Genomic DNA, 126,452 nt, shown 5'->3' with positions numbered 1-126,452 from the left:
TACAATCTAGAACTCTGCATTTGAAATCAGTTTAAATCACGATGTAAATAACAAAATTGATGAAGCTACTAACCTAATATTCCAAGATTTTTTATACCTTCAGTTCTTGTCTACGAAAATAAGGGTCTGATTTCTCAAATAAAATGAGAAAACATGACGACCTTTGTTTAATTACAATTAATGACGGATTTAATTCATTTCATTTGCTTTTAGAAAACATACATAAAACGTATCTGCATGTTCTATAAGGCCTAAAGAAATTCTTTGTTTCCGGTAACATGCTAAAAAAAATAGGGTAGGTAGGTCGGATTTTCTTTTTTTTGAATTTTTTATTAAGTGAGACTTTTCAGAAATTATTTTATGTCTAAACATGAAGGAAATAAAGGGGTTATGCCTTTAGAGCATCAGTAAGTTGATTTTTAACATCACTGACCATGTTTAAAGCATAAAACGTGAGGTTTTCTAACTTTCTGATAAAAAGTTAGTACAAATATTCTCCAAGGCCATAAAAACATTAAGCCTAAAATCTAGTGTAGGTCGGATACCGGAAACAATCAATTTTTTACGCCTTAGTAAACTGAAATTTAATCAAGGTTTGATATGCTGCAGGGATATCAAGTACATTGTGAATAGTTTGTATCTAAACAGAAAGATAGTAAAGGAATTATGAGAATATGTCTGTAGAATGCTCCAGTGTCATCAAGGATGCATTCGACAGCTTGTATTAATGTCAGTATATGTATTCACATTGTACTCGACTCAAGGAATTGAGAGTTGACAATCTTAAAAAATAAATTACATGTAACTTAATCAAACTTGACTTATTTGTTTTATTTTGTTACTTGAGTGGAAACATTAATTTGGGGATACTACAAGAAAAAGCCAAGTTCTTAGTCATAAAATAAAAGGGACAGGCGATAAATACAAATATAATTTACTAAAGGGTTTAAAAAACGATTCGTAAACGGTTCATGCATTTTGTTGAAATAATCTTCTTTCACAAATATTGAGAATTATAAAACAAGCACACAGTGTGATAGCGCAGACTATTTAAATAATACTATTTCTAGGGATATGAAACATGACTTGGTGCATTACTTCATTTGATATCTTTATAAGGAGATAAAGTTGACAAAAACGGATATCAAACCGTTGTGCTAATTGTCAGTTATGTATTCGTTTACTCAGATTGATTGGGTTGTCACTAGCGTAGCACAATACGCAAACAAGTAGCGTTGACATCATGGAATGGAATAAACACATATGGAATCTTTGAATATGTTCGCTCTGCTACAATTCTTATCAATCTTACAGAGATGACTTAAGGAATAGTCCGCCCGCTTAGCTCAGTAGGGAGAGTGCAGATCTACGGACCTCGGGGGTCGGGAGTTCAATCCCCGGGCGGGCCGTATGTTCTCCGTGACGATTTGAAAAATTATTATTATTAAAATTATTCGTCCGCCACCTCTGACTTGTGTGGGGAAGTTGTCAGTAACTTGCGGAGAACAGGTCTGTAGTGGTACATAATCCAGGAACACTGGTTAACTGCCCGTCGTTACATAACTGAAATACTGTTGAAAAATGGCGTTAAACCCAAAACAAACATACATTTATAGAATATTTTAGAAACGCGAAGATGTTCACAAACTAGAGACATGTCTGCTACTAATTTCAATAAATGTAGACATAAAAAGTTTTTCAAAAATAGTATTGATTCATTGATATCGATATTGTATTGCAAAATAGATCTGTAAATGTACCAGGATTACTACATGAATGATACAGTTTAGTTCAATTTTTCCCGTTTTGGTGGAAAAGGTAGACCTCAGATATCCTTCCAAGCATTATATCATCTATGGGCGGGCATTTCAGTAGCAACACTGGTCTTTCGTAAGCTAGCTTTGATTCATGAAAGGTGAACCAATGTAGGGGTTCTTGTCCACGCTTTATTACCGAAACTCCCATTTAGATTTCAATGAAACTTCACAAAGTGATTGGTACAGACTTTAGTTGCGCATGTACTTGGTACGTCAAGCTCAGATTATAGCAAAGTTATGCCCCTTTTAAGATCATTTTTAATAAAGCGGACATGTTATTCTATAGTGGGATTTGAATGAAACTTCAAAAATATTATCACTAACAGACCCACATATATATAAAGATCGGATGGTTTTTCACGGTTATGTCCTTTTTTCAGTTTTATAAACAAGAGGCCCCAAGTGGCCCTACACCGCTCACATGAGAACCATGGTCAACATAGATAACTGTGCATAAAAATGTTAATAACTGATTCTCAGATAAAGTGGAGAGTAACGACCCAGTTTCAAACTCGACTAAGAAATCATCAAGGCAAACATAATGACCAAGTCTCATGACGACTGAAGTTAAAATGTGACCTCTAGAGTATTCACAAGGTTTTAATTCGATTTGTCCGGGTGACCTAGTTTTTGACCTCAAATATCCATTTTCGAACTTGATTGAGATATCATCAAGACAAACATTCTAACAAGTTCTCATGATAATTGGACAAAAATGTGGTTTCTATAGTGTAGAAAAGATTTTTTGTTTGATTTGATTGGGTGACCTAGTATTTGACCCTATATGACCCAGTTTTGAACTCGACAGAGAAATCAATGGAATCATTATGACTTGTTTTCGCACAGTTGGACTTAAAATGTGACAGCTAGCGCGTTCACAAGGTTTTTCTTTGATTTGAGAGTGTTTTTGACCTAGTTTTTGACCCAAGATAATCCAGTTTGGAACTTGAGGGAGTTTATCAAGACAAAACATTCTTACAAGCAAGTTCCTATGACAGTTGGACTTAAAATTTTGCATTTAGTGTGTTCACAAGGTTTTCCTGTGATTTGACCGAGTGACCTAGTTTCTTAAACCAGATGACCCAGTTTCAAACTTATTCAAAAATTATCAAGGCAAACATTATGACCAAGTTTCATGACAATCGGACTTAAAATGTGACCTATAGTGTTCACAAAGTTTTTCTTTGATTTGACCTGGAGACCTAGTTTTTGACCCCAGATGACAGTTTGAAACTTGAGCGACATATCATCAAGACAAATATTATTACAAGTTCCCATGCCAATTTGACTTTAAATGTGGCTTCCAGCGTGTTCAATATGTTTTCCTTTGATTTGACCTGGTGACCTAGTTTTTGATCCCAGATGACCCAGATTCAAACTTGCCCTAAAGATTACCAAGGCAAATACTCTGACTAGGTTTCATGAAGATACAAAAGATAACGTGGCCTCAAGAGAGTTCACAGGGTAAAATGTTGACGACAGACGCCAGACGCTGGACAAATGTTAATGACAATAGCTCACCTTTGAGCAATTTGTGCTCAGGTGTGCTAATAAAAAAGAAAAAATAGATTTCTTGAAGCATTGAGTACAGCAAACATGGCCAAGGCCACACGTCACATTGTAGGTCAACCACAAATTTATAGTGGAAAAATATAGCAGGTGGGTTGCTTCAAATACACATTAACAAGTACATTTAAATTATATTCAATTATAAAAGGGGGTCATGATGACCCTATATCGCTCACTTGTTAAACTTGGCCTTTGAATCATAAAGATAAACATTCTGACAAAGTTTCATAATGACAGGGCCATAAATGTGGCCTCTACAGTGCTAACAAGCTTTTCCTTTGTTTTGAGTGGATGACCTAGTTTTTGACCTCCCATAACCCAGTTTCGAACTTGGCCTAGAAATTATCAAGATAAACATTTTTACCAGGTTTCATGAAGATAGGGTAATTAGTATGACCTAGTTTTTGACCCCACATAACCCAAGATCGAACTTGGCCCAGGAATCATCCAGATAAGCATTCTGACCAAGTTTCACGAAGACAAGGGTAATAACTGTGGCCTCAAAAGTGTTAACAAGCTTTTCTTTTGATTTGACCGGATGATCTAGTTTGTGATCCCACATGACCCAGCTTTAAACTTGGCATTGGAATCATCAAGACAAACATTCTGACCAAGTTGCATGAAGATATGATCATAAATGTGGTATCTAGGGTGTTAGCAAGCTTTTCCTTTAATTTTACCTGGTGACCTAGTTTTTGAGTCCACATAAACCAGTTTCTGTCTTGGCATAGAGAACATCAAGATAAACATTCTATGCAAGTTTGTGTCAAGTCAAAGCATTAATGAAACTTCTATATCACTAAAAGGGCAGTAACTCTAGAACCCATGACTGAATCTAGCCAGTTTTCAAAAGGAACCGACATCTTATTGCGACTTAAGTTGTTTGTAAGTGTGGTTAAAATCAAATAAAAAAAGTCATTTCTATCGTGTTCAAAATGTAAAAATTAACAAATGTTGGCTCTTTCAGTGGTCAATTAGGGGCCGTAACTCCGGAACCTATGATTGGATCTGACGGATTCATCATGGAATCCAAGATGTATTGTTGCTAAAGATATTTTGACAAGTTTGTATCAAATCAAACAATAAATGAAATCTCTATAGGGCTAGAAACCGAGATATTATACCAAGACAAGATGTGTGCAAGTTTTATTAAAATTGATCGCAAAATGTGGTCCCTATCCTGTTCACAAGAAATTGTGGACGGACGACAAACGGAGAACGATCACAAAAGCTCACCTTGTAACTACGTGACAGGTGAGCTAAAAATGAAAACGGGGTGAAAAAAGGGTAAGGGTAAAATGGGGAAATGAGTGTGTGGGGGGGGGGGCATAAATGGGCGTGAGGAGAAGTGACAGGATGGACGTACCGGAGACAGCAACTGTCGGAACAACTTAACACTCATTACAATATTTACAAGTTTATTTACAGAAAATTATTATTTACAATGAAGGAAGAAACAAAAAAACGAACAGAAAAAAAATCTGAGCTCAGTATCTGTTTTCTAGAAGATGTACAGTCCTATAAATTACAGTTCATTTCTAACGCGACGTATCACAGGTGTTTCCTTTTACTTCAAACTTAAAGTGGCACTAAAAACATATCTTAATTAAAGTCCCGTTAACCGTTAAAACGTTGACTCCTTTTTGGCTCCCCATGCTCGGTGTTGGTAGGTGTTTGTATCCCTAAGCTGTCTCAGATGACTGCAAAAATCAACGTCTTGGCGGTTAAGGTACAATCATGGGACGAAAGCTGGGAAAATCACATCCAGGCGAGTAAAATACAGCCAACCTCGGGTACTTCCGGGTCGTGACATCATCACCAGGTAAGAAGTCGTCTGGTGGAAGAAGCTAAAACATATAACATATGGTAAGCACCATAGCAAAAACAAATAAGGGCATAAAACTGCTCCTTTGGGTACACCATACCTCCGTAGGCTCCATAAAAATACGTGCTACTTATACAAAAAATGAGTGCTACTAAGTTCATACGTCACGTGATTACAATACGTCACTTATTACTTCCATTATTTCTCAAATTAATTACTTACAAGTCTAAAGTTAAAGTATGGAAAAGATATGAAAAGATTTTGATAAAAAAGATATAGATAAGGAAATGATAAACTGCAGCTATTATTTACAACCACAAATTAACACAATGCAATGCAAATTAAACGTTATACAATAGCTGGTATGAATGTAATATCAACTACCATACATGTATAGATATGCTATAGACTGGCACACAATAATTTCAAATTACAATTACATATTAAATAAACGGTACTATACTTGCCAACATATACATTTATACATTACAATGCAATGCAGTACCGGCATTCCATAATTTACAACGAAACGATTTACGATTTATGACAAAGATAATTTTCTAATAATCATGTTACAAAATTTTCATTGTAAATTTTACAATTTAAACAAACGAAACATTTTAGATTCCTCTTTGGAAATAAATTACAAAAGTCTGAAAAATTTACTAAATTAGCCTGACATTCCGAAACTAGCTAATATCTTGCCGAAAAGTAAACATTTACAAAATTCTGTAGAATGAACAAAAATTTACAAAATAAAAATCGTAATTCAAAACTTATATACAAAAATCTAACAAATAAATTTCTTACCTTGATCGAGCAAAATTTCTACCAAGAAAAATCAAAGTGACATAATTTCGTCTGACTGTCAAAAATATTGTGCACTAAAGATATCTAGTCCAGTCTATTTGTATGGTTATGTCCCGCCAAATATTGGATTTCACGGGACTAACGGCGTATACGTGAACTCTGACATTTTTAGTTTTTTACGGGAATCACGATATAGCCGGGAAATCCGACTACTATGGCGCGGATATGAATTTGACAATTTAAGGCCCGTTATAGTGGTTTTGGGGATAAAAACATAAATTACTGAAGTTTGAAAAATATCAACTTTCTTATTACTGAACCGAATTTAATAAAATGTACATGGAAATTAAGTTATGAAATACAGAAAAACATGAGAGGTATTGTATGCGTTAAATCTGATATTTACCTCAATAACTCAAAAATTTACGAAAAGATGATGCAATACCTGCAGTTAAACTACAGATGCATTGAGGCCCGTATGTCAGTTTGTTACACACCTCCAAGATGAAAAAATAATACAAAAATACATTTCTATCTAACGAAACAGACGAAGCACCGCTTAGGAACGGTCTGTAACCTATATTAAGGAAACCAGCTGTTTAAACGCGTTTGAGACATGCCTAAGTCACAGTTCCCTTATTTCAACTGATTAGACAAGGCAGTAAAATAAACTAATTCCTCGCTGATATAGGTTAGTGACAAAACACCAGACTGTATAAAGTAAAAAATATAAATGAGGTCAATCCGAGGTATCGTAACACCAATGAACTCGATAACATGTCTGAAGTCAGGGCACCATGAGCTAAACTTCTAGGGGGACGAGCCGATCACTAAACATGTACTGTGATGTAGGATTTTTGCATTATATATGTTTTAATAAATTTGCAAACAGATTTTACAAATATCTGACTGAATTAAGCATTCATAGCATCTTTCATAATTTTAAGTAAATGTTACTGTATAACTAGTTAACATGTATTCCCACGTTATATTTTCTAAACAAACTGCTTATCAACTTTAAATGAATTGTGGAACTTGTTTTTTCTCAGAAAAACACCCATCTAAAGTTTTAAACTATAATATCCTGATTCAAGTCCGGTTTTTGTTGGGTTTAACATCACACCGACAACATTATAGGTCATATGACGACGTTCCAGCTTTTGATGGTGGAGGAAACCCTGGATGCCCCTCTGGGAATTGTTTCAGGCACGAGCGGCTGGGGTGGAATACCACCGACCTGTCGTAAGCCTGAGTTTTTATTTTTAATTTTATTGTTACTTTAATTTGAAAATAAGTTCAAATATATAAAGTTTTATTGAAAGTTCGAGGCTACGAAATACTGTTTAACACACAAATATGATTTTATAATGTTTTGAATATGGTTAAGATTTTGACTGTTTATTCCGGTTATTCTTCTGTACAACTCCGTTTTCTTCTTCCAGATCTGACTCGCATCTTATCTTCCTGTGGCTTTCGATACTGAGTGCTCTCAGGTGCTTTCGATTAAATCCCTTTTGGATCAGACACCATTCTGCGGAATAAATTCCTTCTTTCGCATGCACATTTCAGTGTTGAACGCTGCTGGTCGGAAATCAGCTCCGGGTCAAACAATTCACTATTCTTGGTAAAACACTTTATCCTCGTTTTCTGTTTCGGATAACTCACATTATTCGAACTTCTCGACACATTCATCTTTTCGAGCTCGTATTTTGATGGCATCAGATCTTCGGTGGCATTTGCTATCTCGTGCCATTTGATTTCGTCATCGGTTGTAGACTCGGCACATACAGCAAATCTATGACGTAATTCTCATTTACAAGTGTTTTAACACGGTTTTGAACACCACTGATGCTCCGCTTCAATAGAATGGTAGCCCTTTCGGTGACCGATTTGCGCAATTAATTCGACAAATGATACATTCAGTAGTTTATTTTTCTTTAAATTATCATTCTGTTTTGTTTTTTGTTGTTGTTTTTTTTAAGTCACAAATCGGGCTTTGTAGTCCGCACTGTATTTAAACAAAGACTTATCCTGAAAACTATGCCCTTGATTACGGAAAGAACAAGTGAGATACGATGAAAATTATGCAGATATACTGATCAAACTATCGTTTAGGAGTATGTTGATGTTGTGTATAAATGCTTTATTCTTGCTTTCCTTTCCATTCCGGAGGAAAAAATAGCAAATAAATCACATTTTTATACAGAAACTTCCTTAAAATCGTCTTTTCCTTGCGTAAAGGGAACATACATGACTGGAATAAGTCAAAATATACCCGATGCTTAAATTGCGGCACCGGAGATAGAATAGCGCTGATACGTTTTGTGAACTAATCTTTGTAGCGTTCACGGCATTTGACTTTCTATGTCAGATCACGACAGCGGCATGCTTTTCGTTCAAACTAAACTGAAAGATGCATTACGACAAAACACGTCTCAAGTTGTGTTATATTACTGGAGCTTATATTACTGGAGCTTGCCCATATAAATTTTGGTAAACTCAAAAGTATGTTGTACACTGCAGGGAATAATTACATAATAAAGTGATTTTTTTTACTGAATCAGTGTGTACTGGAGGTGACATATACTCTTCTTACAACTCTTTCGTGTATTTCTTGATCTGTGTCTTGATAGATTAATTGTATACCATTATAATATTGTTTCATGCAGACAGCAGAAACATAATATTTAATGTCGGTAAATGTAAATACGTCTGACCTCTGCTGCTAATTATATATACTATATTATATTTGATTGTTTATTGAATATCAGAACAAGACGTCTTACATTTACCTGGCAAGGGCTTGTTATCTAGACTTAGGATTTGGAAAGCAATAATGATTTAATTTTGATTTCTTGGTAAAAACCATCTTACCCCACTGTTTTCCGATTCCGTATAAAATATATATATTTCCTATTTTTAGCTCACCTGAGCAATTGTGATCGCTCGATGTCCGGCGTCCGGCGTCCGTCGTCTGTCTGTCTGTCGTCTGTCAACATTTAGCTTGTGTATGCGATAGAGGCTGTATTTTTCAATTGATCTACAATAAATTTGGTCAGAATGATTGCTTTGATGAATTCTAGGTCGAATTTGAATAAGGGTTATCTGGAATCAAATACTAGGCCACTAGGTCAAATCAAAGAAAAAACCTTTTGTATGCAATAGAGGCTGTATTTTTCAATTAATCTTCATGAAATTTAGTCAGAATAATTGCTTTGATGAAATCTAGGTCAAGTTTGAATATGGATAACCTAAGATCAAAAACTAGGTCACTAGGTCAAATCAAAGAAAAACCTTGTGTATGCGATGGAGGCTGTATTTTTCAATTGATCTTCATGAAATTTGGTCAGAATGATTGCCTTGATGAAATCTAGTTTAAGTTTGAATATGAATCATCTGGGTTTCAAAACTAGGTCACTAGGTCATATCAAAGAAAATACTTGTTTAAACTCAAGATACTACATTTTTGGTCCAATCCTAATGAAAATTGGCCAGAATATTTGTTTCCATGAACTCACTAGGTCAAACATGTTTACACTGTTATGGTGTGTTTCTCAGGTAGGCGGCCTAGGGCCATCTTGACCCTCTTGTTTTTTTGTTTCATGCAAAGTACGGAAACCACTTCAAAAGGATAGATTTAACCGGATTACCGAACCAACCAGAGGAAACATTACATCGTAGGCTATGTATAATATGCTTCAAATATAGACTTTTTATGTCGGAAAACGGCCATCTTAATATGTTCAATATGTTTTATAATAATATTCCCTTTACAATGACCATAAATTCAAATGAATATCTGTAAGTATGAAAAACACTCCATCCAACAGGCTAATTTTATTTGTTACATTTCTGGACGAAAATCTCCTATTCCAAACACAATGAAATAAGCAAACTCAAAAACAAATAAGCTATATTTATGAACTCCAATTAAGTTATAAACGGCAAGGTATCCATCACAATTTTAGTTATTTTGCTTGTATACTTAAAAAAAATATAAAAAAAATAGTAAAACATGGTACCTGTATGATACAGTAATACACTTCTAATATTTGGCAAATTATAGCAAAGTGAAAGCAGTAAGAATTCGCGATTTCTGTAAATGACTGACAGATGCACAGGCACTAACTGCTGAGTCAACGCTAATGTCCATATCCTAGTATATAATACTGCTATAGAAGTCTCGTCATACTGACCATTGACTTTCGTAGATGCTAAAAGAGTATATATATTTTTGGACGGGTAAAGCAAAATGCGTCTAGGTATGCATCTAGATTTTGACAGTTCCGTACTGATAAAATTAGGCTAACTTTTTATCGTCATTCCGCACACAGGATCTCCCTGGGAGATTTACCAATTTCACGAGCATGCCGCTCAATAATATGCAAAAGGTTTTTATCAGCGGGATTTCAATTCTTGTAGGTATCCATTATGAATTATAATGACATCACTGTTTTATACTTGTCTCAACTGAACAGGCATGGTCAACAGCTGTTCGTTAAGGTTTTACACAGGACATAACTTCAGACTTTCTCTTCCTTGAACCCTGTGATTTTTTCGTCTGTTCTGACGAGTTATAGATGGAAGGTGCTACCTATAACAAGTTAATGTAGTTGCTACATTCATACCTAAAATTAAAAAATAACAGGCAAAGTCGAATAATGTATAGCAAAACACCCAAAATGGTATGCGCAATTTTATCTCCGGTGCCGCAATTTGAGCGCCGTGTACATTTTTGCAATATTTTTGCTCTTCAAGTAATGTAAACATTACGTAAAGTACGAAAACAGAATATAAGATGCATTGTTTGCTATATCTTCCTTTGGAATGGAAAGGTTAGCAAGAAAAGAACATTTATGTATATCATTGTGATTCAGTTTACTAACGTTTGGATAACAATGCCTGCATAATATTTATCATACCTCATTCGTTCTTCCATTAAGACATTTTCTATAATAAATATTTGATATCCTGTTCCTAAAACTTATTAACACAAAGAAAAAGAAACCACTTACTGCAAATATGTCTATTTTTCATGGGCAAATCGTTCACCGGAATTGCCGCAATTCCATTAAAGCGGAGCGCCGATGGTGCTCGAATTGCGCGATTAGCAGCCGTGCATCGTCCGACTTTCATTGATAATTTTCAGCAGTCTCTGTGTTAAAGCGTTTCGGCCCTGTATGGCAGAAAAGACAATGACCTTCAAAGTGAGTTATACTTAAATATTAATTGTAGCTACTGGGATCGAAATTTATGGATGAGACATTCTGAAAAACATAATATATTTTTTGTATATGTCATTATTACGTGTCATGTTACCTGTGCTTACACAATGGTTACTGGATTTAAAATAAATGCATGGACTGGAGAGCAATTGACTAAAGCTCTTAATACTTGGTATTTACACGCTGTCGTTTTAGGCTAATCATAATTTTCATATAGCTTGCATCGCATATTTCTAACTTGGCCCGAATATATGTTATATAAATATTGTTACTATGAATTGTAATCGCTTATTGCATCGAAAATCCCTTAAATTTTATAGAATAAATTATTGAAATATGAATTAAACATATGGTTCAGTTAGAACGCGGTCTTATTGCATCTTGCAGTATTTCGGAACAGTTTTCTTTTCACAAAACTCGTTAACATTAGACAAGAAACGAAACAGACCCCTTATTGTTTGTATCCAAAAACAATATTTATAAAAGGAGCATTTGGAAGCATAGACGGTAAACATAGAAAATAATTGACTTGATCTGTCTAAGTCTGTCCATGAGAGGTAGTGAAATTTGAAACACTCCTCAAGCCTCCTACAACTTGCTTCCGTGAAATTCTATTATACGTATATGTAATAGTAAAATTGAATGTACGCTCGTACTCCATTGTCCCAAAACTTAATAAGCTGACAGACATTTTGAGATGTGTTAAAGTATGGTACCTTTCTTCTAAATGTGCATTGCGTATAACCTTAATATATTGAAAATGTATACGTATATCAACAGGATCTTAGTTTCAGGTATATTTTATTTGAAAAACATTTAAAGTAGCATTCCGTTTTATTAAAACTGATCTTATTTGTTTGTTTGTTTGTTTTGGGTTTAACGCCGTTTTTCAACAGTATTTCAGTCAAGTAACGAAGAAAACAACACTTTTTACACACGTTTTTGTTTTCAGATCTGTTGACTTCTGGGCGGTTATAAAATTTCTTGAAAGAAATAATTTACTAATTAAACCTAGATTTATAACAGTGTCAAAATAGCTCTATTAGAAATACATGTACTACATTTTCTTTTTTGTGATCATGATATAAGTAACAACTGCTAGTAACTGCTCTGGTACTCTTAAATGACAAACATAACTATATATCGATTTGTGTCCCTTTGTGTCCATTCCTGTTATAGAATTATAGGAGACATTCACATCCGCAAAATATAACAAAAGATATATAGCTAAATGGATACAAATAGACGATGTTATATTACGTGTAAATCGGTGAGTATGCGTGTGAGAGAGATAATTTGCTTGTGAATGTAACCGTATTATGAAGTATGTATGAGAACATGTGTCAATATATGTGTATATATGAGTCCGTGTACACGTAGAGACCTGTGAATGTGTGAAGTGTGGGATTGTGGGTTCACGCCTGAAATATAAATGACTATTGTGTTATGTGTTATATATGTAGCTAAATACTATGAACCTGCATTATCATCGTGTTTTCAATCTTATGATTCAGAAATCCTTACCAGAAAATGATATATGATAAGCTACCTTTATCATCTTTGTAGTGTTTAAATCTATGAAGCGTTAAATAAGTAATATAAGTTTCTTTGGTCAATGTGAAACCTTATCGTGTCTTATAAAACTCCTGTGTTACTGGTATCGTATTTTTTTTAGTTTGTTTGTTTTTTTTGGGTTTAACGCCGTTTTTCAACAGTATTTCAGTCATGTAACGGCGGGCAGTTAACCTAACCAGTGTTCCTGGATTCTGTACCAGTAAAAACCTGTTCTCCGCAAGTAACTGCCAACTTTCCCACAAGAATCAGAGGTGGAGGACTAATGATTTAAGACACAATGTCGATTATCAAATAGTCACGCATAACATATGCCCCGCCCGAGGATCGAACTCACGACCCCGCGATTCGTAGACCAACGCTCTTACCTACTGAGCTAAGCGGGCGGGCTCGTATTTTTTTTAAATCTCGCGGACTCTTTTATTAGAAACTCGTGAATGATGAGTAACTTGTATCACTATGTACTATTTTGATATTTTTACCAGAAACATGAGGTGTAAAACAGAACATTAACTTGTATCAGTTGTAAAGGGAACTGAACACAACGCGACTGATCGGTCAGTTAGGAAGGTTTAGTTCCCAACTTTCAAATGACCGGTTTTGTAAGAAAATAGAACATTTTGTATTACCATACTTGTTTATATTCATATGTATGTAACTGCTTCCATATCAAATGACCAAATATTGATTGTGATGTATAAACCTTGTCTTGCAATAAATATTTCATATTCAAAATGTTTTGCTTCATTTGTTGTTTTCCCTGTTTCAAAGTCTTTAAGTCTTGTCTCGAGAAGAGGAATAAAATATTAAAATGAAATCGATACTTTTAAAGTGAACATTTAGCCATTTTCACATATCTATTGTCATTTCTCTTGAAGACTTTGTAACATTCGCGTCTTGTCAACATTAGGTACAAAGTATTCGGAGTGTCATTATGGTCATTATGTAAGTACCCACTATTTATTTTGTTTCACCTTTGTATAAAGTATAAATCCCGCACGATAACTCAAACGATAACATGTTTGATTATATTTGTTCTTCATTAAAACATTGCAATACAGACAAAAAAATTATAACATTACAGTGTGCACTTAACTTCTATCATTAACAACCTTTTTTAGTTTAACGATGCATGGTTACAATCAAACGATAATATAAACATGCTGCGTGCGGGAGCAATATTGGTACTATCTTACAAAGATAAACTTCACACTGTGTTTTACACAGTTTTTATTTAAATCTTGTGTTTAACATTAAAGACCTGATGCTTACAAGCTTACACTTTCAGCGTTGACCAAAATGTTTACTTCTTTTAAACTTCTTTACAATTATGTTAATCCCTATACAATTTAAACCGAAATATGTTTTTAAAAATATCTATGTCAAAATGTCTAGGCCCCTGCTCTAAACTTTGAGATATTTGCCTGTGATTCTAACTTGATAAATTACGTTCAGTTATGATTTCCGGTGTAACACAGGAGCAGAACTACTTAGACACCTTTTTTAAAATATAAGAACATCAGAAAATAAAAGTACATTATAGACAAGAGAACAACAGTACCTGTACTATTTTTATACCAAACTTTCTTTTAAGGAACTCCATCAGAATGTGCTCGTTTGGCTCTGTTTTCATATGGCTATTTCTGGCCTCGGAAGCGTATGTTATTGACGACGAGAAACCCTATGGGAGTCTTCGTTTTGCCAATGACCCGACTAGAGAGGATGATGAGATAAATGACCCGACTAGAGAGGATGATGAGATAAATGAACCGACTAGAGAGGATGATGAGATAAATGACCCGACTAGAGAGGATGAAGAGATATCCATTTCGAAGGAAGAACCGACTGAATACTTTTTGGTTATACAAACGACGAGAGACGGAAAGACGGAGACTATCAACTTTTCCTATACGTATACAGGTAGGCAAGGAAACAGAAAGGAGATTGAAGATCAGTTAGAGTACCCCGGCTTCTGACTGGTTGTTTTTATCATTATTTTGAAATTGACCAAAGACTGGTCTCCGACTTCATTTTTTTATCTTGGACCAAGATAAGCGAAGTTTGGAACCAGTACAAAATTCTAGCATCAATAGGTTGTTTCTGTGTATGGTATTAAAATCGACTATTGACACGGTTGTATTCAGAATTGGAATACCAAATTCATGTTTATATTCGTAGATATTTCGTTGACTGGACGTTTTTAAGAATAGAATGAGAAAACATGCAAACCGCATACCGTTCAAACAAACCGCAAACCAACATAACTCACTGTAAAAGTGTTAAAGGGAGCGGTGACCTTGTTGTGAAGTTGTCGAGAGTCGAGAGTGTTCCATATAAGCCTAAAACTTTCATCACAATCGGGCAAAAATGAATTTAAAAAGCACTAAAACTATATTTTCTTTTTGTTAGGTTATCGAACTCCCTATTGAATAAGCATTAAAGTGATACTTAAAGACTTCCTACGCTCAAAATAGAAAAATTGCGGCAACATTGTAGCATTTTCTCTTTTCATTCATATTGTTTGAATCTTTCCTGTATTGCTATTCAATTTCACCCAACAGTTTAAAGCTTCTTATACTGACCTAGATAATACATCTCCTCAATTTTGATTAAAATCCGTTTAATGCACTAAACATTTTTTTCTTGTAACTTTTAGACGAGAAACAACAGGACTCCCTAGAAGATTTAATGGAAGAATTGATACATGAAATACAGCTGGGGAAAGTAGATCTTGGTCGCAATGAAAAAGGTCTTCATGTGGAGGAACTAGAATATGATGCTGAAAAATTGCTTCACACACTTAACATTGGGGGAAAAGCACATGATTCGGAGAAAATGCTTCGCAGTGTAGTAAACGGATATGATTCAGGGAAAACATTGTACGATGGGGGAAACGGACACGAGTCGAGGGAAATGCGACGCAGTGAGGGAAACGGACACGATTCCGGGGAAATGCTTCGCAGTGGGGGAAACGGACACGAATCGAGGGAAATGCTTCGCAGTGAGGGAAACGGACACGATTCCGGGGAAATGCTTCGCAGTAGGGGTAACGGACACGATTCGAGCGAAATGCTTCGCAGTGAAGGAAACGGACACGATTCGTGGGAAATGCTTCGCAGTGAGGGAAACGGACACGATTCGGAGGACATGCTTCGTAGTGGGGGAAACGGTTACGATTCCGGGGAAATGCTTCGCAGTGGCGGAAAAGGACACGATTCCGAAGAAATGCTTCGCAGTGAGGGAAACGGACACGATTCGGGGGAAATGCTCCACAGTGAGGGAAACGGACACGATTCGGGGGAAATGCCTCGCAGTGGGGGGAACGGACATGATTCCGGGGACATGCTTCGCAGTGGGGGAAACGGACACGATTCCGGGGAAATGCTTCGAAGTTGGGGAAACGGAATTGATACGGAAACAGTGCTTCACAGGGAGAAAAGAGAGTCTGATGGAAAACGTCTCTACCATGGACGTTCCAGAAAATGTAATATGGAATGGAAACGTGCACGGAAAGCTCTAGAATCTTGTGGGGTCGAACTGAAAACGAAATCAACCAGAAATGAAGCAAAGGAACGTGCTGAAAAGGAAGGAGACGACCATGATGCTGGAATATGGGCTGGCAAGGATGAAAAAACCAAGACAGATGAACATGGAACAGGTCCGAAAGAAGAACAAGAAAACGAAGATGAGAAACCTACACAACTTACTAAAGAGAGGAATGAAATGTAGGGTGGTCGAAGGTTCGCGAGGATAGGGTTCTGCAACAGCAGTAAAACGGTAAAACAAACTTGATAAGGAAAAATCTATTCTTAATTAGAAAAAAAATCTGTGGACAATTTGATGTGAAAAAATATAAGAACTTCTTTTCATAAAATGTATTTTCTTTCTTCCATTTATTTGTCATTTCTTTTTGTCTCTATATTTTATGTCTATATTGCAAACTTCAAGAAAATACCATGGTTATTCATTTTGAATCTCTATAAAAAAAATCAAAATAAGGTTATAAAACACACATTTGCAGCACATTTTGTATCTTCAAAAATGAAATGATATTTCGTATTCAAATTTCGTATTTCCAAAACACTTAGAAATGTCATTTGGTGGAAGTTTCAATTTAGCTGCAGTTTAGTTTCAGTTAAATGTACCTTAAAACAACGTTTTTCATATTTCTAAATTTCATTTTATTGTAGAAGGTTACAAAATTCATAATGGTTCTGGAAAAGTGTAATTTTATTTGTCTAGATTTTGAAATATAACTTAAGCAGTTTTCACAGCATTAAAATAAATAATAGGAAGCAACGTGTTTGTATTTTATCTTTATATTTCACCGACTATTTTACTTCAGTTATACAACATTTTGATTATTAGACATTTACATGATTCCATTCACCACTTCATCCATCTCATTTCTTAAAGCGGCATGCCTCCAGATTTGGCTAAAAAATAACCTTTCTATCAAATTGAAGTTTGGTCATATTATGAACCATAGAATATGAATTTTTGTTTCTAAAATATTTCAAAAGTTCCAAATCAAGAACAAAAAGATGACTGCGTCGGGAATCGAACTCAGGACCTCCGCGGCTATAAAGACATTTTCCCGTCGTCGTAACCAATAGCTCTATAGCTGAAGTAGTGAATAATGGTTTTTAAATACAGATATTTATAATCGAGACAGTTTACCTGGAGTAAAAGCGTGACAAACGCGTTTCGATTTTCATCGTAAAAAGCAGTAAAAACAGCAAATTCTCATGTGTTTTCGTAACATAAAGTTTGTCAGTAATTAAGTTTTAATGCCTTCTTAAGAAATATAGCATTTATTTCAAGATATCTATTTTTTGTTGTTGTTGTTGTTGTCGAACGATCTGGAGGCATGCCGCTTTAAGGCATTTTGCTTTAATGCTTTAAAAGATAATATGTACTAATTGTTTGAACTGACGTACATATACTCATAAAATGGTAGATTATTATACTTGACTCAGTCGGGTCTTATTTACTGCGTGCATCCTTCGGCGAACTCATACTCTTTAGAAAATTGCAAAACGCCTTAACGAAAAACCTAAACTGTTTTAAAAATAAGTTCATTGCTGAGTCTAGCGTATGGTTCCCTGCTACAAAATGAAAAAAAAAATGAGACAGCAACAAAAATGAATGAATGTTGTAAAGCTATCGGTCTGCCTTAATTATGTTCTTTCAATGTAATTAGGTAGAGTTCGCCTGTTCTAGTGGACAGGATAAATGTCGAAAAGATAGACAAAGGGAGGCAACACAAAATAAGGTAAAATATTGTACCATTGAAATATATTTATATTAACTAGCAGCAAAGTTATGTTTTGAAGCTGATTATCTTATAAGTAGGACAGGAATAAAAGAAGTGACAGACCTACATTCACTCATAGAGCCTTGATGACGAGAACCATTTCTTATATATATAGTCGGTACGAGTGAACTTTGAAAATGAACAACGAAATGTGATTTAAATGGGATAAGCCTGTGACTGTATTATTATAATATGTTTAAGAATTATTATTGAAATATATTAATTATAGCATATTGTATGAAATATAACTACAGTGATACATGAAATAAAGCTTGAAATAAAATGCTAAAATGCATAGAATCAAGATAAAAAGGCAATGACGTTCAAGCGGAGTCATGATAAATACGTATGTACTAGACAATGCAAGGAGAATGCAGTGTTGGGCTCCGACAACAACGAATCCGAGGCTAATTCCACAACGAATTTTCCAGCGTGATGATGATGACTGATAGAATCTATTTATTTGGGAAAACAGTTTGAATCCGATGCAAGTGCAGGAGAATACATCTTTATAAGAATGAAAATGTGTTTGTCATAAGTGATATTTATATTTTTGTATTGTATATTATCTGTATGGCATATATACTGACCTACAAGTACATTTCTTTTTCAACTTTCGACGGTCTTTTGTTACGTTTTTTACCAGTAGTACAGCCATGGTGGAAAGAGCGGAGTCACGACATTCTATTAAAATAAACTCTTTAAAATAATATTGTTATGCCATCTGAATCTTAATATGCGGCTTTGCAGCAACGTAAGTAATTGCACTACTACATGCGTACATGCTGCAGTACACATAAAACAAGTTTGTAAAATGTCTTATTGAACGTTTCTGATATATGCGCTAAATATCAAGTTTTTGTTTGTTTAAGCACCAAAGAATCCATACAAAATCCATAAAGAATCTGCAACTGTTACAGTGCATTTACACATTTGGTTGTTAGCTTAATACTTCCTGACATAATAGTTTGTCTTATACACAAATGTCGCTGTATATTGACTTGACAGCTGTAGGCGTGACCTGCATGGCTCTTAAAAATGTATTACACAAACAGTATCAGGCTGAAGAGAGTTCGTATGTTTGTTCTGTCTGCTGAGCTATTAATGAACAAATGAACCAATTTTTAATATACAATGACCACCCCGTAAACTGCTTGTGCGCGAAATTAATAAATCAAGGCAAAACAGAACAAAATATATCCGTGTGTGCCTCCTGAATGTATTGCACAAGAAAATAAAAATTAAAAATTTTAATTTTCACAAACAACTTGCAGGTGTATGGCTACGGGTACTGTTTTGTTAGGAACAAGATCGATTCAAAACTGAACAAAATATATTTAAAAAACAGAGCTTCAGGTTATGACCAACGACTTCTCATCAAAAATAGTTTTGAGCCGTCTTGCGCGGAATGTTCAGTTTACCTACAGGTAGGGACCAACGACTTCTCACCAAACTAAGTTATAAATATTCTTGCGCGGAATATTCAGTTTACCTAGAGGTAAGGACCATTCACTTCTCGCCAAATTATGAGCATTTTTGCGCGGAATGGTCAGTTCATCTAGAGATAAGAGACCAACGACTTCTCACCAAAGTCATTTATGAGCATTCTTTCTATGACCATTTTCAAGTTGATTTTAACTTGTTCCGCTTGACTTCGTGTAAGGGTCGCTAGAGATAAATCAAGAAAAAAACTATTCAAAAGTCTTCTTCTTATAAGTAATGAAATGTTTAAGAAAGTCATTAAGAAGCATTAAAACGCAACCTTGGAAGGTTCGGTTTGACAGTGTCTGTCCATGAGAGGTAATAAAATATGCATCACTGCTCATGTCCCCTTGCATCGGCCTAAGAGAAAAACTGTTATAGTGGAAATTGAATATACTTCATGAGCCCAAGGACAAGAAACATAACAACATTGAGTCCAAGTTTTACAGCCTCAACACGGCAAATAAAGATTGTTGATTTAATAGTAGATAAAATATATAAGAAGATCCATTGTAAGCACAGGACGCAACCAAGCCAAATAATAGCAGGCTCGGCTTGATAAAGACTTTTCACGAGATATTATGAAATGAGCAACACCCCTCAGGCCTTTGATTGTATTTTCAACAAACTCTGTTAGCATCCTTGTAAAGCCTGTTATCTTTGTTTAAATGGTTTTACTTGAAGCATTTATGGACAGCTAGAATTTTTTTTCTTTAAAAAAAAAAACAAAAAAAAACGAACGATATCTCTGAATGAAGCTCTGACTTGGTGGATGTTCAACAAACTTGGTCAGAAGCAAAGTCTATAGTCAAATGCGGAGCGATATTGTTTCATGTGTATGATTTGCCAGTGAGTTAGAACACTATAAACCCGTCTCGATAAATGTATGTATTTCATCATTCAATATAATAAATTAAAGCAGTTGACTTTATATTTGTTGTTTTTTTTTTTTTTTTTTGTTTGTTTGTTTGTTTTCTTTTTGTTAAATACGAGAGCAGATTTTCATAAAGTTACCATCTGCAGAAATTTCATGCATCTTCGTTTCCGACGAGATACTACTTAACGAACGCAAGACATTTAACATTAATTTACAAATAATAAATTTAAAAAATATGCACGCATGACTTTGCAAACAAATAGCAAGTAAAAGACATTTACTTGAAAGTTGCCAACATTGATTGGAGCTCTATATATTAAACATGCAAATGCATTTTCAAACTGTGAAATGTAAACAAATGTACCCGGTTGCTACTTTTCAATTTGATTTATCTTTGTATAGAGCAGCCAAAGTAAAAAAAAAAGAGATGACTTTATGTCTAATTGTCCTGCAATGACAGTTAATGAGTACTGAAACATGTAGCTAGCCACCTTTGTTAATGTCTCATTACTACATACACAAACAATTTACATATACACGTATACATGTACAATGTTAAGTCAGCATGATAGAAATTTATGAATATAGCAAAACAAATGGAATCCAAAAACGCATTTATTGAATATACAATAAATTAACTGTAAATACAGCAGAGAATAAATTATTCAACTAATCAAACAGCATGTCTCATGTTCACAGAAAATTTTTTAGTCTCAGCTAAGTTTGAGGTTGGCATTTTACTAGAACTTCGACTTAACTTCAAATTGAGACTGAATATCAGTACTGAATAGTCACTTGAAAATTGGCATTTACTTAACATTTAACTTCAAACATGCTTATGTAGAATATAAATGACAAAGTTTCATCATCAAACTCACCTGAAACTGAAAATGTTGTGTGAATACTAACAGGGAAATCAAGAACGGCCCGTTGCCACGATTTATATTTTGAAATTATTTTAATAACTGAAAGACGTTCAGCGAATTTTTGCTGATGTCACTATTGAAATAATGCACATGAGATAAATAAACACTACAAATGCTTAAAAACAATGTCCAACCAAGAAGTATATGGCATTTTTTTTTTTTTTTTTTTTTTTTTTTTTTCACTTCACATCTGCTGCTGAGAAACAAACTTTACAAAATCCTTAGTTTAAGAGATTTTAAGCATTCAAAAACCAACACCCTCTGTCCCACAGACGACAAGGTTGCATTAAACCTTGCTCTTTTATTTATAACCCAATTTTCGGCATGGAGTTGTTAAATGGTGTTGCGATTCAAGAGTATATAGACGAATTACGGACATTGTTGTAAAGATGTTGTAATGTATTGCTTAACTGTAACTCTACGGAAAGTACACATTGGACCTGACAGCAACGCAGAGGCATTCAAGTGTTTCAAGAAGGACATATCACAGGTGCAATCTATGAATATATTACTCATGTCTATTGTAGACAATTTTGGAGGGCTAAGAATGGCTTGTGGAATTGTTTTCATAGCGGTATCACCAAGGTATAATTCTTCAAGTTGTTTGTTGTTGCGAAATGCTTTATTAGATACATATCGGATGGGATTCACATTAAGATTAAGCGTTTGCAAAAGCGGTAGCCCAATGAAGTCATTACTTTCTAAAGCAATTATATCATTGTGTTGCATGTACAGGGTGGTGAGCTTACTAAAATCATTAAGTGCAGCTGGAATTCTTTTAAATTTATTATTGCTCAGATTAATAATACCCACAGAGTTGTTTGCAGGAACTTTTTCTGATTCTATAAGTTCCAGTGAATTGTTATACAAACGAATATTTGTTAAAGATGGAGCAATTCGCAAAACGTCTGGAAAACTGTGCAAGTTGTTAGAGGTAAGTGATAGACGTTCAAAGTCTGATAACTGGTCGTGACACTGGGAAAAGAGGGAAGATCCGTTGTCATTGATGAATGGAGAGTTGTCGATTGTAAGTAAATACAACGTTGGCAATTTGCAAATAGCCCCTGGAAAATATTCTAAATGAGAACCGAAAAATTCTAATAAAACAAGTGTTTGACCAAAACCATTGAAAGCATCTTTATTAAGATGAGTAAACGGTGTGTTTTTCAAATATAGATAATTCATTTTTCCCAGCAGACGAAGCTCTCTCGGCCATTCTGAGAACAGTGAAAGGTCCAGTTCTAGTACTTCAAGGGAATGGCCAATTGATGAAAGAACAGAGCTGTCCAACGAATGTATAGGATTACCTGTTAAATCAAGTAAACGAATGTGTTTGATTTGTTTCACTGCAAGCGGCACAGACGTTAAATTGTTGTTTCCTAGTTCGAGATCCACAAATGTTGTGTTTTCTATACCAAGAAATGCATCAACATTTAAATTGGAAATTTTATTATCGCTCAAAAACAGAAGTATGTGATTTGTAGACAATTTGGTAAGGGCTTGGAATGCGTACTCTGGAATGTAAGATATGCTGTTATGTTCAAAGTGCACTCGCAGCTGATAAAAATGATATTGTTGTTGTAAAGGTGAGAAGGTTGGCATCTTTGATAATGTCTTATAGTCACAGTGAATGTAGAAGAGCGGGCCCTGTGGTGTAGAAATGGAAGAACACGTGCATGGCGGTGGAGCTGGACAGTGATCATCTACCAGAAAGCACGAGCTTTGTGAAAGCAAACACGCGGCTACTGTATAGATCTGAAATAACAGAAAATTCTAGGCAAGCTTAATTGAAATCATATTATTGTGTACGTTTTCATTCAAAAACATTTCCGTCATAAAAAAAATTGAGCCGCGCCATGAGAAAACCAACATGGTGCGTTTGCGACTACTACTAACATGGATCCAGACCAGCCTGTGCATCGCAGTCTGGCCAGGATCTATGCTGTTCGCTAACGGTTTCTCTAATCGCAAGAGGCTTTGAAAGCGACCAGCATAGATCCTGACCAGACTGCGCGGATGCGCTGGCTGGTCTGGATCCATGCTGGTCGCAAACGCACTATGTTGGTTTTCTCATGGCGCGACTCATTTCTAGTTGATATTTGAAAATGCGTACAATTAAATTCCTTTTGTTTGTATGACTTCACTGAAAACAAGTACTAAATCCAAGATAGGAATTTGCACGGCCAATTTGTAATTCTTATTAAAATACACTTATTTCCAAATCGACATGAAATTTGAAATATTTGTAAGTACTATGTTTTGCGGTCAGACCTTTTTGATTTTGTTTGTTGAGGTTCTTTTAAAGCAACCGTTCACAAAATTTTATCTAAAGAACTACAAATTACAACTAGAAATTAAGAAATATGGTTATAATAAAACATTTGCATCAACTGTCTTCAGAGTTTGGGATGCGTGTCCGAAAGAAAACGTGTTTTATTGTTACTAAAAGAAACGTAGACTTGGAACAAATAAATGTAATTCAGTTTTCACCAACAATATCAGTGCGTATGCATGCGCAGTTTGCAAAATGTAATGTTGCTAACTTTAAAGTGTACGGAACAGCTTTCGTGCCAGATGCATGTTATTTATAAACTCCAAACTCTAAGATATTAACTGGAAAATTCTACTTACGTTTCTCGAAATTTCGACTTACATAAAATTGAAATTTTGTATTAGTAGGCCGAAATTTTGAGTTTCTTTTCGAGTAACTGGGGTAGCTCCAGAGTTTGAGGGGTAGCCATAGAACATAACCGGATTGTGTTCGAACCTGGAATATTTCTCGCAGACTGTTTTACACATATCTGGATTTTAGACAAGGTTGGAGACCCTACAACCGCGAAATACATCCATACTATACGTAGACATATAGGTATACATCCTGGCAATAGTTTGAAATCTTGTGAAGCTCTAAAGGCTGAGGCAGCGTGTGCGTGGATATATTGAAATATATATTCAAGTCCCTACATGCTGGGTACCATTTACGGTTGTGAAGGTAGATGTATATATATCAATAAAATGACTTTCAAGCACAGATGTTTAGAAAAAGTAGCCCACTAACATTATTGGCCTTTGACCAACAGACAAACGCTCGGAATAAGAGGTATATTTCGAGTTTAAAAGCCACAATTTTGAGTTAAAAAGTCGCAATTTCGAGTTAATAAGTCAAACTTTCAAGTAAGTAAATCAAAATTTCGAGTAATTTAAGAACTAGGAATTTCCACTTGATAAATAACACGCATCTAGCATTAATGCTCTTCCATAGAAATGCGTTAAATATTCGCTCAAATCTTGCACATCATGGTAGTTGGTTTTGTTCAGTTAAAATAGCTCTCCTTAAACTACTGCAAAACTACAAAACTTTGGCCGGCTTAGGACAAAGTTAGCACTTATATATATAAGGTATTTCACGAACATCCTTAGGTAGATTTGTTTTAACTGTTCGGCATTCTTGGCGAATGAGTCAAGCATAAATAGCACAGGTTTGTCTTAATATTGAATAAACGACACAATTTTTTTAAAAGATACGAGTTAAAGCCTGTGAAATAAATGTGTTTTATAAGTACATATTTAGGAGACCACACAGTATGAAACATATTAACGTTTGTGAAATGGGCACTTCCTTAAGTTAGAATACAATTAAGTCTTTATCTATAAGTATGCATGATTGAAAGTACTAATTTAATTCGAAAGAAATGAACATTAATATGATACTTATAGCGGTGACGAACATTACATACCTCATCGTCTATCAGTCTTGATACTTATAGCGGTGATACTTACAGCGGTGACGAACATTACATACCTCATCGTCTATCAGTCTTGATACTTACAGCGGTGACGAACATTACATACCTCATCGTCTATCAGTCTTGATACTTACAGCGGTGACGAACATTACATACCTCATCGTCTATCAGTCTTGATACTTATAGCGGTGACGAACATTACATACCTCATCGTCTATCAGTCTTGATACTTACAGCGGTGACGAACATTACATACCTCATCGTCTATCAGTCTTGATACTTACAGCGGTGACGAACATTACATACCTCATCGTATGTCAGTCTTGATACTTACAGCGGTGACGAACATTACATACCTCATCGTATATTTATTTATTTATTTATTTATTTATTATACCAGATTTATATAGCGCCCTTTTCATGATAAACACGTTCAAAGGCGCTTTACAGCAACTGCAGCCACACAGGGCGCGAAATCATCCTCTACTAGTACATACACAGAGCGATCTGACCAGAGGGACAGAGTGAGACAAAGCCCCCACAGAGAGATCAGAAATCAGATACAGGCTTGTCCGGCTAACTTAGCCTAGCTCGTTGCGAATAGACAGCCTGGTTCTTTAACGTGCCCAGTGTATAGCACTGATACATGCAAGGATTGCCTGGGTTCCTGACCAGTACACCCCTAGCTGGGTGGGAAACACTGAAAAGCGCTTCTGAAAATTCCCGAGTAGCTGCCGGGGATGGAACCCCGACCTCAGGATTGGAAGGCCAGTGTGCAAACCACTGAGCTATCCGTCCACCTATCAGTCTTGATACTTACAGCGGTGACGAACATTACATACCTCATCGTATATCAGTCTTGATACTTACAGCGGGGCGAACATTACATACTGCATTGTATACCAGTCTTAATACTTACAGCGGTGACGAACATTACATACTGCATTGTATATTAGTCTTGTTAGCCAAACAGGAAACTTGACAGAAGAACTGAAATAAGTTGGGATGGTGTTGACAGTTTTCATTTATAATTTGCACACACAGCCGATCGTATGTCACAGTTGCGACTTTATACCTTACGTTTTGAACAATTATGTTATCTGATACTCCGTTGTACAGCTTAACTACTTTATGGCACAAACACTTGGGCTCAGGACCCCCCCCCCCCCCCCCCCCACCCCCACACACACACACGCCCTCCTCCAAATCTGTTGTCACTGTCAGCCAATACTTTCAAAAACAAATTCAGTATATATCTGTATACTATACCGACATTTTAATACTTACACAAAAGTATGTGTGCCTACGTTCTAAAGAACTTTTTAAAGTACATGTATTAATTAGATTTCTTTCGGAACTTAGAATATCTTTGGAAAGGATCAAAAGAAAGAAAAAGACAAATATCTTAACTATAACATTATGCATATACCTTTTTGAAATAATTCTTAGAAAGCTTGTAGCACTTTATACGTTGTTTGATTATGACTGTTATGATGTATAAATAAGTTGTGTATAAGTTAAAAGGTCAATAAACGGGCTGTCATGTCATTAGGCAGTTCCAAAAAGAAAGAAAAAAGAACTGAACTTACCAACACGTACTTTTCCAGGGTTCCAAAGATAAAATATAAGTTTGTCATTAGGTGTAAATGTGGTTTCGATCCGCTGAAATTTAACATAATGATACAAATTTAAAGAGATAGTACGTCTTGACGTTAAAATATATTAAAATCAATCAAATAGTTGCATCTATCACGTCATTTATTCTATTATCTATTTTTTCTTGCGTGCTGTAACTTATGAATGTATGCGTAAATTCATATGCTACTATGATAAAATACTGCTTAAAAGAAAGACATTCGTTTTACTTTATTTATTCTATTTACAGAAGAATGTGGCATGCAAGAGGAAGAATATGTCGCTAGTTGGAGGTGCGGATGGGAATACCTGGCTCTAGGTTCACTGTTTTACAGTAACTCGGTAGATCCTCGTTACCGCCTAAACAGTTACCCTCGAGTCAGATATTTCCAGTCGCACCTTCAACCATTAAAAGATCCTTATATAAGTTACATCTAAATACACACGTCCATCTCTCTCTACAGCAAGCCAAGGCCAAATTCCTCAGGCACAAACGGGAAGCACAGAGGAAGAGCTGGAGAAACAAAACAGCCTCGCTCAACCTAGAGCGAGGTGGCCAAAAGCTGTGGAGATTGACGAGACAGCTGAACGATGAAGAAACAGGAAGAGGCTCAGTAACTTTGGAAGAGAATGGTGAACTGTTGACGGGTAAACAAGCGGCAAACACTTTTGCCTCTAACTACAAAGATGTTTCCAACATCCCCATCAACAGGGAACGGCAAAGGGAAGCCCGAAGAGAAAAAAGGGAAAGGCAGACAAGCCAAGTGACACCAGAATGCATGAAGCAGGGTCTTAAACTGCATGAGCTACAGACAGCTCTTAGGCAGTTGAAGACAAAGAAGTCTCCTGGACCAGATGGAGTCACAAATGAAATGCTGACCCATCTAGGCACTGAAGCAATTTGCAAACTCCTGGAATTTTACAACTACAGCTGGACACAAGGACTACTTCCACAGATATGGAAAGAGGCAGTCATGATCCCCATCCAAAGAAGGCTGCAAGCTACCGCCCAATCAGCCTAACCAGCTGTGTTGGAAAGACCATGGAGAGGATTGTGAATGCACGCCTGAAGTGGTACATGGAGACTAACAACCTATTTGCACTCGGCAGAAGAAAGCTCCTCAGTCGTCTTTCTCACAGATGTACTGTCTGTCATGGAAGCTCTGATCAACAATAAAGCTCCGCAGCTGGCTAGGAGAATGCAGAGCCTGAGTATAACCTGCAAAGTAGCACTTCAGTGGATTCCATCCCATTGTGGACTTGCAGGCAATGAAGAGGCAGACAAACTGGCTAAGCTAGGAGCTCAGTCAGAACAACCAACAGAACATGTGAGTTACAAGGAGAAAGTCACCATTATCAAGGCACTAACGAGACCAAGGATGGAGGAAGATGCTTTTCATCTCCTTGATCGGTCTGAACAAGTGATGATGGCCAGGCTCCGCTCAGGGCACAACAAGCTCAATGCTCACATGTACAAGAAATACAGACTGACATCATCGCCAACTTGTCCATGTGGTGAAGAAGATCAGACTGCGGAGCATATACTTCAGAGATGTAAAAGGCATGACCAGGAGCGAGCTGCGACTTGGCCGATAGATACCTTAATTCACCAGAAACTGTATGGAGGCATTGAGGATCTTCGGCAAACCACAAGTTTCATCGGGGCTACTGGTCTGACAGTGTAGACGCGAACGACAAGAAGAAGAAGACACACGTCCACCGACTACTTTAAAATTGTCACTGAGAGGCCATTTAACTTAAAACAACAAAACCGGAACAAAGCCAAACCGGAGCTATTTATTTACTTTTGTTGTTTCGGGTTCGTCTATTACTTTCACATGTAGTACGCCGAATTTTGATCCGAAATGTGTAGTATCTAGAAGTGACATGCTCACGGTCAATAAGGCTTTTCAATGATTTGACCTAGTGGACTAGTAATCCAGTGTCATGCTTGACCTAGATTTTATAAAAAATAAAGCTTTTTTTCTAGATTTCATGTACATCGTGTAAAATATGAAGCCTATAGGCCTAGAGCTGGAAGGTGAAACCCTCCCCCCTCTAGGGGTTTTTGTAGACCCCATTAGTTTTGAAGCCCCTTGTATGTAGATCATATTTCTGAATTCTGCCGTCTGGCAAGCGGGTTCTGTATGAGTTACAGCCCGTTAATTACGTTACCTTAACAGTTATTTAATAAATGATAAAACTGGAATGTGGTGATTTATATGGTAGAAACAACCAGAATCATTAGCAAGTGGGTTCAGTGATATGCAGAATATGCTGTTGTCAATGTTCCCGCCTAGTTTTGTTCTTTAAATCGATCAATTCATTTTGTAATTTACGTTACCATTATAATTCATAAAATAATACTGGTATCAATTAATTCAATAGGTTTAATTGTCAGAAAATATCAGATATGTCTAAAGTATAGTATTTTCAGATAGACAATACATTAGTATTTAAAAAATTATTGTTCAACAGTTTTAAGAACAAGTACGTTATCATTATTATATACGTTACTAAAATTTACGATATATAGATTTTCATTTCTCAGTCAATAGATTGTTTATGTAATCCTTATAATTATTTCAAACTTAGCTAATGCAAGTATCATATCAAGTTCGATATAAAAATGCATATAGCACAGCACTGACATTGTAACCTACGTTATGATACGTTACTTAATGTGTATTTTAGTAACTGAAAAATATACGCTTACAACCGCTTATCTGTTTAACCAGATAAATTCACATAAACCAAAATTGAGAAACAACTAAGTTGCGGGATTCAGTTATCTAAGTCGTCATAATCACGGTCTGTTTCGTATATGGTGTCAATTATATTGGTCATCTCTGCTTCTTCATAGTCATCATCAGAGTCATCAGTCACATGTGCCGATGTGTCACAATTTCAGCTAGACTCATGTCCATACCATTATATGTACTCTGGACATTGCCAGCACGTACTTGATACTTAGCAAGAAACATGTCATATATAAGTTTATTGATGTTATTGTATTCTTCAATCCATCTGATCAGTGATGTGTATGAACTACTTCTGTTAATGTTGCAACATACACCTGTTTTTTTTCTACTAATTTGAGGGGTGTTACTTTCCCGGTGCGAACAAAATCACTGGTTGTTTCAACCAGTCAGACAGAGTATTGCAGGCAAAATTGAGAAGATTCTTTCTCCTTTGCTTATCAAGATGTTGTGAGCATTTATATGGCGTCTCTTATTGCCTGTTCCAGTGTAAAATAAAACAGTATTTCGTGTTTTTGAAGATAATGTTTTCACTATTTGACATGAATGCATTTCAGTCACATGGCAATTTGGTCTTTACTCTTGACAAGTAAGAATTTTGGAGCAGATCCACGTCCTTCACGCTGATATGATTTGATCGACTGAGGACTCTAAGTGTCAGTTACAAAATTGACATGAGCTGTCTCAGATAGTTGAATGAACACAGCTTCGGCTACGACTTGGAATGTTGCAGGGATGGTTAATAAGCTTTGCAGCAGGGCGTTACTGTCAATCAACAAAACAATGTCATCTTTTTTTGATGGCTGCAGCCTCTACATAGTGAAGTATTTTTTGACTTGTCTGTTTTTATTGGCATTCCAGTCGCAGAAGCTATAACGACCGGGTGACAGGTCCTAAAGGAAAAGAAAGTGTCAATTCTGGATCTATGTTGTGCTGAACAGCTAAAAGTACCAACTGTTCATACATGTTACGTTCTGCTCTTATCTGTACTATTTTGTTTTGAGAATTAGTTTCTTTCATTTTAACTTCAGCTATGCAAATATATTAAGTTTTCTTCTCTTAATGGGGTCTTGGAAAGGAACTGATTTTTCAATCAATCTTCTTTTGATAATCCATCCATTGTCTTTTCACCTATTTCAGTTGCTTAAGGTCATGAGCGACTTCTGCTTTCGCATAAATACCAGACCACACGCAGTAAATTTTATCTTTGTTGTTTTATTTTTTCGGCCTGGAATGGGTTCGTGAAGGATTCTATGCCATCATAATCCTGTTAACTTCTTCACTCAAGCCTATCTGAGCAGGTTATACTTCTTTTAGGTCGGATATGCCTTCTCTATGTATGTCTGCATTCTAAAGAGTTGCTTCAACATACCTGGCTCTGTAATGACGGGTCATGCACCAATGGAAATCTGCAGCATAGTTTCTACTGAAACCAAGTATGCCAACCACAGACTTTGCATGTCTGTTAATTGTCTGCTCTGTAGTAATATCTACTACATTTCTCAATGCCGGTACAGAAGACACAGATACACTAAAATCATTACTTCGTATTAGCTCTTCTGCACCTGGATCGATATTCATCAATGTTAACAGGTAAACGAGAAGGTAGCGGGCATAATTATTGCTGTCAAATGCGAAGAACAAAGAGCACAGTTTGTATAGAGATGATATATGTAAAACAAAAGCATAATAGATCTGTATTGCTTTGATGAGCAACAATATCATGTGAATAATGTCTAATTACATTAACCAAAATTGAGCAGTTTTGCCACTTTCACCCTTTCTGATTTGAACTGTTCACGTCTGTTGAAATTCTCTTTTTATTTTAAACACTTTTTCTTTGCATGAACTTTCAGTTCGTTTCTGTAATACTAGTGCCTTCTTAAATGCTTTCCTTGCGGGGTTCTGTCTCTTCAAATTTGCATAGAAGCAAACGCTCAAGAACTTCCATTACAGTTCTATGTACATTTAGGGTATGATTGTAGCATTTACCTGGTAATACTTCATCAAGTGAACCACTAGAACAAATTACTTATTCTATTGCAAGTTCTACAAGACCATTGTCCTTCGTTAATTTTCCTACAGGCCCAAATATGGAGCAGATTGTGTGAAACACACCCATTCTAACAATTATGTTACCAAGTCCACCTCTAGACTGCAGAACCAAAGAATATGCCTTCTTAGCAACTGCCGAGTCACATGTCACTATAGTATATTTCTGGCTAACTTCATTACTTGCATCTTCTGACGTTTTTAACATATGCTGGACTGTAGCATTATCACTGATTGAATAATTCCAAGGTGCCATATATATGAAACAAGTCTGAGCACTCACTCTCTGCAAATCATTTCACACATTTGTAATTTATTTATTTATTTCATTCTATTTATTTATTTATTTATTTCATTCTATTTCAATTCATTTCATTTTCCAATCAATGAAATCAGTTTCATTTCACGATCATGAAAAATGATTTTCTGTTAATTTTGTTTAAAGAAAACTATATATAATTTATGTAATTAGTAATTTCCGTTACACAGATTTACAATTTGTGATATATTTATACGTTTTAAAATATATAATACATATTTATGGAATTTGTACATGTTACATATCTGTTTAAACAAAATATTTTACCATATCCCAAATATTTTTTCGACTTTTGTAAAAAAATAATTACTATAAATTTGAAACTCATATTGTCAACATTATATCATTTTACCTTCTTTACTATACTTTATTGCTTATTTTTTCGTAATAATTAGAAATATTTCACAATCGATAAAATTATGTCAAGCTCTTATCTGTTATAATCACATTTTTTAACACATTTGACATAGACACTTCAAATGAAATATAAAATCACATAGTTATATTTTCGTCACAATTTTTGGTAACGTACATTTGATAACGTAAAGCATTGCCTATAAGTGTCAATTTTACCTTCAAGATATAAATCTGTATATTCTGTCTTTATATATTGACATATTGTGTAGTTAGTAAACCATTTATGGGTAACTGTAGTGCCAGTCAGTATTTTCTAGAAATTATTAATGGTAACGTATAAAGTAGGCTGTAACGTAAAAAGAACCCGACTGTCTGATGGCAGAATTTCTGGAATGATAGCTCATATTATATGCTTTAAGAAAATCATAGCGTAGAAATATCCATAGAGGGGGGGGGGGGGGGGGGGGGGGGGGGGGGGGGGGGGGGGTGTCGGGGGTTATTGTCAGCTCAAGGCCTACTATGGAATATTTAACAGTTATTGTTTGGTGATGAGGTAAATATCAAAGTTCATGGACCTGACCAAGATGATATTCACCGATATTATCATACAGTATTCTATTTTCACACTTAAAAAGAGCATTGTTTCTTCTCATGACTGACACTTCACACTTGACTGAGCAGGTAATGGATACAAGGGTACTGTCAAAGGCATCCGATCAACTGTAGGGTGCCGCCATCTTGGATTCATGCATATTCATTACGAATAAACTCTTGACTAATGTGTGCTCATGCTTAATTAAATCAGTCTTTTTTTTGAAAAATCAGGCCGACAGGGTACATTAGCTCGTATGGAGTATTAATCCGCGCATTGAATATTTGATAACGCAGAATAGAGATTTATGTAATGGATATGCATGATTTAAAAATATACTCCCACCAAATAATCACGTAATGAAATAGTCTCTGGTCACGTGATATTTCTAGCAATGCTGAAGTAGGCTACAGGTTTGCAATTACCTCCTTTCATTTATTGTTGCGTAAATGCATATGTGAATTTTTTGTGTGTACAGATATGCTTACGCTCGCGTGTGTTAATCACGTGACGACACCATCTGTGGAGGACTAATTATGCATAGAACTGCATTAAATAAAACGTGTAAAACACCTGACAACATATTAGAATACATATAAAGTAACCTACCGGTAACAGAGTTTTCATCACTGTCATATTAAGCATCTGTAAGATAATGCTAAAAACACATTTTCTTAAAAGACAGAATATTGCATATGCGCTAGAAGGAACCTCTTGCTAAGCTAAATCTTGTAAGATAAAATGTTTACAGACAGTCAACCCACCTTTAGTAACTACTCATTTACAATTCATTTTTCATCTACAGATCTGTAGTTAGTATAGTGCGTAAGTTTGTTTTGAAGAATAGTTGCTCATTTAAGTCAGTTGTTAACAAGAATAGTGAATGTCACTTACTGTTGACCTGGCGGCCAATGAGATAAGCTGACTTTGCTAACAGCTTTTTCCGTAATTTGGCTTAATAGCCTATTTTTTGAATTCTGATAACCAGCTGTAAGCTTGTCCAACATGTTATAAAGAAAAACATAAATTAGGACCATTTGGACCGATCGGGCAGAATATGTGACCTCTACAGGTTTAACAATGTGAAATACGTAGCAGTTTTGAGCATTTCAAGGTCCACACGGTATAGCTGATAAATCAGCCTGTGCTTGTTATTGTGACCGTATACGTTCTATGTACGACTCATGGTGACTACTCGAGAAATGTTGCTGTTGGTATAGCCGAGCTAAAATATGTTTTTATACATCAAACATTAATACAGATATCTTTTAGATATGCAAAAAGGCAAAAGTTCTTCACCAATCACTGGTTACTTTGAAAGCAATACCTAAAGTGTAGTAATTATATTCTTTAATGAACTTTGCTGATCTTGTGGCAGAATAAAGAATGATAATTTCGCTGTCAAAATGTGTAACTATATCACTTCATTATCTCCCTTACATCAAATTCAAATTCATGCGTATAACGCAGGGAAGGAGCCGGGGGGGGGGGGGGGGGTGTGGACTGGCAGTTTTGGGTCAGGCTTGATTATACATTTACTTAGAAACTTTTGCTAGTATAAGTTGTTCTTTGAAACTGGGGCCAGAGAATCCCGAAGGGACTCCACCGCCAGAAGTTGTTGTGTAGGTGTGAGGTTAACTGGAGCAAATAAAACAACATATTTCTTCACCGTCTTCAATTATAAATCATTCATAAACATGTACGACTAAAATCATATCTGGTAAAATTCATTTTTTTTTTTTGTTTTGTTTTTGTTTTTTGTATGGCATCATTGTAAATAAATTGCCATAGCTACATCACAATACTACCACTTCGAAAAAATAAGACGGATTATTACATGACTTCGTATAAAATCGACGGTCAATATTTTTTGTGCTATTGACTGGTCAATATTTCACAAAATCACTTTATCTGGGCTAAAGCCAAAACTTTAAGGAGAAAAACGATAACATTTATTTCTTATGTCATGTAATAATACATATATTGAATGGCTTGTCGGTCAGTAGACAAAACTATTGACCGCTAAGCCATTCAGTAAGTGAATAATTTGATAATTTCAGCGCGTTAACTAACGAATACTAAGCAGATGACAAAGTTATGTACAGTGATCAGTTTAAAACTTTTTCCAAACATTTTGTTAACTACGCTTGGTGCCTGCTTCCTTGACCAGTCCTCGCGCTTTAATAAGCGATTGTAGAGGACTCGGGCAAATTCCAATATCGTTTGGATTAGAACCCCCTCTTTGCATGTGTATCAGGAATCTAACGTTCTGCTTCATTCCTGCTCTAAACCACCGTAGTCAACAACTTAGACTAGCTCCTAGAATATGATATATCATTTTTATAATTTTTATTTTTAAAATTGTGAATTTAGCCGTCCTATATCCAATATCATATGATAATATTACAATCAGTTCTCTCAGAAAATCTCTAAAAAAAGACTGGCATTTGTCACTAGTATATAGAATAAAAGAAAAATTACAAAAGTTGAAAATTTGTGACAAATTCTTTATTATCAGTCTAGTAGCTAGTCTATCAACTACACTGTGCATATCTACGGTTTCTTTCTTATTTCTGTTTTGTTTGTTTTCTTTTTTTATTTCCTTGCCAAAAATGACTGGAAAATATAATAATTTTGAAAAGGTTGTACTTACCTTTAAACACTATAAAATCATCTGAACACTATAAAAACTCAACTTCGCGTAAGGCTACTTTAACAATCCCTCTAAAGCTGTCTTTGAAAGGAAGACTCAATGTAGGCTAGATTTGAGCTTGCAACAAAATATTTAAGGAAATACTAGTAAGTTGCAGTCATCTTTATTTTCATAATTGCGTATTTCTTACATCACAAACAGATAGAAAACAAATAAAAGGAAACAAATTTAAATCCTCTTTAAAATGATAGAACATTATAAATATACAGTATGATATAAATGAAAAAAAACTTCTCAAAGTCTGTCTTTCTTTCAAATAATGCAGTTTCTCCCTAAAACTCATTAAACATCAACATTTTGGCAAACTCATTTTCCCCCTGCAACTTTGATTGATATAGACCACTTCTCAGCCGAATGGGAGAGGGAGCGGGAATGGGAAGGAGGGTACGGGTCACCATTGCCTAGCCCTGGATCGGGCCTGGATCCCGTCTCCCAACTCCCCACCCCCACCCCTACGTAAACACTCCCATACTCCCAATCCTTAAATGAATATTTGTGTTTACTCAGTAGGCGGCTTAATGCTCCAGGTCCGAGTTCAGTTGACATAGTATAAGAAATGCGTTTGGCGGGATCAATAACGTTTGTTAACATTTGAAATTAACTGAATTATAACAGCTAAAAGTATACTCTCATTTCTCGAAATGTCCAAGATCATATTGGAAAGTCATCCACTTGTAAATAAGTAGCCTTACTCATCTTGTTTATAGTGATGATATTTTATAGTTGTCATCCCTCTAAGCCTCACCCGTATCTGTATTTTACTGTAAGGAAAACGAAGACATCAAAAATCCAAACAGGCATAAAATACTGGTCAGACTTACTTGTTCCAATAAATTAAACATTAATATTCATGTAAAAAATTAAAATAAGTTGAATATAACTCATTATTTTAAATAAGAAACTTAAATCTTCGGAAATGTGATGTGAACAGGTGCAAAGAGATACCAACCCCAACACCGGTTTCAGCCGATGGCACTAAATTGCAGAAACAAAACACAAAATAAACATTTAAAAATTGTCAGCGAGGCAATCTTATGGTTATTCATTATCAGAGATGTAATCATTGCGAATACATTGTACATGCACCAGAAAACGTTCCCGACTGATTTCATTGGGGATTTCTAACAGAAATATGCAAAATAATTTAGGACGTGACAGGACAGCGACAGTACACATGACGGCATTTTAGTGGTTCTGTACCACCGATATCGCGTTCTTCAGGTGTTTTGAACACATATAATTTCCTTGTCGAATAATCAATTAATGCTACACAACCATTTCAATTTATCCTTACACTAAGTTATGGGAGCGTAGTTTATGACAGAAATGCCGAAATCAAAATCTATTCGGTGTTATGAATCGGTTGATGATGTCATGATTCTTCTTAGGGGGGATTTGATTCTTCGTAGCATATAACTGCCGTAGGAAGTCTTAACTCTTCGTTCAGGAAAACACGGATATATACAAGTTACAACCTTATACCATGTCTAAATGTAACGAACTGAAAATATTTTAGCTCAGACGGGGAATCGAACCTTGGGCCTTTCAAACGTAAAGCGGACACTATCACGTCGCTAGAAAAGCTAGCTCCATAGCAAGGGAATATACTCTTAGACTACCTTAATACATTCACCCTCTCCATTTTAGAATTCGTCTTCGAATTCCAGGAGTGGAACCTCTGTGTTGGACGTTCCTTTGTGTCCATTGTTTAGTTCCTCGCCAATGTGTTCTTAGGTCCATCTTTGACTGCGTGTTTATGCTTTAAAGTGAAAAAATAGCGACAGATATAACACAAGGATCGTCTACTCTGGCTCATTTGTCTTAAATGTGATGAATGAATGCCTGAAATAGAAATAGCAGTGCCTTGTGAGGACAAAGTCGTCATAATCGTAAAGGGATTTTTTGAAAAATATATAAATGATATATTACAGACAGAGACCTGCAAGCAGCGAAGTGAACAGATTTCATGATAAACTGTTTTCCAATTAGATTCGTGAATCAAATGTCATTTAAAATCAAATTGATGCTACTGTCACTGTGTACGGAATCAGATACCTCTATACTTTTATGTCATTATACAGTTTTGTGCGTGCGCACGTGTGTTTGTACCTACGGATGCATGGACCAGTATGGCACGCGAATTGCACAATTAATCCAATAACCTATGTTCTCAAGTATGAACCTAGGTTCTCACTTCAGATCACAATTTTTTCAGGGAACCTAGGTTCTCAGAATATTTGTGCAAATGGCCAAAACTTGTGTTTTTAGTCAGGATCATAGGTTTTTAATTTCAGCCTCAGATCATAAGTTTTTGAGTAACCGACGTTCTGGTGCTGTTGTAATTAAACCGAGCGCATAAGTTTTTATTGGCTGATAGGGCGTGACGCATATTCGGTGCCCTGGTTTCATTTGGCTAATTTTATGAGAGACGGAGTTTTGATTAGCTGATTAAGTATCGATTTACTGAATGGTGGAAGTTTTATTATTTGTCCGAAAGTGTAATAAAGACACATCACGAAGGGAAATAAACACCAACATACACACATAAGCACATATTCAAATATATAGTTTATATAAATACTAGATTATTGTCAACTAGTTGCATAAAAATACTGAAATGTCACACAGTTTTAAAACGGTTGTCAATCTTTGAAGAAAAGTGAAAAATCTACATGTCATGATGAACTGCTGTCGATGAAATAAAAAAAATAATATGTTGAAGTTTTATTATTTACAAAAAAATGTTATATTTAACTTTATTTTATTTAAGATATATCGCGTTTGTCGGACTTGCGGTAATGTTGTCTACAAGTTCAAAGATAACTATAGAATAGTAAAAACAACAGTTCTTTGGTTATAATTAACGCGTAATTGTGTTTATAAATACACTTCACCTTAAATATGATGTAATGTTTTTGAAGCTCCCCTGTGATATTTTAAAGCACAATATTGGTTTAGTTGTACAAATTTTATGACAATCCTACACATCACTTTGAAGACCCCTAAAGTGGCCAAGTGCCTCATTTAAACAAAGAGGACTTTATTAAGATACTACAATCCAAATTTGATGAAAATCCGGCATCAAGCGATTAATGAAAAGAAGTCATTTAAAGATATTTATATTTTTATCTCTTGCTGCCCGTAAAAGGGACCGAATGCCACTATTTTTAAATTAATAAAATTAGGAGATAACCTTTTAATAATGTTACATGCCAAGTTTGCTGAAGATCCATGAAGCGTATCATGAGAAGAAGTCGTTTAAAGCTGTTTCAATGTTAGGTCTAGCAGCCCTTAAAAGGGAAGATCCATCAGGATAAATTTATTTCTAGTTGAAGCTATAACGGCCCCGAAAATTGGCCAAGCACCCACTTTTGAAACAAGGATCTTATTAAAATGCAACATACAAAGTTTGATGAAAATCCATCAAGAACTAAAAAAGCGTAATGAAAAAGAAATACTTTTTACTGCTCGTTCTCTCCTCCATAGATTTTTTTAATCTGAAAACGTTCGTTTGAATAATATAAGATATAAAATTCCTTGACTACCGGGTTTATTTTCAAGCTACGGTGCTATGAAAATTGGGAAGTCTAAGCAGTATTTGGTTTATTAAGCCCATTTCAACTGTTTCATCAAAATTTAAATACAATTTTCCCCGGAATCCGGAGATGTCAGTTCGAGCCCGACTAGCTACAGCGCTCCACGAAATTGGAAAGTTGTCAATTTCTTGCGGAGAGTGCCTACTGGTTAGAAACTATATAGAAAGGTTGTGTAAGCAGACCGCCGTGACATAATTGGAAGGTTGTTGAAATAAAATGCATAAGAGTAATAATTTGTTTATTTATTGTCCGCACACTTTTAACGTCTGACATTCACTTCATGTCGTTCTGACTGTGCATATTTCGACCAATGTAAAAGTCAGAATTAACCGGGAATAATTATTGTTTGGATTGGGATTTTACACCCGTTTTCGTCAACATTTATTTTTTTAACAAGCACGCAATCACTGTAAATCCTTTTCACAATAACTCACAATTGTTCCATTGAAATATATGGGTCAGGGATAAAGTACCGGACACCAAACCTATGATCGCTCGATTGGCGGGCGAACGCTCCAACCAGTGTGCCATTCCGTCCAACAGGGTGGGGTAATTTTTGACTGGATGAATTAGACAAAATGCTATTTTCTGCGGGACAGTTGTATTTATAGTTGGAATTATTTTAAAATCTGAATTGCACATATTTGTTAACCATGGTTTAAAATGTTCATTTAAAAAGATGAAAGTTAAGTTAGCATTGTGGGAATAGCTGTATATGCCTATGTTGAAATAACTTGTAGCCTGACCCAGTTGTTTTTCCTGTGCTAAAAGGATATGTATGTATTAGTTCATGTATGAACAAAGAGCAATCAAATATGATTAAAATAAAAAAAAATGAAGTAAGCATGTTATTTGTTAAAACGCAAATTCATTGTTATCACTACCCTCCCGTTTATTATCATTATTATTATTACTACTACTACTTTTTTTGATAGTGCTGTCTAAAAAACAGACTCTGGGCGGTCAGGTTTCGGGGGACCCGGGTTCTACACTTTTGCGCTATTTGGAATTTGGAAACGGCGCCGATCTTTCATATTTCATACTCCAGTTAATTCATATCACCGGGTTATGTTTCAAGCTAAAGTCGAAAATGACGTTATTCAAATCTAAAAAGAATACACATACTGATAAAAACGGTGGAAGTTTTATCCAAGTGTTAAATATGAATACGGGCAAATGCTGAAAATAAATCTTAGCCATATTTTACTATAAACATAAATAGATTTTGTTTGGCTTCAAGGTTTGATGGAAAAGAATATATCAGTAAAATATATCTAAAGTAGGCAGTAGTTATAGCAACTCCTTTTATGAACTACAAGTAGATGTTACAAATGTACATAATTGGCACCTAGAGATGAGCAAACTCGTCAGATATCTACAGTCCACGCTGATAAAATTCTCCTTGGATTTAGATCGATCTTGAAGCTTTGAGTCAACATAAAAATTCTTATCCCTGTGGAACATTTTGTCATGAATTTGGTGCCGATTTTTCAAAATTTTAACCGCGTTTTCGACTAAATATCGTCGATCGTTGGGACATAATATTCGCTAATGTTCCGAAAAAACCATAGTTACCAATGTATTTCCGGATTCCAAACTTCCAGTCGTGCATTTGGTATTCTCGACCAAACTTCCCCCACCCAACTCCCATACACGAAAATGCAACGGATTTATATCGATCTTAATGCTTAACGTTAATTGGACTCTTCAAATCCGGATTTCAAGTGTCATCCGGAATTCTTTCATCACTAAAAAAACTATAATTTTCTTAAACAATCGTTTTGATATTACAATTCAAAAGTATTCTTGAAATTAACATACTTGAGTTAGGTGTTGCATTTATTGTCGTTTGCCATTCTTTCACATACTGATCTTTTATTCTTTGTACGGACGGAAAATAGCTAGATCTAATACTCATACATGTTTGTATTAAAATTGTCAAACAAATTACTAAAGCCTAACTGATTTTTATCATTGATACATCTTAAATTGCCCAGCAGATTCCAGTTCTATAAATTTGAGTACAGTATCCTAAATATACATGTGAATTATCTAAGTTTCTTTTCGTTTTATTTTTATCCAATAGTAATATGTGGTCAAGTTCAATATTTTATTCTTCCTATTCTTTTATTCTGTCATCCCGGCTTTTATCAGCGAATACTTCTAAAATTTTGTTTCCTCCCAACTTTAAAAGTTAAAACTTAAATATCCCTTGCACAAGTCTAGAGTCGTTCGGTACAATTCAAGAATTGCCAACCGTTACTTGAATTCTTAGAATGCTGTTTCAGCTTTTCTTGCCAAATCCGACAACATGTTTCGAACCGAAACCAGAAACTGCCCTGCTTCAGACACAGCTGGCTCTAAAAACATATTTAATCTATATTCTGATAACAGGTATACAATGCTTTGTGTGACTGAAAATGCCGACTGTATTGTAGTGTAATAACAAAATAATGATTAGCCAACGAAAACCCGTGAGCCGGGAATTTATTATCCAATAAAAACCTAGAATCCTAAGCTGGATTGATTTGCTTTCTGGAAAGAAAAAAACTTGTGTTCTGAAACGAAAACGTAAGTTCTCGGCCCAGAACATGTGTTCACATTTTTCAAGTTAGAACCTAGGTTCTCTGAAAAACTTGTGATCTGGAGTGAGAACCTAGGTTTTTGGTGAGAACCTAGGTTCTCACCTGAGAACATAGGTTGTTGGATTTATTGTGCAATTCGCGTGCCATATCTGTAGAAGTATATGTGTGTAAAGACATGATATACGCTGGAAATCTGCAAATCCGTGGCGTTATTTCATTTCTTTGAATTCCTATTCCTACGACAATTATAGTATTATGCTACAAAAGAATAATAACCCTCTCCGAAGAATCATAAAATCACCAATCGAATCATAACAACGAATAAACTGCAGTCCTTCTGTCGTATACTACACTCTAATAATTATAATTTTTTTGTGGAGATAAACTGAAATGTTTGTGCGTTGTTTATCGATTTACTCCGTTTATTTGCCAAGAAAACACCAGAAGAACGCGATGACGGTGCACACAACCACTAAAATGTCATCACGTGTACAACTTCTAAAGTTAACAGGAAGCAAATAGTAATGTCTTTTATATCTGTAAACGTTGTTCCATCCTGCATCGACTAGCAATTTGCAGTTATTTTAGAAAAATACGTAAGATGTGCTTACCTGTGTCAACGATTTTATACTAGATTCATGATAACCGGTAATCACAACAAAAACATCTTTAGACATAATCGACTGGTTATGATTCTGGAGATTACCGGGCGTGATCAAAGCTCCTTACAATCATGCATTAAAATAACCACTTTTATATTATCTTCATCAATAAATAACACCATTGCGGTTCCCAAGAAGGCACGATGCAAATAAACACCAGTCAGTTTTATGAATATAGTATATCAGATTACAACATGTCCAGAAGCAACAGGAAATCTTAGAAAAAAGAAGCAAGCACGTTAAGACCAAACTAAATACCAAACAAAGGCATTGACATGTAAGATTGCAAAATGTTTTTTTTCCGAATGGTAAAAGCATAATTTCAACTTGTCAGATAGAGACATGGGAACGCAACAAAGCAAGGTGCATTTTTTACCCTAATACTGTTCCATACATTTATCCTTCTGTCCAAAACGAAACAGCTTAAAAATGTGTACACATTTTATGTAACCATTTCATCTTTTAGCTAAACATCAGATAATATGCATTTTGAATTTGATTTCATGCAGCAGTTCAGTCACAAACTTTGAAGCATGCACAACTGCTTAAAGCATACTCATACGCAAATGGCATGATATATGTATATATTTCCTTCTTATTTATAAAACTATGATAATTATATCCTAAAATCTCACTGGATTTCAGCATTTTGCTGTTGAAATATTTAGAACCATTTGGACTAATACTTCCTAAAAGGATCTAGCACCCTAATAAAGATATCTCCCTAAAATACACTTTTTCCAAGTTTTCAGGATTTAGCATGCATAAATTGCACAATTTTACGGGCGAGGACCCCCGTACCCACCTCAACAAAAATAATTCAACACTTTCTAAAAAAACTACAATGTATAACCATTATATCGGCGTCATTGTCACACACTGGTTAGAGTTTTGCATGCAAGTACATATAGCCCTCATTCAAAGGAATATAGCTTTGAAACATTTTTTCTCGTACATATAGTTACATGTATTTTGGCCAATTTTGGCCCCCTTTTGGACTTAGAAAATCCTGCTTTAAGTTTTTCGTACAAATACCCATCTCCGAAACTAATATAGATATTGAATCGAAACCTCACGTGAGACTTCAGGGTCATAAAACTAGATGATAGCATCAAGTCTCATAACTCAGACATGCATTTTGACCAAATTATGCCCCATTTTGGACTTAGAAAATCATGGCGTGCAAGTTCCTATCTCCAAAACTAATGTAGGTATTGATTTGAAACCTGACACGTGATTTGAGGGTTATAAAACTGGGTGATACAATTAAATTCCATAACTCTGATATGCATTTTTATCAAACTATGCCCCCTTTTGACTTAGAAAATCCTGGTTTTGCATGCAAGTTACTATCTCTAAAACTAGTGTAGAAACTGGCTTGAAACTCTTTAGATATTTCAACATTAAGGGTAATATTCCTGTTTCTGGGACAATGATTCGAACAGTTGAGCATTAGCTATTATACGGACAGTTCTTGCTAAGAAAAGCTCTAAAACACATACACCATAAATGTGAAAAACAAATTTTTAATTTTAACTTTTTATAATGCACACAGTTTATCACTGTGACAGAATAAAACCTTTGTGCAAAATGTCATTAACGTTGGAAGTGTACATCAAACTGCAGCATCTGTCATTTGTTGTTGTTCGAAATAAAATTGAATATAACCAATTATATCAATAATCAAATATATACCCCAACCCTGCTGCACCTTAGTATACATACACACATAATACCGTGTATACACCATCTGGGTCAGAAGTGCGCCCAACGCATCATCGTTCCTTAAATCTGCAAGCATACATGATTTATGTTTAGAATTCAGATCCCAGAGCAAATTCTGCTACTATATCAAGCTGAAGTCTAGGAGAGAGAAGGAAACAGACCCACTGTTTTCTAGTTATACACGATATTTTGCTTCTTCTCCCTTGTTTTACTTTCTCTCTACCCATCAGACGGCTTGTACCTTGTATTAGGTCTAGACAGATATCACCGTTGTTTTACATTAAAGCAATTATTATTCAAAATATTTGTGAACTTTATTAGACATGTTTGCTTGCGTTTTCATCAGATAGCAAGGGTATACTCATAATATTGGCAGATATACATATTATTTAAAAACTCCAAGAATGAGGAGAGCATATTTCAAAATATACATCGAAATGCACCAATTTTGACTGGCTTATATAATTGATAGCCATTTTTACCACATTTGCTAAGAGAGTTTATTACTGTCCTCAAAATCAAAGATACTTGCATTTAGCTATTTCATAATGTACTTCTATCTACAGAATGTAGTCTTTATCTCGCTTGCTGGTTTTGAATAACATAAAATAAGAATTACAAAAATATTTTGAATAAAAATTTTATCACATGTGTTTGAAGTCGCGGGAGTGATATAAAGCTATTACATAAATTTGATAATACACTTGTGTAATGAACCTTTGACGTTGTCGTGGTCTATTTAAAGGGGACGTTGGACGAAGTTACTTTGTCTATGATAAGTAAAGAAAGAAGACATTTTGATGTTTCAACAATAAAAGCCTACATGTGATAAAAATAATATTATTTTTGTGTCTTTCCACATTGAATTTATTAAACTCGTTGAGCCTCGCATTTCATTATTTTTTTAATTCATTTAATAAATTCAGTAAGAAAGACTCATTTAATATCTTCTATATCTTTGGTTTACGCTGAAAAAATATTCTGACTTCGATAAAAGTCAAATAAATACAGTAGCTTCGCTCTAAGAAAACACCCAGTACCCCACTCCACACCCACCAACCAAAGCCACACACACCTCAGAAGTTCAAATGGTCGGTCTCATAACTGCGTATGAATACTTATATTGGGTATTGTCAGACTCGAGTCAAATCAAGTCAAGTAAATTTTGTTACAAAGTCGGTGCAAATTTAACAAATAACATAAGCTTTAGTGAGCTTTTAAAACAGACTTAACATAGCAAATGATAAATAGCTGGCATTATAAAGTATTATGCAGGACATACATTATATACATACATACATACATACATCAATACGAAGAAACTAAAACATAAGAGATCATTGAGTATTAAAAGTCCATATCAGTTGAATAAGTAAATTACTGGTTCTTAAAATTAAGATTAAGAAAGACCTAATTATCATGGTATTATCTATTCTTTATTCAATATCATAGAGAGTACCATCAAATTACAGAGTATCAGTTGCATATAACATAATTATCACAGAACATTATTTTAGTATCATTGATAATTGAGACTCAAATATTACAGTAGTGACTGAAGAGCGATATTATTTTAGGTTGATATCCTTTTTTAAAACTACAAAAATATCACATCGTAACGAGCTTTATTTTCCTTCTTGATCAACTGACTTAGGTATTTAATGAAATATTGGAAATGCAATATAACTTCATATCTACAACCATGTGAATATATCAACACAATATTTTATATGAAAATATATATAGTGGAATGTCAAATTCTTATGAAGATGTATTTTAACTTATTGTATAAGTTCTGGAAGATATCTTTGCTGATGGCATTGTCTTCATGTAAATATAGAAAGTTAACATAACCGGTATCTTTACACTTTTGAACAAATAAATATTGGTCATTCATTTTATTTCCAGATTAAACTGAATTTAAAGTTAACTCTATCAATTATCTAGGGCATCGTGAAATACCAGTACAGTTCGGGACAGGAACAGTTGGTGGGTTTGCTTGGCATGACCAAAGAGCATATTCAAAATACGGAGCGATCACCGGTTACACAGTTGGAGAACTTTTCGACTGTAGTATAGCCGTGAAAGAACCGTTTAAATGGACTCATGCAGATTCATTCAAATATATATTGCATAATCAGCTAAGCCTTAGTAAACCAAACAAAGGTGGACATGACATCTCGCCGTCAGACAGACCAGACGAAAGTTTAGATTACTTTGCGTTTGCAGGAGATTCTGGAGCACTAGTGCATCATGAAACAACGGATGGTAAATTAGTATGTGTCGGATTAGTCGTAGGTGGTAGGAAAAGTCAGAAGACATGTATTATTACACCTATTTTACCAGTTCTAAAAGCTATGGGTATATCGGACTTTAAGAATTTCGACGGTGAGCGTATGGAGAGTAATGTGAAAAAGATGGTTGTAGAGATGAAAACCATAAATACAAATATTGAAAACATGGATAGAGAAATGAAAGATGGGTTTACAAACATTTCAGAACAATTAACTACAATGCAAAATACCGGAATGCGCTGTGAAATCATTTAGTGTTGTTTGCATTCCATATCATTGTTTCGGTCGAAGAACATGAAGGATTTCTGACAGCTTTGTTAGAAATCTGTCTAAATTTTGAAAGTTTGTAAAATCACTCATGTATTTGTTAAAATGCTAGTAATTCTTTTGAAATGCATTGCCAGTGCCTATATACCCCGCAAAAAATGGAAACATATATTTGCTGATTGTTGATGAAGGTGTAATGACCGGTGTAATGCTTAGTTTTGATGTAGTTATTATGGCAAATTGTTAATGTAGGTAGTATGACCGGTGAAACTGCTGATATTGATGTAGGTAATATGATCAGAGTAATTGCTGATTTCTGATAAGGGTAGTATGACCAGTGTAATTACTGATCATTAATAAATGTATATGTAAATATAGCTGTAAAAAAACATAAGTAGTATCACGTAATTTTGATTATAAACAGCATTATTATTTTTCATTTAATGAATTTTTATCTTTATCGAATGATAATTATTTTGTGGTGTGGCTACTTTTCTGTGGTACGGTCTACTGGGTTTGGTTACGGGGACCTATACAATTGTTCGTAAACCGAGTGGTAATTTAAAATATTGTCATGATGGACACCACTAGCTGTAGTTGGATCGATTTATTGTAATTAACTCAGAATAGCCCAGCCAGAAAGCTTAATTTAACAAGGTCAACTCAGTTTGGTTTGAGTAACTAATTCAGAATCAAAGAAATAACTCCAGGTTAGTTTGATGAATTGTATTAAGTCAACAGTTTAGTCTATAGATAAACTTAAACACAAAATGGTATTGTGAAGATATGAAGCAGTGCAAAGTTATCCTGAGCAAGTGCAAGCCAAGTTTGTAAAATGTGATTTTGAATTGCAATAACAGGCACTGACACTTTAATAGTACAAAGTATGAACAGATTGCAAACAATATTTAAAGCAGCTAACAAGAAACTTCTTAACATGATTGCTGACTGACACCTATTTTAAACCTTGAATGAACTTAAATTTAAGTATTGCGCGAAAATAAAAGATATGTTCCTAGTAACTAAACTTGAGCGATTCTGATCGTTTTCCGTAATTACGACTGTTATTAAATTTAGACTGTTATTTACCAGCCAGGTCTCACTAGGAGACAAGCAACAAAGAATCCTCATATAAAGTTGAAAGAGGGCTATAAGAGTAAACTCATAAACTCCTACTCCGGTTTAAACTCGAAAGAATTAGTTAATAAATAATTCTTTAATTTCAAAAATGATCTTTTTTCCCTAAGATCTAAACAATAAGTTAAATGTATTTTATTTTCAAAAAAAATGTTACTAGAATAAATAATTTATTCTAAAATACCTTTGTTTTCCAACAGTTTTCCTTTGTTACACAAAGTACATAATAAAATGCCCTTTAATAAACAAATATAACTAAATAAAAAGTAAAACACTTGTTTTTAAGAGTTTCCAACTTTGTGTTATCTCTCTTGATTTCACTAGCTCAAATAATTGTTTTATGCAGTATAAGTCATATAGAAGTTCAGCCTGTAAAAGACTGATATATATTTCTGCTGGTACTATTTAATGAAAATACTATAATAATCAAGCATTGTATAATATATTTCATAATATGATATAATATGGTCTTCATTATTCAGTTTTACTACAATTTAAAGCGTCTACATGTTTTTTTTTTAGATTGTGAGGATTGAATAAATATTATTATATTATGGAATATTTTCTAGAATTAAATTCTTAAATGCTGATCAATTTTATGAAATATTGAAATGTTTGACTTTAGATAAAGCCATGATATATGTACTTTTACGTTCAAAATTTTGACGTTACAGGATTTCTCTTATGTAACGTTACTGCAGAACATTCAAAATGGCTTTGTTCGTTTATTTACCGAATTGTTCGTTTATTTACCGAATACTTTTCTAAATATAAGCACCATCTTATCTTAGTTATAAAATAAGACCTAGGAGAACATTTCCTGAAACGTTTTTCTGCCCATCTATGTTTTGTGAGTTTTGAAAATATAACATGTCCATACCTATTGAACTAAGACTTTCAGCAAGTAAGGATTTCAAGAAATCAACACATTTTCAGAAATGGTGAATAAACGGATTCAAAAGTTGAATAAAAAGGCCAAATAAGACACATAAGGTAAAACACAATTATGTATCATGTGGAAATTTGAGCTAGAGTGTCTGATTTGAATTATTGTATTCGAGGACTTGAATTGAGTTGTTGAACTGGAAACAATCCATCGAAGTATCTGATCAGTTATCAACCAGACTGAGTACTCTTGAAGTGTTTCTTTGTGTGCCGCATAATAAGGAACAAAAAGCCATTGTTTTAATGATGCTAAGTATTTTGTAATTATTTAAGACATAAACATTTGTGTAAGGCCACGCCAAATTGATTACTTGGTCACTTTTCCCGTTCATTTTTTTTCGGAATAAAATAAACAAGTTTTTGAAAATCAGCGTCCGCCCTCTTCAGATTTATGCAGACTGATTTCAGAGCGGGCCTTTTTCACATTGTATGGACCTTTTTTCACTTATTAGCGACAAGGAATCATAAAATTCAATATTTTTAATCATAACTGTCCATTAAACCACTAGGAGAACATGGTTCAGCCTCTGTATTTGTCACAAAAATTGCATCAGTATGCGAAATTGACAGCCGATAAGACAGTTAGACTGTGTAAATAGAACTTGGAAATGTCTTTAGGAAGAGTATTTGCAAGTCATTTTCGTCTCATGATGAACATCAACATCTCCTTATTTAAAACAGCGTCATCAACGAATATTTCATCAGAAATGTGTTATGATTACACATTACCAACTTCGTGTAAAAAGGCAGTAGGTATTGTTTACAGACTGCCGATTTCACTAAATCTCTTAGTCGTAAAAGAGACTCGTATCAAATACAGATCCTGAATGTCCTCACATGATTTATCCATTTTAAAATGTTAATCAGATTGCCCATCAAAATTAGTTTCGAGTGAATTTCAATATCGGCGATTTAAATACTTTTTTGTACACATGGGAAGAAATAAGTTCTCTTACCTACCAAGTCCATGAATCCATGATGTGCATACCTTACACTGAGACAAAAAAAAATGGGTAAAAACATGCGATGAAAATTTGAACAAGTCTATTTCTAGTCTGTTTGTGCATTTTTATGACAAATATATTAAGAACAATGGAACTACATACATGTTTTTGTGTAATACAATCTGATATTTGTAAAATACATGCTTTTGAGGCTTTTTTTCGGTTAATGCCTTAAGCACGCGCTAAATCACTTATTCCAAAAGTTATATAGAACCAGAGGCATAAAACATTTTAAGTTTGTCCTTCTGTTTACCCTCATAACTTGTAAGAAAAAAAGTATTGTTGACAAAACTTTGATTTTAAGAAATTGTAAACTGCTTCTATCTTCTATGTTTTCCAGCGAAGAAGGGGTTCGCACGTGGAACTTAATTAGGGCAAAAGAATCCCAAAGAGCTAACAAACTCGCATTTCAATAAAGGTATTAAAGGCATACTATTTATTATTTTCAAGCCATTTATTGTTATTACATACAGCATCAAAAGTGTGTCTTTCCTTTTCTGGTAAAGTTAAACAAAGAGCAACAGAAACTGCACAATTAGTCTAAAATTTACAAGTGAAGAGAATGGTGTATTTTCTTGCATCTGGCGAAATTTCATTGAAAGTTGACAGACACTATAATATATAGATCATGGGTAGCTAATGTACTGATGATGCGATTGCGGCGTTCGTCCATATATATAATGATTTCTGTTATATACTACATGAGAATAACAAATTTCTTCTTCTTAGGTAGTTGGATTAAATCCAAGGAGCAACCCTTTCTTTATGTAGCTAGGACATTGCTTTGCCTAGGATACAAACTTAGCCAAAATATGTGTTCTATACACTGTACATATGATCAAATTGCAAGATTTTCTTGTATCTGTTTTTTCAGCTTTTTTTTATATCTTTCAACTATTTTCACTAATCTTTCAATATGTAATGATCTTTGGTTTTTTATGTATTTTAAGCCTTTTTGATATGTTTTGGCAGTAAAGTAGAAACTCCAAAAACAGGACCCTGTCCTGACCAAGTCAAAAGTCCGGTTTTCAGAGGATTCCCTATTTCAGAGGACTTTGCACAAGTTTCTGAGATGATTTATTTATGTATATATTTATTTTCATTTGACTGTATACAGTTATTTTTTCCAAAATCTGCATTGTATGTCTCTGTTGCGTAGTAAAACTGAATTATTTCTAATATAAAAACATCATTAATCAAAGCCTTGAGATGTCTGGTTGTTGCGGGTTTTGCAAGATTTATTTTCTGTTTAAATGCCAATCTATAAATATGCATATATAAAAAAACAAATACAAATGTGCCTCATATCTAAGATTAACTCTGCCTGACATTTACATGAACTTATCTAAATTGCCAGCTGGAAGTCAGTGATATAACCATGGACTGGAATACCTTATCATTGATAGATCTTATATAATCTTAATGGTCAGTGTGAATGGATAGAGGTTGAATAAGAACTGCTTGATCATTGATAATTCATCCGCATTATCATGAATGGGACTACTTTGTGTAGCACATGAACATCCTTTGGTTGTGATTTGGAATCAAATAAAGATGCTATATGATTGTCAGAAATACACTTGTAACCTTGGTAGCGAGATAAACCCGCAACCAATGACACTTTATAATGAAACAAATGTTTCGCTTATCGTGGCGACATAAATATTCTAGCTCCTATAAATCATTAAACATGCATCATGTGAATTCGATGTCTAATAATTAATACCAGTACCATTTTACAAGAATAAGAATATTTTTCATATTAAAACATTTATTTTCTAATGAAAAATCAGCTGTACTTTGACAGACAAATTAACTTCTTATAAGATTAAAGTTAGGGATGGGAACGAATACTGAAATCAATATTCGAATATTCGGTTTGCCATATTCGAATATTCGGTTTGTTTTTACGGAAGCTTTGAATTCTTATTAAGTGACTAGCACATAAACAATTTATTCCGTTGTGTTAAACGTGAATCATCGAACTTAATAAGGCCTAAAAATCCTTGATAATTTTTTTTCACATACACTTAGGTAATATTTGTGAGTGTTAGTTGGTAAATAAATACTTGTCACCTGCTTGAGATTATGTGGATTTTTTTTTGATCGATTCACAGTAATAATACAGATACGTTTTGACACTTACTGTCAGGTTTTTAGAGGATATTTTATGTATAATATTCCTTTGTGACCACGAACAAAAAACGTCCGGTTTTGAGAATTCAGAATTTCTGGTACCTTTTTAATTGACCTTATAAGAGAAAACTTGGGACTTCGAAAATAGTCCGAGTTTCAGAGTATTCCGGTTTTTGGAGGATCCGGTTTTCGGAGTTTTTACTGTACTTGTTTTTTCTTGTGACAAGGATTTTTTCTCTTCAAATCGCTCTTGCCCGCTCCACAAAAGTTGATATCGAAAACTAAATAATCTTATTCTTATTTTGCTCGCTCGCTCGCTCCTAAAATATTTGGAAAAATCAGATGACCAAGAAATTGATTTGGTGTGGCCTTATGTGTAAATAAATCACATTTGCTATGAATGTTGTTTGAACTGTTTATTTACTACTATATGTGTGTATTTACCCAGTTGTAGTGTTTCTCTGTGTCAGTTTAAAACATCAGCGCAACAGATTTAAAGACAATAATAGAATTATATTTATCACATGATTGACGTCCCGGAAGCGTAATAGTGCCATAAAATGAAAAAGATAATACACTAGTGTAATAAAGCTTTGATGTCGACGTCGTTTGTAGTGTAGGAGTCGTTGGTCAAATTGATATGTTAAAAATAGTTAAAATAAGTGCAAATGCTTATGTTTCGACAGGAAAAGCTAACATGTGATACAATCTGACTAAAGTACATCTCCTATTACGCTACGCATAGGATCTGAAAACGACCTATTCATGGCCTCGTTCTGACGACCCTTTCGCTAGCCAATCAGAGCTTAGCTTACAACATGTTGCAAATCTACCTGTAGCCTTGACTTTTGATATTTACAATTCATATGTCATATTGTGTCATATAGCCGGTTAGCTCAGTCGGTAGGCCACTTGCTTTGTAAGCGAGGGGTCCCGGGTTCGAGCCCTGGAATAACTGCATATTTTTCTTACTCTTTGGCATTCGAACAAGTCGTCTGATTGGTTAAAATAAAAATAGCAATACTGGAAATCCAAAATATACAGAAGACGTATGTGAATGGGTCGTTCTCAGATCTTCGTTTAGAAGATCAAGTACTTAAGTCAGATTGACATGTGACAAAAAGGATATTACATTTTTGACTTTCCACACTGATTTAATTTATTAAACATGTTGAATAAAATTGACAACAAGCACGACAGAGCCTCGCATTTTATTACTCTATTCAACTCGTTTAATAAATTAAATATGAAAAGATACTCATGTAATATCCTCTATTTATTTGCACATATGTTTCGTTTGATTAAAAAAGAGTTCCTTGTATATGATAAAAATAAACAAGGTTTTTGGTGCTCTGTGCTTCCGGGAAATCTACCCTTACGTACTATCTTTTGTATAAAGGGCTAGTTCTATGTTTAGTAAATATTATATTCCGTTATTTAATTTTGTATACAAAACTGACTTGTATGATTTTCTGATATATGAGTTTGTTAAATGTATGTTTGGTTGATGTTGATAGATATTTATAATTCACGAGTTTTATCATTTGTACTATTTTGCCAGTCCAGTATTGTTTTAGATTAATTATTCATTTTTGGACACCATGTACCTATAATGCCTGTACATTATATGCTATGAGTGACGTTGAATATACGACTGGTGTTATGAGTCAGTGTTCCATTTAGTGTTTAATGATGCAGAAATGTGTGTCGTGATTTAGTTACTTCTCATTCTTAAATAACATATCAAATCGTCGAGCAACAAACACGATTGGATTTTGTTAGGTTTAACATAGGTTTAATAGTGTACATTCAATGCGTTCATACACTAAATGCGCGGGAATGCCAACCTTACAGTTAGTGTAAATATAGCTAAAAATCACATATGAAAAGCAAGAAAGTACACAATTGCTTTCCTGCTTCTGTTGTATTAGTAATAAATTATGCTGTTAATGTTTTTGGGATATATTTGGAAAGACATGCATTCAATATGCTTAATAAAAATTGTTCGAAGTGAATATTATAATATACTTTCACACATTTCAAATTAACATAAATTACATCAGTTTATTTTGTCTTGTCATTTTGGTGTGCGTAAAACATAAGCAAAACAGTATGTAGACGACACTCGTTTGTTTTAATGTAAGATCACCAAGTGAAATAATGAGCAGAAGACAATTAGAACAAACACATTTTCACTTTCTTTGGTCAATGTAAGGCGTACATGTTTTGTTGTTGTTGTTTTTGTTTTTTTTTTTTGGTAACTTAAAGGCATAATTTATGTCTAATCCTTTTGCATAAGATTTTCCAACTATAATTTCTATAATTCATTTTTTAGGATTCAAGTGAAATTCCATGCAAATGTCATCAAATTTGATTGGTATTAGCAATGATACATTTATCTGCACGTGTCTTTAAAGTAGAATTTTGTATTTTCTTAGTTGAATTATAACTTTATAACTCTATAGTCATCAACTGCAAAATGATACAAATATACCATATGATTATGAACTAAGTTTGGTCATTATTGTCAGTGTTTCGCCAGAGAGACTGAAATGCCTTCGGAAAAGGTGATTGAAGTGCAATCATAATCTGTAAAAAATTTTAAAATTAAAAACAGAAAGTGATGTGTGGTTTTATTCTTGTTGATATTTTTCTTGGTTGAATTATTTAGTTGTGTCAAACATTAAATATATATGATATATTCATGGCTATAACTTGAAAACCTTTTTCAAAGAAACATGAATATTGTATAGACACCATTCCAGGATTTACGTTAAGACGATAGTTATGAAGAAAAGCAGTAAATCATGAAAAAAGTCCAGAGCCCAAAATTTTTCTCCAGCAATAGAAAAACTAACATGACGACTCTTTGTGTTAATTCAAAACCTTTTTGTATAACGATACCACTAAGTACCTTTTTCATTTTATTCCCATGAAAAATAACAACATTATAAAGTAAGTATTCGATACCCCTAGGGTTAGTTAAAAAAGAAAAGAAGCTCAGAGGGTCCGATCTTCTCAACCAATTAAGAAACAACATGACGACTCTTGTGTAAATTCTAACCTTCTGTCCCAAAAACCACTAAGTATATTTTTTGTTTTTTTTGTTGTTTTTTTTCGTGAGACAATTGATGAAACATTTTGGTGGTACCTAAACCCCTATCGGTGTACACTATTTTTCTAGAATGGCTGCTTTCTTTATAAAAGATTTTTTTTATATGCACTAATAATCTTATTTTTGCACTGCATATCTTTTAATCATACTTTTTGTTTTAATAGGGTTATGATTGAATTTCACTTTGGGGAATATATCATAATCAAATAAATGAACTATACAGCTTGTGCAGCTGCTGTACTACAGTTAAAAGAATAGAAGGAAAATGTTTGTGTACACTTTTATTGTTAAAAATAGTAATAATAACCATTATTAATGGGGAATATTACGTGATATGGCTTCTCTGTATGATTTTCGGAAACTTGCAGATAGTTAATTAGTTTGAAATTTGAAGCTTTTTAAAGTAATTTTACTCTGCTTCATGTAGAAAAATTAAGTCTGGGTATATTTTTAATTCCCTACATTCTAAAGCATCAATCTACGACTCTGCATTGGAAATCGGTTTACACACGATGTAAAAACAACTTTCAAGAGGCTACAACCTAATTTTCCCAAGATTTTATACCTTCAGTTTTTGTCTCGAAAACAAGGGTCTGATTTCTCAATATAATGAAAAACATGACGGCCTTTGTTTTAATTACAATTTAAATGACAGATTGTATTCATTATTTCATTTACGTTTTTAGAATGCATGCATAAAAATATCTGCATGCCCTGTTGGTATGAGTGAAATTTTAAAATCAAGGATTGATATTCTACAGAGATATCAATACATTTTGAATAGTTAGATATAAATGGAAAGATAGTAAATGAATTATAGAACATGTCTGTAGAATGCTCCAGTATCATAAAAGAGCATTCGACAGCTGTATTAATGTCAGAAAAAGAAATTCACATTGACCGGCTCAAGGAATTGAGAGTTGGCAACTTAAAAAATAAATTACAAGTAACTTTATCAACTTGACTTATTTGTTTTAATTTTGTTACTTGAGGGGAAACATTTGGGGATACTAAAAAGAAAAAGCCAAGTTTTTAAGTCATAAAGCAAAGGGGACAGACAAAAAAATACAAATATAATTTACTAAAGGGTTTGACAAACGATTCGTAAAACGGTTCTGCATTTTGTCGAAATAATCTTCTTTCACAAATATTGAGAATTATAAGACAAGCACACAGGGGTGATAAAGCACTATTTAAATAAGACTATTCTAAAGATATGAAACATGACTTGGTGCGTTACTTCATGTGATATCTTTATATGATGATAAAGTTGACAAAAACGAATATAAAAACCCGGGTCGTGCTAATTGTAAATCATGTATTCGTTTAGTATTACTCAGATTGATTGGGTTTTTCAGTACCGTAGCAAAAATACGCAAAAAAGGGGGTTATACATCATGCGGGGAAATTTAACACCTAATATGGAATCTTAGAATATTTTTCTCTCTGCTACAATGTTTAAAAATCTTACAGAGCTGTCTTAGGGATAGCGCAGTAGGGAAAGTGCAGATCTACGGATCTCGGGTCGGGAGTTCAATCCCGGGCGGGCCGTATGTTCTCTGTTACGATTTGCAAAAAAGACATTGGTCAAAAATAATTCGTCCGCCACCTCTGATTGGTGTGGGGAAGTTGGCAGTCACTTGCGGAAACAGGTTTGTACTGGTACAGAATCCAAGAAAACGATTAACTGCCCGCTCGTTACATAACTGAAATACTATTGAAAAAAAACTTTTCCCGTTTTGGTGGAAGAGGCAGACCTCAGGTATCCTTCCAAGCATTGTATCAGCCATGTGCGAGCAGCGAGCATCTCAGTAGTAACACTGGTCTTTCGTGAGCTAACTTTAATTCATGAATGGTGAAACAATGTAGGGGTTCTTGTCCACGCTTTACATGAGTTATTGGTATAGACTCCAATTGTGCATGCACTTGGTACGTCAATCTTGATTATAGCATTTGTTCCCCATCATTTTTAATAAAGTGGACGTGTTATCCTATAGTGTGATGTGTGTTTGAATGAAACTTTAAAATCGTTATTACTGACAGACTGACAGACCCATATATATAGTTTGAATGATTTTTTCACTGCTATGCCCCTTTTCAGTTTTATAAACAAATGTTGATTACAATAGCTCAAGTTTGAGCTAATGTGTGCTAACAAAAAGGGGTAAAAGTAGATATCCTGAAGCATTGAGTACAGCAAACATAGCCAAGGCAACACGTCACAAAGTAGGTCAACCACAAATAGAATTTATAGTAAAAAACATAGCAGGTGGGTTGCTTCAAATACACATCAGCAAGTACATTTGAATTATATTCAGTTATAAAAGAGGGTTATGATGACCCTATATCGCTCACCAGTTAAACTTGGCCTTTGAATCATAAACAATAACATTCTGACAAAGTTTCATTAAGACAGGGTCATAAATATGGCCTCTACAATGTAAGAAAATGCCTTTCCTTTTATTTGAGTGGATTACCTAGTTTTTGACCTTTCACAACCCAGTTTCGAAATTTTCCCTAGAAATTAATAAGATGAACCTTTTTACCAAGTGTAATGAAGATAGGATAATTCATATGGACTATAGAGTGTTAAAAAGCTTTCCTAGATTTGAGCAGATGACCTAGTTTTTGACCTCACAAAACCCCAAATTCGAACATGGCCTAGGAATCAACCAGATAAGCATTCCTGACCAAGTTTCATGAAGACAGGATAATCATTGGGGGCCTCAAAAGTGTTAAACAATTTTCTTTTGATTGACCGGATGACTTTTTTTTGACCCACATGACCCAGCCTCTAACTTGGCATTGCAATCATCAAGATAACATTCTGACCAAGTTCATGAAGACATGGTCATAAATCTCTATGGTGTTATCAAGTTTTTCTTTGATTTGCCCGGGTGACCTAGTTCTTGATCCCACATAAACCATTTCTGTTTTGGGCCCTTTACAGAACATTTAATAAACATCTATGCACGTTTGTGTCAATCAAAACATAAATTAAACTTCTATTTCACTAACAGGGCAGTAACTCTAGAACTCATGACGGAATCTAGTCGGTTTTCAAAAGGGACCGAAATTTAATTGCGACTTAAGTTGTTTGCAAGTGTGGTTAAAAGCAAATGAAACAGTCACTTCTATCGTGTTCAAAAGGTTTTTTAGTGTTTAATAAGGGAACGTACTCCGGGAAACCTATGATTGGATCTGACTTCATCAAGGAATCCAACATCTGTTTTTAAGATATTTTGACATGGGTTTTATCAAATCAAAAAATAAATGAAGCCTCTTTAAGGCAAAAATGTCTTTAAAAGTAATCAGGGGGCCCTAAATCAAAAATACATGATGGGGTCAGGCCAGGGTTTTTTAAAGGAACCGAGATATTTGCTAGACATGGTGTGTGCAAGTTTCATTAAAAATTTATCATAAAATGTGGTCTATCGTGTTCACAAGAAAAAAAACGGACGGACGAGCGACTGACGACGGACGAAGAAAGATCATAAAAGCTCACCTTGTCACACGTGACAGGTGACCTAAAAATGATAATGGTTTGTAAAAGGGGATAGGGAAGATTAAGAAATGAAAAAAAAATGGGCGGGTGGGCTTTAATGCTAAAAAAAATAATGGGGGGGAAAAAAGGAAAAAAGGTCAGGGAAGATGAAGAAATGAAAATATGGGGGCATAAATGGGCGGAGGAGAAGTGACACCCCAACATGAACGAAAATTCAAAAATACACTGCATATCAAAAAAAACGAACGAAGCACCGCTTACAAGCCGTAGAACCGGGGCAACCCCCTTCAAAAAATCGGACATCGATTATGGTAATTATCTAAGCAATTTTTGGACTGCGAGTTAATTTTAGCTGTGACCTGTCACCAGACATGCAGTTTTATAATTGTTTTAGATGGCTAAGCATGCCACCGTCCAAAGCATGCAGCTCAAAATGCTCAGAATAAACCATTTCTTATCTAATACACAATTTGTTATCTAAGTCTAAGAAACTTCCCTGGGGGTCCTTTTAGCGGTTTAAATTTTCGAAATATCATTTTTATCTAAGTCTCCACATTTTCGCGGGAGGGGGAAACTCCCTCGACGCCCTCGGCACTTCGTGCCTCGTTAGTTGTGCGTTTCATTTTTGATGCCTGGCTACGCATTTGTTCTAAAATGTAACCGCTTTATTAATTCAGTAGAGTGTATACATGTACAAGGAAAAAACGTTAGTTTTGGGATAGCTTTAAGGGGAGCTGAGCAGATTTACGCGCACTGTCTTGCTGTAAAAGTGTTTGAATTGTGCCCTATAGTTGACAACCAATGTGATAAACAGAATCTTTCTATATTGAATTTATTAAACTAAAATTGGGTCTGTTATAGGTCGGCTGATTTTCAAAATGTGTGCCCCTCCGCCCCCAATTGAATATGCAATCCTACGGGCCTGGCTTAGGAACGATCTGTAATCTATAAAAGGAAACTAGCCGTTTTGGGACATCACAGTTCCCTTAATTTCAACTGATTTGACAAGGCAGTAAACAAAACTAATTCCCCGCTGATATTGTTGTGCCAAAGTACCACACTGTAAAAATAAAAAATATAAATGTCTGAAGTCAGGGGGACCATGAGCTTAAACTTCAAAGGGGGAAAGAGCCGATCACTAAACATGCAATGTGAGGTAGGATTTTTGCATTAATCTGTTTAAAATAATTTTGCAAACAGACTTTACAAAATTTGACTGAATTTAGCATTCATATCACCTTTCATAAATTTAAAGTAAATGTTACTGTATAATTAGTTAACATGTCCTTCCACGTTATATTCTCTAAACAAACTGCTTAAACAACCTTAAATGCATGTGAGACAGTTGTTTTCTCAGAAAAAAAACGCCCATCTAAAGTTTTAAACTAAAACACCCTGATTCAAATCCCGTTTTCGTTGGGTATAACATCACACCGACAACATTATAGGGCATATGACAAGTTTCCAGCTTTTGTTGGTGGAGGAAATCCTGGATCACCCACCGGCAATTGTTTCAGGCATGAGGGGAAACCGGGGTTTTGATACCACCGACCTACCATAACCTGAGGGTTTTCTTTGTTATTGTATACTTATTTGAAAATAAGTTCAATTCTATAAAGGTTATTGAAAGCTCAAGGTTACAAAATTATGTTTATCTCACAAAGGAGCCGCACCAAAGAGAAAAAACAACATAGTGTGTTTGCGACCAGCATGGGTCCCCGACCAGCCTGCGCATCCGGTCAGGATCCATGCTGTTCGCGTTCAAAGCCTAAATTTCAATTAGAGAAACCGTTAGCGAGCAGCATGGATCCCGAGGCTGGTCTGGGTCCATTGCTGGTCGCAAACGCATTATGTTTGGTTCTCATGGTGCGGCTCAAAAAATAATTTATACAGTTTTGAATAGGTTTAAGATTATGACTATTTCTTCTGATTAGTCTCTGCACCACGCCGTTTTCTTCTTCCAGATCTGACTCGCTTTTTAATCTTCCTGTGGCCGTCGATACTGAGTGCTCTCAGGTTTTGGATTGAAAACCCTTTTTGGGCAGAGCCATTCTGCGGGAAAAAAATTCCTTCTTTCGCATGCACGTTTTTGTGCAGAACGTGCTGGTCGGAAATCAGCTCCGGGTCTAAAAACTTTATTTCCTGCATTCGAATAACTCACATGATCCGAAAAATTCCGGCACATTAAACTTTTCGATCTCGTATTTGATGAATCAGATTTCGGCGGCATTTGTTTTTTCGTGCCATTTGATGTCCTCAGCGGTTTCAGACCGGCACAAACAGCAAATCTAAAGATGTAAATTCTCATTTACAAGTGCTTGAAACACGGCTGCTTATCATGCAATTTGAGCACCACTGAAAAAACAAATGAGATACTTTTAAAATCGCAGACTAACTTATCAAATATTGTTTCAGAGTATCTGTATGTTGTATTATGAAGCTTTATTCTGCTTTCCTTTCCATTCCGGAAGAAATATAGCAACTAAGTTTACATTTTTTATACAAACTTAATTAAAATCATCTTTTCTTGCATAAAGGGACCTTAAAAAGACTCGATAAGTCAAAACATACCCGGTGCTTAAATAGCGGGATTGGAGATAGAATAGCGCTAATAGTTATTGAAAATCTAGTTCACAGCATTTCTCCTTCTTCTTCTTCTCGTACGCGACAAAAATGTCAGACCATAGCCCTCGATGAAACCCTGTGGGTTTTCCACAGATCCTCAATTCCTCCATACAGTTTCTGGTGATTGAGGTATCTATCAGCCAAGTCGCAGCTCGTTTCCTGGTCATGGGGTTTTTTTCATCTCTGAAGTATATGCTCCGGGAGTCTATCTTCCTCACCACATGGACCAGTTGGCGATGATGCCAGTCTGTATTTCTTGTACAGTGAGCAATTTAGCTTTTTTGTGCCCTGAGCGGGGTCGACCATCATCACTTGTTCAGACCGGTCAAGGGGATGAAAAGCATCTTTCCCATCCTTGGTCTCATTTGTGCCTTTATGATGGTGACTTTCTTCTTGTAACTCACAGTTCTGTTGGTTGTTTTTTTACTTGAGCTCCTAGCTTAGCCAGTTTGTCTGCCTCTTCATTGCCTGCAAGTACACTATGGAATGGAATCCACTGAAGTGCTACTTAATAGGGAATACTCGGCTCTGCATTCTCCCGGCAACTGCGGAGGGTTTATTGTTTATCAGAGCTTCCAAGATAGACGTGCATCGTGAGGAACTTTCTTCTGCCGAGTCTCAACCAAATGAGACGGGCCCTTTATGGGGGCTTCAGTCTCTGCCTTGTAGTTGCTGCAGTGTTTTTCCCGTGGCTGCATGTAGTGTTTCTCTCTTGCAAGATGGTATTGAATGAAAAATCCTGCTTCTCCATCTTTGACGGCGCATGTGACTGATCCGTCTGTATAGACATGATTCCGGAGGATAGTCTTCATTAATCATAGCAAGTGTGAGGCTCTTCCGAATGCGTTCATCCTCTTGCTTCCCGCGGTCAAGACGAGAAACAGCAAGTCTCACAGTCACTGAGGACAGATCATTCGCTAGTGGGTTTATAATGTCTTCACGGCATTTGACTTTCTTTGTCAGATCACGACAGCGGCATACTTTTCGTAAGATGCATTACGACAAAACACGTCTCAAGTTGTGTTATATTACTGGAGCTTGCCCATATAAATTTTGGCAAACTCACAACTATGTTGTACACTGCAGAAAATAATTATAATAAAGTGAGTATTTTTAAGACTGAATCAGCGTGAACTGGAGGTGACATATATTCTTCTTACAACTCTTACGTGTACCTAATATTGTGTCTGGATAGATTAATTTTGTACCATTATAATATTGTTTCATGCAGACAGCAGAAACAAAATATTTAATGTCGATAAATGTAATACGTCTTAAATCTGCTGCGAATTATATAAACTATATTATATAGGATTGTTTATTGAATATCAGAACAAGAAGTCTAACATATACCTTGCAAGGGCTTGTTATCTAGACTAGGGATTTGGAAAGCAATAATGATTTCCTGGTAAAAACCATCCTACCCCACTATTTTACCAGTCCGTATAAAGTATATATTCTTCCTATGTTTTATGCAAGTACGAAAACGACTTCAAAAGGATAGATTTAACCGGATTACCGAACCAACTAGAGAAAAGTTACATCGTAGGCTATGTGTAATATGCTTCAAATATAGACTTTTTTATGTCGGAAAGCGGCCATCTTAATCTGTTCAATATGTTTTATAATAATATTCCCTTTACAATGACCATAGATTCAAATGAATATCTGTAAGTGGGAAAAAATAAAACACTCCATTTCAACAGGCTAATTTCATCTGTTACATTTCTGGACACAAAAAAAGCTAGAGCCTACATTAAACAAACACCTAGCATAATATGCGAATTTAAATTTCACTAAAATAACTTATCTATTTTGTCTACATTTTTTCGCTGAAATACTGCACATTGAATTATAATCTGAAAAAAGTAATATGTATTTTAGTTCGTTCGTATTCATTTTTCAGGCATGGTTTCGCTTAAATTTAGAAAATGTTCTGTGTATCTGAAAGGAAAATCGCATGTGTTCGCACCAAGAAAATCTCCCATTTCAAACACAATAAGATATTAAGCAAACTCAAAACAAATAAACTATATTCAAGAACTCCAATTAAGTTATAATGGGCAAGGTAGGCATCACAATTTTAGTAATTGTGCTTTTTTAATTAAAAAAGAAGTAATTAGAAATTTAAAACATGGTATCTGTATGATACAGTCATATAATTCTGATATTTGTGTAAACTGAATGCAGAAAGAACTCGAGACTATTGTATTTCACTGGCAGACGCACAGACACTGACGACTGCCCATTTCCTAGTGTATATTACTGCTAGAGAAGTATCGTCCCACTGGTCATTGACTTTCGTAGATGCTAAAAGAGTCATACATATCGCAGGATTTTTCGGAAGAGCAAAGCAAAACGCGTCTGACACATAGGTATGCGTCTAGATTTTGTTAGTCTCGCACTGGCATAACTTTTTATCGTCATTCCGCACACAGGAACTCTGGGAAATTTACTCATATCACGAGCATGCCTGTCAATAATCTTCAAAAGGTCATAGTCAGTGGGAATTCAAATTTTTGTAGCTATCCATTATGAATTATAATGACATCACTGTTTTATACCTGTCTCATTGAACATGTTCAACAGTTGTTCGGTAAAGCTTTTACACAGGACATAACTCCATACTTTCTCTTCCTTGAACCCTCTGATTCTTTCGTCTGTTCTGACTAGGTACTAATGGAAGGTACTGCCTAAAAGTAGTAAATGTAGTTGTCACATTTATACCTAAATTTAAGTAATAATAGGCAAAGTCGAATACTGTTTAGCAATACACGCAAAACTGTAATATAAGATGCTTTGTTTGCTATATCTTCCTTGGAAACGTTAAGAAGAAAACAACATTTATATACAGTACAGCACTGTGGTTCAGTTTACTGACGTTTTGCTAACAATGCCTGCAGAATATTCATCATACCTAATTCGTTCTTCTACTCAGACATTTTCTATGATAAATCTTTGTTTATATACAGGTCGGACTACGAAGTCCGATTGTTCATATCCTGTTCCAAAAACCTATTTACACCACTTACCGAAAAAAGTTATGTCTATTTTTTGTGCGCAAATCGTTCACCGGAAGTGCCGCAATTCCATTAAAGCGGAGTGCCGATGGTGCTCGAATTGCGCGATAAGCAGCCGTGCATCCTCCGACTTTCATTAATAATTTTAACTAGTCTCTGTGTTAAAGCGTTTCGGCCCTGTATGGCAGAAAAGACAATCACCTTAAAAGTGAATTATACTTAAATATTAACTGACGTTACTGGGATCAAAATTTATGGATGAGACATTCTGAAAAACATAATATATATTTTGTATATGTCTTGATTTATGTTACTTGTGCTTACACAATGGTTGCTGGATTTAAAATAAATGCAAGGACTGGAGAGAAATTAAGGTATTGGACCCCTAATAGTAATGTTTAAAAATGGCATTTGCTTGGTATATTGTTAAAGTTGACCATGTTCCGCACTGTTTTACCATGCTGTTTTTTATAAATTTTGTATAATTTATGGTATTTCCTCAAGCTAAAGTAGTGACAAATTTCAATGTGATGGCCACTATCTAAAACGTTTGCAGAGAATTCATTACAACATAAATTTTGATAAAAGAAACATCAAACTATTGTTAAACAATTACAAAACACAAAATAAAACTGTAAATATAATGTTTTCTAGGGTGCCTGAAGTAAACAGATTTAATGAGACAGAATTCTAACTCCAACATTGAAAAATTAAGTTCGAATCCTGTGGGTCTCTTTTGAATTTTGCTCACTTCATTAAAAAATAACCTTAAAGCAGAAGTAAAACCTACCTGCATTTCTTCCACAATATGTAATCTAAAGAATGAAGTCAAAATAGAGAACTTTTACCGCATGTAACTCAGTATTTTTAAAGATGTCTAACTCTACCCCTCCCGATTCAGAGGTAAATTCACTTTGAACAGCAAGAAATCGTTTATAAAATGAAAATTTTCCACTTTTGTACAATACATCTATAATAAGATTAGTCTTGAAAGAAGTAAAAACTTACTAGAAAAAAGGAAAATATGGAGAAAAAAGAATTTGGTCCCAGTGGGGCTTGAACCTACGCGCCCCCCCCCCCCCCCCCCCCCCCCCGTTGAAAATTGCATTCAAAGTAGGTTTATGGTAGGAATTGAATACTCTTCAAAAAGGAGGTACTCTATTACGGGTCCAATACCTTAAGCTTAATATATTGAAAATGTATACGTATATCAACAGGATCTTAGTTTCAGGTATATTTTATTTGAAAAACATTGTAAGTAGCATTCCGTTTTATTAAAACTGATCTTAGTAAGGTAAGACTGGACAATGAACGAACAATGAAGTAAAAGCGTTTATGAGAGAGTGGTTTAAAGTAAAGAAAATTTGAATATTTCTTTGTTTTAGTCATTTGTCCGATTTTTATACCCCGAAGTGGGGCATATCAAAATCGCACTGTCCGTCCGTCCATCTGTGTGAGCGTCCGAGCGAACGATTGATACCTTATGTGTTAGGAGGTGTAGCTTGAACAATAGAAATCTTCTGAATTCATTCCGTAACCACTTAAGTCTTTTGTCCCATAAGTGGTCATTCTATTGTTTTCAAACAATGGAATGACCACCTAATACCAAATCGTATGAGCTTCCGTCCGAGCGTGCGCCCGGGTAAATTCTTGTCCAGGCTGTAACTCTGCCATCCATAAAAGGATTTTAAAATACCTTAGCATAAATGTTCACCATAATGAGACGACGTGTCATGCGCAAGGCACAGACCCCTAGCTCCAAGGTCAAGGTCACTCTTAGAGGTCGATTGTAAAAACAGGGTTTGTTTCGTATCCGGTCCATAACACTGCCACCAATAAAGGGATTTTAAAATAACTTAGCATAAATGTTTACCATAATGAGACAATGTGTCACGCACCCCAGACCCCTAGCTTTAAGGTCAATGTCACACTTAGAGGTCAAACGTTAACATGGTCTGTTTCGTGTTCGGTCCATAACTTCGCCATCCATTAAGGAATTTTGAAAAAACTTGGCATAAATGTTTACCCTAATGAGCCGATATGTCATGCGCAAGACCGAAGCTTAAAGGTCAAGGTCAGGCTTAAAAGTCAAAGGTTAACAGGGTCTGTTTCGTGTCCGGTTCATAACTCTGCCATTTATCAAGAGATTTCGAAATTACTTGGCATAAATATTCCCCATAATGAGTCGACGTATCATGCGCGAGATCCAGGCCCCTAGCTCTAAGGTCAAGGTCAGACTTAGATGTTAAATGTTAACATGATCTGTTTCTTGTCCGGTCCATAACTCTGCCATCGATGAAGGTATTTTACCTTCGGAGGCATTTGTCACTTATAGTGACAATTCTTATTCATATTTATAAAGCTTGGAATCACGTGTATATTTCAAAATGCCCACTGTGGGGAATCACATGATCAAAATAATCTCTGAACCAAAGTAACATTTTGAAGAACATGAATAAATTTCCTATCATGATAAGATATGAAAATTAAACATAGCCTATCATATGACATATGAAAATTGTTAAATTATCGTGTAGTTGACAATAATAATAGATATCCTGTTATTACAAACACTAAGGAAAATAAGAAGTATCAGTTTCTTGAAGTGTTCCAGATAATCAGAAGGTGATTGTGATTGAAATATATGTAGTTTTATGATACGTATGTGTTGCCATACGATAGACTGTATTTTAGATTTACAGCAAAAGCTGTTTCAATATTATCCCATATTATTTATATATTTTCTTTTGGTTTAGAGATTATTTTGATCATGTGATTCCCCGCAGTGCCGTGAATTCCTACTTATGTCTAAAATAAATTTTGTTGACTGGTTCCGTTCTCTCATTGAAGTTGAATCAGTGGTTTGAATATTCACTTCAACACCCTTTAGTAGGTACTGGTGCTTGGGACATATCAGCGAATTCCCAGCGTAAGCGGTATCAACGTGGAGCCATGCATGTTCCTTCGCACAAACCTCTCCTTGTATGATGTCATAGGAACAGCAACCTGTTGTACCCAGTGTGGCACTCACCTATATGGTGAACAGAAGTTTTTAGTTATGTTAACAATACAACTATTATGTCTTGTAACATATTGTGTCACAATTCGAAACAACAAACGTACCAGGAAAAAATAGACGACTGAAGAATGAATTTTAACTGATCTTGATTATGTCAAATGGCAGTGGGAGAACTGTGCAGTCAGAGAACGACCGAGACTTTTTAGTAGCATATTGATGTTTGAATAGTGTGTTAACATTTAGCCTGCTGGCGGCAAGTGATTATGCCTTTGCTTGCTACCCGCGCAGACCAAATCAGCGCAGGTTGATCCTGGTCTACACTGTAGCTATTCAGTCTATAAATTTTCAGTGAACACCCCTTCAAATAATACATGGTACTGCCCAAAGTAAATGAAAGACTAGTCCATTTTTGCATTTTAGCAGTATAAGATTTTCAGGGATTATTCTCACATTTACTCTCTATTGCTGTCTGACATATTAATTATTTCTTAACTTTTTAAGGTAACAACACTTTTTACACACGTTTTTGTTTTCAGATCTGTTGACTTCTGGGCGGTTATAAAAATTTTTGAAAGAAATAATTTGTTAATTAAACCTAGATTTATAACAGTGTCAAAATAGCTCTATTAGAAATACATGTATTACATTTTCTTTTTGTGACCATGGTATAGGTAACAACTACTAGTAACTGATCCGATACTCTTAAATGACAAACATGACTATATATCGATTTGTGTCCCTTTGTGACCATTCCTGTTATAGAATTATAGGATATGGTCCGAGAGCTCATGGACTTTTATTGCAACAACTGAGGCCAAAAGAAGTTTATAAATTTTTGGAAACAATATTTCATATCCTCCATGAAAACCCATTTCTTAAGTGTCAAAGCCGTGCCTATCTATATTTTGTTCACTTATGTTTGTGATAGGGGAGGTAAAACTCACTTGTTAAAATTTAGGGGGTAGGGTAAAATTTACGACTACCAGATTTTTCACTGTTTAATTACAGTAACTATCTTATTGTCAGTAAATGTATATATGTCAACCAATGTCAGCAAAAAGAAATTCATCAAAAAGGAATGAAGGGCAAACTTGATATTTAAGGTCAAAGGTCAAATTTATGTACAAATCACAAAAATTGGCATATTTGAAATTTACTTTTATTCTTAAAAATTAGTTTGTTATCATAAGTCACTCAGTTTTACTTATGTAATGTGTATATATCAGCCAAAGTCAGAAATGCAAATCTTATTGCAAAACGTCGAAGTCAACCTTGATAACTGAAGGTCAAAGTTCATTTTCATGCAAAAATGTGAAAAATGTTACCTTTACTTTTTTAATCTGTTTAATATGTATTCACATTATTAGTCACTGAAGTTAATTTGTTTTAATGTCTGTATGTCAGGCAAAGTCAGCAGTGCAGATGTAACCCCAAAACTGCCAAGGGTAAAGCTGATATCAAAGGTCAAAGTTCAAATTTGTGTGAAAAATTGCACGAATAGCTTCCTGTTTGACATATAAATGCTATTTCTAATCATTATTTGTAATTGCTCGTGATTTATTTTAATGTATGTATGTCCCACAATGTCAGTAATAAAGATATCGTCTGAAATCAGACAAGTTCAAATATGATATTAAGGGTCAAAGGTCATTTTCATGTAAAAGAATGAAAAAAATAGCTCTTTAACTTTTCTTCTTGTTGAAAATATTTCGTCGATATTAGTCAATGATACCAGTTCATTTTAATGTATAAATGTTAGGCGATGTCTAGTATGCACATATAATTTCAAAACATTAAATGTCAACCATAATATCAATGGTCAAAGGTCAAAAAAGTGAGTAAAATGTTGCAATAATATCACCTGTTTGTAATAATTTTTATTGTTTAAAAGTATTTGTTTTGTCATTTTAGTAACTGATCGTTGTTCATTTTACCGTATATATGTCAGACGATGTCATGGAAGAGAAAATAAGTCAAGGTCAAACCTGGTATTGGAGGTCAGGGGTCATTTTTGCATACAAAAATCACAAAATTTACCATACTTACTCATTACTTTGATCAAAAATAGCTTGTTGTTATAATTCACTGTTAGCAATTTACTTTAATGTATACATGTCAAGCAAGGTCAGCAATGTAGGTCTTATTCTTATAAGTCAAAGGCAAACCTATTATCAAAGGTCAAAGGTCAAATTTGTGTAAGAATTCGCAAAATAACAAGAACTTTGCAATGATTTTTCTTTATTGTGTAGGTTATATTTGTCACTACTAGTAAAACTGATCAGTATTCATTTTAAAGTATATACAACTGACAATATTACTGTTGAAATAATAATGAAAAATAAGTCAAGGTCAAACCTGACATTAAAGGTCAAAGGTCATTTTCATGTAAAAATTCAAAATACAGCATTTTTAATTTCTTTTTCGTTACAAATTATCTTGTCATTTTGTTTATTGAAAATAATTTTGTCTTATGTTTAGTTGTAAATCAATGTCAGCAATGCAGCTCTAATTTCAAAAACAGTGATTGGTAAAGGATATCAAAAGTAAAAGGTGAAATTTGCGTGAAATATCGCAAAAAACATTTTTGCAATACTTTTCATTGTTTAAAGGTGTTTTGTCATTATTAATATCTTAGGGTTATTCCTTAAAGTTTCATACATGTATATATATATGTGGGCCAATGTCAACAATGAAGATACCACAAGTCATGAGTCTAGATCAGCCCTGATTTTAAAGTTTAAAATTCAGTTTTGGGTAATAAATCCAAAAGATAGCACTGTTATATTATTTCTTTATTCAAACATATTTTGTTATAACTTGATGTTAATTCATTTTATGTTAGCCTTTACTTACTTACTGCCTTCCATCTTCTTGTGGCCGTTTTATATCTTATGATTAGATGCGGCAATGAACTGCTATGTATTCTGCAGGTCGCTGGCATCTCTCCACGGCTTGGTCTCAAATGGGATGTCTGTTGGCCAAACTTTCTGGCGTGCTTCTTCCAGATAGGAACAGCTCTATAGAATGTGAAACGGTGTTTATTCCTCTGATCCGCACTGACATTTAGCTTTCTCTGCAACTCCCAGCTTCTTCATATGTTTTCTCAGGCCACAGTCTTCAGTGCGCATACGGAAGACAGTTGATTGGCTGTTTAGTTTGTGCAGACAGTCCTGATTGGCAGGTAACCTCGATTTATGTTCTTCCAGTCTGACGCAAAGCTGTTCTTCCATAGAGTCTGAGCTTCTCTGTATGAAGTTGGAGGTTGGGGCTGTATTTGCCTGGTGGTTGCTGTCTTTGCAAGTTTGTGCGCAGCTTCATTTCTAGCTATGCCCACATGTGCAGGAATCCACCGAAATGCTACATTGTTGCACTCAGGCAGGAGATTGATGTTTTTCAACAGCTGTCTGATTAAGTTGTCTGATGGACCTGCTGAGAGAGCCTGAAGAGCTGACTTGGGGTCTGTTAGGAATACATTACCCTTTTCTCCTCGCTCATACAGTTCGTGTGTCGCCGATGTGAGGGCTTGCATCTGGATCTGATGTTGGAGCATCTCTTGCCGACTGGATGAGAGAGTATAAAGGAGGAGCTGTCTGAAAATTTGATGTAGGCACCACTCCCAGCTTTCTGAACTGCCTTTTCAACTGATCCATCGGTATATGCTTGGATTCAAGGTTAGCGGTAATTGATCATTTCTAGCGTAAGAGATTGTTGGTAAGCCTGATGTTGCTTTCCCTTTTCTTCTGCTCCTGGCACCTCCAAACTGATCTTGGGAGCACAGTGTCTGGGAACTCATTCATTGGGCTCGAGCGGCTCTGCCTCTGTGTCCAGTGCTGCTGCTTTCCCTTTTTGCAGTTCTTTGAAGATATGGTCAAGACTCTGTCTTTTCAGTCTGCTCTTGGTTCTGCTCTTGAGTTTTGAGTGGAGTGGTAGTCCCTTTGCCTTCTCTGCATGCACAAAAGCTTTGTACTCTCGTTTTGTCTCTTATGGCTCAGGGTTGGCTGTCTTCTCCATTTATTTCATTGGAGTTGTCTCATTGCCCTGGGATTATCCTCAGACCTGAAATTTAACCTTGTCTAGTTTATCTTTACTGGTTTTGGAAGCAGTTACCCATGAGGTTGATGCGTACTCTGCTATGGGCCGAACGTTGCCTGTGTAGACTTTCAGAGGATCTTTGCATTTACTCCCCAACTTGTTCCAGCCAGTTTTTTTCATAATGGCGAGTTTTTTGAAGGCTCTCTCCTTTGACCTTTAATGTCAGATTTGACCTTGACTAATTTTTTATTATTATTTCAAGAATGATATCATCTGTTATATATACTTTACAACGAATAATGAATAGTTAATAGTTTTGAAGTACTCCCAAAAAATAAAGAAAAATCAATGCAAAAATACTGTTGTTTTTTTTGCTAATTTTCAAGCAAATTTGACCTTTGACCTTTGATAACAGGTTTGGCTTTGCCTTATTTGGATAAGACCTACATTCCTGACCTTGCTTGACATGTATACATTAAAATAAATTGCTAACAGAAAATTCTAACAGGCGCTATTATTTTTGAACATTTAATGAATAAGTATGCTACAATTTGATCTTTTACACAAAAATGACCCCTGACCTTTAATACCAGGTTCAACCTTGACTTATTTTCTCTTCCATGACATCGTCTGACATATATACAGTTAAATGACCAAAAATCAGTTACTAAAGTGACAAAGCAAATACTTTTAAACAATAAAAATTATTACAAACAGGTGATATTATTGCAAAATTTTACTCACTTTTTTTACCTTTGACCTTAGAAATTATGATTGACTTTGAATGTTTTGAAATAATATGTGCATACCAGACATCGTCTACTTTTTATACATTAAAATGAACTGATATTGATGATTAATATCGACAAAATATCATTAACAAGAAGAAAAGTTAAAGAGCTATTTTTTCATTCTTTTACTTGAAAATGACCTTTGACCCTTAATATCATATTTGAACTTGTCTGATTTTAGACGATATCTTTATTACTGACATTGTGGGACATATATACATTAAAATAAATCACGAGCAATTACAAATAATGATCAGAAATAGCTGTTTTATTTCAAACAGGAAGCTATTCATGCAATTGTTCACACAAATTTGAACTTTGACCTTTGATATCAGCTTTACCCTTGGCAGATTTGGGGTTACCTTTGCACTGCTGACTTTGCCTGACATACAGACATTAAAACGAATTGACTTCAGTGACTAACAATGTGAATACATATTAAAAACGTTAGAAAAAGTAAATGTAACATTTTTTATATTTTTGCATAAAAATGAACTTTGACCTTCAATAAACAGGTTTGACCTTGACGTTTTGCAATAAGATTTGCATTTCTGACTTTGGCTGATATATACACATTACATAAGTAAAACTGAGTGACTTATGATAACAAACTAATTTTTAAGAATAAAGATAAATTTCAAATATGCCAATCTTTGTGATTTGTACATAAATTTGACCTTTGACCTTAAATATCAAGTTTGCCCTTCATTCCTTTTTGATGAATTTCTTTTTGCTGACATTGGTTGACATATATACATTTATTGACAATCATATAGTTACTGTAATTAAACAGTGAAAAAACTAGTAGACGTAAACTTTACCCTACCCCCTAAATTTTAACAAGTGAGTTTTACCTCCCCTGTCACAAACATAAGTGAACAAAATATAGATAGGCACGGCTTTGACACTTAAGAAATGGGTTTTCATGGAGGATATGAAATATCGTTTCCAAAAATGTATAAACTTATTTTGGCCTCAATTGTTGCAATAAAAGTCCATGAGCTCTCGGACCATATCAACATCACGGTTTGCATGCTATTAGGTACACATGGCATAAATAAATGTCTCTTTGTGTAAAAGTGGAGCTACATTTAATCTACTCTGCAAAAAGCGCAAGAATGGCGTAAGGACGTAGTATTTTAGAAGGTCATTTCATTTATTTTGAACCACGCAGTTGATATCGAAGTCGTTAAATCTTACATATTGTGTACTATTTATCCATGCATGTCGGTAGAAATCGGAGCAACGACCTCTGTGGTCTGTTTACAAAAGAAAAACATCGCTTGTCGTAATGTAATTTACACTTCGGGAGTATGACAGTATGAATATTATAAGATTCATTATGCATTACTTAAACATAGTTTATCTTTCATACGATCATATAACATCAGGCGCGTGAAAGAAAATGGCTAATATTTACGCTGAAAGTCATATTGGGATTTCAAATTATCATAAAGAAATACGTGTTAAGAACATAAAAGAATGTGTTGAGGAGAATTCAAGGATAAATCCAGATAAAGAAGCTTTCGTTTTTGTTTCAACAAATGGTGGAAGACAGAGTCTTACATGGTCAGTACTTTACGAAAGATCATGTGCCGCAGCAAGATCATTTATTCAGCTCGGAATGAAAAGGAAGGAAATTGTTGCCATTAATCTTCGAACATGCCCTGAATGGCTTTATGCGGCGTTCGGGGCGATGATAGCAGGCGCGATCCCGGTAAGTGTTTCGTTCACCTATACAGATGGCAGTGACTTGGTAGCGTTGATGCAGAAACTACAACGTTGTTCTCTTCTCATTATGGATCCTGGACTGGACAACGTTAACCGGAACATTGTACAGAAGCTACTTGATGAGAATAGTGAAAATGGAGCGGTTCATTCTTCAAAATTGCCATATCTTAAGTACCTGGTAGGTGTCGGCTTTGAGGACTGCTCAGCTCTTGTGAAAAGTTTTCATGATTTACTAAACGGAACTAACACCGACGTTTCTTTTCCGGATATAGAAACTGGAGATGTTGCTGTCATGTTACAGACCTCTGGCAGCACGGGAGTGCCAAAACTTGTAGCACATACACACGCATCACTCGTCTCTCTGATTGGCTCTGACATGATACCTCTTGACGAGAGCTATAGATTATTCAACGATCGTCCATTTAATTGGATTGGAGGGTTTCCATTTTCAGTTTTGACAGGGCAAACGAGGGTGACAATATTAGGATTCTGCGATCCGCCAAAGAACAGAGTCTCCTTTATGAAAGAGGTCATAGAAAAGGGAGATGTTCACTGATAGTAGCGTTGCCTCCGCTGATGGCGGAACTTGCACGAGTACAGGTAAATCGCTGTAGTAGATTTAACCTAAACGTTTTTGTAATACATCTTTCCTTTTTTGGTAACATGTAAGAAAATTCCATTGATAAATTTCGTAAATAAATGTGAAATAAACCGTCATCAACACAAAGTAAGTTATAGAATTATTTCTGATACTGTAATTTTTATAAAAGAAGAAAGGTTTAGGTAGTTAAATGCTATTAATCTTAAGCTGTGAGTCATTTGTTATGAATTTATACTCCTGTTAACAGTTTATAACACGTAGATATTTTGCTAAATTGTAAGCAATATAGAAATGTAAAACATATTAAATTTATTACCATGCATCGTTTTGACTACAAGCGGTTGTTGTATATTTCGATCATGTTTACAGTTTTATATATTACATGTACCTCTATTTTGTTCTGCAAAGATCTATAATAAATACTTCTTGAACTTTATAGGATGAGCTGCCTTCTGATTGGCCAGTCGTGGGAATAGTCACGGGAGGCCAGCCAATGACAAAAGCCTTAACGGAAAGCATTGGAAAAACAGGGAAGTTTCTTTGCTGTGTTTATGGGACATCAGAAACGATATTTTTAACCCAGATTTTGATAACAGAGGGCGACAGTTTTACTGAATATGCATGCGGTACACCGTTAAAGATGAAAGGGATTGAAATGAAAATTGTTGATGAGAGTGGCAAAACAATACCTGTGAATACAAGAGGTGAAATATATGTTAGATCACCTGGAATGTTCAAAGGGTATTTCAATGATCCTGAGAAAACTAAAGCTGTAATGACTGCCGACGGATGGTATAAAACAGACGATATCGGGCGTATGACTGAGAAAGGGGAGTTTTTTGTTGAAGGCCGAAAATCTAATATGATAATTTCGGGAGGAATGAATGTTGCCCCCGAAATTTTAGAGCAAGTGATGAAAACATTTCCTGGAGTAGAGTCAGCAGTCCTTGTTCCGATACCAGACGACGTTTACTATCAGGTTGTGTGCGCATGCGTTATTAAAACAACTGGTAGTGACATCACCGAGAAGCTGCTTCAAAAATATTGCGAAGATTTTCATACAGATAAGCCAGGGCTTTTTACCGTACTACCAAAGTATTACCTGATCATGGAAAAACTGCCAGAAACAAACACAGGAAAAACAGACAGAAAAGAAATTGAAAGACTTGCTTGCAGCAAATTTAGATAAATTCTTTCATAGTTAAGATTGTAATAACTGTTCACTAGTTATATATCTTGGAAGAAAATGTAAAGAATAGTGTGCATCCATACTTCTAATTTCGTCGTATAGCGCATAATATGTCAGATGTTCTTGACTTTTACCAATTTAAGATTGTTCTGCACGATCGGATCATTTTTAGCCCGACTATACGAAGTATAAGGAGAGCTATCCTACTCGCCCCAGCGTCGGCGTCGGCGTCTTTCCGCGTCCCCACCTTGGTTAAAGTTTTGGTGCACTTTCTCTTTTTTCAACTTATCTCTGTAATAACTTGATGGATTTGATTCAAACTTGAAATACTTATTCCTCATCATCATCCACATCATCTGACATAAGGGCCATAACTCTGGCACCAATATTTCATGAATTATCCCCCCTTTTCACTTAGATTTTCAGGTTAAAGTTTTAATGCACTTTCACTCTAACTCTGTTATTACTGAATGGATTTGATTCAAACTTAAAATAGTTGTTCAACATCATCACCCACACCATATTACGCAATATGCATAACTCTGGCACCAATTTTTCATTAATTATTCCCCCTTTTTACTTAGAATTTCAGGTTAAAGTTTCGATGCACTTTCACTCTGTCTCTGTTATTACTGAATGGATTTGCTTCAAACCTAAAATAGTTGTTCAACAGCATCACCCACACTATATGACACAAGCTGCATAACTCTGGCACCAATATTTAATGAATTATGCCCCTTTTTGCTTAGGATATACTTATATAGTGTTTTGATACATTTTATCTATTACCTCTCTTATTACTTTATGTTGATATTTTTGACATAGACTCAGGCTGTTGTGCAATATCTTCATCCACAATTGGAGTCATTAAACACTCCAGTGACAGCTCTAGTTTCCTCAGATGTGCCCAGTTTCACTATCCAGCATCGAAATAGTCGAGCGCGCTTCTCCTGTTACAGCTCTTGTATTACTTCCGAATATACTAAAAAAATCGACAAATGAAAAACATAGGATCGCGTGCTTGATTTTTGGCTAGGATATTTGAAAAATGTGGAACTCGCACAAGTTTTCATAATGGGTATCTGTGGGAAGATCACATTTTTGACAGCATTTTCGTGATAAGAATTTTTTCTTCAGTTTAAATTTTAACAGTCAAAAATAAACATTATGGTCTATCCTGTATGAAATTTTACAGCTGTAAAAGACCTGTATTTTTGTTCAAAATAACAGTCATGCTTATTCCAAATTTACACCTGTAGATTTTATATAACAATATTGATTTTACAGCTGTAGATTTCAATTTACAGCTGTCAAACAACTGTAAAACAGTTCGAAATATGCAAATGAGCTACACCTGTAAAAAAAGTTACAGCTGTAAAAATGAAAAAAGTTACAGCTGTAAAAATGCCCAAAAGTTACAGCTGTAGAAATATAGGTATTGAAAAAGAGGGCATTATTTTAAGGGACGAAAGTAGAGGTGCAAAAAGTTTTAGGATGAATTGCAATTCTCTAGATAAGGTAGCAATAACTATGCAAAATTGCATAATAAATGATCTAGTACGTAAAGTATAAGTGGTATGACTACAGTATAGCTGGCAACAGCAAAATTCAAGAATAGGATACAAAGTAGAAAATATGCAGATCTTGTTTATAAAACTTTCTTTGTCAGTCATGAAAACATATGACAATCTTGTAATTATTTCTTTTAAACTTATCGGCTTCCAGTATAGAGTAAATAGTTAATGTGTGTACTTATACATGTCCTTTTACAACTATAATAGATAATTTAACATCTGTACTTACTCTATACCGCTTTAAATTCCAAAATTTTACAAGATGTGATGTCTGTGTGAATTTCAGTTATATCCCGCCAAAATGCATTAAAGATGGCTGACAATACTCATGTTTCCCTCCAAAAATGTTACAGCTGTAAGTTTGAGACATGACCATTTTACAGCTGTAACTTTCAACGGTAATTTTTTACAGCTGTAAATTGAGACCTTCATAGTTTACATCTGAAAATTTTAACTGTATTTCTGATCAGTTTTCCACTTACAGGTCTTTTACAGTCGTAATTTCAAAATACAGGTCTTTTACAGACGTTTTACAGCTGTAAAACAGGTCCTTTTTTCGTACAGGATGATATGATGAAATAGAATGTACAAGTCTGTTTGCTTGTTTTCTGAGATATGTGCCCATGATTAAAGAGATCCGGACATTGAGATATTTTTTGGAATTATTTTTCTTTTGTCAAATGTTTTTATGTAATGTTTAATCTTTAGAAAGATAGTAACGTTACCATTTTAATGAATTTAGTCACGGGTTGTTAATTATTAATCAATTCATACATTCCTTAAGGGAGTTTCGTTCCCTACACTGAGTCCAGAGATTTTTTTCTACGTTATCCGGATAAATCACGTGACGCCATTGTATCAAACTACATAAACAGAAACATTTTCCATTTTTCTACTTTATAATTTGTATTTATCATTTAAAAATACATGCACGTTTCTATTTTTGTGTATTATACAGATACTTTTAATATCACTGTAAGTAAATATAAACTGCAATGTTTGAAGTGATTAAGAGAAAGCATTTGACTCAATAAATCAATTTTTCAGTAAACTGTAATATTTTAATATACTTTTATACCATGCACTAATAAGTTAAAGATATTTTGGGTATGTTCTTGTTTTCTTATGTTGGTTTCGTTCAATATAACCTGCTGTAACAGTTCTACATTATACATTATATCTTTTTATACAGGTAAAATAGGAGTTGTGAGATATTTTATTTGGAAGATGTGTTTGTTGTGTTCGGCTGCTCCCGCCTTCGGATCTTATGTATGTTTTGTCCTGTCTCTGTTATTTAGCTAATGATTTTATGCGAGCTAACGTCTAATGATCTATACTTTTGCTGCTCACAATGGCGCTATAGTCCATCTTACATTATTAAGAATAGTTTATAATATACTAAATGTTCCAGTATCTGGTTAGTTGTTTCCTGAACACAAAATATATTCAAACCAAATTGTGAGAAAATGCCAACAAATGTATATTCACTGGCTAGTCTGGATCAATGCTGGTCGCAAAGCCACTATGTTGGTTTTCTCATGGCGCGGCTTATACGTTGTTTGACTGTTAAGATGTGTTAATATGTTGTGTGTAAGTTAAGAGGTCAATAAACGGGCTGTCATTAGGCAGTTCCAAAAAGAAAGAAAAAAGAACTGAACTTACCAACACGTACTTTTTCAGGTTTCCAAATATATGTTATAAGTTTGTCAGTAGGTGTAAATGTGGTTTCGATCAGCTGAAATTTGACACAGTTATACAAATTAAAAGAGATACGTCTTGGATTCATGCATATTCACTACGAATAAACTCGTCACTAATATAATGTATGTATATGCTTAAGTCAATCATGCCGACAAGGTACATTAACTCGTATGGAGTATAATTAACCCGTGCATTGAATATTTGATAACGCACAATAGAGATTTATGTAATGAATAAGTATGATTCTGGGAAGGGCTTAATGTAATGTTGTTAAAACTTGTTGCCCAACTCATTTGCTTTTGTATTTTTGTAATTCTATGTATCTACTTGCATGTATATGTGAGCAATAAAATATGGTTAAATCAATAAGCAAGACTTAAAAATAGACTCCCGCCAAATAATTACGTAATGAAATAGTGTCTGGTCACGTGATATTTCTAGCAATGTTGAGCTAGGCGTCAGGATTGCAATTACTTTCTTTAATTTAATTTTTGCGTAAATGCATATGTGGAATTTTTGTCTGTACATATATGCTTAAGCTTCGCGTGTGTTATTACGTGACAACAACATCTGCGGAGGACAAATTCTGTATAGAACTGCGTTGAATAAATGTAGGCCTACGTGTAAAACATCTGATATCTTGTTTTTCAAAACAATTAAGAATACACATAAAGTAACCTACCGATAACAGTTTTCATCATTTTCGTATTAAACATCTGTAACATAGTGCTAAAAACAGATTTTCTTAAAAGGGAGAATTCTGCATATGCGCTAGAAGGAACCTCTTGATAAGCTAAATCTTGTAAGATAGAATGTTTACAGACAGTCAACCCACCTTTAGTAACTACTCATTTACAATTCATTTTTCATCTATACAGATCTATACTTAGTTTTAGTACAGTGCGTAAGTTTGTTTTGAAGGAAAATATCACATTTTGCGGTGAATGTCACTTACTATTGACCTGGCGACCAGTGAGATAAGCAGACTTTGCTCTTAATGAAATATTAACGGCTTTTTCTCTAATGTGGCTTAATAGCCTATTTTTTGAACTCTGATAACCTAACTTTAAACTTGACCAACATTTTATAAAGAAAAACATTGAATAGGACCATTAGGACCAGGTTTCAATTTGATCAGGCAGAATATGTGACCTCTAGCAGGGAAACGTAGTGACACCGGAACCCCAAGACCCATCATAGTAAAATTTGTGTCGTACAGATCTCGCCAGCGTCTTCTTAAGGCTCGTACAGGATTGAAATCACACGGGCTAAATGGCATATACATCAATGAAGATCTCACTAAGCAACGTAACTTTGCTTTCTATACTGCCCGACTTCTAGTAAGAAATAACAAAATCGATAGCTGCTGGACTTTCGACGGTATGATATTTGTAAAGGACAAGCACCAAAACGTACATCGTGTCACATGTAGTGAGGATCTGGTCAGATTCGAACATTGACTTTTCGTTAGTGTACAACAGTGTCCTAATTATAAGTGCAAACTGTACTGATAAATTTTGTCACAGTCACTGAGATCACGTTATATAACAATAGTACAGTTATCCTACTATTTATAGCTATGGTCATTATTATATTGTGTTTCACATGCATTGTATTGTGACTAAATCTCATCAATTTTCGTGCAAGGCGAAATATGCTATATCGTAGTTTTTTGGGGTTTTTTGGTTGATGTTTTTTTATTAATACCGATAGTTTTTTTTTTCTGTGAATTATTAACATACAATACCGTAAAATATGCATTATTGTCTGTAAGTTTGTATTTTTTGTATATATTTTTCCTGTATTCCTGTTCTCTATGTGAACATTTGAGGATCAAATGATCAAAAATTTGATTACTTTTAATTCACAATTACCAGAACTTAACGTGTAATGTATAAATTTCATTTACATTATCCAGTTTGGTAAGAAATTCCATACATTCGCTGTAACGATTACTTGATCACAAACCTTATCTGCAAGCGTTGTTAAATGCCACTTAATATCCATACAACTCACTTTTGTCACTTATGATTTTTGTTGTTTTTTCTTTCGTTACAAAATTAAGACTGTGTCACAAGTTTCAAGCAGTTTACAGTACCTCCAAGTAATCTCGTCACTTTGTCAAGTATTTTTTGTTCGCAATAGTTATATTTCACTACAAAATTAAGGTTCTAATAATCTCTAGGTTACAAAGTTACATTCTTTGTAACTTTGAAACAATAGTAGCGTTATCCTGCAATTTGTAGATATGGTCATTATCATATTGTGTTCCGCATTGATTGTATTGTGATTAAAACCTTTCAATTTTCGTGTAAGGCGAAATATGCTATTGTAGTTTTGTTTTTATTAAAACCGATAGTTTTTCGTGAACTATTAACATACACATACTGTAAAATATGCATTATCGTCTGTATGTTTATTTGTGTTTTGTATGTTTTTTTGTTTCTTTGTTTTTTCTCTAGTATTCCTGTTCTTTAAGAGAACATTTAAGGATCTGGTGGTCATAATTTGGACTACTTTTATTCATAAATATCAGAACTTAACGTGTTATGTATAAATTTCATTTATATTATCCATTTGCCAAATATATTTGGTTCGCAAAGTATATATCATTACACAATTAAGACTTGGTCACAAGTTTCAAGCAGACTTCAGTACTTTCTAGAAATTTCTTCACTTTCGTCAAAGTATTTTTTTTTTTTTTTTTTTTTTTTTTTTTTGTTCGCAATAGTTATATCTCATTAAAATATTTAGGTTTTTAATAATATCTAGGTTACAAAAAGTTACATTCTTTGTAACTTGGAAAAATAGTACATTTATCCTGCTTATTTATAGTTCGCATGCATTGTACTCTGACTAAAGTCTCATCAATTTTCGTGTAAGGCGAAACATGCTATATCGTATTGTTTTTTTTTTTTTCTGTTGTTTTTTATTATTAATACCGATAGTTTTTCGTGAACTGTTAACATTTACATACTGTAAAATATGCATTATCGTCTGCAAGTTTGTTTGTGTTTTAGTATATTCATTTTTCTCCAGTATTCCTGTTCTTTATGGGAACATTTAAGGATCTAGTGGTCATAAATTGGATTTCTTTTGTCAAAGTATTTTTGTTCGCAACAGTTATATTTCATTATAAAATTAAGATTTCAATCTCTAGGTTAGAAAAAGTTACATTTTCTGTAACTTAGAAAACTATATTGGTGCCTTAAAATTGTGATCTTATAGCTAACCCCGCGAGTCAATATATGTTGTGTTATGTGGTTCAGTCCGTTTTTCAAAAAAGTTTTATTATTCTCAAATGTTTATCGTACTCTCTTTTCTGTACTTCACTTTTGTAAAAAAATGTTCTTGCTTGCAAACATTTTATATTTCACTACAAAATCATGGTTTTTAGCAACTGGTGCACTACAATAGGTTAATATTTTTTGAAACTCGGGAAAAAACAGTAAAAATGTTGTTTTACAGCGTATCCCAAGAGGCCAGGTCTACTGTTTTTCTCTCATGGCTAAGTCTGTATCAATGTTTTTCTTCTTTTTTTCCTTTTATCATCAGATGCTAATTGTATGAAACTGTACTTCTTAGTAATCTCCCACTTGTGTCAAAATAAATTTTGTTCGCTTAAAATTATATTCTTTACAAAACAAGGTTCATATAAATACTGATTACAAAATTAATATCCATTGTTATTCTAAAACTACTTGTACCCCATATTGTTGACTAACGGCACATTTCACAAGACCATATGTTGTGTATGTTTCTGTTATGGCACATCTTGTTTCAAGATGTTTTCTTTTTTTCTTTAATTGTTACTTATTATAGAACACTATATAAGCTTTACTTCCTATTTAGAATTTCACTTTTGTCATTTATTTTAGTATTGTTCACAAAAAGTATACTCATCAGAAGTCAAAACTTCAATAATTACTAGATTACATAAAGTAATATTCTCTGTAACTCAGAAAAATGGCGTAAGGCTTAAACTACGAGGTCATGTATGGTATGTCTTCTTTTATTTTTTTTGTGGCTAATTCTGCAGTTTCAAGCCGATTTCTTTTTTAGTATCAACGTTAACCATATGATCTAACAGAACAGGAGCAATACTTTCTATTCACTACTTTTACTTCATAACTAAAACTTAAACATCATAAAACACCATGCATTATAGACCTGGAGCGGTTGAATTTCACACCATATCCTTAATTTATACAAAATTAATCCTATTCCTTAAAATTTCAGTCAACTGCATTGATTCCAGTATAATCTATCTTCCTTCTCTACAAATATGATTTTACTTTTCTCTTGTGTTTTGTTTTGGTTTCTTTTCTCCTTTTGTTTTGACAACAACTCAGTATTGTTTTGTATTGTATACCTGTTGATAGTTATCCTAAAGTTTTATACCAGGACTTTCTCTTTCATGGTGGCTTTCCTATTGTTTCTTCTGCTGTGTTCTGCAGTAACGTAATTATGAAACGTAAGTCATCTACCACCATGAGAGGAATTTATCTGCCTGTTAAATTCAGATTTCTTTTTCTGGTATGGTTATTGTTTTATTCTTGCTGTGATAGTTATCTGCCATTTGCTATAATTTCGGATCTTTTCTTCTCTATACAACATTACACAACCTTAAGGTTCAGTTGAACAGTCACAGATACCCAGTCAGCCAAAAGCAGATTAAAAACATATATTTCTCATCCTTGCTCTTTGACTCTTTTGCTATACTGTTTATATCCGTCCAAATTTGGAATATTCATTCACTTATACTTTATCAGGTGATTACATCTAAACCCAGGACCTGGATCGAATGATTCCATATCGTCATCATCCTCACTACGACCTTTACGGAGCATAATTTATCTCTCCAAAACATCTCCTTTATCCAGTTAATGTTCAAAGTATAGCTTTAAAGTTAGATTCCCTTATGCAGAGCTAAAGGACTTCGGTATCTTAGCTTTTTCAGAAACATGGTTACATAGAGATTTTCCTAACGACGAATTAATTTTGGAGTCTTTTTCACTTCCTGAGAGAAAGGACCTAGCAGACGGATATGGAGGCGTTATTCTTTATGTAAAACAGTACTATACTATAGAAGAAGGCGTGATCTTGAAATCAACGGTGTGGAATGTCTTTGGATTGAAATAGTAGTTTCTAACAAACGTATTCTTTTCGGTACATTTTATAGGTCACCAAATACTGATGCCTTTCAACACTCTTTGATATTAGACTCTATTCATCTTGCTTTTGATACAGGTATTAAAAACATCATTATTGCCGGTGACTTTAATCTTAACATAGCCAACCAGGTTTCTAACAAAAAAGTCAGTAGTATATGTGACCAGTTCTCCTTGACGCAGTTAATTGATACACCTACACATTCACTGAGAACATCATCCTCAATCATTGATCTAATTTTTACCTCAAATAAAAACTTAATACACATAAGTGGCGTTGGTGACCCTTTTCTTCCTCAAAACGTTAGATACCACTGCCCAGTTTATGGACTTTTAAACCTTAAAAAGGCAAAATTTCCACCATTTTACCGCCACGTTTGGATATTCGATAAGGGTAACTACGACAGACTTAGGCAAATACATCAACATTTGACTGGGACTCTCTCAAACATGAGGATATGATAAGTACACGGAAAACATTGCAAATAAAATTATTGAGAATGCCAAAATATGTATCCCGAACAGAAAAGTACTGATCAGAGAGGGTGAACCGTCTTGGTTCACGAATGAAATCAGATTACTAATTAGGAAACGTAAACGTTACTATAGAAAGGCAAGACAAAGAAACACTCCGTATCACGTGGAAAAATTTCGAAACCTCCGCAATCTTATAGTAACAAAATCGTGTTGCAAAGAGTCAACAGTTGGATCTTCTTTCTAAAAAGTTAAAATCAGAATCTCAAAACCAACAAAACTTGGTGGTCTTGTTTGAAATCTTTCATAAAACCTATTCCTCCTCCTCTATTCCTCCCTTGTCATATGATGATAAAATTATTGAAGATATGCCTGGTAAAGCCAACTTGTTCAATGACTTTTTGTTGGTCAAACACGTTATGATGAGAACTCAGCACCGCCGCTGCCACACCCACAATCTGTTGATCACGACCTCCTTGTTAGTATTACTATTTCCCCAGATGAAGTAATATCTGTTTTTACAATCTCTTCAACTAGGTAAATGCTGCAGGCCCTGATAGTATAAATAATCGTATCCTTCGTGAGCTTTCTCTAGAACTATCCGGCCCCTTGTGTGACCTCTTTAATTACTCATTGCGTATTTCTACAGTTCCAAACAGTTGAAAAACGCTAATGTTACACCATTTTTTAAGTCTGGAGACCCCTCTCTTGTAAATATAACTACCGTCCTATTTCACTCATAAGTACTGTCAATAAAGTGTTTATGAAAAAATCGTGTTCAAACATACTTTCAATTTTCTTCATGAACATAACATCCTCTCTCCCCTGCAGTCTGGTTTTGTTCCGGGTGACTGTACAGTAAACCAACTTACTTACTATATCCACAATTTATTTTCACAAGCTATTGATTCTGGTAAAGGAGATAAGGGCTATATTTTGTGACTAAGTAAGGCATTCGACCGTGTTTGGCACAAGGGTCTCATTTATAAACTTAAGTCTATTGGAATCTCTGGGTCCTTATTATCCTGGTATTCCTCATATCTGGCATAATAGGAAACAAAGTGTTATACTTCCTGGCTGTAAATCATCTCAAAAAGTAATCACTGCAGGGGGTTCCCCAAGGATCAATCCTTGGCCCCCTTTTTTTTTTTTAATCTACATCAATGACATAGTCCTAGATATTCAAGCTCATATAAGGTTATTTGCAGATGATACGAGCCTTTCAATTGAAGTTGAAAATCCAAATACTGCTTCTGCTATCTTAAATTCAGATCTTAATAAAATTTCAAACTGGGCATCAAGGTGGATAGTGAACTTAAACCCTTCTAAAACGTAGTCGTTATTGATATCCCGCAAACAAAAAGAGTCTATCATCCTCCACTATTAATGCAGGGTCAGCAAATAAAACGAAGTCCATAATCATAAACATTTAGGTATTTTTCTATCAAATGATCTTAGGTGACTACACAAATTGAGTACATAACAAAGAAAGCCTGGCTGCGAATAAATGTCATGAAAAGTTAAAATTTCAGCTAGACAGAAATTCTCTTGAGTAATCTACAAATCATTCATTAGACCTATTCTTGAATATTGGTGACGTACTTTTTGACAATTGCACTCAAATAGAAAACAGGAACTTGAAAAAATTCAGCATGAAGCAGCAAGAATAGTAACTGGAACAACGAAACTCGTTTCTATTGACAAACTTTATCTGAAGTTGGCTGGGAAACCCTTGCAAACAGAAGGAAAAAACATAAGTTAGTGCTGTTTTATAAAATGAAAAATAACCTCACCCGTCCTATCTTTCAGACCTTGTTCCATCTAATGTAGGAAGAGACCACAGATACCCTCTTAGAAATGCTGAAAATATTCAGACTATGTTCACACATAACTGCATTGTATTACAGTTCCTTCCTTCCATCAGTCATACGGGACTTCAACGCTCTTCAGCGAAATACGTAATGCTTGTTCTCTAGCATCCTTTAAGCGTATGTTAAATAATGACATTCCTACTGTTCCAAAGTACTTTCTGACAGGAGTAGAGAAAATCTCAGATACTTCATACAAGGCAACGTACGCAATGCAGCTCTCTATCTTCTGAGCTCTATGTTAAAACATTATTGAAGTCTCCAAATTGTGACTGCGGGGATGTAGAAACGCCTTATCACTATTTTTTTCATATGCCCGAGTATTCTCACTTAAGAATACAATTGTTCAATATCATATCCCAGTTTTGTACTCCAACATTAAATGTTATCTTACAAGGTAGTCCTGCCCTATCAGATGATTCCACGTTAGAAATATTTACTGCTGTTCAGTGTTACATTGTTAAATCCAAACGATTTGATCTACAAGAAGTAAACATATCAGAAATAGCTTACATGAAAAATAGCATATCAAACCCTTTTAACTGTGTTAAGTGACATGTAACTACATCATGTAATTGCCTCTAGTTTTGTTGTCAATTTCTTACTATTTCTGTTCCTTTTTCTTTCTTTTTTATACCAGTATCTCCTACTACGGATAACTTTATAAATAGTTACTTTACACCTGTGTAATATTCTTTAGTAAACGTTTGCAATTTTTTCCATGCATTTGAAGGTTTCTATTGCCATGAACTATATATGCACATTGTTGTAAAAGGGAGAGGACAACCTTAAGCTTATAAAGCTTCCTGTCCAATCCTTTATTGTATATTTGTAATCATGTTGTAAATATTGCAAAATAAAATATGTTTAAACCAATATGTGACCTCTACAGGTTTAACAATGTAAAATACGTAGCAGTTTTGAGTATTTCAAGGTCCACGGTTTATTGTGACCGTATACATTCTATGTACGATCCATGATGACTACTCAAGAAATGTTGCTGTTGGTACAGTGGAGCAAAATATGTTTTTATCATCAAACATTAATACAGATATCTTTAGGATATGCAAAAAGGCAAAAGTTCTACACCAATAGCTTATCACTTTGAAAGCAAGACTTAAAATGTAGTAATATATTCTTTAATGAACACTGTAGTTCATAGTGCGTTCTAGAGGTAGAATAAAGAATGATAATTTCGTTGTCAAAATGTATAACTATATCACCTCATTATCTCCCTTACAACAAATCCATGCGTATAACAGCAGGGAAGGAGGGAGCGGGGGAGAGACTGGCAGTTTTGGGTCAGGAGGCTTGATTACACATTTACTAAGAAACTTTGGCTAGTAAAAGTTGTTCTTTGAAACTGGGGCCAGAGTAATCATTTGCAAAGAACGATATATAGCCTATAAATTTTCAAATACCATCAGAAGTTGCCAAATGATCTAATTGTGTAAGTGTGAGGTTAACTGGAGCAAAAAAAAAAAAAAAACACACACATTTTTTCGCCGTCTTAAATTAGCATTCATATAAATGTACGACTAAAATCATATATGTAGCCCACGTAGCCATAACGTCAAAAGCATCAAAAATAGTCCCTCTGGTAAAATTCCCTTTTTTTATTTAGTTTGTTTTGTTTTGTATGACATCATTGTAAATAAATTGCCATAGATACATCACCATATTACCACTTCGAAAAAATAAGAAAGATTATTACATGACTTCTTATAAAATCGACGGTCAATATTTTTTTGTGTTATTGACTGGTCAAAATTTCACAAAATCTCTTTACCTGGGCTAAAGTCAAATCTTTAAGGAGAAAAACGATAGAACATTTATTTCTTATGTCCTGTAATAATACATAGAAGAACATTTATTTCTTATGTCCTGTAAAAATACATACAGTCAAACCTGTGTTAAAGGCCACCTCTGAACAGAGACTACCTGCTTCTAAAGACCACATGTATTGTTTCCCATTTTAACGTTTACAGTGGCTTTTAACATGTGAATAAAGACCACCTCCCAATAAAGACCACATTTTGGCTCTCCCAAGGTTGGTCTTTATAGACAGGTTTGACTGCAGATCTATATTGAATGACTTGTCGATCAGTAAGTGAATATTTTGCCCATATCAGCGCGTTAACTAACGAATAATAAGGAGATGAAAAAGTTATGTACAGTGACCAGTTGAAAACGTTTTCCAAACATTTTCTCTCTCGGTGACCTGCTTCCTGGACCAGTCCTCGAGCTTTAATAAGCGACTGTAGAGGACTCGGGCAAATTACATTACCTTTTGGATTAGAACCCCCTCTCTGCATGTGTATCAGGAATCCGACGTGCTCTACACCACCGTAGTCAACAACTTAGACTAGCTCCTAGAATATGATATATCATTTTTATAATTTTTATTTTTAAAATTGTGAATTTAGCCATCCTATATCCAATATCCTGTGATAATATTACAACAAGTTCTCTCAGAAAATCTCTAAAAAAATGACTTGATTTGTCACTAGTACATAGAATAAAAGAAAAATTACAAAAGTTGAAAATTTGTGACAAATTCTTTATTATCAGTCTAGTAGCTAGTCTATCAACTACACTGCGCATATCTACGGTTTCTTTCTTATTTCTGTTTTGTTTGTTTTCTGTTTTTATTACCTTGCCTAAAATGACTGGAAAATATAATAATTTTGAAAAGGTTGTACTTACCTTTAAACACTATAAAATCATCTGAACACTATAAAAACTCAACTTTGCGTAAGGCTACTTTTAACAATCCCTCTAAAGCTGTCTTTGAAAGGAAGACTCAATGTAAGGTCGGCGCTGGTTGGTGTTAGAAGAAGCACATCTTGAAAAGTGCAAAGCTAATGATTAACGTCAAACGAACTTAAGGAAGCACTTACATGTGGTATCTCTCATGTGAAATTCTCCTTATGGTTCTACTAGCTCACCTCTGAGCATTTGATTAAGTCCTTATCTCTGTTATTTAATAGTCAAAGACAAGTTATCAGTTACTTTTCAAAACCAAATTAATAGTTTTAAGATATGTTGTATATTATAACTTTTAACTCATAATATTTAAAATGTGTCCACAACTTAACAAAAGTAACCTGCCCGGTCAGTCCAGTATGTAGAGCATACGACCCGTAAAGCGGGAAGTTTCTAGTTTGATCTAGAGAATTTTATCCCGGACAAGGAGAGGTGGAGAATTCTATCCCGGGCAGGGAAGGTGGAGAATTCTATCCCGGGCAAGGAAATGTGGAGAATTCCATCCCGGGTAAGGAGAGGTGGAGAATTCTATTCCGGGCAAGGAAGGTGGAGAATTCTATCCCGGGAGAGGTGGAGAAATCTGTCTCGGGCAAGGAGAGGTGGAGAATTGTCTCGGGCAAGGGGGGGTGGAGAGTTCTATTCCGGGCAAGGAGAGATGGAACTATTTATATCCGGACAGTGTGAATGTTCCCTGCGTCATCCGGACAGAAAACAATGTGTAAACACGTTACAAAATACACGTAGGCCTACACTTGTTAGCGTTACCTATATATACCTGAACCTTAAAATCATTAAACAAGCATGATTTAGGTCATCAAATTAGGCCGTAGTTGTGTTTAATAATATGAATGACTGAAGTGTCTTCCATCTTTCATTCATATGCGTACTTGCGAAGTCTTTGCCTGTACAGAAACTAGGAGCCTTGGGCTGTGGATCGCTCTTATCTTAAATATGAAAACAAGCCCTTATCGAACATACTGAATTATTGTTTTGTATATTTAATGAAGGAGAAACCAACATCGGTTCAATTCGATTTATATTTTGAGTTTTGACATATGTTCTGAAATATGACGTGCGATTTTTTAGGGCCCGCACGTCTATTAAATATGATATATAAAGCACTACTTTCAATAATGCACATAAACTTAAAAAAGTTAGGGTCATAAAGGGAGATAATACAAAAAATGGATTCAATAATACTTTTTTCTATGTACATAACATTTTAAACCTTTAAAAACTGAGATTTACAATTATCAGAAATAGGATTTAACAATAAATTAATGTAATAATGCTCTTAAAAATGTGGCAGCCACATTATAAGTATTATTATCAATCAAATATAAATAGTATTACATGTTTTCTGTCAATTGTTGAAATATATGAGTGAATATATCGGGTAATACACACAAATTGGATTATACCACTTAAAAGAAAATTTGTCATTCTTAAAAACAGGAGCTAACAATTCCACTCGTGGCCACGCCACTGGAGAAATTATTGCATCTTATGATATTTCGATTTTACACTGAAACGGAGACCTGCCCTGTTTATTATATTCTATTACACGTTTTTCAGTGAATTATCGAAACATTAAAGTGAAATATATTTGGTATTTTCATAGTGAAAAATATTAAGTATATTTTTCAGTGGTAAGAAATTATAGAATGGGTAAATTTAGTCAAAACAAGAAATGAAAAGAAAATTTGTTTGTCTTAGGTGTTCACTCGTGAAAGATATTTCAATCTTACACTGAAACGTATCGTGTTGTATTGTACTGTACTGTACTGTACATTACATTACATTACATTACATTACATTACATTACATTACATTACATTATATTATATTATATTATATTATATTATATTAAGCAAGAAATAAGGGCGAGTTATTGATAGGTACATGAACTATACAACATAATTATTTTGGGCTGATTTTGTGTTATATCTGGTGAAAGTGAAAATAGAAAAAAAAATACGGTTCCTAACAAAACAAAATGTGAGGACAAAAACCTGTCATCAATGTGTTTTCTATGGCATGGGCGAGTGTACAGTATGGTACGTGTTCTCTGCAGACAATTTAGGTGTAACAATAACAATACCGGTAGGGGGCAACGATAGTCAACGAGATTTCACAAACAAACGAGAGCTAATATGCCAACAGAATATCAACTCTTGTAATTGGCATGATATTTGCACGTCAATCACCAAAAGTATACAAAGTGTTGATAGAGGCCAGCACGTGCGTTTTACCGTTACATCTGATTGGATGTTGATAGGATTCAGCGCGTGCTCTCTATTACGCTTTTTACAGAGGCAGCGAATCAAAAACAATGTTGAACATACGTAGCACCTCCCACAGCAGGTCTGTTTTTAAAACAAACATCATTGCTTTGACTGTTAACTTCATAATGCATGTAAATGAGCTTCGCATATGTTTATTAACAGTGTTACATTTCATGTACCATTTCAAAACATTCATATTTTATGTTTGACAACACTCATTATTCATTTTTTTCTTGAAAAATGGATTTTACTTCTGGAAGGTACCCATTAAATGATCCGAAGTTTTCATTAGGAGGTTATTACAGTACCGATGAGAATAAACATGCACAGTGTGAACTTTCAAGTCTGCAGAATGCAGTGTCTTTTCCGAAATACGGATACAATACCGTTAGGCAAATAAATGACAATTTTGCAGACGACATAGCGGAAAATTTTGACGACAGTGAAAATAAACTTGAGGAAAATGTGTGCGACGACATTGAAAGAAACAATACAACTTATTCTTCGGATTCAAAGCAGAGGATAGAAAACATTGCCCCGCAACGCGACACATATTCTGTTGAAGACAAAATGACTGCCGCAGACGACAAGAGGAGCGCAATGGAAGAGACCAATTATATTGTTAAACTGGAAAAAATGTCTCCCGATTCTTCAGTTGGGGTTCGGGAGTCATTGAAAGTCACCAGCCACAGTGAAAAGAAGAAAAACGGTATACTAGTTGTATTTAACACATACTTTCAAAAATAAATTTAGCCTACCGTTGATTTGTGTCAGTTAGTTGTTCATTTCTTGTTAACATTATTTGGAAAATGAGGCGAAATATTACATTTAATAATGTTTGGTAGTTTTCGTTATTGTTCGTAAGTTATTCATGTGTACCTAGATTACATCCGATTCTTCAAATGGTACGCGTATCGTTTATTTTGTACTTTTGAGATATACAGAGCGCGTTTAGAACTATTTTATCTTTCCTTTTAAATGCTGGTGTTTATATACATGAGAATGAAAACATTTGATATATAAAACTGTATAGCGTGATATTATATTCTGATGGAAGTGATTTCTTATCTATTTAAAGAAAAGTAAGTTTAGAGAAAACTCATTGTCCTTTATTATGATGTTTGAACAAATTTATTTCATACAGACAGATAGACAGTCAGATACCTTTATTTTCTATCAGGTTACACATATGAAAATTACGTGGTATAACAACATGATATACTAAATACATCGTATAATATACACAAACTTGGTGATTTGAAATTTTTTAAATATAATTCATAAATACTGTCTTTTTTCTGAAAATGTATATTAACATGAATAACAGGGTTTTTTTTTTTTTTTGTAATGCACAGTTCTTTGTACAGTACTTTATAAATCAATTAAACTAATGAAGAAGCTTATGATACATACATAGATATACAAAATATCCTGGCGAACAATTAAAGTATATATAATTTCAGAAAGTTTACACATTAACACATTTACAATCCACAGTGCTGAAACTGTTCCGGTCTTATGTCAGTCTTAAACGAAACGAAGTAGAAAAGTGACTACTAGAGTATAGACATAAAGCATTTTTTTAAAAATTTTATCAAATTTATGCAGAAAAATAGAAATGTGTTATCCATATAACCCCCAAACATGCAGTAAAGAATCACATAAATACCTTTTTACAATATGCTGCTGCTTTAGCACATATATTCAGTGTTTCCATTCCTTCTAAACTTGAGTAGTACATGTTTGAACATATTTGTCAGCGATTCAAGCTTAAATATATAAGAAATGCTCAAAAAATATATGTAGACCTGTTTTTCAATCTAGGAAGCTACATATAACATTTTAAGTTAAAGGATCTTCTTACAGATTTCCCCCGATTCTTTTGAATTTGAAAATTAACCCTAGAAGGAGGACCAATTAGTGCATTATATGTAAAAAGGCGTATTTACTTGAAAATCTGCAACATTATAACCCATTTCGGAATATTTGCTTAAAAAGATATTAAAAGTTCAATAAAAAAAATACGATGAGCAATATTTTAGGTGTATAAGTTCACATTTATCATCCCGCTTGTGCAAGTGAATCAGCTATAGGATACAAGAATTACTCACGTTCTGATACTTTCCGAATTTGTATGTGTCATTCAAGGTTAAATTTCCATTTATGGGGATTTTTGATTAACAATTTTACTGCTACATGTGTGTATGTGAAATTTAATATATTGCATAAAGTAAGCGAATTTATTATATATATATATATATAGCCTACTGAGTCATTTCAATATTTATGAAAAAAGTATTAATAAATTAGTTTGTTGAAAAGTTATTAAAATTCCAAGGGCAGCAAGATAAAGAGTGAAAATGAAACAAAGATAAAAGGACCATATGGGTGGAGTTTTAAAAATATTGTGTGAAATTTGGTTCTCGTATTTTTTGCAGATCCTTTAAAATATCTTTTGTATGTATTTGGTTTTTTACTTTAGCTCAAAATGAAAGACGTAGTAAGCATGAAAAGATACGTTACTTGCGAACACAGCGTCGTTCTGCAATATGAGGTCCTTTAACATGACAACTCATATACTAATTATCTATTACATACTCATTTTTACTCTACGTTTAGTAAGAACTGAACCGAAAACGTTAATATGTTTCCGTATTGACATCTGAATTTCATACCGGGTGCGTGACGTCCTTTTAGTGGGTGTCGCGTTAGCTTTTCATTTACGCCTGTATTGTCAATTTTGTTCATGCCATTGAACAAATTCTTAATATTTATATAATAATAATATTTGTAGATACGTATGTAATAACAAAAATATTAGCTTTGTATCGTGAAATATGCACTCGTTCCTCAGCGGAATAATATTGCGCTCCTAAAGTAGTATAATATTTCCACTGCAGAACTCGAACAAAGCTAATAACCTATAAATATTGATTTTTTATCCGAATATGTACAAATCCGTCAAAATGGGTTGCAACTACCGAAATCACAAGCTGACTTTTCTACTTCTGGTCATTAAATGAAAATATATTCAGGTATTTAAAACTTCTATATCGTTTAAATCTTTAAGTGACCTTTTCCATTTTTTTCAGCAGATGCAAGGAATAAAGACCAGGATCCCAACGTAAAACCACCGTATTCTTACGTCGCGTTGATTGCCATGGCAATAAAAGAATCCGGAGAAAAACGGCTCACACTAAGTGGAATTTATCAATTTATAACAAATAAATTTCCGTACTATGAGAAAAATAAAAAGGGATGGCAAAACAGCATAAGACATAACCTTAGCTTAAATGAATGTTTTGTAAAAGTGCCTAGAGAAGGCGGCGGAGAAAGAAAAGGCAATTACTGGACTTTGGATCCAGCGTTTGAGGACATGTTCGAAAAGGGGAATTATCGCCGACGACGACGAATGAAGAGACCGTATCGTCCGGCGATTGCACTTACCAAGTCATTCTTTGGTGACCCTGCTCATTGTGCATTTGGACAATTTTCTTTTGCCAAGAACTACTTTTCTCCACCACCTTATTCCCAATATTCGGCCTATCACTCATGGTCCCTCCCCGGGCACAGCCCGACCCCAGGGCCTACCACGATGAATATGAATTACAACTCTTGTGGACAGAGTTCCAGAATGCCTCACGCTGGATCGTCTCTGGGGTCATGTGGATACGGGTCTTTACAAACAGGTCAGTAGACAAATTCTCAGTTTTATGATTGTTGTTGTTGTTATCATCATCATCATCACTGTCGTCATCATCATTATGACCTACATCCTAATGAAGGTGATTCCTACTTCTTCAAGTATAGGGTTTTTTGCTTACTATTTGTTAGACATTGAATGTAATTGATATTTGTTTCTTTAGACAGTAGTAGGGGCGGAATGGGTTCGAAACTAGAAATACATGCAAAGGTCAGTCCGTGTTGTATATGCGAGAACACTTTAACTGTGTTTATTACCTACTGTTTTACACTTCCTTTTCTCGACACACATCAGTAGAAAGGATGTAATGTTCTAAATAATGGCATATTATTTTTTTTTTTATTTTCTCGTTTTTAACGGTCCTAATTGATTTTACATTTATTAGACAAATGATGTGCAGACTGAATAGTAAAAGTATAGATTTTGTAAAAAATATATTAAATGTTCACAAGAATACAACCGAAATACATTTAATACTTACCATGCTAAATTTCTATAATGAACATGTCCATCTTTCAATTTGGACAGTACCATTAACTGTTAAAAGGGGTGCTTACCAAAACGATACTGACTGAATGGCGAACAGTGCAGATCTTGATCAGAATGCATGGATGTGCAGGCTGATCATGATCTACACTGGTCGCAAAGGCAGAACCAATCGTGTCCAGCATAATAAAAGTTAAGATAAGGTATTTATGTATTGTAGGAAAGTTTATAATAAAAAGAATGTTCTAAGTACCAGAGGCTTGTGTCAAAACAAAATAGTTTCTTATGTTTTTCATCAGTTTTCGATATATACATGTAAATTTTATTTTCAGGGTTTCAGCTCGGGGGTAACTCAGGAAGCCACTATTCCCAGCTAGGAGATTACTCTTCCGTCCCGCCGCCGACGGCTTCACTTGCATTTTCCTGTCGGCAACAGAGCGAACCCTTCAATCCTGTACACTATGCGTATTGGTCCGACAGGTAGTTTAAAGATTTTATACATTTGAAAGAGCTTTCTAATTTCCATGATGGTTTTACTATACATTTGGGTTAAGCAACTAGTACATTACAAATAAATATGAAGTCTATTTTCAAGAAAAAATAATTATCTACAAATTATTCGTTTTACATTCTTATAAATTCGATTCCATGAATTTATTGTACCTTAAGGGCCTCCATTTTCCGAGTGGTTATGGTCGCTGGCTTGAAACCATTCTCGGCTCATCGTGTAATGAACCCCTACAGATGGCTTTGCGGAAGTACGGTGATTTTGCTTATATGCCCGTCCGTGTATGAACTAAGGCAATGATGGGTAATTTCCTCTACCATGTTAAGCTGGACAGACGCAGTATAACCTGCACTGTGCTGGTTTGCTTGGAAACAGACAAAAAACAACACCAAGAAATTTTCACACTACACGTAGATATAAAGTTCTGCTTATCGGTGTCATTTAAGAGTCATGTCTCAAGATATCGCAATATCAACATTTTTCAAAACAGATAGCTACATCTAAAATTATCATTGCTAGTTAAAGTGAGGTGTGACTTTAAACATTACAGCTATTTTTCTAATACTTTGAATTACGGTTTTGGTACTTGACTAACGTAAAAGTGGATTTTTCTGCATATTTTAGTACTGTAAAATAGAACGGAACTTAACGGAACAAAACATAAATTTTATTGTTATGCACAGGTTACTAAACATACACTTTGCAAATATATAGATAGCATATACATATGGGCCGTTCCATGAGAAAACCTGTATTAGTGTCATGATGTAATTATTGCATAGTAAGTTGTTTAAAGTACTGGAAAATCACTGTTTTCTTATGTTCATAAACAATATAGAAACAACTTTATTGTAATAAAGTTATCAAAGGCAAATTAAATTCTACCATATTTAACAAATAAATATCATTTGTGTTGCCATGGCAACAATACTTTCAAAGCACGTATGCATCACGAAAATATGGAGGTGTATAAATAAAAGGTCCGTCATGTAACCAAAAAACATACGGATAACTTATTTTTCAGAAAACATATATGGACATGTTAAATATGGCAATCACACATTTTTTTTTATATCAGTAAGTAAGCAGCCTATCTGCGTCAAATTAGGGACGGAAAATATCAATACGAATGAAGACTGTCCAGCAAGCGTATAATAGAGCTATATATTTACATTCTTCCGTGAACTTACTAGCGGAATGCTTTTACTTTCATTTAGAATTCCTGGTAATTTAAAGTGTTGTCTCAATTTTTGAAAAAAAAATTTTGACGTATCACTTTAGGCACGTTCCTTAAAAAGCTTTCGTTTCATGGAAACTGCTGGTCAGGTTCTTTCCAGATATTATTAATTATTCTCACAGCAATTTGAGCCGCGCTATGAGAAAACCATCCGCGCAGTCTGGTCAGGATCTATGATGTTCGCTAATAGTTTCTCCAATCCCAATAGACTTTGAAAGCGAACTGCATGGATCCTGACCAGACTGCGCGGATGCGCAGGCTGGTCTTGATCCATGCTGGTCGCAAAGCCACTATGTTAGTTTTCTCATGGCACGGCTCATTTTGATTCCAGGGTACACCCGCTGGACATATTTTACTTGTTTCTGAAAGTAATTTCAATTCGTGAAAATGCATTTTGAACAAAATTCCCCAAAAAATCTCGTTTACTAGTATATTTGCGTTTAAGCAAAATAACATAACACAATACGATCATGCACGGTCTTCATTATGTATCGCAGATTTACACATGACCATGTTCGACAGGAGGTCGGAATATCGCCGACTTGGTCACTGCTCCGTACGATCGTTGCCCAGGCAACCTCGAACTATCGATTTTTCGAACAAATTTAGCTTCCCCGAGCGTGTTCGAACTTTCGAGAGTCGACTTATATAAGACGTTTATAGGGCACAATGTACTCCACACACGCGTGCAGTGGTATTTACAGTAGAATCCATACTTACAACCAGCCCAAAATTAAGACCCCGCTTACAAGAGCGATTTTTTCTTTCATAGAACGGAATGATTTGTTCTTAACTCTAATGGTCGCTTGTCCAGAAATGCGACAACATGTACAGCAGTATATATAGTGCATTTCTTGGGCGAAATGTACTTTTAAGATTCTGACACTGTCGGCACTAGGGCATAGGAGCATTTTTTATTTTTTTAAACATTTATTTTGATTTTATATCCGTATGGAAACATGGACTTCCGTACGAGTCCTCTCTTCCGTTGTGTCATGTTTCATACCTGAGTGTTTTATGTAGATACAAATCCATATAAAGAGACCTTGTTTTTATTCTGATACAAAAAAAAAGATAAATCCGTGTTAACAGTTATATGCCATTTTGCAATAAACAACTTAGTTATATAAACAGCTTTCTAAGTTTGAAAAAGTACATGTACGTCAGGAATAGTAAGATTCCTGCAAAAAGTATAACTTACTCTGTGGAAAATCGCAGGTGAAAAAAGGCAATAATCCAAGCCCGGCAAAAATTACATAATCGCGTTTCTTTCTGTAACTGCAAAAAGAAAGCTTTTCATCAGAACATATTACACGAAAATCATTGTCAATGTTTTTTTTTTTTTTTTTTTTTTTTTTTTGTTCTTGTTTTTTTTTTTTTTTTTCTCAACAATTATGAAATGTAAAATCTTCTTTTGCAGATGATTGCGCCCAGAGAGTAGTCATCACAGAAGAAAATTCGATACGAGTATTATATATATTGAAACAAGCAGTTTTAATGCAGTTTGGACGTATGTACGAGAACATAGAAAACAAAATGACAATTATTTTCGATGCAGCGTTTGTGAAATTATTGTTGGACAAACTATTAAATCGTTGGTTCATGTGAAAAGTTTTATGTAATTAAATGTGTACAGCAAATATAGTTTCAAAACATATTATATTATTACATTAAGCGGGGTTTATTTTAAATATCCCATGAAATAAGGAAGTCAAATGTGTTGATACCAGGAATATTATATAAGGCACCATAGATAAATGTTGTGTCATTTCGTTTTACTCTGTCCGATGTTTGTTTTGGTTAACACTTGAACTTCTTGTGGGGCTCATTTCAATGTAGGAGGGCAGTTGATAAATTTCATACAGTCCTAGTCCACAAGGGAAGATTTTAGGTTTATTTCTGGAATCTTGATATTTGTTTTGACTGTGATTGACAAGCAATCGTGTCGGCCTAATGAAAAATAATGAACATGTACATGAATACCCGATTAGAAACAAATATTATACGTATATACGAGAGTCAAAATGTAAGCCTTATTTCCCTTGAATCGTGAATCTATTTTTTTTTTAAAGGAATCATGACCTTGTATACAAAGTGATGTTTTTATACAAGTAATCAGTTTCAAAAAAGACACGTTGATGTCAATCATATTTTAGCAGTGTTACAGCATGATTAAGAATTATAAAAGATGCAATATCAGATACTGCGTTACCATGCTGGACACAATTAATTCTGCCTTTAACGACCAATGTAGATCATGATCAGCCTGCACATCCGTGCAGTCTGATCATGATCTGCACTGTTCGCCATTCTGTCAGTATAATTTTGGTAAGTACCCCTTTTAACTTGGTACTATCCAAATTGCAAAATGGACAAGTTCATTATAAATATTAAGCAGAGTAAGGGTTACATGGTTATTTGACTGTGCACTAGTGTGTCTGTTTCAGTTCTATCAACATGAGTGTAAAAATCCCAACAAAAAACTTCCTACAAGCATAATATTACCCAGCAATGGTCATTTTTATTATTGTTGGTTTAGATCATATGTTGAGTTACAAGGGGGTACAGTTGTGGGGAGAGGGACTGTTAGAGTGTCAGATATACACTATGTAGCCAAACAGATGTGATCTGTAATTAAGATATTTCCTAATGAACACTTCGGGTGTATAAGTTTACACCATATGCTCTGGAATTCGTACTGAAATCCCCAAGAATTTATTTACATTTCACATAATTTACACTTGTGGTGTACTTTGAAAGAAATACCAGGTTCTTGGTTTGTAAACGTTTGTTATAATGTAATGATTTAAAATGTCAGAAAGTTCAAAAACTGTTCATTATGTAATATTTAGTGTTATAATTGTGTTATGGCAATTCTAATGTTGGAGTGACTTGTAGCCTGGCCATTTTACTTTGAGAAAAGTTAAACAAACCCGCCGCCAATTGTATTGACAGTTGAACCAGTAAAATATTACAAAACTTAGAACATTTAAAACCAACTATGATTAAACTTTCTCTGATCCATTTGATGTTTTGATTCATATTTTTTGCTGTTTTTTTTTACAATGCTGCAAAGATGTTAATAACATCATAATTATAGTGTGTCTAAATATGTGATTCGTAGCGTTTTCGGCAGACAGATAATGAAAACTATATTAAATTTTAATGGTTTTTATTCCAAGACCGTTTTATAGAAATAAATGTTTGTCTGATAAAATTAATTTTCTTAGCCAAGCAGAACCATTACATCAAATTTACAGAGATGGATGTAAGGATGCTACTGGCAAAATTTGGTGAAGATCAAGTCGTTAATAAGAAGTAATTTAAATGTTTTTCTATTTTTAGCTCTGGTGGCCCCTTGAATGGGCTAAGTAGAACCAGTTAAACAAATATGAGGGAGGACCATAAAAGTATGCTACAGACAAATTTTATGGAGGATCCATCCAATCATTCATGAGTATAATTAATTTAAAAGTGTTTTTTTCTTCTATTTTCAGCTGTGCGCCCCCTAACCCTAGGACCATATAAGGACACTACTGACCAAGTTTATTGAAGGTTTATCCTGTGGTTCAAGATGACTTGATTAAAAGAAATTTCTATTTTTAGCTCTAGCAGCACAATACAAGGGGCCAAGTGCCCCCATTGTGAACAAATCTGGGAGAGGATCTTCTACAATAGCTACAGACCAAGTATGATGAAGATCCATCATGCAGTTCATGAGAAGACATTGTCTGGAGGTATTTCTATTTTCAGCTCTAATGGCCCGTTTTGGGATTGTGTGACCAAAATTGAACAAAATTAGGACAGGATGTTATAATGATGCTACAGACCAAGTTTGATGAAGATCTATCAAGCATTTAATGAAAAGAAGATGTTTAAATGTATTTGATTAGTATTTCTATTTTTAGCTCTAGCAGCTCCTAAAAGGGGCTGAGTGTCCCCATCTGAACAAGTTTTCAAGAGGACCTTATAATGATGCTACAGAACAACTTTGATCAGGATTAACGACTAGTCCCATATTTTGAGAAAAAAATTCAAACAACACAAAATCATAAAAAGAAAGTGTTGCTTTATAGGAAAATTAAACAGCATATAAAACATGTATATTACTCTACAAAACAATTGTCAGTTTACTGATATATGCATTGAATTCTGGAAAAGGACTTCATATTGGGGCCATACTTTTGGACAGTTCAACACATTTAAACTCACCATTTTTAAAGAACTGTTACATATGTTTGTTTTGATGCATTTGCAATTATGTCCCAGTGCTGAAGTTTCACATACATCTATAGGTGTAACGTAGTTTTCAGCAATTGCTTATTTCTATTTCTTTACAAATGTCATTCATTTTTAAAGGCTGGAAACTTTTTGAGAATATTTTAGGTGTCCAGTCCTACAGAAAAGTACAGAAGAACATGTAAAGGACAGGTAGATTGTTGGTAAAGATGTTGTTTTTTACCTAATATTTCAGTGTTTTCATGATATACTCCTAAACCTTAAGTGGTTCATAAGAAGATGTTGTTCAAAGGTTGTTTTTTCCTCAATTTTTCAGCTCTAGCTGCCCCTATAGGGGCCTAGCACCCCCATTTGAACAAAATTTAGAGGGGACCTCAAAATGATCCTACATACCAGGTTTGATAAAGATCCATCAACTAGCTCATGAGCAGATGTCATTTAAAGGTATTTCTATTTTTAGCTCTAGCTATAGTGGCCCCTTTAAGGAGCCTAGTGCCTCATTTCAACAGAATTGGGAGTGGACATTATAATGATGCTAATGACTGTCTGATGGTGAAGATCCACCAAGTGGTTCGACAGAAGAACTGTTTAAAAGTTTCTTTCTCCATTTTTAGCTTTAGTGGCCCCTATAAGGGGACAAACAGAACCATTTGAACAAACTTGAGAGGGAACATTGCCAGGATGCTGCAGACCAATTTCAGTGTAATGACGGCCACCAAGCCCTCCACCTATACTAATAGCTTACCTTGAACCTTTGGTCGACGGGCGATGAATACCAGAATATTTGCGTATGTTACGCTCACAAAATGTACCCTGAACACATTTCATATGACCTAATGAAAGTGGAAATAAATTAATAATGGTAGTATAAATTCAAAATTAATCTATTTCATGGAAAAATACCTTTTATGTAGGCTGAGTTTTCCTCAAAATTATAAAAATATACTAACTTGATGTATGCCTTCAGTTTTGCAAAATGGAATGTAGAATTCACTTACCACTTTGGAGTTTGGAATCCGTACATCGCACCACCGACCATCAATATGATGACGCTGTGCCATACACTTCACCTGGGCATCGTAATCAGCAAACCGGATAAATCCAAACCCTTTTGAATGGGAAGTTTTAGGGTCCTTCTTCACCTATAATCATAATAAAAACAAATTCAAATGTCAATATAAGACGACCAGTTTGACTTCAAGATGAACCATCTGAACAAAGTTGAGACTATATGCCAAGATGCTACACAAACTTTGGAAAAGATATAATTAATACCAAGTTCAACTTCTTTGTTCAGTGAAGTGGAACAATTCTGAAGGCAGTCCATGCCACAAAGCTGACTATGGAAATCTGTATTTAAACATACTGTAAAATCATTTAATTTCGTGGGCATGAAATTTCGTGGTTTTGGTCAAAACAGAATTTTCGTGGAGATATGAATTTGTGGATTTCAACTTTTGAAGATAAAATGAATGGGAATTTTAATTGTTCGTTGGGATAAAATTTCATGGATTGACTCAACCATGAAATCCACGAAAATTAGTCCCCCACAAATATTAAAGATTTCACAGTATTCTATTTCTATATGCTATTGACGTTTGCTCTCCTAGGGAGGTTTAGGTGGAATTCATCCAGCAACTGTGTATAATTATGCAGTTGTGCCTTAAGAATTTGAAGCAGCAAAACAAATTCTCAGTAAGTCAGTTCTCTGGAATTCAGACAGTCATACCACTGGGTTGGGAAGAACTGGTTTGGAGTAGTTTTTCTGTCAGTGTTAGATATGCAAAAAATGAAGTACTATCAGTAAAAACTTGTTCTTTGCAAGTAATGACAACTTCGAAACATGGATGAGATTGAAATAAGACTTCTATCAAAGATAAAAACAGAGAAATTCACATGGAAGCTGTGTACCCTTGTGAAATAATCAGGTTGGGCTATTGAATTGGTTAACTATCTTCACAGATCAAGCAATTTAGTCCTGCTTATATCATGTCATAAGCTGCAACGTTTCTCCTTTTACAGTAAAATCAGTTACTTTAACCCTTACCCTTTTAAATTTGTATAATGAACTTGTCCATCGTTCAATTTGGACAGTACCATTAACTGTTAAAAGGGGAACTTATCAAAAAGATACTGACTGAATGGCGAACAGTGCAGACCATGATCAGACTGCACGGACATGCAGGCTGATCTTGGTCTACACTGGTCGCAAAGGCAGAATCACTTGCAAGGCAAGGGTTAAATACAAGCAAAACAAAGTTGGAACAGCCACATTACCTGAACCATAAGCAGTTCACCAAACTGAGAGAAGTATTTCTTGAGGTCATCTTCCACACTTTTCCATGGAAGTCCTAGAACTATGAGGTCGCTACATTTAACTGATCTATCCCTCTTTATTCGTAAAGCAGCAGCTGATGACAGTTCCGTTAAATCTTCTTTTTTCTTGTTGCCATCTGAAAATCCATGTATAAGTTTAGTGAACATTCTTTTGCTAAATTTTAAAGGTGGTTATTACAATGTGAGCAACATTTTGTGATATTTTTCACTTTATAGATTTATTAAAGGAACAAAATGACCCCTTACATCTATAGTATATTCTAAAATATGTAATTTAGTTTATTCTTTTTAAATATATACTTATAATTCCCCGGCCCACGTACTCCCCTTCCACACACAGACACACTTTTAACTTAAATTGCTACACTGAGTATTTCTTTTTATTTCACTACAATATCTAGTTTTTAATCTTTATGCTGCATTTGACAGCTATCAGAATATTTCAAAAATCTTAACAAAAAAGCCAGTTTTAAAACAGCACGTAGCTTCGGAATTCTTTCTCTGACAGGGGGTGTCTAGGGTAATGGAACAGTACTCCCTTTTCAAGATACTGTGGGTTATTTACATCTTTAATTTTGTAGAAAATGAATATAAAAATAATCATTATGTTTCATCAATACTCAAACAAAACTTACACTGTGCCGCGACTGAAGCCAATTTAATTTGATAAATTCTTACTAATAAACACTAACCTATAAATAGCATAATAACAAGAGCTGTCCACAAGACAGCGCGCTCGACTTTTCTCAGTGCTTGACTCTGAATTAGAGCTTTGCCAGTAAAAAAAATTCTAAGTTAAAAAGAGATATAACTCTGTCAAAATTCAAACCAGAGTTATGGGAATTGTGTCTCCTGGTGTAGACTTTGATAGTAAATAACTATTTTGAGTTTCAAGTCAAAAGCTTTAATAGTAACAGTGATATTTGACTTTATCAAAAATTTAACAAAAAATTCTAAGTTAAAAAGGGGCATAATTCTGTCAAAATTCAAATCAGAGTTATGGGGATTGTTTCTCCTAGTGTAGACTTTGATGGTAAATAAGTATTTTAAGTTTCAAATCAAAAGCTTTGATAGTAACAGAGATATCTGACTTTATCAAAAACTTCAACCAAAAATTCAAAGTTAAAAAGGGGCATAACTCTGTCAAAATTCAAATCAGAGTTATGGGAATTGTGTCTCCTGGTGTAGACTTTGATAGTAAATAACTATTTTAAGTTTCAAGTAAAAAGCTTTGAAAGTAACAGAGATATTTGACTTAATCAAAAACTTTACCCAAAAATTCTAAGTTAAAAAGGGGCATAATTCTGTCAAAATTCAAATCAGAGTTATGGGGATTGTTTCTCCTGGTGTAGACTTTGTTAGTAAATAACTATTTTAAGTTTCATGTCAATAGCTTTGATAGTAACAGAGATATTTGACTTTATCAAAAACTTTAACCAACAGCAACGCCGACGCCCGGGGGCGAGTACAATAGTATTATAGCTCCACTTTTCTTCGAAAAGTCGAGCTAAAAATTAAAATGTTCTATAATCATGAACATAATCAACTGTGATACCTAGACATCTTGCGTTTTGTTTACTTCGATACCGGTAGGAATCACGTGATCAAAATAATCTTTAAGTTTAAACCAAAGTTATATTTTGAAGAACATGAATAAATTTCCTACCATGATAAGATATGAAATTAAAACATAGCCTAACATATGACTAATGGAAATTGTTAAATTATTATATTAATGTAGTTGACAATAATGATAGATATCCTGTAATTACAAACATTTGTAAAGGAAAATAATAAGTCTCAGTTTCTTGAAGTGTTCCAGATAATCAGTAGGTGACTGTGATTGAAATCTATAGTTTTAGGATATCCGATACATGTTGCCATCTAGGCTATATTTTAGATTTACAGCAAAAGTTGCTTCAATATTATCCCATATATTACATTTAGAGATTATTTTGATCATGCGATTCCCCACAGTGATTACACAAGTAACTTCCCTTGATAAATCAGTATTATCGAAGCTCTTCATTATGTCACAAAACTGTGATTTTTTGTTATTTCAACACCAACAAGAATTCCCCTTTTCTTAGATTTACATTGTTTTATTCCCCAACCCCCTAGCCCTAAAAGTGAGAAAAAAACACACACTTGAATCTGATTCCAGAGGTACGGATCCATACCCCTAGACACTTCCTATACTAGTTAAAGGGTGTTTTGCTTGAGGCCATTAAAGCAAACCTGACCCTGCAAATGAAAAACCTCAGGCTAACACCCTGAGTCACTCATCCTGACATGCTTTCACTGTCAGGTTTTATCTCTCTCTAACCTATTTACTAACAATCTGACGTGCTCTTATTTCCTGCCTATAATACTTGTGAGAGGGGTTGGCAGTATCCAGGTTATAGATAGAGTTTATGAAGTGAATTCTTAGCGAAAAAGAAACCGATAGGGAGTGACCGACCAAGGTTTCTTTTTCTCGAAGAATTCTCTTCATGGACTTTATCTGACATAGTGTGAAATCTACATTTGAGCATTCAGAATTGCAGTCAGTTGTGTCTACCTTTGACTGACACCTCGAAGTAACAAAAACGTGTTGGCTTCCTTTGACATACGATGACGGGGCTGTCATTGGTATGCATGCGTATTTAGTTGACGCTATTCAGCTTGTAAAGCCGTACTTCAAAAATAATTGCTACATTCACGTTGGTCTTCAGGAATATGAAGCCACATTTTTTTTAAAAATAACTCACTCTGATTGGTCAAAAATGTAGGTTGCACACTATAGATAGATAGATCTGTGCGTGACCGTTAAGCATGCATGTACACAGTCAACAATTTCACCAAGAAACACAATATCACAACTCAATCTGAATTCCCATCATATAAAAATGTCAGTTTCATCACAATTTAATTAAAACAACTTTAGAAAGACACTTAATTACTTTTAATGCAATTTTGACAGAGCACCTGTTCAACAGTAAACCTAGAGTTGTCTCCCTTACCTGTCAAAATTTCAAAACATTGAATCATTCTGCAGCATAAAACAAGTAAACAAACGACATTTTCACACCAAAATCATTACAAGTTCAGTATTTAATAATTTCTCTATCATATGGTCATAGTTTACGGTCTGGAAAATACAGAAACACAGCACAGTTTCTTCTTAAAAAGTGCGAAGATCTCTAAAATTTCAACAGTTGTCAAAAGTGACGCTATAATTCGGATGATGTTTTCGGTCGATTTTTATGGAGATTCGGGCCGTTTACCTTTCGGAAATACTGCAACATACATCCTGTTTGACCATTCATTATCCGGTGGGTACAAGCGTCCGTCTGAGAGCCGAATACCGCGCATTGCACCAGATTCTGGGTTTCGATATTTCAGTCCACAAGACCCAGGAAACTGCGCGTTCAGAGTGGACAGCAGGAGCGTCCCGTCCTCTTCAAGCGGGACTTCCATCGACTCCTCGTTCTCATACTCGGCTACTTGAATGTACTTGCTCATCATTCACACATTTAAAACAATCAAGTCCACTCAAAACAAACGAAATATCGGGCAAAATGCCCTCCTCCCGAAATTCGCGGCCTTCAAAATGGCGTCGTCTGTTGACAAATTTAGCGACTACAGCGCCATCTTTTGGTGACCTACTAAGCTGGTTCTGTTATTTGTTTGCGGTATGTTGGTAATTTGAGTGCGATATTAGTAACCTTTCCTGACCTAATTACCTAGATGAGAGACGTGTAAGCGTTATTTCCCTTAGACCATTAGTTGGGTATCACAGGCGGCCCGAGTCACATGCCACATGGTATAGTATCCCCGCATTATTGTTACAGTAAAACTTGTAAAAATTCAGTTCTGATTTTATTTGTTGATGCAATGCTATATCCCAATATTTATTCAGATTTCTTTTTTAGCATAAATGCAACATTTCTGTTAATTAAGGACGTATGCTAGAATTTGGTGCGAAAATTTTCCCAATAACAGAATTTCTTCAAACTTTGGATAATGAAGGACAATCATCTAAGAAACAAAAAAAAATGCAATGAAAATCATAGGTCACCGGTATCGGAAAAGAGTTATCTGCCCTTGAAAACGGCATTTCCACCAAAAATGACGTTTTCAAGGGCAGATAACTCTTTTTCGAATCCGGTGACCTATGATTTTTATTGCATTTTTTTGTTTCTTAGATGATTGTCCTTCAATATCCAAAGCTTAAAGAAATTCTGTTATTGGGAAAATTTTCGCCCATCTCATATACAGGGAATTCTAGCGTACGCCTTTAAAAACGTTTTAATGTTTCAAAAAATTCCATGGGCCTCGCCTTGAATAAAATTCAAAATATAGAACTACCATACAGTAGAGCTACATTTTGTCATATTTTCAACGGTATCATTAATATCAAAAAGATTTATGCTGCCGCCTACGGAGACTTTTAAAATGATGCAGATCTACACAAATCTTCAACACAACACTTTGACAATATCTTTTTAGGCAGATTTAGATATCCATTGTAAGGCTCTACAAAAAATAGATACCCTACAGACGGGCATAAATACAAACAACGTTTATTTTATATTTGTAGTAGTGGTAGATTTGGATTAAACACAACATTGTAGTAGTTGTTTTTTCCATTTATTCAATTGGACAGAGTACCAGTAGATTCTATAGCTAGTATACAAAGAAAACCTAAAAACATAAAACAGTAAAATCAGTAACATGAAACAATACGAATTACAATACAACAATAGCAAACGTGGAAATACAGATTTCACAAAATACATCTCTCGCTCTAAAAGAACAAATAAGCCGTGACATGACAATATCAGCATAGTGGTCAAAAATCATATTTTCACTTTTTTTAACGGATTTAAAAACTGCACTCTTTTTTATCAAACATTTGAGATCAGTTTTATTATTTTATGGCGCTGGTAAGTTGTTGAAAAATGATTCTCAGTTGTGTAGGTGTAGCGGTATGATTTTTTGACGTTCGTGACGTCGCTATGTACCACAAAACGCGTAATGTGATAAGGTAATTCGTAATAACGCTAGTGTCGGTATTAAACAGATATTTATAAATAAAGTACTAAATTTAGTACACGTAAAACTTGTATCACAAAAATTAAATTTGCAACAATTTATGTACCAATTTTAGGAGCAGTAAAAAACAATCACACCAGCAAAAATAACCAGTATTGTCTTTTGCAAGAATACATGTGTCCCGCAACAACTGCGCAGCATTTTAGATAAAGACAGTCTATTAAGTTTACTTGCTTTGCGTAGAAATAAGAAAGGTATTTTTATCTGTATTCTCATTTCCCTCACAAAACAAAACGTTGTCCGAAGCCGCGCAGATATCTCTCTTTATATGGTTTACATTGACCGTTACATATATTTAATGCAGGTAATGTCACTTCTCATTATTAGGCAGAGGACAGGTCTCATCTTGTGCTCGTTGCCGTACGTATGGTCTAAAGGAGCTATACAAATACGTCTGCCTTTCAATTGAAATACCACCCGAAGTTAACAGTTCTGGCATATGGTTTGCAACAATCTCGAATAACTGAAAAGGACCTTTCTTCACCATCGGGAGTTTTCTTCACAAACACCATCCCTGGTCTATTGTACACAACTCTGGAATAATTGGGAAAACAGTTTCTTATACACTGTGACAAGAAAGAAAATCAGTATGCATTGTGAACTTTCATCATTATAAATTTACAGCGTATAAAAATGCTGTATACCTGAAATGTTGATATGATGAAATTCCAGTAAGTGCTTTGAAATACTGGTCCAGTCATACCATATCCAATCCGGGTACAACACAGCTTCTTTTACCGTTGAGGATATACTAACTTGATCTGATAAGTCACGTAATGTGTCGGCATCACACCGTCTATACAACAAATAGAACATGACAGTTTCAAAAGTAAAAGCAGAAACGACGCATTTAAAATGTAAATCAGAGTGCAAAAGTAATGACGGAAGGTGGTTTTTGAGCAAATATAATAATTGAATTACTTCATCAATTTAAATAAACAAGTGAAACTTGACTTTGCTACATACAGTTTAGCTAGATTCTAATATCCGTACTTGTAGTTTAAACATATTTTATTGCCAGTATATACATATATAATATAAACAGATAACTACGTCATTTGTACGTATATTAGGTAAAAGGGTTGACCTACAAGTCCTTAGTAACGGGTCTTCCGACTTATTGTTGATAACGTCAAAATTAAAGTAAAATTGAAAACTTATTTTAATAGAATCTACCTCGGCTCATTTTGTTTAAGTCACAAAATACGAATTTTTGAATAGATCAACGCGCTCACATTGAAAACATCTGCTTGAAAGTGATTTTGAGACGGTAAAAAATCCGAAAGGGGGATAACTCATCCAAAACATAACTTGACAAGGGTAACGCTGATTTAGGAGATATTTAGGAGATATAAAATGGTTATGCAGGTACAAATAATACAGAAATATGGAGAGAAATATTTTAGCAAGGGTACATTTTTCTAGTGTACAGACGTAGACCAACTCATGACGTAATTATCACTTTCATTTCATTTCAGTCCGACCGTCAGCGGAGATAACAAGAGCCACGGATTGGGAGTACTTCAGACGTTACGTCTAAAGTTATTTATTTACCTTCTTTTGCAATAACGGAGCGCAATAACTGTATTTATTAGAACTTCAATCAATAAGTACTGGGTTTGGGTATTCACCTAACAAACTATCAGGACAATCAGAAAATGAGACAAGTCAATTCTTAGGTTCCGTCAGGAGAAAATTTCGTCATATTGATGAAAATAGAGGAACAAATCGCTTCAAATTAAAAAATGTGGCATATTGTATGAAAAAAAGTTACATTTCAGAAGCAAATAATTTCAAAAAGCACAGTGTTGTGTTTTAATTTACATATTTAACATTACATTTGTACAAATAGTTTTGTTTGAATATGTAACAAAAAAAATGAGTTGTTTTTTTCTTTAATTTACATACTGAACATTACATTTGTACAAATAGTTTTGTTTGAATATGTAACGAAAAAATTGAGTTGTTTTTTCTTTCAAATTTGGCGATATAGAGGGAAAAAACGGTCGTGATGCTGGACATTTAGATACGTTTCCCAACAAGCTGCCGCAACATTATACTGAAATAAGAAAGTTGAAGAAAACTTGTCGACACAGTTTCGAATATAAAATTTGTGGTTGATTCACATAAAAATTCGTCAAAAACTTTGTTTAAAACGTCGAAGTTGATTTTATAGACACATGAAACCGAGCAGTTCGAAATGCAAATAGAATACAGATTAGAAAAAAAAATAAATCGGTTCCTTTTTACTTTACGAGAAAAGTTAGTAATTAAAACTTCAAGAGTTGATTTTCATAAACATTCGCAAAATGAGCATTCATGGTCGGAAGTCGTCAGATAAAAACAAATACAAGAATTCACCCCACCCCCATGTCTCGGAATCCTTAAGAAGCTGATTTCACTTGCCACCCTTACTAAATGCCGGAAACGTCGGGAGTACATGAACTGCACCCATACTTATAGCTGGAAACGTCGGAAGTAAAGGAACTTCAGAAGCTGGTTCAAATTACCGCCCATACTAACTGCCGGAAACGTCGGAAGTGCAGGAACTGCACCCATACTAACTGCCGGAAACGTCGGAAGTACAGGAACTTCAGAAGCTGGTTCAAATTGACACCCATACTAACTGCCGGAAACGTCGGAAGTACAGGAACTTCAGAAGCTGGTTCAAATTGCCACCCATACTAACTGCCGGAAACAAACGTCGGAAGTACAGGAACTTCAGAAGCTGGTTCAAATTGCCGCCCATACTAACTGCCGAAAACGTCGGAAGTGCAGGAACCTAAGAAGCTGGTTCAAATTGCCGCCCATACTAACTGCCGAAAACGTCGGAAGTGCAGGAACTTAAGAAGCTGGTTCAAATTGCCGCCCATACTAACTGCCGAAAACATCGGAAGTACAGGAACTTAAGACGCTGGTTCAAATTGCCGACCATACTAACTGCCGAAATCGTTTCTCAACAAACTTTTGCCGGAAACGGCGGGAATATGAAACTAAAAGCTGTTTTCCCTTGCTGCACATGCCTAATGAATAGAAATTTAAGAAGCAGATTACTATAGGCATTTCAACGTGAAACCTTAATATTCAAGGAATGACAATATTTCACGTTTCACATCGGACGGTTGATAGTGTAGTATCTTAATAGACTCGGTATTGATACACATCGTATCAAAACATTTTGAAATGTTCGACTTTTGTGTACAAAATATTCCTGCGATCCTATCAAAATATTGGGCGTAGAACAAATTTTCTCTAGTGGGAATACGGTGGTATTTCTCTATTTATTTTTAATGGAATTTTGACTTTTACTGACATACAATTTTCTAACATCAGCTTTTTTCTAACGATATGATATCTTTATTTTTTTCCAGCCTTTTGGTACTGTAGTTCATTTTCGTCTTTGCCTTGCGTTTTAAAACAAAGAAGATTTTTTTTTTCGTTTAAAAATATTTCGGCAAGTGAGGTTACTTGCCTCAAGTCATAGCCGTCTGCCGCGACTATAAGTACTCAACATTTCTACTCAAAAGGAAGAAAGAAGTGGAGAACAATACACCAAACAACGGGAAAAGTTTAATTGAATTTAATATCTACCGGTTTCGTTCGTTAGGATAATTATCAACATGTACTTAGGACGAAAATTAAAATCTTCCTGTATTAAACCACGACAAACGAAAGCTGACGAATGATCTTTCTAAATTTGACATAAATGTTGATATCTTTAGTGTTTCATTAATTATTACCCGTGAAGGTAATACTACTACTACTACTACTAATTATAATAATAAATAAATAAATAATGATAATAATAATAATGGTGATAATAAAGCCTCTTTAAAGCTTTTAATTAGAGGAAAAACTCATTTGAAAAAAATCAATCTTTCATGAGACCCTGATATAGCTAAATCCGTTTGATGGCTGAATAGATATATGATTCTCGCACTCATTCTGTGACTAAAATAATTGTTAATGAAAGGTTCTTTCTTCGCTGCGTTTTAACTGATGAAGGCAAGGTTAAACCATTAGCTAAAACATAAACATTAAACATCTTCAAACGAGTATTTGATACTTGTCGGTGGATAATATTCCGCAATATTTGTTCATATTACTGTTAAGTTCTCTTTCTAAGCAAACATTCTTGATTTATAAACATATGTTGAGGAAAATTTGGCTTTCCATAACGACGATAAACGTGTTTTATATTGTCAGAATTGATTTACTGAATACTTTGTTTTTATGTTTTAGGCGGAAGTACTAGATTATTGGGTAACAAGCCGGAAGTTGAAAGATTAAAGTCTTTAAAGTCCAATACCTTTTGTACTTTTCTTAGTGCACGTGAAAATCTTTTATGCACTTGGATAAAGTTTGCCGACATAGGATCACTTTCCACTCAACGCATCGCTACGGGTTCAAGTATCGATCAATATTTTACGATTAGAAATCTTGTGTGAAAAAGCCATATGCTGTTGGCATATGTTTGTTTATCTACGTTTATTTATAGTCGTCACCCTTAACCCCATATATGGGTGACTCCTCTAAGATAATTAGTAATGTAGCAAGATACGAAAGATGATCGAGTCCCAGAAATTTTCCTAGTTATTTTGAGTTCCGGGTGTAAAGCAGCGATTAGATAGAAACACAAGTCCCAAAAAATTATAATAACTACCTTTTGTCTATCTTGGTTGCGAATGATTATAGAGTAAAATACATGGCTCTGTCGAGTATTGTATCATTTTTATCCAATGCGTTTTAATAAAAATTCTGCTGAAACATTGAAATTTCAGTTTGTTTGCTATTACACACAAAGTCATATTGACCAACGTGTTCTATTTTTTTAACGACGTCAACGTCAAAATATTGATGTGAAGTAAGGCAGCTCGAAGAAATCTGAAATTACATTGTTTTTATTTGTTTCGACGAAACTGTTCACTACACAAAAGAAAGTGAAAACTGAATTGTTTAAAAGTTTAAATTTAATTTCATCCTACCTATTAACCAATTACAGCGAATATCATACTTGGCAAACCGTGCCGGGATTCGAACCCAGGTCGATGCGGCAACAAAAGACATCTTACAATCTTGAGGAATATGTACTAAATGGTCATTAAGTATAATTTATTTATTTATTTATTTATTTATTTGGGTTTTACGGCGCACCAACACAGTAGCATTGAAGATATCAATATCGTGCTTGCATGCGTACGGAGTGTTTTTATTGTTACTGGTTTTAACACTAACACCAACATTCCAGAGCAAGGCGTAATTCCATTATTTTTCAATGATTCTCTGATTTTCACAAACGTATATGTATAGTCCCAAAACAAAATGCATAAATACCATCAAAATTAATCGAGATATACATGTACACTTGTACATATGCAGCAAAGTTGTCCAAACTCGGAAATACACGCAGTATCAAAAGTACAATTACGCTTAAGGATTGTAAAGGACTCCGGTGCCTTTGCCATTTCATTTGGATTCATTTTGCGTGTTGCTGACAGCAAGCAAGGGAGGATAACTATGTGTACCAGGAAGACGGTGTTGGCATTATGAAAACATAACCCATTCCGAAAGAATGCGGAACAGTATACACGATCACACTAGCTTAAGCTTACATTTTGTCATTTGTTTATATTATTTTATAAAATTTACTTGTTAAATTTCTATTTAGGACATGTATTGATAAGAAAAATATCTAGTACACTCCGTGAAGCAACATGCCCAAGCATTTATTGTGAATCAGCAACAATCTTTTACTTACAAATGTCTGTTTTTTTTTCTTGAGAACTTATTTTAGTTGCGATGCTCCAGTGTCTCCTTTTCCGGGCACTGGACACTATAAAATGTGCCGCGGGGTATCCTTTGAGGACTGACACCGTGTTACAGGGAGGTAATTACAAAAATTAATACACGTCCATACAAATACATTTTTAGTATTAAGGGACATTTTTTATTACTAAAATAAACAGCTCGGACAGGATTTACGAATAGTGAAAAATGACAAAAAATAGCGCTCAAGTACGATTAATGTCCTCGAAGCGATTAGAACCCCCGAGTTTTCCGGCGACCTCAGCACAGTACACATAGTGAACGAAGAAATTATCATGCTAAAACGATTGAGTAAAATGCATATTGGCAAAGTAAACAAATTCGATCAGAGAAGAAAATCCACGGAATTTTCTTCTTACTTCTGTTAATGAATACCACCGGTAGAAATATTTGTTGGTCGGTAAAACATATGTTTGAAAAATAATTCAGAGAAGCAAAATAAACATACGCATGTGTTTATTTATTCTCAGTTTTATATTTTTGGTGTATTTTGTGTTTTATTTGATAATTGATAAAAGCGTTCCCTAAACCCTTTCGTCCGGTAATCACATTACACCAGCAAAGTTTCCATTTGATTTTAAAATTATGGTAATACTTATAATAACTAAGTAAATAACAAGAAATAAAAACTAGAATGCCGCATCAGTTCTGGGCGCCACAAAATATTCATTTTTCCCACATTCGAGTTTTTTTTTTTCGCTGTATGTATACTGGTACGTAAATCTAGTCGGCACGACATTTTATATAAACGATACGTGAAAGCCACAAGAATTATACATAAGTAAGGCATAGTTGTTGAAAATAAAATTCTTGTGAAATATCTTGAGCTTTCCGTGTATAAAGTTTTAGTTTTGTTTTTGTTCAGTTTAACAGTATAGGTCACATGACGATTTTCCAGCTTTTGATGGTAGAGGATAGACCTTCCAGCATTACTTTAGACAAGGACTGACACATGGCTAGAACCACTGACATTTCGTAAGCCCTCACATCCCCTAAGCAATGTTTTGAAAGTGTATTATCACAAAACAAGTAAATGCTTTCAGTATGCCTTTGAAATTTGATAAACTTTTTGAAACAATTTGACGTTTATAATTTCGTGATTTTTCCCTAATATTGCGTCTATAGACTAGCCACTAGACTGATAATGAAAATATTGTAACATTTTTTCCACTTTTTTGTCGAATTCAATTTCATAGAGACAAAAGCCAGTCTGTTTTAGAGATTTTCACAGAGGAATGATGTTGAAATTATCATGATATTGGACATAGGATATAGACTGGCTCAGTTCACTACGTTCAGTCATAAAATGTAAAAAGATATTTCATAGTCTAGGAGATAGTCTAAGGCATCTAGTGTATATTTCTATTTTTCCAAAATGGAGTTCTACGAGGTCGTTTCCAACTGAATGATTCTGCTAGGTTGAACTTTTCATATATTGTTCTAAAATTATGATAAAGTTAAAAAAAATTCTTGCTGTATTTCTAAGATGTTATAAAATGTCAACATTATAGGCATATCAGTTAAACTTTTGGCCACCTACAAATATAAAAAGGATGGATTAAAAAGTATCTATGACATTAATTACACATATGTGTGCTAAATAAGGTTGATCAGTTTAAGAGGCAGCAATATGTTACAGAATATAAAAGTTTGCGTTTGAAGATTTGCACAGCGTATCCCTAGTATATATTTCACATTATTTCCATGATTTATAAGCAATTAATTGATAACCTCCTGTCTCCAAATATACAAATATATTATACTTGTTGTGTGTGTGTGTTTTTTTTTTCTGTTGTTTTTTTTTTAAGAAAAGCTTAAATTTAATATGCCTAAATTGTTTTTTTTTTGCGCACTGACAGGTGTTGCAGAAGCACACTTTAAGAAGAGTTATGTTTTATTACAGTTCGGTATTAATAGTAAAAATACATATTAATGCATGGTCAGGTTCCAGGTTTTTTTTTTTGTTTCTATCGGGAAATGCACTTTTGATATGTTTCATGTATCACTTATTGATGGTTGTTATTCTGATTTTACAACTTCGTTTAGCTGAAATGGAACATCCATCAATATTTTTAATATTTATTCTTGCATAAAAACTTTTTTTGCCGATTTCGGGCATGCACAAACAGGAAAAAACATGTACAAACAAGGACACGCGCTGTTAGTGAACGTTTTAGATATGCCGTTTCAGGTCCAACGTAGACAAAAACTGGATACCGAATCAGCTCAAGACGAAGCCGAAAGGTCCGAGACTTCTTTTCTTTTCATTAATTATCTTTTTTTTTTTTTTCAGCCTTGAATTACTTTACTTCCACATGCAATAAGTGCTTCCTCTCTTGATATACGCGACTGCATTCACGTTCCGTATTATTGTATTATTACACGTGTTCGATTCAAAGTCGCGATTTAATCCCTGAAAACGATAGTCAAGTAATTTATTTAGAAAAATACAATTTCGTTTTTAAAATTATTTTTTGTATATATTTTTTGCGATAGTATTTTCATAATACTATTAAAGAATTGTCTTGCAATTTTAATGGTAAAATTGTGATTGTCTGTTATAACATATTATGCAAGAATACAATGTAATATATATACAGCCTGTCACTCAAATGTAATTTGATTTGGTTTTGGTTTTAAGTCGCACCAACACTGTAAAGTTTCAGGACTAAAATTTTTGATTTCTTATCTCATTTATAAGGACATTATTAGGTTTAGGATATCGACCGAATACGAGGTCTTTCCTACAGAGAAAGGCCGATGTACGAGGTCGATATCCGACTTACATACCGTCATTCCTTCTCAAAATGTCCAGCGGTTATGATTCTGACCAGGCATTAGATCTTTAAAATGAACTTGAAAACAGAAAGATTTTCCTGACACAGGATACATACATGTAAGGAATTAATGTTACTTTTAGAAAATTACGTTTATTCGAAAAGTTATGGCATGATAATCGCTGTCGTACTTTAGATTATATAGGTGTAGGAAGTGGAAAACTGGTACATGTAAGGCCGGAAAGTTATGTTACCCTATGAAATATTACCTGAAAGGTTTATACAAGATAATAATCGTCTGCCAACCAAAACAGTACATCGATATTCATGGCAACATGAAACCTCAGAAAAGTAAAAACACGAAAAGGCATTGCCAAAACTGTTTTAAAACATCTTTTATTGAAAGCGTCCATGAAGAAACTTGATATAATTTGACAAAGTTCACACAAATCCGTCCGTCCGGAGCCATATCTAGGAAGTGGTTTGGGATATTTAAATAAAACTTCATATTATACATGTTCACCACTACAGGGAAATGGGGTCCGTCAGATATCAATCAGACTGCCCAAATAACACCAGAGTTAGGGCCCTTAGCAGATTCTAGTGTTAACTATATAGGATACTATAAATTTGGAAATTTCGGCTTCATAACATATTTTAGCAATTTCAGAGTTATTGCCTTTTAACTGTTTAAAACCCCATATATTTGTACATAACAAACTAACCAATTGTTAGAATTTAATTTCACTACTTTCATTTCTTCCCATAAACATTTATTATCAACATGTGAAGTTGTGTAACCGGTCACTCCACCGCCCTGGTCACACCTCGTCCCCCTCCCTACCCCACAATTTCTTTTTTTTTATTACAATTCATGAACATTTATCAGCATGCAAAGTTGTACACTCTCCCCACCTCGCTCCTCCAACCAGTCACCTCCACCACCCCGATCATGCAGCCCTCCCCATTATTTTTTTTTATTTTTCCATCAGTATTTATTATCAACATGTGAAGTTTTGTACCCTCACCCCCCCCCCCCCCCCCCCCCCCCCCCCCCCTCCCTCCACACACACCTTCCACCTAAAAAATAAAACAAATTTAAACCTTCATTGAATATTAACAACATAAAGAGTTAATTAAGCCTAAAACAGTAATTATAATTCCGTTCAAAATAATTTCATTAGTCAGGATCAACTTAACATACATTTATTATATGCACTTAAAACATTCGTTTTCTGTTAAATTGATCTTGACTAAAGAAATTATTTGCTTCTTAGTAACATTCTTAACTATTTGTCGGATATATTTCCTTGGCATTCCTCACCTAAAACCCATTTTGCGGGGGATACCAATTAATTGAATTTGCTTGTTAAAATCTGTGTTGCTGAGTAAACAATGCTTAAATTTATTCAACTGAAAAAAAATGTTTTGAGTGGAATATGCTGGAAAATGGTGAATTGTAAAACTTTTTTTTGTCTGCCTCAGTGGTAGATCGGTTAATGTTAATTTTGACTTATCATTTTTATTTCATATACATATATTTTCCTCTCATCTTTTACGGCTTTATGTAGAAATTAGGATTTTTTTTCTATTTTTAATTATGCATACATGTAAGGTGTATTTAATAACAAGAAATGTTAATAAAATTAAGCACGCTTTTCTTGAAAATCCGTTTATTTAACTCTGACTATTTTATTAGGAAATCATGAGCAATCGTGATAAAATCACCATAAAAAGCCTGTTATTGAAACATATTTATGTGTTTGACAGATGCTATTTCGTCACTTTTTCACGTGCTCAGGTCTGGGTCAGAACAACTAGACCTCTGCACGAGAATTCTTTTGTACAAAGAGGTCTTTCAGAAAAATATAGACCTCTGTCTAACAAAGAAAGAGGTATGTAATGCGAGGTATGGAATCAAGACTTTTATAACTGCTGGAATAACAGATATACAGAAAAGCCCAAGTTTTCAGACTCTATTAGTCGCCTCTTACGATCATCCGAGGGTAAGACAGTTAGGTTCCAGTTCTTCAGTTTCAGACAGTTTGTCCCAGAACCAGACGTGAAAATGGTACCAGTCCCTTGCTTGGCGCTCAGCATTAAAAGGGAATCTGGCCTCTTCTCTCATACCCTCGTGGCATTGGATACCATCAGGAATGAGGTGTCGAGAGTGATTAATATAAGTTGTAGAACTTCCTTCACAATTGACCTAAAATAAATTATGTATAAACACTTTGCTTTTTAAGAAGCTGTCTAAGCACAGATTTATTAATAAATACACCACCAAAACGACGCAAGTGGCGGTGCATTTCTACAAGTTTATACTCGACCTCAAACATCTTCATAAACAATCACTGATATTCTGACTGCCACAAATCTTATCTAAAATCATTATAAAATGCTTCTGCGTGTTATAATTTGCCGTTATGATGCAGCTCGCGTGTATCTTTTCACCCAAGTGGTTTGCCTAATGTACCATAATCTAATAACAGACCACGATAATATGGTATATCTAATGAGTCTTAATAGTTTTATCACCGGCAATATCTTTGCTCTTTATGAATCTGGTATCATTTGTCAATCAATCGGCTATCACAACATATCATCGTCACTTACTGCCGCCTTCTCGTGACTTGCCAGGCGTATCTATACCGACGTTACTTTCGAACGCCAAACGGGAGGTGCCAGTTTGAATATTTTAAAACTGAAGCCGTATTTGGAACCAAGCGTACGGCTGTAAAACGCACGGACATAAAACGCATAAAAGTCAGTCCAAAGGTGAAAGAAAATCACACAATTCACATGCCTGATCCTTTTTATGTCCGGCCATTTGAAAATTCATAATAAAGAATTGAAATTTAAATGCGAAATGAGCTTTCTGTGACACGTTGAAATGTTTGTGCCTCTCGCTTGAAGATACGGGCTTTTGTCCCTTGTGCCCTTCCACTTTATGGATATGATGCACAAACAGTAGCGCAGTCGTAGCATTTAGCAGTATTTCTCTTACAAACATATAAATAGATGTTTTTTTACATATAAATTTGAACAAGTAATTGATTTGTGACGTGAGACGTCAAAATTGCAGACAAACGGTCTCAAATTTAGCCAGTATATACAGTAGTTAGTCAGAAAAAGCATGCATTGCATTTTTTACCAAGACAACAACAACAAAAAGTATAGTTTACTTGAAAGGATAGTGTAAAGTGTGGTTTCCGAATTACGCCAATTAGCAAGCGAGTGCTGACTATAACATTCAGTTCTTTCGTCAGTCAGTAAGATTTGCCAGGCGGAGGGAACATGGTTATATCCATTATTTTGTAACTAAAATCTTTCTGTTTTCTAAACACTACAGCAAAATTTGCAAAACAGAAGAAGAGAAATGCTAAATAAATACTAATTTGTGGCACAAATCAACAATATCTGTCAGCGAAACTTTGCCACCGCCATTTTCTGTTTTGCTTACTATGTTCAATAGAACTTGTAAATATTTTTGCAGAAAGATCGCAAATATTTTTCAACCTAACAATGAATTATTGTAAATATAAATATAAGCATTTTTTTTCTTATATTGTGTTTAAGAGACAAAATCCTGGCTGTATTTTGGATCCGCTTCCTTTTCATATATTCCTTCAAATTGTTGACGATTTCAGTAGGTGTACGTGTACGCGTCGTTGTAGTAGACCTAAAATAATAGTATAAAAAGTAAAGTAAATGTATATGCTGAAATTGTCCGAATTAAATCGAGTTGATCGCTATACGTAAATCTAAATGTTTAAACTTACATGTCCATTCTGAACGTGTCCGACAATTATTTTATGTGTTTGAAAAACGTGTATGTTCCTAATTTTTTTAATCCTACAAAACTCTGAGGAGACAACACTTAGGACTCTATAGTTCTAAATCACCTCAGAAATTTAGGGAAATAAAAAAGTGAAATCAGTTTGTATGCCTTATAATAGATAGCGAGGTTACGATTTCATACGGGTACACGTTCGTGTACGTTTACATTCTTTCTTTTTTTCAACATGTGTCTGACGAAATATATATTTAGAATGATATTTAGTATAATAAGGCGTACGTGAACTTTGCTTAAAAAACATCTACGGAATAACATTAATGATTCGGAAGAAATTAGCAGTTTGAGACAATGCCCCCTTGTCACGTGAATTCAATTTATAATCATTTTGAAGAGTAAATAAAACGTGGTTCAACTGTAAATATAGACCAAAATCTTACAGACTAGCGATTCTCCTGAAAGATGGAGGTCGTCTGCTGACAGACGCCGACCAGAGTTCGTGACCAAGTAATTCATTTGATGATTGACCTCCTTTGATTAAGATGTTGTGAGTGGTATGGAATCTCTGAAAGCATGCAAAAACTATTACTAGTAGTAGAATATATTCAAACACCATGATTTTAGTGACACATAATTTCTTGCTTAAAACTCTGCTTTAACCCTTTGCCTGCTGGCGGCAGATGATTCTGCCTTTGCGACCAGTGCAGACCAAGATCAGCCTGCACATCCATGCAGTCTGATCATGATCTACACTGTTCGCTATTCAGTCAGTAAATTTTCAGTGAAAACCCCTTTGAGTAATAAGTGGTACTGTCCAAATTGAAAGATGGACCAGTCCATTATAGAAATATAGCAGGTTAAGGGTTAATCTGCTTTAAGCATCAAGCCATTGTCCACATCTTCGGGTAATTATTTCGTAATCGTTCCAGGCAATATCAAGTATTTAGACTCCTTAAACGTCGCTAGTGAGATTCCTGGATTTGCAGGAAGTTCAAACTGTAAACAATGCCGTTTACACAAAATTAAAAACACTATGGGCCATTTACTGAAAATATAGCGGCAGTATTGTCTGTTAAATGTTGGTTCAAAGCTATGTTTTCCATTGAATTTTTGAAATATAACACACGTCGTTCTACCCAATATCCCTCTACAAAAACTGACAACTTACCCATATAAAACGGAGGTGGATGGCAAATGAATTAAAAAAAATATCATGTATAAAAGAAAAGAGACCGTATTTATTTGTTTCTAACTCGCTACAAAAGCATCCTTTGACGGACGTTTCTCCGCCGTGCGAAAACATCAAAAGTTTATACATCTAAAGTATGTATGATGCCGATGTTTTGTCCGTGATGCTATGTTTCTTTATTTCATTTAAAGTTTTTTGTCTGTTTTCTTCTTCTGTACTTGTCACTCACGTGGTACCTTACAGTGTGTAGGTATTGTAGAAGCATTTTATCATTGAGGAGAAAACTGGCAGGAAGTTATTCCATCATGTTATGACAGGAACTGTGTCAAAATGGAATGAAAAGAAAATATTTTGATGTAAACTCCAAACTACTTTTTTCTCGTCTGCTACATTCGCTTTGCATTCTGGGAGAATACGAATATTCTGTGAGTATTGTAAGATGTGTGTGGCTCTACCTGTGTTCTTGACAAAGGGTTAATGATTAATTGCGTTCCGTATGCGCACGGCACGGGAAAATCGTTATTTTTCCAGGAATGATGCGCTGAAAAGTGGGAGATGACAGCGGTACGCAATATGACTTCGTCTGCTAATTAATCAAAGCCTAAATTCTTCTGGTCAGAATTACTGCATGAGCCAAACTTGCAATCACGCAGTATTTTTACGCAAGTGGTTTAGTAATAAATCCCAATTAGCTTTCATTACTGCTTACTAATTGTTATTTTCTGTAATTGGCTTATTAGGTCAGTACATGTTCTAAGGGTGGACAGTTCATTAATTGTTTAGAATTGTTTTATTAATGCACATAATTTACGCAAAAAAAACCCAGAGCGACATTGAACACTGCCATGTGTGTAATATGTTAGATATTGCAGATGAATTTGATTAGAAAATTCCGTTCTGTGTAAGAAGTATTGTATTGCTATGCTCGTTGTTAACGCAGGTTGAAGGTCCTAACATATAATAGAAAAATTCCATTATATATGTAGTAAAGAACTCATATTGTGAGTATTTTCTTTTATATCAAAAATGTAATAAAATGTGTCATGAATAATAACGTTTATGACAAAATTTACATATAACTTTAGTTAAACTTCAAGTCTTGTTGTTCGAAAACAAGTCTACAAATGCAGTGTTTTCGTTAATTAAATAGTGTTCTAAGACTGATCTTACGATCTAAATAGCGGACGCAGTGGTCCAGTGGGAACATTGTTTGACTACGAAACCAGGGGTCGTGAACATTGGGATCTTAGAGACCCGTGTATGTGTGCTTTACACCTTGCATACTAAAGAACCAAGGAAGCTTCTGGAATATTGGAGCATCTTCTGTATCTTGTACTATCCTCCCACTTATATTACTAACAGACTTCTGGAGGAGTCGCCTATATAGGTTACCGGTGGAGACTTGAAATAAACTTACATACAGACAAACTGATCTTACTCAAATTTGTAATCGCTTGGACCCAGACTTTGCATCCGAGTAGAGGATTGAGCGACAGCAGCAATATTTCATCGGCCTGATTTGAAAGTAACAGTCGGGTCATTTATTCCTGCTTGGCGCGCATTTCACAATATTCAATGTACCTTTCGAGGTTTATTTATTGACAAAATATGATTATTATGAGATAATATGAAAGTGCTATAGTGCGATGACCTAGAACATTCCAGTCTGAGAAACAATAATTTTGTTTTACATACACAAATGTGAAGTTTATTTTTTCCAAATAATCATCGAATACTTGCGTGTGATTTTCTAATCTTTCGCATTTACCTAGACATCTCACTACAAATGTATTTGTCCGAGATTCAAAAAATATATAATATATTTTGCTCTTTAGCTTTTATTTGGGACGAGGTTTGTTTGTGCATTATCAATCTAAGTAGGTCAGTTTTACATAGTAAACACACATTTTGCTATTTAATTAGTTAAACAAAATGTGATGCCAGTTTCGTCGACAGAATCTAAAAGTCGACATATAGTAACGTTGTAACTTTGGTCTTTTGTAGTTCTGTTTTTTTAAATATTTACCGCATTTCTGCTACAAGGTTTTTTTTTGTTAATTGATGGCGGAATTCTACACGGGTACGAATTCTAGCTTGTGAGTTTTTATAAATAAAGATGACTTTTACATACCTATATGATATTTACTGGAGGTTATTTTTGTATCTTTTGATTTAATATTAAACCTATTATTGAGTAATTCATCCATGATATTACAGATATTTTTCTATAGATAGAATATAATACTAACACCAGCAAATGTTAAGTACAAATTTTAGAAAAAAGAACAAGACATGAAGAAATCCTCGATTTGTAGCTACTAGGGAGAGCTATAAATTAGTCCCAGCGGGACGGCTGTAAAAGACCGTTTAACTGTTAGATTTAACAACCCATCAACTGTACAGATATGCCGAGATGTTCATGGTCTACTGACAAGCTGACAAATTGCTACAATGTTCCTGCTGATTTATAATTTTCTTTCGTTGCAATTTTAAGAATATGCGGAAAGCTTGGAATCTTTCGTCTCCAGTATATTTGTGTATATGAGTGTCATTTGTACAGAGATCCAAACGATTGGACTCCTTGCTTTTTGGTAAGTCAGCACAAATAATAGAAAAAATCCAGTTTCCTAGATTTAAACATTAGAGCAGTTGAGTTTCCCAACATTCTGGGATGTGTAGTATATCATTCAGTTTTCGCAAAATGTACCCGTTCTAAACCCAAATTGACTGGACTCTTGAATATTTATAGCCATATTATTTTAGCCAACATGATCTAAAATGTGTTAGACTTACAAGTGGAAATAAAAGTCAGTTATTGTAAAATAAACCTTCCTTATAACATGTACGTAGATATTCTGACCATGTATTTGTTTGTTTTCTTCTCTTACTTTTTTTCTGGTGCTGTCTTCAGGTCTTACTCTCCAGTGTACTGTAACACATCTTTATATCAAACTATGATGCGGTTATATGTTTGTGCCATTCACCTTTTGTTTTAGTTTGGTATGATATACATGTACATTAATTATTGTTATGGCACATACTATTAACCCAAAAGAAGTTCTTTCAATCTTAACAGTATTACAACGGACACGTTAGTCTGGCTACCGACTAGATAATCTTTTTTTATTTTGTTTCAGTCATTAAGTACTCTTCTATAGTCTGACCAGTCTTTCTTGGCTATGGGACATGATTATGCAAAATTGGAATAGCCTCCGGATTTATCTCCTGTGAACAAAACAAGGTTTTTACACGACTATGGCACTTATAGCCCCTTTCATGTCAGAAAGAGTGCCTTTAAGACATTTTTTCCAGTTTACCTGCTTTACTGTCGACGTATTCAATCACACGGCTACCAGGGTAAATTACAGATTGCCTACCTATACATTTTCCTTTGATCAAAAAGTTAATACAGCATCTTGTGTCATTATGGACACGGTGGTTTCTAAATCCGTATCACTTTAGTCGGTCGGTTTGACTATTACTGTTGATAGTGCGACGGGAACCTGACTATAAATCCTAAGAAGAAAATAAAAACGGTTGTGTTGCTTTCGGACAAGAGCGATACGTAATGTTACACAACGACACAGTGTAATATAAACGCCTATATCAACTCGATGCCTTGCGTTTCAATTGTAAATCTAGGAAAAGCTAAGTCTTGCACGATTTAATCATTATTTTAAGCAAGTTTTGCTGAATCTATTATGCGCATCATTTACTGCCTTGGGGAGACTTTAAATTTTCCATGAAAGCGGAAGTAGCGAACGAATTCTCCTTATAATATGTATGACATCTGGGGAAATTAAATAAACAAGTTATAACGGACGAATTAAAGAAGTATTTTCGGCA

General features: G+C 34.6%; 5 protein-coding genes across 11 annotated transcripts; 3 read left to right on the top strand and 2 right to left on the bottom strand.

The window, feature by feature from the left end:
• Window positions 1-13,313: 13,313 nt before the first annotated feature.
• LOC123526504 (hornerin-like) lies at window positions 13,314-18,746 on the top strand. The gene is made up of 3 exons (XM_045305678.2): window positions 13,314-13,763; window positions 14,413-14,738; window positions 15,475-18,746. The coding sequence occupies exons 1-3, from the start codon at window positions 13,753-13,755 to the stop codon at window positions 16,545-16,547; spliced, it is 1,410 nt and encodes a 469-aa protein (XP_045161613.2). The 5' UTR covers window positions 13,314-13,752; the 3' UTR covers window positions 16,548-18,746.
• Window positions 18,747-20,344: 1,598 nt separating this feature from the next.
• On the bottom strand, window positions 20,345-89,292 carry LOC123526502 (probable serine/threonine-protein kinase DDB_G0278509). 5 transcript variants are annotated; one of them, XM_053523004.1, is made up of 4 exons: window positions 89,067-89,292; window positions 26,756-26,828; window positions 26,086-26,156; window positions 20,345-23,175 (listed from the first exon to the last, which is right to left on the bottom strand). In XM_053523004.1, exons 3-4 carry the CDS (start codon window positions 26,110-26,112, stop codon window positions 21,790-21,792), a joined length of 1,413 nt encoding a protein of 470 aa, XP_053378979.1. In that variant the 5' UTR covers window positions 26,113-26,156; window positions 26,756-26,828; window positions 89,067-89,292; the 3' UTR covers window positions 20,345-21,789. The 5 variants fall into 5 exon arrangements, with proteins under 5 accessions (XP_053378979.1, XP_045161610.2, XP_053378980.1 ...); XM_045305675.2 differs by lacking the exon at window positions 89,067-89,292 and adding an exon at window positions 35,534-35,637; XM_053523005.1 differs by lacking the exon at window positions 26,756-26,828.
• LOC123526507 (uncharacterized) lies at window positions 73,314-76,066 on the top strand. 2 transcript variants are annotated; one of them, XM_045305681.2, is made up of 2 exons: window positions 73,314-74,382; window positions 74,823-76,066. In XM_045305681.2, exons 1-2 carry the CDS (start codon window positions 74,359-74,361, stop codon window positions 75,570-75,572), a joined length of 774 nt encoding a protein of 257 aa, XP_045161616.2. In that variant the 5' UTR covers window positions 73,314-74,358; the 3' UTR covers window positions 75,573-76,066. The 2 variants fall into 2 exon arrangements, with proteins under 2 accessions (XP_045161616.2, XP_053378982.1); XM_053523007.1 differs by having other exon boundaries at window positions 73,315-74,382; window positions 74,823-76,062.
• Window positions 89,293-91,441: 2,149 nt separating the features above from the next.
• On the top strand, window positions 91,442-99,002 carry LOC123526505 (forkhead box protein L2-like). 2 transcript variants are annotated; one of them, XM_045305680.2, is made up of 4 exons: window positions 91,442-92,120; window positions 94,507-95,100; window positions 95,933-96,080; window positions 98,766-99,002. In XM_045305680.2, the coding sequence occupies exons 1-4, from the start codon at window positions 91,652-91,654 to the stop codon at window positions 98,767-98,769; spliced, it is 1,215 nt and encodes a 404-aa protein (XP_045161615.2). In that variant the 5' UTR covers window positions 91,442-91,651; the 3' UTR covers window positions 98,770-99,002. The 2 variants fall into 2 exon arrangements, with proteins under 2 accessions (XP_045161615.2, XP_045161614.2); XM_045305679.2 differs by having other exon boundaries at window positions 91,447-92,120; window positions 94,504-95,100.
• A 3,499-nt stretch (window positions 99,003-102,501) lies between these two features.
• On the bottom strand, window positions 102,502-107,557 carry LOC123526503 (TAR DNA-binding protein 43-like). The gene is made up of 3 exons (XM_053522745.1): window positions 107,188-107,557; window positions 103,862-104,037; window positions 102,502-102,726 (listed from the first exon to the last, which is right to left on the bottom strand). The coding sequence occupies exons 1-3, from the start codon at window positions 107,426-107,428 to the stop codon at window positions 102,517-102,519; spliced, it is 627 nt and encodes a 208-aa protein (XP_053378720.1). The 5' UTR covers window positions 107,429-107,557; the 3' UTR covers window positions 102,502-102,516.
• Window positions 107,558-126,452: the final 18,895 nt, after the last annotated feature.

Source organism: Mercenaria mercenaria, chromosome 14 (assembly GCF_021730395.1).
Source record: "Mercenaria mercenaria strain notata chromosome 14, MADL_Memer_1, whole genome shotgun sequence".
In the NCBI taxonomy this organism is placed as follows: domain Eukaryota; kingdom Metazoa; phylum Mollusca; class Bivalvia; order Venerida; family Veneridae; genus Mercenaria; species Mercenaria mercenaria.
The sequence above is the reverse complement of the archived record's forward strand: the minus strand, read 5'-3'. Positions and strand labels throughout refer to the sequence as shown.

Coding starts and splice junctions, on each gene's coding strand:
- LOC123526504 (XM_045305678.2), top strand. Junction 14,739..15,474: donor CTTTTCCTATACGTATACAG/GTAGGCAAGGAA, acceptor TGTAACTTTTAG/ACGAGAAACAACAGGACTCC.
- LOC123526502 (XM_053523004.1), bottom strand. CDS start 26,112: ATGCAGTATGTAATGTTCGTCACCGCT. Junction 23,176..26,085: donor ATGTAATGTTCGTCACCGCT/GTAAGTATTAAG, acceptor CTGTTATTTCAG/ATCTATACAGTAGCCGCGTG.
- LOC123526507 (XM_053523007.1), top strand. CDS start 73,457: ATGGCTAATATTTACGCTGAAAGTCATATTGGGATTTCAAATTATCAT.
- LOC123526505 (XM_045305679.2), top strand. CDS start 91,652: ATGGATTTTACTTCTGGAAGGTACCCATTAAATGATCCGAAGTTTTCA. Junction 92,121..94,503: donor CAGTGAAAAGAAGAAAAACG/GTATACTAGTTG, acceptor CATTTTTTTCAG/CAGATGCAAGGAATAAAGAC. Junction 95,101..95,932: donor ATACGGGTCTTTACAAACAG/GTCAGTAGACAA, acceptor TTTTATTTTCAG/GGTTTCAGCTCGGGGGTAAC.
- LOC123526503 (XM_053522745.1), bottom strand. CDS start 107,428: ATGATGAGCAAGTACATTCAAGTAGCCGAGTATGAGAACGAGGAGTCG. Junction 104,038..107,187: donor TGTTGCAGTATTTCCGAAAG/GTAAACGGCCCG, acceptor ATGGATTTTCAG/ATGGCAACAAGAAAAAAGAA. Junction 102,727..103,861: donor GTGAACTGCTTATGGTTCAG/GTAATGTGGCTG, acceptor TTATGATTATAG/GTGAAGAAGGACCCTAAAAC.